Raw genomic sequence first — 121,896 nt, 5'->3', positions numbered from 1 at the left:
AGCCTGATGCAGGGATCAACTCACAAACCGTGAGATCACGACCTGAGCTGAAACCAAGAGCCGGAGGCTTGACCAACTGAGCCCCCCGGGCGCCCCTGACACATGATGCGTGACTGTTCCACGAGGAGGTGCTGGGCCAGGGCAGAGCTCGGCTTCACATCCTTGCCGTGCAGCTGTGTGACTCCGGGCCAATGACTCTGCCTCTCCCTGCCTCAGTTTCCTTGTCTGTGAAAGGCGGTAAAGGCCCTCCTCACACCGAGGTGTTGGCAGGAGCCCATAAGTTAAAGCATGTGAGGGTCTAAGAAGGAACCTCCACGGACCCAGGTCCCCAAACCTGTGCTCTGTGTGTCAGTTTCCATCACGAACAGTACGTGCACCCGTAAGGAACCCGTCGTGCTCCAAGCCCGGGACACGCGGGCAGAAGCCTGCCTGGCACTTTCCGGCCGCCTTGGCCCTTTGGCCTCAACACAGATCTGCTCAGGACAGCGGGTCCCGTTTTGCACACGAGGACCGAAGGGCTAATCAGGGGTCGTGACTCACTGTGCCACTCCATGAGTCAGCCACAGCGGGGACAACGCCCGAGCTCCCTGCTCCAGGCGGGGGCTTGTCCCCGGCCACCATGTCACCTCCCCGTTCCTTTGACTTCTCCCTGGGAGGGGGGGGGGGGTTCTCTCTACACTGGCTTTTAAGGTCAGTTTGGGAGGAAGAGGCAGGGAGGTTCTGGGAGCAGCAAGCCCTTGACTAACTCTCTGCTCCCTCCTCCTCCCTTTCCTCCTCCTCCTCCTCCTCCTGCTCCTCCTCCTCCTCCAGGACCCTCCCTTGGTGTACCGCCAGGCTGGGCAGTGAGTAAAACCCTCGTGATATGGGTGTGGCAGGGGCAGGCCAGGGGCTGGGGGGCAGGGGGACTCTGACCCACCTCTTGGGCAATGCCCACTGATTATTACCACCTAATCCTCAGGGTGCCTCCTACATCACATGCCACAGCGTGTCCAGGAAGTTCCAGGCCCTTGGGGTGGGTGACCACAGGTGATGTGGTCTCTGAGCGCCACAAGGGAGGAGAGCTTGGCCCGGGGTGGGCGCCCTCAGGCTTCCCTAAAGGAGGAAGGGCGCCGTGCCCGAGAACTCGTCTATTCTTGTGGTCACTGTTTATTGAGCACCTGCTATGCGCGGGGCGTCAGGGACACCGCAGGCTGCAGACCAGACAACCCCCCCCCCCCCCCCCCGCACGCTGATGTTCCCGCGGGGGCAGACAGAGGCTAAATAGAACCACTTGCACATAAGCAAGTGAATAAGTCAGATAAAGACACCATGGAAAGAAAACCAGAGCAGGACAGGTGTGGAGATAGGAGGGACGGGAGGGAGGGGCCGTGGGGCTGAAATGCGTTGCGCGCAGGGGGGAGGCGAGGGCAGGGGTGCCGGGGGCCTGTTCCAGGGTGAGATGGCTCATGGTCAGGTGCGATGGCCAGTCGTCGATGGCTCTGGAAGGTTCTGTGGGGGTCTGGGTGGGACGTGTGCATGGACAGGGCTGGGAGGCCGGGTGTGTCAGGGGCCCTGCTGTCCAAGCCTGGCGTCTGGGGCTCGCTCCTAACTGGGGCGCAGGCAGGTGGTCCCCCAGCTCCAGGAGGATGGGCGGCCCCTGGGGTAGAGGGCCTTGAGGGTAGAGGACCAAGCGGGGGCCCGGGGGGGGGGGGGGCCCTCTGTCCGTCCCCACCCCTCCTCCATGTCTAGCCCCCATCAAATCTTGGTGATTGCTTTATGGCTGGCGGTTCCAAGGGTCACAGCGACTCTCTCACAGGAAAGGAGGCCTCCATTGGCTGTGGATGCGGTCATCCCAGCTTCCTTCCCGTCGCCTCGGGGTGGGGGGTGGGGGGGCTGGGCGTGTCTCCTCTGGCTCCACCCCAGGGCATTCTGGAAAGGAGCCCACGGTGCGGGGGTGCAGAGGCATTTCTACGTCTCCAGACCCTGAATTTGTCCTGACCCTTCACCTTCGCCGAAGGAGGTCCCGTAGACAGGGCGCCTAAGGGCAGAATTTAGTGTCTCCCCGCCCTGGAGGCTGCAAATCCCAGATCAAGGTGTGGGCGGGGCTGGCTCCTTCCGAGGCGTCCCCTTGCGGTGTAGACCCCGCCTTCTCCCTGTGTCTCTGTGTAAAAGACACCCTGTCGTAAGGGTCAGGGCCCCGCCCTCATGACCTGAACTTGATCACCTCGCTAAAGACCCCCTCTCCAAATAGAGTTACATTCTGAGGTCCTGGAGGTTACAGTTCCAACTTTTGAATGGGGGGGGGGGGGGTTGGGGAGGGCACGTCCTTCAACCCACAAGGCCTTCTCAAAGCTGTTCCCAAACCCACGCCTGGTGGCCTCTGCCCAAGGGTCACCTCCCTCAGGGACCATGCTGAGCCTCCCGGCCACTCTAGCAGAGCGCCTGGCGGGGGCGGGGGTGGGGGGGCTCTGTTCACACCAGGGAACGGGCCCCTGTCTGCGTCGGCCACCGATGGCCCCCCACCATCAAGGTGGCTCCAGACGCATCTGCGGATCCCAAGATAAGTGTGGCTGCTCTCGGCCAACTTGGGACACCAGCCTCAGGTCTCATCGGCCCTTAACTTACTCTCCCCTTTCGTGCCGGGTGGCTTTCTGGCCTGCGTGCCCCGGGACCTCAGCGCCCCCCCCCCCCCCACCCCAGCTCGGCACAGTATGCTTAGCCGGGACACCACATCGCGTCTCCCCTCTGAGACCCCGTCCGGAAAAGTGTGACGATTGACCTAGAAGGTTATATAAGCCTCCTGCAAGGCCAAACATGGGGGTTAATCTTTAATCCCAGGGAGAATCTGATCAGGATTGGCGTTTGATTGGAGGGACGGGCCCAGGAGTTCGGGCACAGGGAGAAGCCCACCAATTAGAGGCCAAGCGCACCCACGCATGAGAAGGGTGTCGGAAAGTCCCGTGTCCCGCCTCTTGCACTGGGACGCGCTATGAACTTGTGCCCAGAACTCCCTTCCAGCAGCAGGCCGGTCCCCCACACCTCCCGCCGCCGCTCGCCAGGTTGGACAACACTGGAAAGGTCGCCCGGCCTACGCACCCCCACATTTGGCAGGATTGAACAACACTTATCTTTATGTTGCATTCATTCCTGCGATCTCCTGCTCTTTGGGGCATCCGACATCCGTCTCAGTTTATCATCGTGTCCCTAGTTGTCATTCTAAAATCAATTTAATGAAGAAGAAGAAAAAAACAAAGTTCGCGACGCTGTTGAAGAGTGTGCCAAGCCTTTTTCCTTCGATGCATTTTTTGGAAAGTTTTATACACTTATTTCGAGAGAGAGAGAGCGCGCGCGAGAATCCCAAGCAGACTCCGGGCCGTCTGCGTGGAGCCTGCACAAGGCGCGATCCCACGAAGCGTGAGACCGTGACCCGAGCCAAAACCCACAGTCGGACACTTAACGGACTGAGCCGCTCAGGTGCCCCTGATACATTTATCTTCAAAGGAAACATGACAGGGGCTCCTGGGCCGCTCAGTCGGCATGATCTCGAGGTTCATGAGCTCGTGAGTTCGAGCCCCGCATTGGGTGTGGAGATGACTTAAAAATTAAAAAAAAAAGTTTTACACAAGCAAACTCCATCCTTCAGAAATCTCAGTGAGCGGGGCATTTCTTCACAGCCAACAGCAAATGTTGTCACCCCAGTGCCCCAGATGGTGACCACTCAGCCTGCGGCTGCGATGCGGAAAGGGCCATCGTCAGCATGTGAAGCAATGAGCAGGGCTGTGTGCCAATAAAACTTTATTCGTAACGCTGAAATTTGAATCCTAGATACTTTGCACAAGTCGTGAAATATTATTTTCTTTTTTTTTTTTTTTATTCCCCCCCCCCCCGGCCGGTTAAAAAAACTATCCTTAGCTCCTACAAAAATAGACATTGGGCTGGAGTTGGCCAGCAAGCTGTGGTTTATCAACTCTTCGTCTAACTGCTGCCAGTCGTAGTGATATCCGATAGTGGGACACTTTGGATTAGCACATTTTCATTGTTTATCCTTTGGTAAACATCGTATCCTACTTGGAACAGAATTTGGAGAACTCTGTGCCATGCATTTGGCTAGAACACACACAGAGATTCAGCTACCCATGTTCATTAAAAAAAAATTTTTTTTTTCGAGAGACAGAGCGTGAGCAGGGCAAGGGCAGAGAGAGAGAGACACACAGAATCCGAAGCAGATTCCAGGCTCCGAGCTGTCGGCACAGAGCCCGACGTGGGGCTCGAACCCATGAACCGCGAGGTCGTGACCTGAGCCGAAGTCGGACGCTCAGCCGACTGAGCCGCCCAGGCGCCCCGAGGTATGTTTCACTTTAAAAGAAAATCGTTACCGGAAGGGAAAGATACTCGTCCATTACTCTCCGTACTTCGTTGGACTGTGGTATGGGATGCCCAATAAAAAAGAAACATTTCCACTCTGTATTTCTTTCCCGGCCATTCGTTACTATCATCTGTTGCTTTTCCACGTGAGGCTCGAACCCACGGCTGCGAGCCCAGCAGTCACGTGTTCTCCGGGCTGAGCCAGCCAGGCGCCCCCGGTTTTCGCATTTTTAAATGCTTTTGAAAAAACATGGCAGAGAAAGTTATTTCGTGTCACAGGAAAATGATATGAAATTCAAATTTCAGCCTCCCAAACCCACAACGTCACTGGCACAGAGCCCCGTGCCTCTGAGGAGGTGCTGTGTGCCTAGTGTGGGAGCTGGAAGGGGGGAGCGGAGCCCCTGGCAGACAGACAAGTGCGGTTAAACTTTCGGCTATGTGGCCCTTGGAGAAAAAACTTGCCCGGGCGCCTGGGTGGCTCAGTCCTTTAAGCATCTGACTCTTGGTGTTCGGCTCAGGTCATGATCTCCGGGGGTTTGTGAGTTCGAGCCCCACATCGGGCTCTGGGCTGACAGCATGGAACCTGCTTGGGATTCTCTCTCTCTCCCTGCCTCTCCCGCACTCGTTCTCTCTCTCTCTCTCAAAATAAACAAACTTGAAAGAAAGAAAAAGAAAGGAAGGAAGGAAGAAAAACAAGTTTGCAGACTCTGGCCCTAATTTGTCAGCCCCTGTCCTCCAACCCCCCAACTCTGGAAGCATTGGAAAGGCTCTCCAGGTTCAAAGACACAGACACCCCCCCCCCCCCTTCCTGTTCTGGCCACCCAGCATCCTCGGTGGACCCCCTCTCTCTTCCCACCGGGCCAGGCCCGAGGCTGGGGACACGGAGGTCGGCTTCCCAGTCCCGGGCGCCCTCTAGTGGATCCTAGAAGCAAGTGCTTCCTCGCCTCCTCCCCAGCATCTCCGCGGGGGAGGGCGAGGTCCTCGTTCTTTGGCCCCTTCCTCGCCCTCATTCTGCCCCCTGCCCCGGGACGAGGTCTCCAGCGCTTTTCCCTCCCGGGTCCGTGCTCCTCCTCTGCCACCGTGCACGACATCGCCCTCAGCTAGGGTTACGGATGCGAACACACGTGAACGGCCTTGTTGTTTTTTTTCCAGAGGCCCTTCCGACGTGCACCTGCAGACACTTTGTATCCGGACACGCGCGCACGCGGTGCTTTGTGCCCCCAGAGTATTTCGGCCCGCGTCATGTCATCTGACATCTGCAAGGGCCGGCTGCTGCGTCCCAGTAACGGACTAGGACAGATGATGCTAAGCGGGCTCGGGCTCCCCGGGAAGCTTGGGGTCCCAGGCAGGGAAGGCTCGGGCGCGGTGGCACCTCGGTCTGACTCCGCGCTCCACGACATCACCTGGGTGGCCTGAGCTCGGCCACCGTGGGGGGGTTTGCCCCACAGGAACTGACACCTGCCGCCCACTGGAGGTTTCCCTCCTCCCAGAACCCCTCGCTGCACATTAACCAGCCTGCCCGCCAGACCCAAGCCCTCGGGGTCCGCTCCGATTCCGCATTGACCTTGGAGCCTGCTTAATATTCTCTCTCTCTCTCCCTCTCCCTCTGCCCCTCCCCTGCTCGCTCACGCGCTCTCTCTCTAAAAAATAAAATAATAATAATAAACAAAAACAAAATAGAAACAATAGTCCCCGTGTGGTGCGCACGAGGCGGGGATGGGTGGCCGTCCTGGAAGGCTGACCTCGTTTTCTGCCCGGGGTTGGAAACCGGCTCGTGGATCCAACTGGCTTTGCGCGGACTGTTTCCTCTGCCTCAAAACCCTTCCCCCACATCCCCGTGGGACGTCCTCCCACCTTTTATGCCTTTGACCCAATGCCACTTTCTCTGGCATCCTATTTCAAACCTCAACCTTAAAAAAATAAAATAAAATAATTAAACTGCCACCTTGCCCTCTTCCCTCCTTGCAGGCTTCCCACGGGCCAAACCCAGCTTGTCACCTGTGTTTGCACGGCCTGCAAGTTAAGAGTGGTTTTTACATTTTGTTAATGCCCGAAGAAAATGTAAGACTATTTTGTGACGGGGCACCTGGGTGGCTCAGTCAGTGAAGCGTCTGACTCTTGATCTCAGCTTGGGTCTTGATCTCAGGGTGGTGAGTTCAAGCCCCGTGTTGGGCTCTGTGTTGTATGAAGCTTACTTAGGAAGGAAGGAAGGAAGGAAGGAAGGAAGGAGGGAAGGAAGGAAGGAAGGAAGGAAAGAAGGAAGGAAGGAAGGAAGAGAGAGAGACAGGGAGGAAGGAATCACAAAAGAAAGAAAACAATACTTTCTGACGTCAGAAATGATACGAAATTCAAATTTCAGTTGTCCATAAATACAATTTATTGGCACGCGGCCACGCTCACTTGTCTGAATTCGGGCTGTGGCTGCTTTCTGGCTACGAGCCAGTGTTGAGTAGCTGAAAATATTTATTATCGGGTCCTTTACAGAAAAAGTTCGCACAGCCCTGCTTTAGTGCCAAAGGAGGAAGGGGGAAACTGAGGCCCAGGCGGTTGAAAGGAGTTTTTCAAGACCTCGAGCCTTGAAGGGATTCCTCGTTTGCGAGACGATCCCAACAGTACTTCAAATGCTTTATAAGAAACATAGAAATCATGGGGCGCCTGGGTGGCGCAGTCGGTTAAGCGTCCGACTTCAGCCAGGTCACGATCTCGCGGTCCGTGAGTTCGAGCCCCGCATCGGGCTCTGGGCTGATGGCTCAGAGCCTGGAGCCTGTTTCCGATTCTGTGTCTCCCTCTCTCTCTGCCCCTCCCCCGTTCATGCTCTGTCTCTCTCTGTCCCAAAAATAAATAAACGTTGAAAAGTTAAAAAAAAAAAAAAAAGAAAGAAACACAGAAATCAGACTGACCAGTAAGTGCCTCCACAAATCGAAGGTCGTCTAGGATGCCAACCTTGAGGGGAAAATCTGCACACACCCATCTGATCTTGCCAAGCCCTGAGATTTTTTTTTAATTGCCCCTGTAAAAAAAAAAAAAGTCATTGCTCTTTCCAGAAACCTTGAATTTAGGACTTTGATCAGAGTGACTAGGATAACATATCAAAACCCCATTTTGAATTCATCCCTCAGGAGGTATTTTATTATTAATACAGTCAGAAGTGGGTGGCAAAAGACAGAGAGCAGGTTTGTGGGGGCTGGGGGCTGCGGTGAGGAACGGGGACGGATTGCTGCTGGGGATGGGGTTTCTTTTTGGAATGGCGGGAATGTTCCAGAATTAGATGGTGGTGATGCCTGCACAGCACAGTGAATTTTACACTAAAAACCATCGCACTTGGAAGTGGTGGACTTTACATTGCATACATGCTGTCCTGATTTAAAGTCAGACTTCAGCTCAGGTCACGATCTCGTAGTCTGTGAGTTCGAGCCCCACACCGGGCTCTGTGCTGACAGCTCAGAGCCTGGAACCTGCTTCAGACTCTGTGTCTCCCTCTCTCTCTCTGCCCCTCCCCCGCTCACGCTATCTCTCCAAATTGAATACGTTTAAAAAAATTTAACTAAAAAAAAAAGAAAAGAGAGACACAGTACATAGCTCACCATCGCACGGTATTTTCACCAAACAGACGTATTAACGGAAATAGAGGACAACGAAATAAAAGGCCGAGCCAATGGTAAAATGTAGTGTCGTTGGAAGGGATGAGATCCACAGAACATAAAATGAACTGTTTCAAAGTGAACACTTCAGTTGCACTCAATGCATTCACAATGTCTTGCGGCCATCAGCTCTGTCCGGTTTCAAAACAGTGTCATCGTCCCAAAAGGAAACCCAGTATCCACTAAGTAATTGTTCTTTTTTTTTTTTTTTTTTTCAACGTTTATTTATTTTTGGGACAGAGAGAGACAGAGCATGAACGGGGGAGGGGCAGAGAGAGAGGGAGACACAGAATCGGAAACAGGCCCCAGGCTCTGAGCCATCAGCCCAGAGCCCGACGCGGGGCTCGAACTCACGGACCGCGAGATCGTGACCTGGCCGAAGTCGGACGCTTAACCGACTGCGCCACCCAGGCGCCCCTGTTCTTTTGTTTTTAATGTTCATCTATTTTTGAAAGAGAGAGAGAGAGACAGAGTGGGGGTGGGGGAGGGGCAGAGAGAGAGGGAGACACAGAATCCGCAGCAGGCACCAGGCTCTGAGCCATCGGCACAGACCCTGACGCGGGGCCGGAACTCACAAAATGTGAGATCATGACCTGAGCCAAAGTCGGACGTTCAACCCACGGAGCCACCCAGGCCCCCCTCCATTAAGTGATTGCCCCCTCCCCCACCGCTGGCACCCACAATCTCCTTCCTGTCTCTATGAATATACTCCTCTAGAGACCTCGTATAAATGGAGCCCCGCATCACGTAACTTTTTCATATCGCCTTCTTTTCGTCAGACAAAATGCCTTTGTGATTCACTCAAGGCCCTGTGCGTATTCAGCTCATTCCTTCGTATTACCGAGCAGTATTCCCTTGTGTGGAATTAATCCATACTTTATTTTTATGTGTTTTTATTCACTCAGTCCAGAATTTGTTTTTCCGGTCACCCACTGAAGAGCCCTTGGGTTGTTTCCAGCTTTTGGTCTCTTACCAGGAAAACTTTTATGAACGCTCCTGTTCAGATTTTGTGCGAACCCAAGAGTTTCTTTCTCTTGGGTGAACCCTCAGGGGTGAGATTGCCGGGTCGTATAGTAAGTATTTGCTTAACTTTCTAAGAAACCACTAAACTGTTTTCCTTGCCAGCACTTGGTATTGTCAGCCTTTTTCATTTCAGCCATTCTAATGGCCTGTGGTAGTCGTATCTCTTTGGGGCTTTTGGGCAATTCCCCAGTGGCTAATGGTGCCGAGCCGATTTCATTTCATAAATATGGTCTCATAAAGACATAGTCTGTAACTCTGTATTTCTAAGACTTTTTTAAAAAGTAATCTCCACCCTCAACGTGGCGCTCGAATTCAGGACCCCAAGATCAAGAATCACGTGCTCCACCCAGTGAGCCAGCCGGGTGTCCCATACTCCTGAGACCTTTTTTTTTTTTTTTTTTTTAATTTTTTTTTCAACGTTTATTTATTTTTTGGGGGACAGAGAGAGACAGAGCATGAACGGGGGAGGGGCAGAGAGAGAGGGAGACACAGAATCGGAAACAGGCTCCAGGCTCTGAGCCATCAGCCCAGAGCCTGACGCGGGGCTCGAACTCACAGACCGCGAGATCGTGACCTGGCTGAAGTCGGACGCTTAACCGACTGCGCCACCCAGGCGCCCCCTTTTTTTTTTTTTTTTTTTTTTGATGTTGTTGTCATTTGTGAGTTTTCTGCTGCTTGGCATTTATTTGTGGGACTATTCTAGAACATATTTGTCCCCGGATTTGGATCTGTGTACCTTCCCGATTCCTGCCATTGAGAACATTAGTGTGTATGTCTCCCAGTTATACGAGGCAAGAGCTTCCTAGGCCAGGTGCCTGAGAGTAGATTTGCTGGGCATTCCAGATACCCAAAGGGGGCCTGTCAGCACTGTTTCTGCTAACCCACCGCACAGGTAAGACAGACAAAGTTCAGGGTGCATTCTGAGATAGCAGGGGCGGACATGTGTGATGGTGACACCAGATCGTGCCTGAACAGGGTAAATGTCACCTTGGGTTGGAGCTACCAAAACGATTAGAAATCTATTTCCTGGGCCGGGGGACGGATGTAGGAGACACCCACGTTTCTGGGACCAGGGAACACATGCCTTACGAAAGGTGTGATTGGAACTGGTGATAAGTCCAGAGATATGTTAGTGGGAGAGTTTGCAGAGCAAAGCGTGCTCGTTAATAAAGATAGGAGGGCAGAGGGCGTGAAATCCGCAGTGTTATCTCAACAATAAAGGCTCGCGTTCTGTATCGAGTGGTGACCGCCACGTGATTAGCGGGAAACTTGTCTCCCCCAGGACAGGGACGCCCATTTGTCTTATTCAAGCTGCGAGTGTGGACCGGGAGGGGAAGGGGCAACACGAGAAAAGATGTGAACTCTTCTTGGGGCCATCCCCCAATCCACACCCCCGAAATATCCTGTAGCGAAGCAAGAGAACCCGTTACCGTTAGACGTGGCGGCGTGAATGAATGCAGCATGCTGTGAGAAGAAGGCGGTCACGGTAGCGTGCAGGCGGCACAGGTCCCTTTCCACCAAGCTCTAGAACACGCAGAAGTAATCTAGGGGGATAGAAACCAGAAGCTAGGGCGTCCGTAGGGGAGTCGTGGGCTGCAGCCAGCTCGTCCTGTCTCGTGCACGCTGATTGCTACCTTCCTTTCCAGCTTCCTGGTAGCCGAAAAGTGGCCACAGTGGAAATGTCTACACCACGGGGGAGGGCAAAGGCCACGCATGACAAATCAGCCCCCCCCCCATCTTATCTGTCTATCTCTCATTTCAAAAACCCACTGTTGATCCACTGCTGGTAGGGGGCGAGGCGGACTGCCCGAAAAGGGCACCGAGGAAACTTTCCAGAGGGATAGAAACCCTCACTCCGCCTTGTTTCCGGGCATGCCCACGTGGGTACGTGCACGGGTACAAGCTCGAGGGCTTGAGCGTTAGCAAACTGTGCATTTGTCATGTGAAAGTCAGGGCTCAATAAACAAGACTGTCTGTGCCCATAGAGCCTAAAATAAAATGATGGGGAGCTCACGTTGCAGCACACAAGGGAGGTAGAAACGCCCGGAGCTGGGGAAGGCTGTGGAAATTTTTGAAGCCGGATAAGCATTCTCCCCAACTTGGAGGGGGCTGGGTGGGAACAGCCGGAGGAAAAGGTAAGAAGGCTCAGGTTGGGGTAGCGAAGGAGCCGAGATACAGAGCAGTTGTAATCAGGGGCGACTATAAGGTTACATTGCATTTTAGATCGCTTGTTACATTTTGTAATCACGTGGATATATATTAGGTATCTATTCTGTAAACACTGTATTTCTGTACCTATCCTGTAAAGAGCCCTGCAAACCAACTATCAAAATATGATTGAAGGGTAGCTGGAAAAAAGTGGGCAGAACTGAGCCAGGGTGACCAGGGGACCCTGGAAGAGGGTGTCGCCTGAGCCCTTCCCTCTCTGTTTCTTTGCACGTGGTCCCCAAAGGCACACCCACCATGACAAGTACACCGGGGCACAGGGACGTGACATAAAGAAATGCAATGTGGAGAGTGTTTTATGATGTCAACCTTTTTTCCCATTTAAATGGCTGTCTTTTGGGGCACGTGGGTGGCTCAGTTGGATAAGCCTCCAGCTTCAGCTCAGGTCACGATCTCGAGGTCTGTGAGTTCGAGCCCCGCGTCAGGCTCTGTGCTGACAGCTCGGAGCCTGGAGACTGCTTCGGATTCTGTGTCTCCCTCTCTCTCTGCCCCTCCCCCACTCATGCTCTGTCTCTCTCTCTCTCTCTCTCTCAAAAATAAAGAATTAAAAGCAGGGACTTGAACAGATATTTTTGCACTGTATTCATAGCACTGTTATTCATAACAGCCAAAAGATAGAAACACACAAATATCCAACAATGGATGAATGGATGAACGAAATGTGTCCTATCCATACAACGAAATATTACTTAGCCTTAAAAAGGAAGGGAATTCTGACACCTGCTAGAACACGGATGAAGCTTGGGGACATTATGCTGGGTGAAATCAGTCAGACACACAAAAGAACAAATACTCCATCATTAAAAAGCAAAATTCAACTGAGCAAACGTAAGATCTAATTGGCTGTATTTAAGGATTCATGAAGTGCACAGCATCCCCGTCTCAGCAGGTAGAAAGGAAGTCTGAAAAGCTGTACAAAAGGAAAGGTTTTTACAGGCAGAAGCAGCAGAAAAAGGAAGTTTCTAGCAAAGAGTGGGTTGTTTCAAGCAGGGTCACCTTCCTTTGGGGGAAGGCCGGCGGGGGAGGGGGGTTGTCTATCAGGCAGGCTATCTCACTAGTGATGACCAAGCAATTCCAGATTGGCTCGTTAAAGGTCATTCTTGTGAGAGCCTAACACTGTAATTGGGTTAGGTATGAAGTCTTGGTTTACTGACACGGGGCGTAACACGAGTGAATCCATTTTGGGCCTATTGGTTTCTTTTTAACAGTATGATTCTAAATATTTGAGGTCCCTAGAGAAGTCCTGTCCGCAGAGACAGAGAGTAGAAGGTGGGAGCTGGGGGTGGGGTTGGGGGGGGCGTCAGTGCTTCATGGGGACAGAGTCTCAGTCTGGGGAGCTGGAAAGTTCTGGAGTCAGAAGGGGGGGGTTGCACGACAATGCGAGTGTGCTTGACGCGGCTGAGCTGCGCACTTAGAATGGTAAGTGGTAAGTTTATGCCACATATATTCGCCACAATTTAAAAACTGTTTTGAGGGGCACGTGGCTCAGCCAGTGGAGCACGTGACTCTCCATCTGGCAGTTGTGAGTTCAAGCCCCACGTTGGGTGTAGACATTACTTGAATAAATACATAAATAAGTCAACTTAAAATTTTAAAAATGTTTTGAAATGACCTTTCATGAAAGAATTGGGTAATTGATATCACGGGTGGGGGGCGTGAAAGTGTCCGTAAGTGGCAAAAAGACCGAAGTTGACCCTGGGTGGCCTCCCACAACTTTTGGGGATCTTACTGGCTCACGGAGCCCTAGTCGAGCACCCACGAGGCTCACAGGAACACGGCCTCACTCCGGCCCACCTGCCCGCTCTCATCCCTAACCTGCTAGCTCCGTCTCCCCTGCGCCTCCGCCCAGAGCCCCAAGCGCATGCGCAAACGCGCCGTCGGACGCGAGCTAGGGCGCAGGCTCAGGGCGCCGCCTCAATAGGTCTCCGCCCCCTTTACCCTCCCCCCACCCCCCACAGGAAGGCGGCCTCCGGCTGGTGCGCAGGCGCCGCGGTAAGGGGCGGGCCCGCGCGGCTCCCGGCGCTGGTTCTCGCGAGAGGCCGGTCCGCGATCTCGTCGCTCCCCCTCCCTGCCCTCGGCCTCCCGGGCTCCGGCTGCAGCGTCAGCCTCGGGCGGGCCTTCCTTGCGGCGGCGGCGGCTCCTCGGCCTCAGCCCCGGCGCCTCTCGGCGCCCCTTGGCCCCGGTCCGCAGCGACGCCCGCCCTCGCCGCCCCGGTGCCCGCCTAGGCCGCGGCCGCAGCCCCGGGCTCACGTCGGCGCCGCCCGCTCCCGGCCCGCCCCCTATGGGCCCCGGTTAGAGGTGCCGCCGCCGCCGGCCCGCGGAGCCCCGATGCTGGCCCGGAGGAAGCCGGTGCTGCCGGCGCTCACTATCAACCCCGCCATCGCAGAGGGCCCGTCCCCCACCAGCGAGGGCGCCTCCGAGTGAGTGGGCCGGGCTTGGCCGGGTTGTGGAAGGGGAGGGGGTCCCCGAGTGGTGAGGTCGGTAGGAGGGGGGGAGGGTCCCTGAATGCTGAGGTCGCGGGAAGAGGGTCCATGAGTGGAGAGGATGGGGTGTTGGGCCCTGAGTGGTGAGTGGGGGCTGGGGGGGGGGGGTCCCTGAGTGAAGAGGTTGGGGTGGGGGATTCGGAGTAGTGAGGTCGGGGCAGGAGGTCCCTGAGTGGAAAGGATGGGATGCAGGGTCCTGAGTGGTGAGGTCAGCGGGAGAAGGTCCTGAGTGGAGAGGATGGGGTGTTGGGGCCCTGAGTAATGAGGTTGGGGGGGTGGGGGGAGGTAGGGTCTGAGTAGTGAGGTCGTGGGGTAGGCGTTCCTGAGTAGTGAAGTTGGGGAGAAGGTCCCTGGGTAGTGAGGTTCAGCTGCAGGAACCTGGGGGGGGGGGGTAGGGGAGCCACCGCCTCTGGGGGCTGGAGCCTTGCAGACGCTGGGACTTGGGGGACAGAAAGGAGCATCTGGGACCGTGGGGGTTCAAGGTAGCAGAGTCGTATTGTGTGAGGGGCACGTGCTCGTGAGGTCAAGCCAGGGTGACCCCTTGGCCACAGAACAAGTCCCCACTCCTGTTCCCCACGCTAAAGAGAGGCAGGGTGGTTCCAGAGGCCCCTAGCTGGGGTCTGTTTGCTGTGCCTGTGGTGTGACCCGGTGAGAACCAGGGGTGATGGGTGAACTGCATGTTGGGCACCTCTCGGGGGACTTGGCACTCTGGGCCCCGGGGGAGGGAGTCTTGGTGGCTGTGTGTGCAAAAGCTGACATCTTTTCCTGGCTCTGAGTTTGCGGCTGTACGTGGGGATGTGTTCCTTACTTTCAAAAACCTACTGCTGCTGCTTCTCACAGGAGAGCGCCTTCTTCATACTCCCTTCTCTGCCTCTTACCGTGGTTTCTGATTTCCATCCCTTCCAGAATTCCCCCCGGTAGAGGAAGCCAGCCATTGGAATTCCAGTGTTTTTTTTTTTTTTTTTTTTTTAAATAACCACAGCTGAGTTGCTATTAAATTTAAAATGGATTAATCAGCTGACTCCAGAATGCATTTTAGATATCACAGGGCAATGCCAGAGACCTTGCAGAGTCTGGCCTCGAAAGCTGCCTCTTTAACTCTACGGGAAGGAGTCGTGTCGCGGACGCTCATTGCTTTGCCTCCTCTCCTCTCTGTCCATCGGTCCTTCTCAGCCATTCCTCATCCAGGTGCTTGTTAACCAGGCATTCAGGGAGCACCTGCTCAGGCCCATGGTCCTGGCTCGGGGCCGCGAGCAGGGGCTTTGCAATCGCGCAGGACACGGGTTTGATTCCAGGCACTGCCACGTCCGTGCACTGTAACCCTCAGGCAGGTTACTTAACCTCTCTGAGCCTGTTCCCTCCTGCGTGGGCCAGGACTCCAAGATCCCCGCCTCCCAGGAGGATCTGGAGAACAAAACAGGGTGGGGTTTGCAAAGCTCTGATACCCAGGGGCAGGTAGCCCCCTGCCTTCTAGCAGCTTCTTTGCAGTACTGGCCCAGATGGCATTGCCCGGCCAGCCGCAGACCATCTCGTTCCCAGCCTGTGCCCCGTTGCTCAGGCCTCTGAGTTCCAGGCTCGTTGCGGTCAATTGAGGGATTGGAAGGTTTCTGAGAAATTTCTAGTCTCCCTCTTTCATTCCCTGTTTGAACCCCTCAATGAGGTCTATGGGGGCGATCAACCTTGGTTTAAAGGCCATCAGAAATTGGTGGGGGCGCCCGTTTGAGCGCCTGATTCTTGATTGCGGCTCAGGTCATGATCTGAGGGTTGTGGGGACATGCATTGGGCCCCACGCTGAGCACGGAGCCTGCTTAAGATTCTCTCCCTCCTGCCCCTCCCCTGCTTGCTCTGTCTCAAGCTTGTGCTCTCTCGCAAAAAAAAAAAAAAAAAAAAAAAAAATTGATTGCCATGGACCCCCTGAGGTGGCCCATTCTCCTTTAGAGACTTTTCTCAAGTACCCTCCCTGTCTGGTCCAGTAAGCCCCTGACCACAGCCAGTATTTGAAACGTGGCTTATCCAGATTCAGGGGAGACGGAGTAGTTAGTATAATACGTGTTCCAGATGCCAAACACTTTAAATGAAAAGGAAGAAAATAAGTATTTGTTAATCGGTTCTTATTGATTTCATGTTGAAAATTGTATTTTTTTATTAAAAAAAATTTTTTTTAATGTTTATTTTTGAGAGAGAGAGAGAGAGAGAGAGAGTGAGCAAGCAGGGGAGGGGGCAGAGAGAGAGGGAGACACAGAACTTGAAGCAGGTTCCAGGCTCTGAGCTGTCAGCACAGAGCCTGATGTGGGGCTCGAACTCGGGAATGGTGCAATCATGACCTGAGGTGAAGTCGGATGCTTAAGTGACTGAGCCCCCCAGGTACCCCTGGAACAGGAGTTTCTTTCTTTCTTTCTCTCTGTCTTGTCTCTCTTTCTTCCTTTCTTCCTTTCTTTTTTAATTTTTTAAAAATGTTTGTTTATATTTGAGAGAGGGAGGCACAGAATCGGAAGCAGGCTCCAGGCTCTGAGCTGCCAGCACAGAGCCTGACACGGGGCTCGAACTCACGAGCTGTGAGCTCATGACCTGAGCCGAAGTCGGACGCTTAACTGAGCCACCCAGGTGCCCCTGAAAATTGTATTTTTGATGGGTTACGTCAAACATGTTGAAATTAATATTACCTGGTCTATTTTTAAGGTATATTTTTTTAATGTTGCTAAAATATTTTTAATTGCACACATCTAAAATAAAATAACTTGCATGTGTGGCTTTTATTCTTTTTTTTTTTTTTTTTAATGTTTATTTTTGCGAGAGAGAGCACAAGTGGGGAAGGGGCGCGGGGTGGAGGCGGGTGCACAGAATCTGAAGCGGGTTCTAGACTCCAGGCTGTCAGGGTAGAGCCCAAGTTGAGGCTCGAACTCCCGAACCATGAGATCATGACCTGAGCTGAAGTCGGACACTTAACCGACTGAGCCCCCTGGGTGCCCCCTGTTTGGTTTCTTTTGCACAGCACTGTGTTAGTCCTTGTGTGCATTGAGCTAATGTCTGCCCACCTCTTACAGGGAGCTGCTTTTTACTCCAAGATTTGGTTTAAAGTCAAGGCATTAGTGAAATTACCTTATTGTCAAAATCCCTTGGAAAATTCCTTGAATCACCCAATAAAGTGCCGAGTACGTGGTTGGTTGTTTTACTAAGTGGCTCCAGGAATGTTGTGTGTATAAATGCTTAATGTTCAGAGCAACATAATACGAGCCCGTCCTCAGGGAGGGGGCCGTGTCCTCTGCACAGTACTTGGGTCTGATCTGTTCCCGCGTCCTTCCAGCCACACACATGGGGCCTGGCATGCGGCGGCCACACGGTGAGCCTGGCTGGCCCAGGTCATCTCTCTGTAGCTTGCATGTTCTTGGCTAGCCCTTGCCCTTGGGGTCTTTGCAGAGCAAACTTGGTGGACCTCCAGAAGAAGCTAGCAGAGCTTGAACTTGACGAGCAGCAGAAAAAGCGTCTGGAAGCCTTCCTCACCCAGAAGGCCAAGGTCGGAGAGCTCAAGGACGATGACTTCGAAAGGATCTCGGAACTGGGGGCCGGGAACGGCGGGGTGGTCACCAAGGTTCAACACAGACCCTCCGGCCTCATCATGGCGAGAAAGGTAGGTGAGAGGCAGTTGGTGAGGGCGGGCCCTGCACCCCTGCGCGGTGCAGCAGCGTGTGGTGGGGCAGGCCTCTGCTTTCTGATCCGCCCAGGGCACTTGGGCACTCGGGCACTCGCCCAGGCCCTTAGCGAGAGCTGGCCCTCTTGGGATGCGGAATGCCCGCCTGCCTCGGGCTGCCCTTCCTTGACCGACCGCTGCCTTCCAGGACTTCAGGTCACGTTCCCAGAAACATCCGGACTGGGACAGACTGGCTCCCTCTTCTGGGCTCCCAGGCCACGGTGCAGCCCCCTGGCTAGGTGGGCGAGAACCCTCCCTGAGAGATGTAGGGGTGGAGAAGAGGAGGGTGTGACCATTTGGGGACTGGTGACTCCTACACGCATAACCGGGGGACACAGTCCGTGTGATAAGTCGCTCAGCTCATACAGGCATAGCAAGTCAACCCTTTCTGGAAGCCCGTGCCCCGGTGGTTCCCACCTATGTTCTCAGAGCCCTGAACGCCCTGCGCCCAGGTGGGTCCGCACGGGTCCTGCCTTCCCTGGGTTCGCCATGCTCCCTTGCCGCTGGGATTTAACATCGTCGCTCTTTCTCCTGCCCCCAGAGCACCGCCCTCCCTCCTGAAACCTATTTCTGTCCCCTTCCCGCAGGCAGCCTTTTCAAAACCAGAGCAGCCCCAGAAGTCTCTGGTCTGCCGTCACCCAAAGAACAGGGGATAAAAAGGCAGATGCGAGATTCAGGGGCGGTGGGGGGGACTGAGAACAGAGAGCTGGTCAGAGTTGGCTTGAGGCACCAGAGAGTGCTCCCGGGCCAGCTGAGCAGTCCCCTGGGACGTGCCTCATGGTAAGCCTGAGCCTGGGAGCTTGTCCACACCTTTACGGACAAGCCTTCGGAGTACGATTCGGGAGCTTGAGCCTGGGGCCCGGATGAGTTCTGCCATGGTGCTCCCTTGTGATGGGTGCTCCCCTGTGACGGGTGAGCGAGCCGTCGCCGTGAGGGAAGTGGGGTGAAGTCCACATGGGCACTGCCGGTCTTAACAGCTTCCCATGCTTCCAGAAGTCCTTCAGAGTAAAAAGTTAAGAGAAGAACAGGTCTAACCTATTGGGAGCAGACCTCCCGTTTTGTTCCCCGTAGATTGTGGCCTCTCAGTCGTGTGGGCCCCGTGGGGCTGCCCGCCCAGCACCGTGTCGGAGCGGAGCTGTGCCCGCGGGCACTTACTTGGTAGACGCTTGGAACAAGAAGGCCGTCCTCGCAGCCAGCGCAGTTCGGGGCTGCGACTCCACAGGCCCAGGAGCTCTGTCTCAGCCAGTCAGCGGAGGTCGTAGGCTCTTTTGAATCCCATCCGGGAGCCCATTTCACCCAAGAGGCCGGTTTGTTTTTCTTCAGCTGGGGGCGTAGGTGGGAAATTGACACGCAAAGCGGTTTTTGGGAGACCGGCCTCGGTCGTTCCCCGCCATTACCCTGGGTGGATCCCGAGTCCCCGCGTGCTGGGTCTGAATGCCATGCTTTCTGAGTACAGAGCTTCTCAGATCTGCAAATGCAGCCCGCCAGCCGGGCTGGAGTCCGAGGGCCAGGGTGGGCTTCTCCGTGGGCCAGCATCCTTTGTCACCCGCGTGGCTCCGGTCCCTTTGATCGATGGAGGTGGGGGGCACGTGGAGGCTGGTTACATAAGCCCCGAGTGAACTGGTCTGGACTTTTACAGTCACACTTGATTGTGTTTTCTTGGCCGAAGCACGGCGTTCTGACCCCTCGTGCCCTAGGAACCAAACCTGCGTCAGTCGGGCCAGGAGAGTCTGCAAAGATCACGTTGGTTCCGTACATGCCTCCCTAGACTGGTAGCGGACGAGTGAGTTGGGGCCTTGTGTTTGCACGGCCCCTGGGCACTTGCTTGCCTCCGCGACGGAGGTTTGTGGCCTCTGTAAGGCCACATCGTGGGACCAGCTGCCATCTCTCAAGTGCCCGGCCCACGGCCGAGCCAGCGTTATGTTCTGGTTTAAAAGGAGCAACAGCCCCACTTTACACACGGGCAGCCTGACGCTGGGTCGGGGCAGCGTGTGAATTGGCTGGGGTGGGCCCCTCTCAGGCTGGCCCTTTGCAGTCAACCCCGACTTGATGGGCGCTATCAGCTTGTGGCGTCCAGAATTTATTTCCCCCCTATCTGTAGCTCGCACCTCCTGGCCCCCCATCGTGCGGCGGAGATAATCGCTTTACACCCCGAGATGGTTTGGTGCTGGGTTTGGATGCCGAGCTCCAGCCTTATCTAGTCCTTGGCGTCTGCGTGACCCCAGGGCAGTGGCGTGGAAAGCGCGTGGTGTTGGTGTTCGGGGAGCCTGGCCCCAACACGGACTTGCCCGCCCACCAGCTGAGTGCTGCCCAGAGCAGGATTTAACCTCGCGGCACCTAGACCTGCCCCTCGGCCCTCCTCCCACCGGGTTGATGTCGGGAGTTGTGAACGCACGTGCTCAGAGACGTGCCCCTCGCTCCCTGCTCCAGCTTTTCCCCAGACGAGATGCTGGCAGGCTGGCTCCTAACTGATCTGGAAGGCTCGCTCTACAGTCTCGTTCGCCCCCGCGTTCTCTCTGCAGCGTCCTTCCCGAAAGCCTTTGACTGACTGTGGCCTTACTTCACGTTAAAGGCTCCAACCCCAGGCGTCCGGGGTTCCGTCCGGTTGTGCCCCCTTCTGCCCACTCTTCCTCTTCTGTGAAGCCTGTAGAGTTCTAGCTCTGCAGCTCGGTCGTTCATCTGCGGCCCCTTTGAAGTTCTCGGTCGAGAGCCGCACCGTCGGCAGCAGCTGGCCCGGTCAGCCTTGGCCACGGAGCCGTCGGGACACGGTCCGGCCGAGGTGTGCTGTCTGTGTAGGGAAGCGCTTTCCGGGTTTCAGGGGCTCGGGGTGGGGAAAGCTCACGGATTATGCGTTGAAACAGTAATGTTTTGGTGCATCGCATTGAGTGAAAATACACGAAAAATTCCTCTCCTCTGTTTTCCCTGTACTTTTCCAATGTGGCAGCGGGAGGGTTTAAGACGGAACACGCGGCCTGTTCTGTGGGGCAGCGCTGGCCGCCATCAGCCCGTATTGCTCATCCCTCGGCCTCAACCAGGCCCTCTTTCTGGGCTTTTGAGAGGAGACCGCTGCCTCCTGGGTAGACCGCCGCACTCCTTTTCGGAGCCAGCGTGTCGCGAGTGTCCCCGCCGGGCAGGTGGTCCTGCAAAGGGGAGAGTGTCCCCGAGTCCTTGGACGGGTGGCCGCAGGGGCGGGGCGGTGCCCAGGCGTGCGGCCAGAGTTTGCCCCCGCAGGTGGCAGCGACAGTTCCCCGACTTTGCTGGGGAAGGCGAGGGGCACCGGGCACCGTGCCACTGCGACCCACCAGTCACGGCCGCCGGGGTCATCGTCACGAGCTGACGCCATGTGCCACCCTGAACTCCACAATCACGCCTTCCTGGTGCCCTCAGTCCGCTCTCTGTCCCCCCGCGGAGCACCCATTCCCCTCCATATCCGGCCAACTCTCACCTGGCCTTCCAGGCCTGGGGAGCCTCCCCCAAGCCAGTTGTCTCCCCTGCTCCCTCCGAGCAGGTCTTTACCACTCCCTCTGCCCGTCACAGGGACTCCATGCAAATGTCTGAAAGGCTCAGACACCCTCGATCCCTTTCCACCTCTCCCGTTTCTCTTGTCCTGTCGCAGTGGTCAGGGCAGCTGAGATCCTCAGTGGCCAGGACAGGGAACCACAGCCTCAGCTCTTTCCTGGTGGGTGTGGCTCTTGGCGCTTTGTCACCTGCGTCCTACATCTCTCCAGATGCTCCTTTGGTTTCTCACCTTTTGAATCTCGAGGTGACCGTCCCCTCTGCCGACTTAAGCTCAGGTGAAGGGGAGCTAGGACCCTCGGGTGGTGGCCCGGAGCTCCCTCCGTGTGGGGATGCGGGACTCCAGAGGCAGACCCCTGGCGGAGAGGGGCGGAGGTCCCGGGCCACCCTGGGCTGGGTCCTGGGCTGGTGCTTTGGGTGACTGGGGGGGAAGATTCCTCTTACCAGAGCTCCCCTGTAGCCAAGTGAAAATGTTCGCTCCATTGAGGTTTGCTTTAAAACAGGCTTTCTGAGATGTACTTTACGTGCCACACCATTTACCCTTTTGCGTGTGTGTGTGCGTGTATGTGGGTTTTTGGCCCCACCTCCCTTCCTCCACTTACCCTTTTTTTTTTTTAAATGTTTATTTTTGAGAGAGAGAGGGAGACACAGAGTCTGAAGCATGCTCCATCCAGGCTCTGAGCTGTCAGCACAGAGCCTGACGTGGGGCTCAAACTCCCGAACTGTGAGATCATGACCTGAGCTGAAGTCGGAGGCTCAACCGACTGAGCCACCCAGGCCCCCCCCCCCCCCCCCCCCCCCCCGCTTACCCCTTTGAAGTATATGTAATTCAGTGGTGTACATTCACAGACCTGTGCATCTGCCACCACCGTCTATTCTAGAACATTCCCTGTCCCCAGAAAGAAACCCCATGCCTGTCAGCAGTCACCTCCCCGGCCGTGGATGAGCCTGTTCCGGACGTTTCACACCCGTGGACTCACACCCCGTGTGGCCTCTCGTGGCCGGTTCCCTCCCTGAGCGTTGTGTGTTCGGGTCCGTCCGCGGGGCGGCGGGTGTGGGCGCCTCGCTCCTGCTGGCGGCCGGGGGACGTGCGCGTGCGCGGTGGCCACGTTCATCTGTGGACGTGCGCGCGCGCGGTGGAAGCCCCCTCGTTGCGGGTGCCCCTCCGAGGCCCGGTCTCGAGCCCCCTTCCCTCTCCCTCGCAGCTGATCCACCTGGAAATCAAGCCGGCCATCCGGAACCAGATCATCCGCGAGCTGCAGGTGCTGCACGAGTGTAACTCCCCGTACATCGTGGGCTTCTACGGGGCCTTCTACAGCGACGGCGAGATCAGCATCTGCATGGAGCACATGGTGAGTGCGCCCTGGCGGGCGGCTGGGGGTCCCCGCCTGCCAGCCTCGGGCCGTGTCCTCAGACGCAAAGCACCGTTGTTTCCAGGGTCCTTCCCGAGATGCCCCAGGCGGGGTCGGCGTGTGCGCGCGCAGGTCCCGTGGTTCTCTGCCCCCGTTCCGGCCTCGCCTCTCCCTGGGTGCGTGGCAGAAGCCGTTCCCTGCTGGCACACGGCCCGCCTCGTTTTCCCCACCGGCCGTGTTCCGGCAACGGCGCGTGCCTGTAAGGTGGCTTATTAAACACTCCTTGATGGTGGGCACGGGCTGATCCCGACCCGTCCCAAGCCACAGCGGATGAAATTCCCTTACACGAGACGCGGGATAAGGTCCCGAAGCTGGAGTTGCCGGGCCCAAGGCGTCCAGCAATCTCGATTGATGTTTCCCAGGTGCCCTCTGAACAGAGAGCTCCGTTAAAGGCGAAACCCCGCTCTGCCCCCCAGCTCAGGCCTGCGGAGTCAGAAGCTTCGGGGTGGAACACGGGCACCTCTCTTGTTTCAAACCACCATGGCTGATTCTGACGAGCCCCCTTATTAAGAAACTGTGGTCTTGAACGTCAGAACTGGGTGGGATCGGGTGTAACAAAAGCAGAAGTGGTCAGAGCTGAGGGCCCCGGGAGGAAATGCTGCCCACCCTGTTCCGAGCCGAATTCGTCAGGTGTGGGGCTGTCTGCCGCCCGGCTCCCCGGGCCCTGGCCCTGTGGGGCCCTTGCAAAACCAGGATGCTGTGGCCTTAGGCACAGCGGCTTCGGTTACGCCTCGCAGGCGTGCACCGTCCCCTCCGACGGTGTTGTAACGCAGGCAGGAAGTGAGTTTCAGCAAGCGCCCGTGAGGGACGCTTCGTGAGCGCTCGTGGTGTAACCGTGCCCCAGACGGGGTGCTGCAGGCCCCAGGCCCCGGGTCAGGCAGTGCCCCGCCCGCCGGTCGCTGCCAGAGAGAGCCAAGGGCAAGAAAGGTGGTCGAGGCAAGCCTCCGGCTCCCCTCCCTGCTGCCCTGGAGCGCGGTGCGGTCCGAAGCTGCCACCTTCCCTTGCAGAAGAGGCCCCGCGTCCCACCTCGGCCCCCTGGCCCCGCTTCTGTTCTCGGTTTCCTGCTGAGGCATCTGCGCCTCGGCGACACGGAGAATGGGCTGCAGTGATGAGGGGGAGGGGCAGGGATCCCGGCTGATCGCTCGCTCGTCCTCTACACATTCCTGGTTGGGTTCTTTCGGTTTGCTTTTATCACAAGGGTGGGAGGGAGCTAGAGCGAGCGTGTAGCACCCGTGAGAACACGCGGTCAGGTGAGGCCCGCGCTCCCCACCTGCCGCGGGGGTTACCGTGCACGAAGCCAGGAGGCCACCGGTTTTCAAGTTTCGGGTGAGCCCAGAGGAGGGGGCGGTCTGGGCAAGGAAGGCCTGGAGAGAACAAGATGACAGCACAGTAACCGGGGTGGGGGGTGGCCCCCAGCCCACTGCCCTTCGTGGTGTTTTCATGTCACACGATCCCCTCCAGAGCCACATTCCCCAGGGTTTTCTGTCTCTCCGTCATTCACTCGTGTGCCATATCGGGCGACAGCCTGGGGTCAGGCGTCCACGCCACCGCTCGCCTCTTAGCGGCACGGCTGGGGACGAGGTTCTCGCCTTCCACCGGTAGAGCTGGGGGGCGGGAGAGCCAGCCTTCCGCCAGCACCTGGAGCCGAGGGCAGGGGGCGAGACTATCTGCGCAGGTTTGCGTGCGAATTGGCTCCCGTGTCCAGCTGGGAGGACTCCGGCCCCTGCTTGCAGCAAGAGACCCCCAGCTGGTGACGAGCAGCGTGGATTCCGCACGCAGGGATGGTCTCCCCTGGCCGGCCCATGGGGTGTGTGGGGCTTAGAAGCAGCGGGTCGGTGGTTTCCTGGTGGCCTGAGGCTGTCGCTGGGGCCACTCCGGGCACGGACCCCGCAGACAGCGGGTACTTTGGGGGGCAGCCTGCTGACTGTTCACAGGCACCTCTTGGTGTTTCCTGGGGTCTAGTCAGGTCTGAAGTCACACCTCCGCCCGGCAGGGAGAGGAAAGGGTGATCCCCACCCAGGCCGGGGACAGAGGTGACTGGGCGACAGGGCGTGTGTGCCCCGAGCACGAGGCTCCCTGAGGAGAAAGTACGCATAACGGGAGCCGTTTAGGTACGTTTGTGAAACTCCGTGTTTCCCCGCGCATGTGGATGCCGATGCAGATACACAGAAAGATCTGGAACAATAGAAGTCACGCTTCAGGGGAGGCCAGCGGACTCCCCAGGAGATTAGGGGGTGACGTGCCTACAGTTGAGGGTTTTATAAGGAAAGTACTCACGTAGCACCTGCTTGATCAGGGTACAGTTCCCAGAGCATTTAGGACACCTACGCAGAATGAAAGTGTGGGATGCTGCACACGCGTGAGATTTGGGGTCAGAGACACCCAGTTGTGCTATATCTCTGCCACTTCCTGTCAACGTGACTTCAACGATTTACACTTAGTGCAGACCAGGGGGGGTCTCATCCGGGACTGCTCTTGCCCCAGGGGACACCGGGCCACGTCTGGGGACGTGTGGGACACGTGTGGCCGGCAGGACTGGGCAGTGCCTGGCCTCCCATGGCCTCTGGGGATGTTCCCCCCGGACATCCTCGTTTATAAGCCTGTGGTAGGTCCGTGACAATTAAGAATGAAAAGAGCCGCGTCAGGAAGCAGGGTTATGCTTTTAAAAGAATTTGTTTTTTGGTTCTTCTAAGATTGGTTGATGCAGGAGAAAACGGGAGGGCTGGAAGGAACGCCCCCGCCCTGCAGACAGAGCGGGCTGAGCCAGGACGCCCGGTCCCGAGGGTGGCCGTCTAGGCACTCGAGAGTCACGTGCAGGTTGTAGAGGCTTCATCGTGTATCGGCTTTTCTAGAACTTCCCACCCCTGGCCTTTCTCACTGGGCACAACTCGGGTAGAAGTGCTGGAGATACGAGGCCCCGGCACCCCTGGGATTTCAGGCTCTCCTCCCCGCACCCCTTCCTCTGGCTTCGAGGAAGCCGCGTGGCTGTAGGCAGCCCAGAGCCGCTTGGTGGAGACCGTACCGGCCCGAGGCTGCCCAGCGTTGAGCTCAGATGCTGGCCCCCGCGCGTGGAACTTAGTGGGTCCATCTAGCGTCCCAGGGGACCCAGTGGGCATTCCTCAGAGCCCCACCTAGTTTTGGTCTCCAGGTTTGCTGTCCCACAGCCTGCGGGTTTAAGGCCATGACTGGGGTGGGGTGAGGTGGGACTCAGACTGGCAGGACCTGTGCCCGTCCTTTGAAGGCAGGACGTATCTGCGCACAGCGGCGAGCGCGTGACAAGGCCTGAGGGACGGGGGCCCGGGAGCCGGGAGCTGTGGGCAGCGGTGTTTCTCCTGTGCCGGTGCCTTCGGGCCCCCGCTGCCCTTCTGCCGGGTCTGCCTCCGACCTGCAGGAGGAGAACCCAGCCCCAGAAGCTGGCTGCTTCCCTCCGCCTGCTGCCAGTGTGGCGAGCTGGGGAAGGCTGAGTCCTGGGCCTCGCTTTCTGGGAGGATGGGCCACCTAGGACACCGGCCGGCACTCTCGTGGCTTCCTTACTGGATGGAGTGTCCCGAGGCCCGGAGGTGACAGGGACCGGAGGGGGTCCCTGCTCTTGACCAGCGAGTCGCGTCTGGCTGTGGTCTGGCCTCCGTGTCCTGTGGAGGAGATTGAGCTCCAGCTCCTGGGAAGCGGGGAAGTGCTCCGCTGTCCTGCCTGCTTCCCGGTGTCCCTCTGGGACTCCTCCTCTGCACCGCAGGCCCCGCCTGGCCCACCGCTCAGAGCCGGCTTTCTCCCCTCTGTGCCGACCCTAGGACGGCGGCTCTCTGGACCAGGTGTTGAAGGAAGCCAAGAGAATTCCCGAGGAGATCCTGGGGAAGGTCAGCATCGCGGTAAGTGCGAGGGCTCCAGGCGCACTCCCCCTGCACCGACCCCCCCCCCCCGGCCCCCCAGGGCCGCCGTACCCCTGGGGCGGGTCCATGTACCCACTCCCGGCCCTGGGCTCCGCACGAGTCTATTCTTGTCCTGGCCCCAGTTGGAGGTCCCCGTCTCTGGCAACCGAGGGGCTGAGCAGGTGGCACCTCTTTGCACATGAGGTGGAGGGACGCTTTCCTGCCCCGCACGGGCCTTGGCGCCCCGTGGGTGGTACCCCACAGTGCTGTCCTCACGTGGCGAATTAGCCGTCGGTCTGCGGGGCCTCGGGGCAGCCCGGCACGGAAGCTCTCAGCAGACGGTGCCCGTCAGGCTGGCGAGACCCTCCAGGCAGTGGGGGCGGGGCGTTGTGGCCGTCCCTGCCACTCTTCTCGCTTGTCCCAGCCTCACGTGGGCTCCTGAGCCCGTCCCAGTCAAGTGGCCCCTCGGGTCTGCCCGAGACGCCGCCCTGCTCACCCGCTCCCTCCCTCCCACCCCGCAGGTTCTCCGGGGTTTGGCGTATCTCCGGGAAAAGCACCAGATCATGCACCGAGGTGAGCGGGCCGGGGCGTCTAGGCGGCGGGCGGGCCAGCCGGGCCGGGCCCCCCTCACCTGCAGCTGGTTCCGCCCGCAGATGTGAAACCATCCAACATCCTCGTCAACTCCCGAGGGGAGATCAAGCTGTGCGATTTTGGGGTGAGCGGGCAGCTTATCGACTCCATGGCCAACTCCTTCGTGGGAACTCGGTCCTACATGTCTGTAAGTCTGTCAGGGAGCCTGGGGGCGTCCGTACTCTCCCCTCTCCTGTCAGCTCTTCCTTGTCTTCCAGAAGTTTTTCAAAAGCCTGCAATTCTCCGTCACACGCTTTGTGTTTCTGCTGGGGTCCTACTTTCTGTCCAGATTCTAGCGACCTTGTCTTCTCACTCGGGGCCTTCTCTGGAAACACCTGCCTCGTTCCTTTCCGCCAGCATCAGAGACTAAGTGCAGGGCTGGGGTCAGTTAGAAACTGGCCCTCAGGTGTTTTCAGAAACATCTGGGGGTCTCGGGAGCAGACTCTGAGAAGTTAGTCTTGGGATTGTAGCAGAGTCTACACTCTGCCTCTTCGTGGGCTGGTCATCCTTTTCCAAAAGTGCCAGAGGTTCGGGTCTCGAGTGCCGTTTCAGCCCCGGCTGGGAGCCTCGCTGTCCCAAGGCGGTGGAGCAGGGGATGGAATGGCCTTCTTTGCATTGCCGGTCTCTGGAGGGTGGCAGGGCCAGCATGGGGACGCTAGGGTCCAGCTTCCGTCTGGGCGTTTCTTTGCTCCTTCTCCCCCGACAGCCAGAGCGGTTGCAGGGCACTCACTACTCGGTGCAGTCGGACATCTGGAGCATGGGCCTGTCCCTGGTGGAGCTGTCCATCGGAAGGTACCCCATCCCCCCGCCGGATGCCAAGGAGCTAGAGGCCATATTTGGTCGGCCCATGGTTGACGGGGCAGAAGGAGAGCCTCACAGCATCTCACCACGGCCGAGACCCCCTGGACGCCCCATCAGTGGTATGGCCTGAATCTGGAACTTTGGACTGGACGGGCAGTGTTACCCGTCCAGGGTATCCCGGGGCACCTGAGGCTTGTGGGGACTGCCCCCCAGACCCGGTCCTGTCTCCCACGGGGTGTCCTGGGCACCTGAGGCTTATGGGGACGGCCGCCCAGACATGGTCCCATCCAGGGGCAGTTGCACGTGTTAACCAGCTGTGGGGCATCTAGAAACTAACCTCTCAGCCAAACTGTCATTTGGGTGGTTTTTCCAGCACTTTATTCCGGAAACGCTCAAACGTAGAGAGATGCCCACGGGGATTGCCCAGTGAGCACCCATAGGCCCACCGCCTGGACTTTGGGCGAAGGCTCTGCCGTTCAGAAACCGAGACTGACTCAAGTCAGACCCCCGCGGCTGGTCTGCCGGATTCAGTCCCGACACGCAGCGCAGGAGGGAGCGGGAGGCTGGGGGGCGCCGGGGGCCAGCTGGGCTCCCACAGGGCTCTCCGTACCCGCGGCGGTCACCTGTGCGGTGGGGGGCTGCCCAGGGCCAGAGAGCTTCAGGCTGGCCCTTTGGCCGCTTTGGAGGGCGAGGGCGAAGGGTCACGGCAGCGTAACTAGGAAACAGCGCTCAGGGCTCTGCTGTCTTTCTTTTCCTTAAGTCAGGTGACAGGAAGGGAGCGGAGTAAGTCTGAAGGAGTGCGCCGTGGACAGCGGCTGGCCTGTGCCTTTGCTTCATACCAGCTTTACAGAGAGACGTCACACACCGTGTGACTTACTAGCTTAAGGGGTGCAAGCCAGTGGCTGTGTCTTCACAAGGCTGTGCAGCCATCACCACTGTCTGGTTCCAGAACGTTCCATCACCCTAAAAAGAAGCCCCATCCCCGTCACCCCTCACTCCCGCCCCAGCCCCTGGCAACCACGAGCCCCCTTCCCGTCCGTGGACGAGCCCGTTCCGGACGTTTCACACCCGCGGACTCCCAGCCCGCGTGGCCTCTCGTGTCTGGCTCCCTCCCTGAGCGTCGCGTGTCCGGGGTCCGTCCGCGGGGCGGCGGGGGCGGGCGCCTCGCTCCTGCTGGCGGCCGAGTGTCCCTGTGTGTGGCGCTGTGTCTTCGCTGCCCACAGGCGCCGGCAGTCCGGCAGCGGTTTGTGAGTCCGGCTCCTCTCCTCTCCTGGTGCCAGACCCAGGGGGTCCGGGAGTCTTGGTTTTCTCCCGTCTCCCGCCCCCGTGTGTGTCCTCGGGCCCTGGCTCCGTCCCTCCCAGCACCAACTCCCGGATGGCATCGCGGGCACTCCGCCGAGGCCCCGTCCCGGCAGGGAGAAGCCGCAGGGGGTGTCGTGCCAGGCCGCCTCGGCCTGCCAGCGCCTCCCCCAGCCCCAGCTCGCGTGCCCGTTTCAGGACAGGGGACAGGAGGCGAAAGTCCAGCGGCCAAACCTGGCCCTGGTCAGCTGGGCCAAAGACAAGGGTCAGCTACCCCCAGCCGCTCATCCATCCTGGGCGGCGTTTGGGGCCTGATGCCGCCTTCACCCGCGGCTCCGAGCAAGGTCACGCTGCCGTCCTTGCTCGTGGTCACCCCCCACCCCCTGCCTGTGCGCTAGAAAGCAGGGGCTGTGACTTTGGCACAGCCTGGAGGCAGCACCGTGCCAAATGTGTGACTTCTCAAAAAACACTCCTGTTCGTTTTGGCGTCTCGTCTTGTTTTGTTTTGTTAAGTCACGGGAGGTTCAGAAGAGAAGCCGCTTTACCAGGGAGGCAGGCGCAGTAGCCGGGGGCACGGCCAGGCCGCCGCCTCTGGTTCAGGCCGGCGTCGGGGGGAAGGGTGCTCAGTGGACGCCCGCCTCACCCCTGGGTCTGTCTCTGCCCCTGCAGGCCACGGGACGGACAGCCGGCCGGCCATGGCCATCTTCGAGCTGCTGGACTACATTGTGAATGAGGTGCGTACCCGGAGCCCCCGGCCCGGCTGCCCGGGGGCGGAGTAAGCCGTTTGGCTTCGATTTGCCCGCGTGACTCAGAGGAAGGGGCTGCAGGCACAGACCGGAGCTTGTCGCGGGGGGCAGGTGGCGGGACCGCTTCCCTCATACACACGAGTGAGCCGCGGGCACGGACGGGGGTGGCTCCTCGGGCCAGGAAAGGGCTGAGTAGGGCCTGACCCCGAGGCCCGCCCTCCCAGCTCGGTCAGGCCACCCTTCCTGGGCGTTGTGTGGGCCGCAGCGTGTTCTCGGTGGCCCTTTTGAGTCTGGGCGGAGAAACAGGGCGGCCGGCCTGCCTGAGGCCCTGGCTCGGTCCAGGGCTGGGCGTCCAGTGAGCAGCTCAGAGCAGGGTCAGTGATGACAGAACAGGACGGGCTGGCTCTGGTGACACAGCCCTGCACCTGGCAGCCACGCCCAGGCCCAGCGAGCACGTCTGTCCTCCCACCCCTGCTGGGTTTCACCGGGACCGTTGGCCCACAGCTTTCCCTGACAGGGGCTTAGCCCCACACACAGCTGTCCCCACCCAGGCGCCTGTGTCCTGGCTTCCCCAGCTTCCAGGCCCGAACCTGGAACGAGCTGCCCCCCCCCCCCCCCCCCCGGTGGTCCCAACCCCCTGCTGGAGACAGGTGGCCCAGACAGTACGACGCACATCTGTAAAGTGGGGGTGGGCCCTGTCCTTTCCCCCCACAACCAGTTGTGATCCTGAAGCCAGACCTTTCCAAAGAGAGCCCTGAAGAGCCTGGCCGAGTTGGCAGGGCGGGTGGGGAAGCTGCTGGAAGACAGGGTGGGGAGGGGTGCCTCTCTAGCAATGAACGTGAAAGGACTGGGGCCAAGGGCGGTGCCTTCTGAGGGTCCCCGAAAAGTGCTGTGCTGTCCCCATGGACGCAGGACTGGCAGGCGCCTTTCCCCGTGATTCCAGAACCATCCTTGAGCATCTAACCCCCACCTCTCTGTCCGCCCACAGCCACCTCCCAAGCTGCCCAGCGGTGTCTTCACCCAGGACTTCCAGGAGTTTGTAAATAAATGGTAAGGTGCCACCGCCTCCAGCACGGTCTCGGGGCGGGCCGGGGCGGGATGCCAGGCCGCCAGGGGCCCCGCCTGCCTCCCGGGATGGCCGCCCACACCCTGGCCACCGACCCAGATGTGCACTTCCTTCCTGGTCTGGGGCCAGGCCCCTCTGCTGGGACCGATGGGCGCTGCCGGTGGGTGGCCATGCCTGGGGGGCACCTGGAGCCCACCCGAGAACCCAGATGGGTTCCCTTTCGAGGCTGCTGAGTCGTGGTGTCCAGCTGGTGGCCCCATCTTGTCCCCAGAGCAGACGAGGGTCACGGGCCGTGTGGAAATGATGCCATTCCCGCCTCACCTTCCACCAGCAAGCACCTCCGTTTCCTAGCCTCTCAAGCCCGTAACTGCCCCATCTTCCACATGAGCCTTCCCAGTCGCTTTCTGGCAAGTGGCCACCTTTTCTTGCCGCGTCAGCCCGGGCCCGGGGCGCGCAGGCTCCGGAGCAGGAATGGGGCTGGGAGCCGCCCCTCACCCTCAGGGCCGTCCTGCACATCAGGATGAGCGGCCGGCAGGGCATCGCACACAGCAGCACACCCGCTCCTGGTGGCAAAGCCACCACTGGCCCTTTGCACGACCGCTGGCCAGCATGCTGCAGCTCAAATCCAGTGACACATGTCAATGCTTCTGTACCCGTCGCGTTTTCTTTTGTGTTTGAACAGCCACCATTTGGCCTCAGGCTGGTTTGAGCAACGGTTCTTAGGGGCAGTTCTGCTTTTCTGAAGGAAAAAGTTCCATTTTGACACTGGGACTCCCAAATTGGGGACATTCGTTAGCAGTGTAGCCGCATTGCCGCTGGGCCTGACGGAGCAGCAGCGGGGGCGTCCCCACGGCCTCGCCCCATCCCTCTTGCCCTTCTGTCCCCGGGGGTCGTGCCCTCCCAGCAAGGGGGGAGCAGAGCAGACTCTGTGCCTTGCTGCATCCAGGCTTCGGACCGGCCAGGCGTGGGGACCGGGCTGACCCACCCCGGCTCCGCACGCGGGTCTCCGCGGCCACCGGCTAACAGCCCTGCCTTGTCTTCCCACCCCCTGTCCTCCTCTCCAGCCTCATTAAGAACCCAGCGGAGCGAGCCGACCTGAAGACGCTCACGGTGAGTGAGGCCGCGGGTTCCGGGCCCCGGGGGCGCTCCTCGGGGCGCGTGTGGGTCCCCTGCGGGTCTCCTTTGCTCCGAGCAGCCGTGGCGCCCTTGGCTCCCGGAGGAGCGGGATGGCTCAGCTGTGCCCGTGGTCGGGGCCCTCACGCTTCTGTGTGGCTCCCGCCTTGGGCCTGGCGGGCCCCACAGATCGGGGAGACCCGAGGGCCGCCGGCCTCCCTGTGCGGCGTCCGGTGTCTTCGAGAAGCCAGGTGGGCGTCAACTCCCCTCCCCCCCCCCCCCCCCCCCCCCCCGGCAGGGTGGGGGCGGGTGGGGCTGCCAGCCCGTCGACCTGGGGCATTTCTGTCTGTGAATTTGACCCCCTCCGCTGCCGGGCCTCCTCACCCACAGCCACCCTGCCAAGCCTGGGGAGGCCTGCTCTTCAGGCACTTCCACGACACGAGACCGTGAGGGTCACACCTGCTGGTTCTCGGTCTCTGGTGCCGAGCGTCACAACACGCGTGTCTCTCAATTACCGGAACGTGGTCTTTCCAGTAAGGGAGCCTCAGCCTTCCCGCTTGCTGCGGTTAGCCTCCACCTCAGGACCTTTGCAAAGGACAGTGCTTCTCCCCAGGGGACGTGTCCCGGGCCCCTCTCAGCTGGCCTGGCTGCTTCCTGGGGTCTCGCCTCAGCCCCTCCTCTGACGTGTCCCCAGACACCTTGCCCAGTCCCACATCCTCTGTTCGTTCTGGTGACGACCAGCGTCTCCTGGTCGTGGGCGCCACCGAGAACGCCCGGCGGGAAGGGTCTGCGCGCGGTGACTCTTCCGGAAAGTCTTCCGACGCAGGAGGTGTCCCAGTAACGTGTGTTAGAGGCACGTGTGACGTCACAAACGTCTGTTCGTTGTAAGATACACGAAAATCTGTGAAATAGAGAAACTGATGGCGGGGCCCCCGCAGCGCCCCCCGGGACTCTCTGTCCCACTTATACCCTGCTGTGGGACCGACTTTTTGACTTCCCTTCTCCCCCGTTCCTACCCCCTGCCTACAGGGCAGGCAGCAGCTGGGGGTCCGGGTGTCGCATGAGGAGACCAGACCTGCCCCCAGGACCCACCCCTCCCAGCACGGCCCGCTGGGAAAGCGTCGCTCACCCCCACCCCCACCCCCACCCCCCGGCCTGCAAACCAGGAACCTCGGGTACTGAGCTGTCCTGCGCAGGAACTGCCAGCCGCGTGCAGCTTTCTAAATTACTTGAACCGAAACAGAAGGCCTGGTTTGGCTCCTCAGCCACAGGAGCCACGGGTAAAGGCCTCGGAGCCTCCCGTGGCCAGTGGCTGCCGCAGCAGACAGAACGTGTCAGGGACTTCACTGTCCTCCCAGAGGCCCCTGTCGCTCCAGATCAGACGTTCTCACCCAGGGGTGACTGTCCCCGGGGGACACAGGGAGGTGCCTGGAGACGCTCACGGGCGCTGGGGCCGGGGTGCCGCTCAGCCCCCCGCGGACGATGCCAGGGGAGCCGCAGCGCGGGGGGGGGCACCCGGGCCCGAGTGAGCGGGCGCAGAGCGGCCTCCTGCCCGCGTCCCGGGCGGGCGCATCCGGACGGCCCGCCGGGCCGGGTCGTTGACGGGCTCCTCCTCCCCTTCCAGAACCACGCCTTCATCAAGCGGTCCGAGGTGGAGGAAGTGGACTTCGCCGGCTGGTTGTGTAAAACGCTGCGGCTGAACCAGCCCAGCACGCCCACACGCACCGCCGTGTGACGGGGTCCCCCTGGCGCCCCGCTCTCCCCCGCCCGCCCGCCCGTCTCCGGGGAGGGCGGCCCTGCTCCTGGCGTCTTCTCAGACCTGCTTCCTTAGGTTCAAAACAAAACAGGGAAAGAAAAAGCAAACTGTGCCCATCGTACTTGTCCCATTTGTTCTGGGGGGTCAGACCCTGGCCCAGTCCCAGGGCGGGAGAGCCGCCCGGGGAGGCAGCGCCAGCCCCGAGCCCGCCGCCCGCCGCCCACCGCGGGAGGAGGGGGTGGGGGTGGCACCAGGAGCCGGCCTCACTCTGTTCCCAAGGGATGCGGCCTCGGAGGGGACCTCTGGACACCGGCGTCCTTCACCGGACAGGGAGGGGCGCCCCCGCCCCCTCCCCCCAACGCCCAGCACTGTCCCTGGAGGTGGCCGTGGGGTCGGCCCCTCTGCCCTCCCCACCGCCTCTTGTCACTCAGCGTCCCGTGACCTGCGCCTCAGGAGGGACCCGCTCATCCCCGCCCCGTGCTCAGGGGACAGACACTTCTGACTTCACGGCAGCGAGCCGGCACCCGGCAGAAAGGATGTGGCGGGTTTCCAAGCTGTCGGTGGAGCCAGCAGACGAGGCCTGTGCCGTCCCCGAGCCTGCGCACCGCCAGATGGGACCAGGTGGCTCCTCGTGTCCCCTCCGCTTTCCCAGATTCGGGAGTGACTGCCCAGGGCGGGTCACTCGGGCCGTCCGCGGGGTCAGCCGCAGCCGCTGGGAGAGGGAGGTGGTCCCGGTTCCTCGTCCGTCGGGGCCCGGCCGCGCTGCCCCTGGAGCCGCTTCGGAGACTTTCTGTCCTCGGAGCCCCGGAGAAGACGGAGCTGGGAGCTGGGGGCTCCCCTGGACGCTGCCCGCGGGCTGGGACGAGCCAACGCTCAGCTTCGGGGAATCGCAGGAGGAGCCCTCGTCTCCTGTGGACACCAGAGAGACGGGTTGCTGGCTCCTTCGACCGGCTTTCAGGGTCCTCCACTTCCCAGATCCCCCAAAGTCTCACCTGGTCAGGAGGAGAATAAAGATAAGCGGAAGTCGACCGGTGTCACTCTGTGGGGCCTGGTGGGAACATGGTCTGACCCGCGGCCTCTGTGGCCTTGTGTCGCACATGCCCAGCCCGGCTGCGGCCGGCCAGCCCCCATTAACGGCTTGCCCTTTTCAAGGACTGAGAGACCGGGTCCCGAGGGTTTGGGGGGGGATTTGGAGTCGGTGGGGTGAGGCCCGCAGGGTCGACGACGAGCTGAGGGAGGCTGATGCAAAAGCGGGGCAACCTCCAGGGTCAGGACCCCAGAGGGGTGGGTGCCGCCCTGAGACCTCCCCTCCGCGGTGACCCGAGGCCAAACCAGAGAAACTGGCACTTTCTCTCTCCATCTGCCCCAGACCAGGCTCCTGGAAAGCTGGGGGCTCGCCCGAGCCTTGGGGACCTAAGTGTCCCCTCCCTGACCCATGTCCCCTGCAGGCGCCCGGCCGTCCCCACCAGCTGCCAGACAGACCTGGTGACCGTGCCTGTTGCAAGGGGACAGGCTCCTCGAGCACTTCAGAGCTGCTGGCTCGGGGGCCCGGGCAGGAGGTGGCGTCCAGGTCCTTCCAGGCCTGTCCGCGGCCCGTCAAGACGGAGCCGTTCACGCGGCCGTGGCCCCCGGCTCCTCCCGGAGAACTCGGCACAGCCCGCACGGGAGCGGCACAAGGACACCCCCTCCGTGTCCGGGGCTCCTGTGGACACACGGGGGCGACGCCGGTGACCCCCGACACCCCCGCTGTCTGACCTCGTGGTCCAAAACCAAACCAGTCACGGAAGGAATCGTTTTGGGATCTTGCGCGTTGGGCGCTCCCTTCGTTGGTTTTGTGTTTTCTCCACTTTTGGTTTTTGGCGCTTGGTTTGGAGGAAGAAAATCCCAAGCGGGGGGCCCGTTGGTGCGGAAGCTTCTTCCGGCTGGACGCCTTCCTCCGTAGGAGCCGTACTGCACGCGAGCACGCGCGCCGTCCTCTGCGTCCCTGGAGAGCCGGGCTCTTGCCCGTGGCGTTTGCGCCTCCGGTCCCGCTCCGTCCAGCCCTGTGGCCCGCGTCCCCTTCCCGGTGTGAGGAGCCCCAGGGCCCGCAGGGCGGAGCAGAAGGAGGTGTGCGGGGTCCCGGTGGCCCCGTGCACGCCACGCGGTTGGGAGATCTAACCTCTCAGCCGCGCTTCACGCCCGGGAAACAAACGGGAAGGTAACTGGAGGGTCTGTTCGACTGGCCCCACTGTAGGCACAATGTCACCGTTTTACCTCGTGTCCGCTATGGGACAATGAGCAGCGTGGTCTTTGACATTCTCCTCTCCCCTCCCCCGCCGCCACAAAGTCTTGGGGACCTGGTAGGTGTTCTGCCCTCACGGCACATCTCAGACCCGGCACGTGTCGGTGCCGGTGCCCCCCGCGGCCCGGGGCGGTGTTGGGCAGCACAGGCCCAGCTCTCCATGGGGATGACCTCGGCCCCTCAACCCGGGGCCACAGGGCCACGCCTGGGACACCTGTGGTTGTCCCACGGGCGGTGGGGCCGGGGAGGCCACTGCCCAGTAGCGCCCGGGGCGCCCCGCGGAGAAGGGTCCCGAATGGCCACGGTGGCCAGCGGCGGGTGAGGGGAGGGAGACCCTCCGTTAACTATTTGGAAAAGCAGCAGAGTCCGGGCCCTGCTCCCACGAGACCTCAGGGTAGATCCCCGAGGGGTCAGACGGTGCAAGCCAGGGTGAGCCCCGCGTGACCCACCCCTCTTCCGCCCACGCAGTGCGTCTGTGTGTGTGTATTTATTATTTCTTTTGAAGCCAGCTCCACGTGGGGCTCGAACTCTCCACCCCGAGACCACGAGGCTCCTGCTCCAGCGACTGAACCCCTCAGTGTGTGCGTTTAAATGGGCGCAGTACCCCAGGACCTCGGTGGTCACGTGATTGTGGAAGGCAGTCTCCTGGGGAGGGGGGGTCAGTGGAGGCCCCTAACCCAGGGAGTCTCACCTAGGGCAGTCCTGCCCCCCAAGAGACACAGGGCGGTGTCTGGGGACATCTGTGGTTGTCATGACCAAGGTGTTCCTGGTATGGGGGGGAGGGGGTCGGGAGCCCGGGATGCTGCTCGGCCCCCAGAGCGCCCAGGCCGACCTCTGCAGGAACGACCCACCCCAGGGGACACTGCCCAGGGGGGAAACCTGATTCAGCCCCAACCCCGTCCCCAATTCGACGGTCCAAGAGGCCACGGTTGCCCAGCCAGCAAAGGTCAGCGCCTGCCTCGTCTGCGTCCCCGCAGCCCTGCCTGGACTTCCCACGTCCACAGCCGGGGATGCCATGTGGCAGGAGGGATGTGGGCAGAGGTGGCCCAGAACCTTCTGGAAGGTGGGGAGTTGGGAGGAGTGCGCTCAGCCAGCAGCCGGGGTGGAGGTGTGTGCCCCCGGCAGGAAGCCTCAGGTCAGAGGCGGAACTCGGCCTCCCTCTGTGGGCCGCGGACTCCGGGTTAACAGAGGTCAGAGGAAACTGACAGGGTTTCCCAGAAAGCGGGGTCCGCCGCGGGGTGGGGGGGCGGAAGGGGAAGGGGCCCGGCCCGCCCCCCTCCCGGGCTCGGAGCTGACCAGGTGTGTGCGCCCCAGGCCAGGTGGGGGGAGGACCCACCTGGCCGGCCATCCCCATGGCAACGCAGGGCTGGCTCCCGAGGAGGAGGAAGGAGGAGGAAGGAGGGCCGGAGGGAGAGGCCTGGGCCCCACGGCTGCCTGAACCGGGCCGAGGCTCAGTCTCGGGTTTCTGCCCGGCCTTCCCAGGGGACGGAGGGGGGCCCCGGAGGGAAGGACTTGGAGAACCAGAGGCCCCAGGTGAGGGAGGGACCTCGGCCTGCAGCCCTGGCTCCTCCCATGAGACACCTACCCCACGGTGGTGGCCCCGGGACCCCGGGAGCCCCACCGCATTGCTGCCCACCCCCCCCCCCAGCTCAGTGGCCTCAGGGAGGGTCCTGCCCCCCGGGGAGCCTCCCTTGGCTCCCCGCCCCACCTGCACGGGGTCAGCCCAGGCTGCCCCTCCCCCAGGAAAGAGCAGACCCTCTCCCTTCACCCCAGCCGCACCCCATAATGTGGGCGACACGTTCAGCAGCTCTCGGGACCCCTGTCCTTCCTCTCTGACCCCCACAGAGGCTGCGCGACTTGCCCAAGGTGACCTGGGACCCATATGGAGGGTCCAACCTGGCCCGGGCCAGACTCCGGCCATCCTGCCTGCCCCGCACTCGGTCACCGTCTTTTCCCCGGGCTGTTCTGCGGTGGGGTCCACGGCCCGGCCACAGAGCTGGACGCAACTCCCAGCGCCCTCCAGCCTGAAGGCAAAGCGAGACCGAACCCCACGGACTGGCTGTTCTCTCCGAGAACTGGCTACACACGAGGGTCAACGAGGGCCCTCGGGGGCAGGGAGGGCGGGAGGGCCCCCCCCCCCCCCCCGCAAGCAGGGAGCAAAGCTGGGCAGTGGGGCCCTAGAACACGGGCCCTGGAGATGGGCCTGGGGGGGGGGGGCGAGGCAGGGAGACGGGGTTCAGAATATTTCACGACTGTCCAGCAGACCAGTGACCACCCCCCAGTAGACGTGGGAAGGAACCTGGGGTCACAAGGCCCCCACTGTGCCTGGGGTTGACCCTTTCATCTCCGTCGCTGTGGTGGGACACAAGGAGGCCGGGACAGCGGCTGCCATGTCAACGTCCCACTGGCCTTGGGCATGGGACCGGGTGGGGGCCGAGCGGGGAGCCAGGTCGCTTGGACGTCTGGCCAAGACACCGGTGCTTTGTGCCAGGGCCGGCTGCCGCCCGCGAGCCAGGCAGTCGTGTCACACGAAGGGGTTCAGGAAGACGAGTTAACGGGGAACACGATGCACAGAGCCCAGCACGGGGGTCCAGTCCCAAGGGTGGCCGTCCCCTTGGGGGCCCTGCCAACTGTGCCGGAGGGGACATTCATGGATTGACAGGGGGGCCGGACCTCTGATTGCAAAACAAGTCACGGAGAGCTGGGTCCAGGGCAAGGCCTTGGACTGGAGACCCCCCTCGTCCTCCCCTGGGGCCCAGCCCTGAGGTCCGTCCCTCCACAAATACCCTGGTCCAGGGGGCCTGCCTCGTGTGGAAGTCAAGGCCGGCTCCTGAGAAGCTGTCCCGTCCTCCCTGCCCCCCAAAAGACCAAGCCCACCGGCACCGCTGTCCGCTGCCCCCACGGTCCCCGTTCTGCTCCCCTCTGAGCCTTGTCACACTCTGTTCCCTCTGCGCCTGCCCGGTTCCTACTCACTGACTGGTGGGCATCTGCTCAGAATTCACCTTCTCAAGGCCAAGGCGTCTCCCCTGCTTCCCCACCCCAGGTGGCTGCATTCCCCCCTCCACTCACATGCAAGCTCGTGCAGGGGTCAGTCGCCACACCGCTGTCCTGACACCCCGCTCCTTTCTTGCAGTGACGGGCTTGGATTTTTCCACGGGGACCCAGAAGCTCTCTAAGCACAGCCACGTCACCACCCTCATGCCAGTTGCCCCCCTCCCCGGGGACCCAGGGTGCAGGTGCAGGGGCTGCCCAGGGGTCCTGGGGATGAGGATAGGAGAGAGGTGGGAGGGGGGAGAGGAAGTGCAAATCTCTCACTCACTCTGGCCTCCCTGTCTTTGCAACTGCTGTTCCCCGGTTCTGGAAGGTTCTCCTCGCCCCTCCCCCCCTCCCCCCCCACCCCCGGCCCCCAAGGGCCGCCAGACCTTCCGGGGAACCTTCAGCACCACTGCTGGTGTGATTTTTCCATCTCCCGTCTTTGCGGCCTGGGACTTGGCTGGCGGGCTCTTCACCATGATACGTACATAACTCGGGCAGCAGGAGAAAAAAAAGCAGGTGAACTTGGACTGATCACAACTAACTTGGTGCATGAAAGGGCACCATCCAGAGACAGCCCACAGAGTGGGAGGAAATATTTGCAAATCTTGTACACGGGAGGCGGGTCTAGTTGTAAGGATGTGCGAAGCAAGCGTCCTTACAACTGGACAGCCAACAGTTTGCCCAACGACAAAGCGGGCAGAGGATGTGAACGGACATCTCCCTAAAAGATGGCGTCCAAGTGGCCACTGAGCACATGAGCAGACCTAGTACTCAGTCTCCCTGCGGGTGACCCCTGGATCGGGGCCGGGTTTCTGGCCGGTCCACCGAGGGGTGGGGTCTCGGCACCAGGACCTGGGAGGGGAGTTAGCAAGGCCCAGGCGGGGGTCCTGAGGTTGGGGGTGTGCTGTTCCCTGTCTTACCCCACATCAAAGGCGGGGAGCTTGGGGCGGGGGGGGGGGCGCCGTCGGTTAAGCAGCTGACTTCAGTTCAGGTCATGATCTCACGGTTCGCGGGTTCGAGCCCCGCGTCGGGCTCTGCGCTGACAGCTGAGACCCTGGAACCCGCTTCAGAATCTGTGTCTCCCTCTCTTGCTGCCCCTCCCCCACTTGCGCTCTGTCTGTCTCTGTCTCTCTAACATAAATAAATATTAGAAGAATTTTTAAAAATAAATAAACATTAAAGAAAATTAACAACCAACCAACCAACTAGCAGGTGGCTCCCGGATGACGGAATTGGACACTGTAACTGTGGTTTCTCCGTCTCCTTCCCTGCCTGGGGACGCCGTGCCCAAGGTGGGGCAGGACACAGGCACAGGTGCAGGGGGGCCACCGGCCCACGTGGGCTAGGAGGAAACCCCTGTGCCACCCTCTTTCCCCTCCCGGCCTCTCCCCTCCCTTCCCCTCCTCTCCCTTTGGTCTGCTCAGCTCACCACAGCCCTGCAACCCTCTGCCTTACAGGGAAGGGACCGCTTTCCGGCCCGCCTGGCCCCTGCCCTGTGTCCGCCAGCCCCTGAGGTTCTGGGAGCCTCTGGTGTCCTCAGTGGGGACCCTCCGGGTTCACGGCCGGGCCAACCTAGGGGGCAGGGAAGGGGTTCCCCGGAGCCCAGCAGAGACCTGGAGAGCCTGGGTGCCAGGGCACCTCCGCTGGGTGCCCCTCACCCCACAAAACGCAGGGTCCCCGAACATCACTCACTGTGGGCGGACACGCTCTCATCAACACTTTGTTTTGGTCACCTCAACACCTGCCCTCGTTCACAGCAGCATGATTCACGGTAGCCCGGGCTGGAAACAGTCCAGACGTCCAGCAGCTGAAAAACAGGTACACACGGGGCGTCCACCGCGCGCGCGCGCGCGCCCTCAGGTGCATCCACCGCGCACGCGCACGTCCACAGATGCACGTGTCCCCCGCGCACGCGCACGTCCCTCGGCCGCGAGCAGGAGCGAGGCGCCCAAACCGGCAGCCCCGCGGACGGACCCCGAACACACGACGCTCAGGGAGGGATCCGGCCACGGGAGGCCACGCGGGGTGTGGGTCTGCGTGTGTGAAACGTCCAGGACGGGCTCATCCACGGACGGGAACGGGCTCGTGGGGGCCGGGGGCCGGGGGCCGGGGGCGGGGTGGGGATGACAGCTAATGAGGACGGGGCTGCTTTTGGAGTGACGGAACGTTCCAGAATTAGTGGTGGCGGTTGCACAGCTCTGTGAACGCGTGAACGTCCTAACAACCAGTGACTTGTACTCTTGAAGTGGGTGAGCTGTACAGTATGTGAATTATATCTCAATAAAGCTGTTATTAAAAAAGCAAGCCACCCTCTCCCATTGGTTCACGCTCTATCCTGCCGGAGCCTCAGGTGACTCCCCGGTCCTGTCTGGCGAGTCCTCCACGAGGCCCTGGGCCCTGAGCTGCGGGGGGGAGAGGTGACGGGCCGGTTCCTCCCTGGCTGGGAAGGCAGTGGCTCTGTTCCCGGGCTGTGGACCCCCCCGACTCCGCAGAAGGGCCGCAGGGTCCTGGGTGGGGCGGGTGGGACTGAGGCACAAGGCCACGCCCATTTCACAGACAAAAACACCGGGTCCCTGAGACAGGCAGGTGTGCCGGAAAGCAAGCAGAGCAGCTGGGCCGCCAGCCTGGGGCTGCCAGACAGATGCCGTGGTAGCAGGTGGCCTCGGGGACACTGTCCTCCCCCCCTCCCCCCCCCAGCACACACATCCAGGCCGGGGCTCAGACCACATGGAGCCTCCTTCCTAGCGGTTTCTGGGCCAAGGGTCCCTTGCTGGGTGACGTCAGCTGACATGACATCCTGTTCTGCCTTGCACCCCGCCCCACCGGCTCCCACTGGGGACATCGCGGGGCTGTCCTTGGCGTTCTCTGGTGGACGTGACTCTCGGCCCCACTTCAAGGCGGCGGGCGTGGGGGCAGGAGCCCGGAGGGAGGAGGTTGCCCGCCCCGCCCGAGGTCACGTGGAGAACTTGACCTTGACCCCTTGACCTTGACCCCAAGAGTGGGGGGGGGGGCGGTGCGGCGGAGGCTCGGGAGAGGGAGCTGCAGGTGGCGCCCGGCGGGACCCTGTACCTGACGGCCGCCCCGTGCTCTCTCCACCCCTCGTTCCGCCGCTGTGGCTCTGCCCGAAAGTGAAGTCCGGTGACAGCAAAGTGAAACCGAAGCCTCAGCCCGCCGGGCCAGCCCCAGGAGGGCCGGGGGACAGGGGCGGCTGCCGGGCGGCCCACGTGGCAGGCGCCGGATGGAGGGCGGAGCCTGGCGTTCAACTGCGCTGATTTTAAAAAAAGAACGAACTCGGACCAGCAGTGCGGCCTCGTCCTCCCGCCCGCCCCCGCCCCCCGCGGCCTGCTCTCCTCTGCCCGCCGCCTCCCAGGGGGTGGGGGGCGCAGGGCCAGGACCCGGCCTCGTCCCCTTGGGGTCACGGAGGCGAAGCCGACCCACGGGGCCCCTCCCTGAGGCGTCCCGTCACCGCCCGGCTTCGGGCCCATCGCACGGACGGAGAGCAGGGCCCCCCCCCCCCCCCGCCCCCGGAGCGGAGACCGGCCGCCTCCCTGGGGCGGAGGGGGCAGAGCGCAGCAAGGGGGCTCAAGTCCGGGGTCGCGGAGAGCCAGGGGGCAGCGCTTTATCCTCCTGCGGAGCACCCAGAGGGAGAGGCCCCAGGCGCGCTTAGCAGCAGGCAGGATTGAAGTTAGACCCAGGCCAGGGTTTCTCGCCCTCAGCACCGTGGATGTTTGGGGCCACATCATTCTCCGGGGGGGGGGGGGGGGGGGGGGGGGGGGGGGGGGGGCTGAAGGTCACGGGGGCTCAGCAGCATCCCTGGCCCCAACCCTCCAAGCCGGGCCGGGAGCCACCCCTTAGGGTCACAACCACTAATGCCCCCACCCCTGGCGGGAGGGAGTGGGGTGGGGGTAGGCGGGTGGGGACAGCAGCCTGACTCACGTGACCCACCGCCCTAAGCAAATTCTTACAGTGTGGGGCCAGGCCAGGGAGAGAGCCGCAGAGACTGAGCCGTGACCCAGGCCCCAAAGGCAGGCAGGCAGGCTGGCCACCCCGAGCGCCGGAGCGCTCTGTCGAGGTTCTGAGAGCCCAGGGGGTCCCCATCCAGCCTGGAAGCGAGGGGGGCATCCAGGAGGCCAGGACGCAGGTGGAGAGAGAGGCCAGAGCTAGGTGCAAGGGCCCATTGCACAGGTAGGAATACTGAGCGGCAAGGTGGCGTAAGGGACAGCGGGAGGGCCAGAATAACCCGCCTTCCTCTAGCTCCCAGACCAAGTCTAAACTGCCTAAGTGAGGTGCACTAGCCCCCCCCCCCGCCTCCCCGAGGTACAAATGGGCCAGGCATCTCCCCAGCCGCTGAGAGTTCAGAGGCTGTTGCTCGAGAAAGATTTCCCCTGTGAGGCTCAGGGGCTGTGCCGGGGGAAGCCTCCGGGCGCCGGGGGCAGTCGGGCGCTCCACGCGGCCTCGATTTGCCAACAACTACTGAAGTGTTCCCGGTACTTGCACACCTGGTTTGGCCACCCTGGGCGTGCTGGTTAAATGTTAGCTCTTCCCCAGGAGCACCTCTGGGAGGAGCCCCGGGATCTGGGAGGAGCCTGACTGGGAGGAGGCTTTACCGGCCACCGCGGGAGCCCTGCGGAGGGGCTGGCTGGCGGGTGGCGGCCCCCAGGCCTTCTGGGTGCCCGCGCACCTGACACGCAGGGCCCCTGCCCACGGAGTCAGCACCACGACCCCAGCAGGACACTCGAAGCCTGGCGCCAGAGGCCGGCCCCTCGTCCCGTCCCTGTGGTTGGAGGAAGCAGTTTGTGCCCTTGCTGGGCGGACAGAAACGGGCAGCCTCTGTGCAGCCGGACCCTGATGTGTTTGGCTTTTCTTTTTTCAGTCTTAATAGAACGAGAGAGAGAGAGAGAGAGCGCCGAACTCTGATATTTTGATTGTGTAAAATCTACGTACGTCACCATCGTCACCATCTCCAAGCGCACAGCTCAGGGGCATCAAGGGCACTCACTGTCGTGCAGCCGCCCCCGCCATCCGTCTCCAGAACCTTCCATCTCCCCAGACTGAGACCCTGCCCCCACGAAGCACGGCCTCCCCACCCCTGGCTCCCACCGTCCACTCTCTGACTCGGTGGACGGGACTCCTCTGGGGACCCCCCGTGCGTGGGGTCACGCGGGACGTGTCCTTCCGTGTCTGGCTCCTGTCCCTGCGCACAGTGGCCTCCGGGTCCATCCACGCAGTGGCAGGCGGCAGGACGTCCTTCCTTTCTGCGCTGAGGAATATTCCAGCGTGTGGCTGGACCGCACTGTGTTCTTCCCTCATCCATCAACAGACACTCGGGTTGCCTGCATCATTTTAGGAACCGAACTTTGCTCTGGATTCTCTGACTCAGGCCTCAGCCACCCTGTTGGGCGCTTTGGAGCTAGATGGAATCAGAACTGTGGAACTCATCTGCCTGCCTGGGGCCAGAGCGGACCGTGAGTGGACCAGACCCAGCGCGGTTGGCCAGGCCGGGCAGCGGGCGGAGGCTCAGATGGGACACGAGCTGGTCTGTCATCCCTCCCTCTGGTCCACCCCAGAATCAATTTCATCCTCCGCAGGTCAGCCCCACAGAGAACCCCCGGTGAGGTAGGCCTGGCTGTCAGTCTGTCTGTCTTTCCTCGTGGGACGTGGCTTCCTGTCTCCCTTCCCCATCTTGGTCTTGTCCCCGAATGGTTTGGTGAGACCACCACCTCCCTTGGGCTGAGCACTAGACCTCCAATATTATGACCTGAAATCACATTAGCTTTTTCAGAAGCCCAGCTATGCTATTGGTTCTGAGTTTCTTTTAACGTTGATTTATTTTTGAGAGAGAGAGGCAGAGACAGAGCACAAGCAGGGGAGGCTTAGTGAGAGGGGGAGACACGGAGTCCGAAGCAGGCTCCAGGCTCCAAGCTGTCAGCGCAGAGCCCGACGCGGGGCTGGAACCCACGAACCGTGAGATCACGACCTGAGCCGAAGTCGGACGCCCAGCCGACTGAGCCCCCCAGGCGCCCCACCACTTTCAACCTTTTCTCAGGGTGCAGCTCAGCGGCATCAGATACTCCCACACTGATGTAGCCATGCCCACCACCCGTCTCCAGAACTTTCTCACCTGCCCAGACTGAACATCTCGTCTCCGTTTGCTCAGCTGGCTTTTGAGAACGCGCCCAGACCTTTACGGCCCTCCCAGGAGACCTTCTGTTTATTTGGCTGTTTTGCGTCGTCTACCCTGGGTCCAGATCTCTCTCTGTTCTTCCAGACACGTCTCCCGAACGGCCGATCACTAGCCTTCGGCACGTCGGCACCTTTACTCAGGTCGCTGGTAAACACAACAGGGGAGAGCTAGCTAGCTAGGTAGATGGAGGTGTTTTTGCGCACGCACGCACGCACCACAGCCAAGTCCTAATCTCCAGTACCCCAGAACGTGACCTTCCTGGGAAATACGGGTATTGAAGAAGATGTCCTTAGTGAAGTGACGGTGAGGTCATCCTGGAGTCGGGTGGACCCCTGCTCCGATATGACTGCTGTCCTCATAAGAAGGGGGCCTTTGGACACAGAGACAGACTTGCACGGGGGGAAGGCAGGGAGACGGCCGTCGGTCTGCAAGCCAGGGAGCCCCCGAGGTTCCCGGAGGCGAGGAGAGAGGCCAGGGGTCTTTGGAGGGAGCCTGGCCTTGCTGACGCCTTGACTGTGGACGTGCGGTCTCCAGACGTGAGAGAGTATGTGCCTCAGCTGTCCTGTGGCACCCAGCCTGTGGTTCCCTGTTAATAGCAGGTGCCAGCAAGGGGACTTAATATTTTCTAGGGTCGTTATCAGAGGAGGGGTCAGAGACACCTTGGAAGAATGCCATCCTGCTGGTTCTGGATGGAGGGAGGAGGTCGTGGGTCTTTTCAAAACTAACTGCAGGGGCGCCTGGGTGGCTCGGCCGGCTGAGCGTCCGACTTCGGCTCAGGTCACGATCTCGCGGTTCGTGGGTTCCAGCCCCGTGTCGGGCCCTGTGCTGACAGCTCGGAGCCTGGAGCCCACTTCGGGTTCCGTCTCCTTCTCTCTGAGCCTCCTCCACTAGTGCTCTCTTTCTTTCTCTCTCTCTCTCTCAAAAACAAACATTAAAAACATTTTTTTTAATACATAAATAGGGGCACCTGGGCAGCTCAGTCCGTTAAGCGCCCGACTTCGGCTCAGGTTGTGATCTCACAGCGCGTGGGCTGGGGCCCCACCTCGAGCTCTCTGCTGTCAGCACAGAGCCTCCTTTGGATCCTCTGTCCCCCTCTCTCGCTGCCCCTCCCTCCCCTGCTCGCGCTCTCAATCTCTCTCTCAAAAATAAAGCATTAAAGAAAAAACCCTCTTTAAAAATAATTGCATTATGTCATTTATATATATTTAAGACCAACAATAGAAGTAAACGTATCCATACACTTGCACACACACACAGGCAGGTCTAGGGACACCCCCAAGCCAAGGCCACCCTCTCCCTGACACTCCTTATCCACCTGTCCACTGCCACCCCCCCGGAAACCTGGCAAGCCCTTCGGGTTCTAGGCCTCCCGTCCCCCCACCCCTGACATTGCACCCAGCAACAGCTCTTTTCCACCTGACCTGCGGAACAGACCCGTTCTGGGGCGTCCGGGTGGCTCAGTCGGTTAAGCTTCCGACTCCCGATCTCAGCTCAGGCCGTGACCTTGCAGTTCGTGAGCTCGAGGCCCGCGTCAGGCTCTGTGCTGATGGCGTGGAGCCTGCTTGAGATTCTGTCTCTGCTTCTCTCTGCCCCTCCCCTGCTTGTGTTCTCTCTCTCTCTCTCTCAGTAAACAAATAAACCCCAAATACAAAACAGACTCGTTCTTCCTGCTGCTGCTGTGACCTCCGTCTATGCTCCCCGGATGCCCACACCAGATCCCCGCTGGTCTCTCCATGGCGTGTGTTGGGTTCTCACACAGCCGTCGGCGGGTCTAACGGAGCACAAAGCTGGACAGTCACGTGCTCAAAACAACACTAACTCTTTCGGCTTGACTTCTTTTTTCTTTTTTGCTTTTTTATTGTGATCATGCATACGTGGCATAAAATCTAGCATCTCAACCGCTCTTGCCTGCATAAGTCACTGGCCCCCACACTGTCGTGCAGCCGCCCCCGCCATCCGTCTCCAGAACTTTCCATCTCCCCAGAACTGAGACTCTGCCCCCAGGAAGCACGGACTCCCCACCCCTGGCTCCCACCGTCTACTCTCTGTCTCTGTGGACGGGACTCCTCTGGGGACCCCCTGTGCGCGGGGTCGCGCGGGACATGTCCGTCTGTGTCCGGCTCCTGTCACTGCACACGGCGTCCTCCGGGTCCGTCCACGCGGTGGCAGGCGGCAGGACGTCCTGACTTTTTAAGGCCGAGTAATATTCCAGGGTGTGGATGGACTGCGCCGTATTAATCCACTCGCCTATCGCTGGATCATTCGGTGGTTTCCACATTTTGGTGGTGTGAATAACGCTGCCGTGAATACTGGTGTTGCTTTGCGTTTTAAAAGTCCGCAATTGGGGCGCCTGGGTGGCTCAGTCGGTTAAGCGTCCGACTTCAACTCAGGTCACGATCTCGCGGTCCGTGAGTTCGAGCCCCGCGTCGGGCTCTGGGCTGATGGCTCAGAGCCTGGAGCCTGTTTCCGATTCTGTGTCTCCCTCTCTCTCTGCCCCTCCGCCGTTCATGTTCTGTCTCTCTCTGTCCCAAAAATAAATACACGTTAAAAAAAATAAAAAAATAAATAAATAAATAAATAAATTTAAAAAAAGTCCACAATCCACGTACCCCAATATTCACTCTTTAGAGTATAGAAGTCAGTGGTTTTCAATCTAATCTTAGAACATTTTCATCACCCCTAAAGGAAACCCCGTTCCCCCTTGGCAGTCACTGTCCCTCCCCGGCCCCCACGAGCCCCCTTCCCGTCCGTGGATGAGCCCGTTCTGGACGTTTCACACCCGCGGACTCCCACCCCGCGTGGCCTCTCGTGTCGGGTCCCCTCCCCGAGCGTCGTGTGCTCGGGGACCGTCCGCGGGGCGGCGGGGGCGGGCGCCTCGCTCCTGCTCGCGGCCGCGGGATGTGCGCGTGCGCGGGGGACACACCCGCGTGACGTGCGCGTGTATAGACGGACACGTTGTGTTTACGCATCCGCGAGTCGACGGACGTTTGGACGGTGTTGACTTTGGGGCTGTTACAAGTAACGCTGTTGCGGATTTTCGCGCCCAAGTTGCTGTGTGGGCCAGATGCTGTCACTTCTCTTGGATACACACGTAGGGTCCCCCGTTAACTTCCGGAAGAAGGGCCACAGCTGTGGCGCTGTGCATTCCCAGCACTCGTGGTGCTGGTGGCAGGGGGGCGGGGGTTCCGGCTTCTCCCCAATCCCATCGACACTTGTTACCGACCTTTTTCACTCTCCCCATCCCAGCAGGGGCGAGGTGGTGTTTCATCGTGGTTTTGATTTGCATTTCCCTGATGACTAATGATGTTGGGCAACTTTTCATGAACTTTATGGTCCGTTTATGTATCTCTTTTGGAGAAACGGCTGTTAAAATCCTTCGCCCGGTCGAAACAATTTGGTCACTTTGCCGTTAGCGTCGAGTTTCGGATTTCTTTGTAGGTTCCGACGAGTCGGCCCTTATCATAGCTATGATTTGCGAAGCTTCTTTGTCTCCCCTTCGGTGGGTGTTTCTTTCACTCCCTTGATGGTGTTCTCTGAAGCACCAAAGTTAAGGAATGTTACTTGAAAGATATTTTAAATTTCATGGCAAATAACGTATGCATTGGGGCGCCTGGCCGGCTAAGTCGGTGGAGCATGTGACTGTTGGTCTCGGGGTTTTGAGTTCGAGCCCCACGCGGGGCGCAGAGAATACTTAAAACAATAATATACGCGTGGTACGGAATTCAGAAGATCAAAGACAGTGAACAGAAGGTCTCTGGCCCTGCTCCCCGTCCTCCTGAGAGCATCCCCCAGAAGCTATCCCCGCTCATGGTGACAAGAATTACCTGCTCAAAATCTACAAATTTGCAGCCTAGCCAACACAACCTGAATTCACGTCCACCCAATGCCTCGCTGTGCGTCTTTGGGAAATTATTCAACTTCTCCTCCTCCGGGTCTCGGCGTCATCATCCTGTACCTCAGGGTTGACAGTCGATGCCGCACAGGGGGACCGACATCGCAGGTGGAGACAGAAGTCAGAAAAGTAGAGGTGACGTTACCACCGACCCTGGAACGAGTTAGTTTGGAGACAAGTGCCTGCTACTTGTCAATTTTCGTATTGCTCTGTGGCTAAGACAGAGCCGGTCAGGTTGACACGCCCCAAGAAGCCTCTGACGGGGGTGGGGGTTCTGCCGATGAAGTAACAAACGCTATGAGTGCGTGTGGATGTTTCAGCTCTGCAAGGTGGGTTTCAATCCAGCGCTGCCCTGGCCAGGAACGGGAGGGGGGTGTGGCCCAAGAGTAGTAATAACCCCGACAGAATGACATCTAGGCTGTACTGAGGACTTCCGCCACACTGTGCTGTTGAAGATCGTTACCCGTGCCACCTTGTCTCTCCCCTGTTTACAACCCTAGGAAGTCCGGGTCATTATTTTCTAAAGGACGCTGAGGATCAGAGAGGTTAAGTAACCTGCCCAAGGTCACACAGTAACTCAATCTCTTATGCTCTATGAACTCTAAAAATAGTATCTACCTGGGTAATGTGGGGGGAGGGGAGGGAGTAGGGTCTGAGGAATGGGGGTCAGGACAAAGCTTTGCCTCCCTTCCTGTTTTCACTGCAGGGACTGGAGTGAGCATGGGGGGGGGGGGCGGGGTATGCCAGCCCGGCACATCCTTGGAGGAGCCACCCCCAGCCCTTCTGGCAGGGTCCAGAGTCAGGTGGAATGCTGGATTTGACGCCCTTGCCCCTTGCCCCTCTCTGGGCCTCAGTTTTGTCATATGTAAGATGGAAATTATGTAACTCCTCCTTCTCAGAGCATAATGAAGTTGAGATTCAATGCCAATCTTCTGTACGTGTCTATATTCATTCCCTGCCCCTTCTGAAGCGGTTTATCCCCTGTGGAAAAACAGTGCAGGATATTCAGGGCTGCATGGTACAGGAGGGGAAACTGAGCCACCCGGAGGGTGGAGCTTGCGGGGAAGGGGGTGAGGCCATTGAGGAGCAAGGCCCGAGCTCCAGTTATCTGCAGGAGTCCAGGCACAACCCTGAGACCTGCAAGTTGTCTTTCTGCCTGGCCCTTCTGTCCTAAGGCTGATGGCAGGCTGGTTTAAGGAAGGAAAACGGGCTTATATCCCAGGCAGGGTCGTTAGAGCAAAGTCCCTGGGTTCCACCCTCACCGGGACCCACACGGCCCCTCCCTCAGTCCCTTCCTACCTACTAGGGGCTGGTTTCAGTCCTGGGGCTGGCACTTCCCCTCTGGGGGCCTCCCGGGTTTCCCCTAGAAGCCAAATTATTATTACAAAAGCCGATTCAACCCGTTTGGGAGTTGAAAGGCGCCTTTAATATGTTGGGCGAAGAAGCAATAAAGTACCAGGGGCGGTGGGAAGCTTTGAAGTCCGAGAAGGACAGACCCCGTCCCCTTCACCCATGGCAGGGCCAGTAATGGTGGTGATAATGATGATAACAGTAAATAATAATGATTATAACGCGATTGGACGTTAGAATGGAGGTAAACAGGACCCGGGACAGAGCCAGCCACTCGAGAGGCGCTCGGTAAAAGGCGGCTATAAAGCAGGTGCCAGCCCTCTCCGTCCGAGGGAAGGAGGAAGGGGAAACTGAGGCCCAGAGCCCCTCGCGCGGCTGATCGCACCGGCCGGCCCTCCCCAGGCGCCTACTGGGTGCAGCGGGCAGCCGGCCGGGCCGGGTCAGGCTGTTCTCACCGCGCGGCCCCTCCTCCCCCTCCCCCGTGCCCCGCCGGACCTCTCCCACGACCGGGGAGGAAGTGGGAGAAATGGACAGGGAAAAAAGTCGGGCTGAGCCAACGCCTCCCCACTCCCCATCTCTGCCCCTCCGGAGCCACGCAGACCCTTGAGCGAGCGGCCCGCCGGACCCAGACGTCCGGGGCCCGGTCCCCGTCCAGCCCAGCGGCCCGCAGTTGGGTGGGGGAACTCGGAAAGCCGGGAAAACAACCGCCCAGCCCGCCCCTCGCCAACCCCTTCCCCCGCTACGCCCCTGGCGCAGCGGGCGGAGGCGACTCTTTTATATAATCGCGGGCAGGCAGGTTGGCTGTTTCATTTAGGGACCCGGGAGCCCAGCGGACCCAAGCCGTCAGTCGAAAACCCGCCCCCGGGTCCCTTCTGCGGCGGGGCAAACTGAGGCCCCGGGAGGGCCGGCGCCTGGCCCGGGGTCCCCGCTCCCTCGCCCCCCCCTATCCCCAGCGGCCCAGGCCGCCGCGACCCACGCCCGCGTCGGTCCTCGCAGTGCGCACAGCCCTCCCCGCCCCCGCTGCCATCCTGCCACGCCCCGGGCGTCGGGGGCAAAGCCCGCGCCCCCCCGCACCCGCCCCTGCGCAGAGGCTGGGGGCCTGTTTATCTGGAGGCCCCCACCCCCCTCCACCCCGGGGGGCCCGCTCCCCCCGCGCCCCGGGGAGCTCTGGGGCCAGATAAGCTGGCAAGCTGGCACGGCGCCGCGCAGCGGGGCGGAGAGGTCAGAGGAGGGGGGGCGCGCCGGGGGCGGGTTGGACCCCCCCCCCACCAACTTGACAAAACCTAATAACAGCCCGGTCTCCCCGGCGCAGCGGGCGAAGCCCCACGGGAGGGCAGAGACGTGGCAAGAGGGGACCTGCCGAGCCTGTTCTGGCCTCCGAGGCCGGGGTGGGGGGGGCGGGCTGGGCGTGGGGGGGGGGGCCGGCGGCTGCGGCACCTTTAAGACAAGGGAGGACCCCTCTTGCCCTCGGAGAAACCAGGAAGGGAGTCGCGAGCATCATACGGGGCTTTGGCTGTACTGTACAGTTACTGTAGGGGCAGTGACGCCGCCGCCGCCGCCGGAGCGAGGGAGCGACGAGTGGAGAGCGCGAGAGGCGGAGAGCGAGAGACGCGGACCCCGGAGGCGAGCGGCCGAGGAGCCCAGTCCCAACTCCGGGCCCCGGCCCCTCGCGCCCCGGCCCGGCCCGGCCCCGGCCCGGCCGCGCGAGGTAAGTCAGCGCCCGGCGCGGCCCCCCGCACGGGGTGCAGGGCGGGGACGGGCCGGGGGCGCTGCGCCCACCTCTGCCCTCTCGGGAAGGGGAGATCCGGGAAGCCGCGGACGTTCCGCAAGTTTCAGAGGAGGGGGTGGTTGGCAGCTGCCCGGAGGCTGGGAGCGTCCTGGATCCCGAGCGCGGGGAGGGGGCGCCGCCCGGGAAGGGGGTTTGGGGGCGAAGTGCATGGGCTTATGCCCCAGCCCCCCCCCCCCCGCGCCCCAGTGCATGGCTTTTCGGGGATCCCAGACGCGCGGGGAGCGGGGGAGGGGAAGCGGGGCCGCATTGAGGGTGGGGGGGGAACCGGCGTGGGGAGATAGGGGGGCGCGTCGCGTGCTAAGTTTGCAGCTAGGTACTGGGGGTGCTTTCGCCCCCCGGGGGCCTATTCGGTGCTGCGTGCATACGTTGGAGTTGGCCAGGATTGAGCTCCATGGGGGATGGGGGGGGGAGGGGGCTGAAAAAACAGGGAGGGGGGCTTTGCAAAGGAGGGGGAAGGGGTGGAGTGTCCCGGTGGGCGGGCGCGGCCGCGGGGGCTTCTGGACGCCGTAGTCCCCCCACCGCTTGCGACTGGCAGGTGGCAGGCGGATGGGACTACAAGTCCCAGGGTGCCTCGCGCCGGCGGCCCGCCGCGGTCCGCGGGTAGGGGCGGTGCGGAGGAGGGGCGGTGAGCGGCGGGCCGGCGAACCAATGGGCGCGGACCGATCGCGCGGCGCGGCGCGGGGGCGGGCCGAGCCGGCCCGGAGGCGGGGCCTGAAGCCGGGCTCCCCTCGCCGGGGGCCGGTGGCGGTCCCCGGCTTCCGGCTGCGCGGCCCGCGGGCCGGCCCCCTCCCCGCCCCGGGGCCCCTCCCCGCCTGGTTGTGTAACCGTCCCCAGCCCCCCTCCCCTCGGCCCCCCGCCCCGGTAGGGGGGGGGTCACCCACCCGGCGCTCCCCGGGGAGGGCGGCGGCCCCAGCGGCCGCGCGGCGCAAGCGAGCCCGGGGATGCGCGGCCTAGTGCAGGCCGGGCCCGGGCGTGGGGGAGGCGGGCGGGCGGACCCAGATCCGGGGTAATTTGCATCGCCCTCCCCCCAGCCCGGGTGGGGATTGGCCGCCGGCGGCGGGGGGTGGCGCGGGGCCAGGCTCACTGCCGCCTCCCGGCCCCTCGGAGGGAGCCAGCCCAGCCGCAGCCGCCGCCACCGCCGCCGCCGGGGCCGGGCCCCCTCGCCGCTGCCCCGGGAAGGAGGTAGGAGCCCCCCACGCGGGCGGTGCGGCGGGGGCCCGCGGGCCGGGGCGGGGGCCGCGCGCTGCGGCCGGGGCGGGGGAGGGGGCCGCTTCCTGCCCCCGCCCGGGCCTGACTCAGCCTTGGGTGGGGGGACAGGCCTGGCCCCTTGCCCCGCCCGCGCGGCCCGCGCGGCTCCGGCCCCCGGGGAGGGGGCGGAGAGCACCCCTCTCCCCCCGCCTGCGCCCCCAAAGCGCGTGACCCCGTCTCCTCTGGCTCAGACCCCCCCCCCTCCTTCCCTTTGACGCCACCACCACGTGCGAACCCTGAGTCCCGGCAGAGGAGGGGGTGAGCTGGTGGGATCCGGCCCCCTCCCTCGCCCTTCCTCCCTCCCTGGCTTGGGAACCAGCCCCCTCCCCCAGTCCCGGGCCTGGAACCAGGCAGGGGCCTGAACTGAGCGCCGGGGCCGGTGCACCCCCCCCCCCCCCGCCTCTCCCCCGGGCACAGGCCTTTGCGGGTTCTGGGTGGCACTGCTGGCTGGGGAGCCCGGTGGACCGCAGCAAGAGACTGCTGTCCAACCTGGCTGGGGCACCCAGTGGGCGCCCACTAAATGTTTGGGGAATGCAGCCAGCAGTGGAGTGAGCCGGCAGGGGAGGCAGACAACTCCTCCCCCCACCCCCCCCAAGCTGGGCGGCGGAAGTGAGAGAGGTGCTGGTGCCCCTTCCCCGGGTGTGCCCACCTGGTTCACCCATGGGTGGCAGGCTTGGTTTACTACGCACCCCCTCCCCCTGCCAGCTGCCTCCGGGAGCAGGGCCGGCTGGAGAGGGCATCCGGGATTCCATGTCAGCGCCCCCCCCCCCCTCCCCACCACCACAACACGGCCAGGGCGTAACCCTGAGTGTGCCGCTCCCACACTGGGGGGGCCCTCCGCAGGACCAGCCGATCACTTCCTATTGGCAGAGCTGGTCTTGGGAGAGGTCTGGGGAGTCCAGGCTGGGCTCCGTGCAGGGGGCATTTTCCCCTGGGGGCCACCCCCGCTGGGGCCCCTAGAGCGCACCGGGCCTGGCACTTGTCGGCTGGGCTCGGGGCTCTGTTTACCGCCAGCCATCGCTGTGGAGACGGGAGCCTAGGGGAGAAGGGGGGGCAGGAGCCGGTGACTGGAAGAGCGGAGGCCTGGGATCCGCATGCCTAATGAGGGAAAGAGGAGCCAATGGGGACACTGAAATTTTAATTCGAGGGTCACTTTGGGGGGGTATTTATTATTCAGTTCTGATTGGCTGCGTGGTGGCCAGTCAGCACCCTGGCCCGGGCCGGGAGCCACGAGAAACTCTCAGCACGAGCCCTAGGAGAAGCGGCAGGGGGTGGCCGCAGGGAGCTGATGCGCCCTTTCCTCTGTGTGGGAGACTGAGGCCTGGCAGAGCTGGGTCTCATCCAGTGGGGAAGGTTCCCGAGGCCGTAGCAAGTACTCGTGTTTGCTTTTTCCCTTCCTTTCTCTTCCTTGGGGCCCTCTGACCTATAGCTGGGTCAGGCTGGTGGCAGTCCCCTTTGCCACAGGAGGAAACCAAGGCTGGGAGGGGAGGCCAGACACGCGTGTGGGGACCCCGGGGCCGGGAGGGGGGGTGGCTTACAGCAACCCTCGGAGCAGGTGCCGTGTTGGGCAAGGGAGACTGAGGCCCAGGGGGAAGCAGAGAGCAGCCCAAGGTCACCTAGCTGGGCCTGGGTCTGACCCTCATGGTCCTGCCTCCTGGCTCACAGGACGAGTCGCCTCTCAGCTGAGGGGCACCCACCCACTTCTCTTCCTGGGGACCTGGGGGCTGAGAGCCGGCATTTGTAGGCCAAATGGAGACTTCCTGGGGCTTATGAAACCCTGTGTCCAAAGAGGACAGCGAGGCTCAGAGAGGGCCAGCCAGGTGCCCAAGGTCACACAGCACGAGCCCCTTGTCCTCTCGCCTCCCCAGCCTTCTGTGGCAGGCACTTTTATGGCTCGCTAAGGCCTTTCCTGCCCTCTCTGAGCCACAGTCCCGCACCTTGGCACCTTGGCCCCTGGAGATGGGCAGGGCTCTGGGTTTTATGACCCATTATACCCAAGATGACTGAGGTCACCTCGCTAAAGCTGAGACTCAGGGCCAGCCCCTCTGCAGCAGGGCTGGCCTGAGGTCTGCTGGGGTTTCGAATGACCCACTAGCTGCTGTGTGACCTTGGGCAAGCCCCTTGGCCTTTTGGAGCCTGGGTGTCCCCCGCTGTAAATTGGGGTTACAGGGTTCTCCCCGGGTGGTGCCTGCGGGTCTACCTGTGTCCTCTTTAGGTCAACTCAGGGCGAAGCGGGGATTCTGGCGGAGTGTGTCGCCAGCCCAGCCACTTGAGACATGCAGAACCCCCTCACCTGTCACCTATGCTCCAGGCATGGACCATAAACCACCCTGCAACAGCCCTGGGCAGTGGGGACCAGAGGAACAGGCTTGGGTGGGGGCCAGTGTGGTCCAGTCCCAGCCCAGCCCTCACCTCCACCTGAGGTCTCCTTGGGGAGGTCACCGCCTCTCTGCCAGCCTCAGTCTCGCCATCAGCCCAAACCTGTGGTCCTGAGGGTTTAGTCCCTGATTCCCCCGGAGACTTGGCTGAGTGACTGTCGTGCGGTGTCAGGGCCTGGGAGAGTGCTGCGTCCCTGGTGACCAGGGGTTAGGGCCCCCCCTGTCCTGAGTTCACAGATGTCAGCAGGACTCCAGTCCTGCCCCAGGCTCCCTCTGTGACCTCAGGCAAACCTCTCCCTTTTTTGAGGCAGAGGCAGCTCTGAGGGGGCGTGAGAATAAGCTGTCCTCGGCCCCAAGGCCTCCAGGGTAGGGGGTTCAGTCCCTTGCTGGTACCTGGGGGCAGTGTGGAGGAGGGGGGAGGAGCCTGGGAAGGACCAGTCGGGCAGTACAGAGCCAGTGGGCTTGTGTTCAAAGTGAGCTCTGCTGTGTGACCCTGGGCGAGTCACTTCCCCTCTCTGAGCCTCAGTTTCCTGACCCGTAAAGTGGGGCAGTGATTACAGACCTGTAAGGACCCCTGTCGAGATGAGGGTCGGGCCTGTTGAGGAGCAGCGCCTGCCCTCGGGGCCCAAGTCCTGAGTGGAGCCCCAAAGCGCGGAAGGGGCCCTGCTGAGAATCTGGCGCTTGTGAAGAGCCTGGCCAAAGGACTGGCCCCTCCATCTGTCCCCCCAGCAGGCTGTGAGCGGCCACTCGGTGGAAGTGTCCCCACCCACGCCTTTCTGGTTTAACTGGAAAACAAGGCCCCGTCCCACCTCCCATCGGGATGTGTTTGATGGGAGGGAGCTGGCGGGTTTGTGGGCACAGGACACAAGGCCCCAACGGGCCAGGCTCCCCCTCGTCTGGGCCCTCCAGGCTTAGCGATCCACCTGCCCTGGCTGGGGGCGGGGGGTGGGGGGTGGGGTGGGAGGTGCAGGCACCTCCTGGTAACAAGCAGGCCTCGGGGGAGGGAGGGAGAGGTCTGGACGAAAGAGAGGACAGCTTCGAGAGGCCAGCCAGGCCCCTTCTGGGCATTTTGTCCAAGCAGGTACAGCCTGAGCAAGGGTGGGCTAGACCGTGCTGGGAATCTGTGAAGCCTGGCTTTGCTTACCCCCAGGTGATGGGAAGCTCATTCCTTCTAACTCCCCACGAGTGGCTCTGGCTTCCCGGGGCTTCCTCTTGGAAGCCGGTGACTGGTGTCAGGGCTGTTACTTCCTGACCCGCGACAGCCCTCGAGAGCGTGGGAATAGGGTGAGCCTCAGCCCCACCCATGAGTTGGGGGTCAGATGGGATCCCCGTGACCTCCTCGAAGCACCCCCCGCCCCCCAACTTCCCACCGGCCTGCAGCCTTCCTGCCTCTGGCCCTTTAAGGCCTGGGCAGGAAGCCCCTCCCCATTTAGGGCAATAAATGGACACATAAAATGGCCGAGGGCCTGTTTGCTGGTGTCTGGCCTGGCTGGAGGCCTGTGAGGACAGGCGGGCTGGCAGCCCGGCAGCCACCCTGGGCCGTTGGTGCCCCCCACTCCCTAATCGGGACGCTGCATTCCTGTCCCATTAAACCCCAGGCCGGGGACCGGGCCAGGCAGGGATTGGCACCAGGTCAGGGCGGGGTTGCCCGTTGGGACCAACCTTGCAACACAGGCCGCTGGCCTGGGAGGGGGCGGGGGCGGCTGGGCGTGGGCCTGGCGACCGCACCTGGGCACCAGACTTGCTGTGTGACCTTGGGCCGGCCACCCACCCTCTCTGGGTCTGGTTTTCCCCTCCAGGTGAGGGCTCCTCGCCCCTGGCTTCCTCCTGGGGCCTCACCACATACTTCCTTGACACGCAGTAGGTGGGGAGGGGGCTGAATTCCTGGAGTCACATTCGGAGGTTAAGTTCAGGGTCCCCCCATCCGCAAGGAGGCCCGGGGGGGGTGGGGTCAGTAAGCAGCCTCACTGGGCCTTTGGGGACGCATGCCGGCACACAGTAGGTCCTCAGGCAGAGTTTGCTGAATAGGTGGGGCCGGGACCCTGGGCCTCAAGCAGCCCCAGTCCCCTTGGCACTTGTCATGACCTCCGAGGAAACTGAGGCACAGAGAGGCCCTGCCTCTTGCCCGGTGTCCTACGGCCTGGAAGTGGAGGACCTGGGATTTGGGCCCGGACTGCTGTGCACGGCACATAGTAGGTGTCAGAGGTCCCTTCTTTGGTTTCCTGTCCTACTCTGTGTCGGGGCCAGGGCGTGGGGGATAGACAGGCCTCAACTGCTCATTAAGAAACCCCCCTCACCCCCTCTTCCAGGAAGACAGCAGGTGGCAGTTACCTGCCCACCCCCTGCTGGCCACCCCCTCTCCTTCCCCATGAGTCTGAGGAGGGGGGAGAAGGAGGAGGCCCGCCCCAACCCTCACCTTGCCCCTGACCTTGGGAAGCACGGTAAATAGGGCCTCCTCCCCCTGTCCCTCTCCGGGGCGCCCACCTCCCGGCCTTTGCCTGTCCTGTTCTCCGCGCTCAGGATGCCCTTGCCACACCTGCTGCTCCTGGGGCCAGGCCGGGGCACTCCTGACCTGGCACTGGGTCCCCGGCCTGGCCGCTGGTCTGCTGTGTGCCCTTGCCCAGGCCTTCTCACCTCTCTGAGCCTCTCCTCGTCTGTAAAGCCCTGGGCTTACAGCGAGAAGGATGAAACGAGGTGCCAGTTAGTCCCCAATCGTCCAGGGCACGGGGGAGGCCCCGGGAGGGCTCCCGACAGGCCCGGGTTCTGCCGCCTTGGAAACAGTGCGGCAAATAAATGACCCCAGGTTAGCTCAGAGGTGGGACCGGGGGAGCGCGCCAGCCGGGTGGGCGGGGCTGGGTGTGGGCTCACTCCGCGCATGGCTCTGTGGTCTTTGGTTCATCCGGTTTGCTGCGCCCCTACTGTGCGCCGGCGGCGGGGGTGGGGGGAGGGGGGGAGCCTGCTGAGGCCTGCCCCTCGGCCGCCGCCGAGTCAGCACCGAGCGCCCCGGAAATCCCATGGAGGCGGGGGCGGGGCTCTGATGAAAGATGGGCTGGGTGGGTGTGGGCCCCGAGCTGTGAGGACCCTGGGCCTGGAGGGTGGGGACCTGGCCGGCGTGGGGGTGGGGCTTCCTGGAGGAGAGAAGTTTCATTGGGTCGTCCTGACCGAGGCAGCCACCTGGCGTGGGGTTAGGGTGCCGGCCGGGCCTCTTAGGGTGCAGGAGGCCACACGGCTGTCCTGGCGAGAAGATGCCGCGGCGCACAGTGGGTGTTCAGCAAACAGGTGCCTTTTAACTGCCGGGTCGCCCGCCTGACCCGCGCAGGGTTTTCTGCCTCTACCTTAGAGGGAGGGGCCCCAAGGGGTGGGGGCAGTGGCCTGGGGTGTGGCACGCAGGTGGCGGGAGGGTGTGGGCCAGGTTGTCTGCAGACCCAGTTTAGTTTCCAGGCTGAGGGATGACGCAAGGGCTTGCTGGGGGTCGGGGGGGGGGGTCTCTTAGGATTACGTGGGGGAAACAGAGGCCCTGGCTGGAGGGGACAGAGACGTGGCCTTTGGACCTACGGGCCGCGCCACGCTGCAGGCTCGCCTGGCTGGTGGAGACCCAGACCCAGGGCCCCGGGCTGGTGCCCTGGGCCTGCTCCCCCAGCCGGCTGCAAACCGGAGCCCCGAGCATCTTCATACTTAGGGCCAGGCTGCGCCAGCCCCCTTGCCCGGCAGGCGCAGTGCCTGTGGGAAGGCAGGGGTGGGGCAGCCTGGGGGGGCGGGGGTTGGGGGGGGAGGTGCTGCTGAATCCTCTGAACCATTGCGGGTCCGGACCTTGAGGCACCTGGGGGGAGGATGGCAAGTGGGGCCAAGGTGGCCATCTTGAGGCCTTGGTGGCCCGGATCATAAGGGGGTGAGGAGGGCCGAGGCCAGTCTGATCCGGAGCCCATCTGCCCACTTGCTCCCTGGGGCCTGGGGCCAGACGGCAGATGGTGGCAGGGGGTGGGAGCCGCCACAGGGGCTCCTCCGAGGCTTCCGTGGCTGGGCCTCAGATGGGGTCGGGCGTCCCCCCCCATCTCCTGCTCCCAACAGCCACATCTGAGCCTCCCCCCCCCCCCCCCCCCCGCCCCACCACAGGCTGGCGGAACAGAGGGGGGAGCCGAGCAGCTGGTGTGGTCAGCGGGAAAGAGGGCGGGCCGCAGAGAGAGGTGTCCTGGGAAGTGTAGTGCCGGCCCGAGTGGCCACACAAAGGCCTCTGTGTCAGCCCCAGGGCCAGGGCCCTGCTCCCAGGGCGGCCCCGGGTCGGGACAGTCCCGGCCTGGCCTTGGGTCGGGCCAGACCAACCCCGGGGTCCCTTGCCAGGCTGGTCCACTCGAGGCGGGAGGGATGTGGGTTGGAGCTGGGTTGGGCTGCTCGTGCTCTGCCTGGGGGGCTGGGGGTCCCGAGGCCCTTAGGACAAGGAAGGCGCGGCCCCCCTCCCAGGAGATGTCTGGGGGCTCAGTCCTGAGAGCTGGGCAACCGGAGCAACGTGGGTTGTGTTGGGTGGCTTGGGGCAGCTGGGGGCTCCCCAGAGAGGGTGGAGGGGTGGGGACAGGAGCCAGAGGGTTGCACAAGCGCCCGAGTGGGTGGATGAGTCACAGCCCAGGGGAAGGCGGAAAAAGGGAGTGGGGGAGAGGGGCAGGACAGACGGAGTGTCCCCCACCACTACCGCCAGCTTTTCCAAAGGCCTCTCTGTCCATTCGACAGATGGGGAGACTGAGGCCCTGGGCCGAACAGGGTGGCCAAGAGTTGGGGAGGAGCCGGGTGGGCATGAGGTGGACAGAAAGCCCCTACTTCTCCTCTGGGGGTTCAGCCTGGGTGGGCAGGGAAAAGGAGCCTCAGGCAGTCGTCCCCCCTCCCCCCCCCCCCCACCCCGTGACTCTGCTGTGCCTGGGCCAAGCTGAGCTGCCTCGTCCTGGGGGCTCCGTGCTGGGGGCTCCGCCAGGCGCGGGAAGTGGCTTGTCCTGTGGCCACTGGCTCCGCCCCTCCAGGGCACGCCCACAGCCTGGTCCCTGGGTCTTGGCCTTACCCTTTCCTCCTGACTCGGAGCCTCACTGGGAGGTCAGAGAGGCCCAGGGGCCAGGCAGGGACTGACGACCGGGTTGTCCCCCGGGTCACGCATCCTAGGTGTGAGTCAGGGTACGGCTGAGGGGCCGTGGGCGTGGTTCTCCTCCCGGAGCCCTGTTTTCTCACCTCCACAGGGCAGACGGTGCTGCCCGCAGGGACTGCCGGGGGCTCGGGCATATGACAGCGCACAGTGGGTGCCTTGCATCACCGCCTCCTAGAGAGGGTGCGGGCAGAAGCCAGCACTCAGATTCATTAGGAAGCAAGGCATTTATTGAGCGCCTACTGTGTGCTCCCGTACCGCCTCAAATCATCCCTTGGCCGGGCACTCTAGGGGGCCCTCTGGTGGAGGGGGCGGGGGGGGCGTCAGGATCTGTCGCTCGAGCCCCCGGGTGGGTTTTGCCCGTTGATAAGGCAGCACTGTACGTCCGCCTGCCCTGGTGCACAGCTGGGAAACTGAGGCTGGGGGGGGGGGGCGCCTTCCGGGGGTCCCCAGCCCCGGCCGGTGCGCCCACCACCCCGCACCCTCACAATCACTACTCCCTCCCTCCCTCCCCCCCCCCCCCCCCACCTGGCGCTGCAGGTCTCGGCGCGGAAGATGGCCGGCGGTGTGGACGGCCCCATCGGGATCCCGTTCCCTGACCACAGCAGCGACATCCTGAGCGGACTCAACGAGCAGCGGACGCAGGGCCTGCTGTGCGACGTGGTGATCCTGGTGGAGGGCCGGGAGTTCCCCACGCACCGCTCGGTGCTGGCCGCCTGCAGCCAGTACTTCAAGAAGCTGTTCACGTCGGGCGCCGTGGTGGACCAGCAGAACGTGTATGAGATCGACTTCGTCAGCGCCGAGGCCCTCACGGCCCTCATGGACTTCGCCTACACGGCCACGCTCACCGTCAGCACGGCCAACGTGGGCGACATCCTCAGCGCCGCCCGCCTGCTGGAGATCCCCGCCGTGAGCCACGTCTGCGCCGACCTCCTCGACCGGCAGATCCTGGCGGCCGACGCGGGCGCCGACGCCGGGCAGCTGGACCTCGTGGATCAGACCGACCAGCGGAACCTCCTCCGGGCCAAGGAGTACCTCGAGTTCTTCCAGAGCAACCCCATGAACAGCCTGCCCCCCACCGCCGCCTTCCCCTGGTCTGCTTTCGGCACGTCCGACGAGGACTTGGACGCCACCAAGGAGGCCGTGGCCGCGGCCGTGGCCGCCGTGGCCGCCGGCGACTGCAATGGCTTGGACTTCTACGGGCCGGGGCCGCCGGCCGAGCGGCCCTCGGCCGGGGACGCGGACGAGGGCGACAGCAACCCGGGCCTGTGGCCGGAGCGGGACGAGGACCCCCCTGCCGGGGGCCTCTTCCCGCCACCCGTGGCCCCGCCGGCCACCGCCACGCAGAACGGCCACTACGGCCGGGGTGGGGAGGAGGAAGCGGCCTCGCTGTCGGAGGCGGCCCCCGAGCCGGGCGACTCTCCGGGCTTCCTGTCGGGCGCGGCCGAGGACGGGGACGGGGACGGGCCCGACGCGGATGGGCTGGCGGCCAGCACGCTGCTGCAGCAGATGATGTCATCGGTGGGCCGGGCGGGGGCGGCGGCGGCGGCGGGGGACAGCGACGACGAGTCGCGGGCGGACGACAAGGGCGTCGTGGACTACTACCTGAAGTACTTCAGCGGCGCCCACGACGGGGATGTTTACCCGGCCTGGTCGCAGAAGGTGGAAAAGAAGATCCGGGCCAAGGCCTTCCAGAAGTGCCCCATCTGCGAGAAGGTCATCCAGGGCGCCGGCAAGCTGCCGCGGCACATCCGGACCCACACCGGAGAGAAGCCCTATGAGTGCAACATCTGCAAAGTCCGATTCACCAGGTGAGCCGGTGCGCCGCGGGGCGGGGGTGGGGGGCGAGGGGCGGGGGACGGGGTGCAGCGGGCACGCCGGGACCCCCGCCCCCCCCCCGCAGCACCGCTGTCCCCTCCAGGGATGGTGCTTTCTCTGTCTCGGGCGGGGGAGGGCTCGGGCACTCCCCGGGCTGAGCCCATAGGCCTCGGGGCCGGACCACGGGAGGCTCAGGCTCGAGGGAAGGCCCGGGAGTCGGGGGTGGGGGGCGTTCTTCTCCTCCGGACTGGAGGCCGACGTTTGCCTGGGGAGAGAGTGGCTGCCCCGTAGGGCAGGGGGAGCCGGGCTGCCTCCCTGAGTCTCCCAGGAGCCCCGGGGGACTCGCTCTACTCGGTGGGTGCCAGGCCCTGTCCTAGGCCCCGGGGGACCCAGGAGTGGAGAGGCACGCCAGAATCCCCGCGCGGGCCACGGGGCGTGTGTGAGCTAAAACCACAGAGTTGAGAACACAAGTTGGGAGCAGAGAACCAGGGAGGGGGCGGCGGCTGTTTTTAAACAGAGAGCTGCGTCCCCGAGGAGGGAAGCGCCACTGCAAAGGCCCTGAGGCCAGTTCAGCTTGGGGGTCGCGGCAGCAGCAGGAGGGAAATGGACATGGGAGCCACGGGGTTTGGTCCCTAGGCAGGAGGAGTTGGAGGCCAGGCTAGGGGAATTTGTGATTGGGTCTTAAGAGTCCAGAGCTGGCTGGCTGGGCCCTGTGGGCCAGCCGGCGGCAGGGGGGGAGCGGGGGGGGGGGGGCGCGGGGGGCTGGCGTGCAGGGGCCTGGCCAGGCTGGGTGACTCAGCATCACCCCCTACCCCCACCCGCCCTGGGGTTCCCCCAGCCACGCCCACCCAGGCTGAAGAAAGAGGCCATTGTCCCAGCTTCCCGGCCCTGCCCCATGGGGACAGGATCTAGGGGCTGACCCCCGGCCCCTTCCCCACCAGGCCAGGAGAAGAGGGTGTGGCCCAGACTGCAGGGCTCAGGACCCTAAGCAAGGGGTAAAGGGTGCCAGCTGGGAGGTAGGAATCTAGTTGGGGGCCTGCCCCCCCCCCCATTTGGTGAGATTGGGGCGCTGTTAGTCTCGGAGGCTGCCTCTTCCTCCAGACAGGGGTCCTTAAGGTGGCTGTGAGCCGTGCCCTCAGGGTCTCTGGGCCCAGGAGGGGCAGCTTTGTTGAGGCCCAGTAAGCCAGGATCTGGAGAGGTGAGCAGGGTGAGAAGGGGCCTGGGGCTCCCCTGACACTCCCCCCCCCCCCCCCCCCCCCGCACCGGTCCCACACCTCTAATGACAGGCCTCAGGTGGCTTCATTCTGAACTGGAGTTCTCTTGGCTACCCCACCCTGACTCAGGCTCATCCTGTTTACCAGGCGGGGAAACTGAGGCAGGGAGAGCCACACCAGGCCGGGCCTCTACCCCCACGTGCCCACCTGGCTCCTCTTTGCCCCCAACCCAGGGCCCCAGCCCCCACGCCTTCCTCCAGGCCAGGGAGCCCAGGGGCCCCTGTGAGTCACACTAGAGAGTTGAGTAAGCGGGGCCTGTGGCAGCCGGGGCTATAATTACCCGGACCAGGGCTCGGGGTGACGAAACAGGCTGCTTCCACCCCCACCCCACCACCGGGCAGCCCCTGGCCCGCTGTGCAGCCTGGGACAGGTCGCTTTGCCTCTCTGAGCCTTAACTGGAGGAGTCTCTCTGCTCCTCAGTCGGAGTCCCTGCTGTCCCCTCTGGACCTGGCCCGCGCTGGGATCTGGACGGGACAAGCGGGAGACCGTGTTCGTAGACTCTGAGGAGGTGGAGGGAAGGGAGCTCCCTCGGGGCTAAGAGACCCAGGTGGTCCAGGGAACAAGGAGTTTACTGTGTCCCGAGTTCTGTTGACTCACGTGGGATTCTAAGGCTGGAGAAGAGGCAGGGGTCTGGTTGCAAAGGGCCAGGCCTTGAACCTCCGGGCAATAGGGAGGCTTGAAAGGGTTAGAGCTCTGTGGGTGGTGCCAGAGGTAGGGACCTGGGGCTAGAAGAGCCTGGGGAGACCAAGTCTCTGAGGAGTGGGAAAGGCTTCCTGGAGGAGGAGGGACATTTGAGATGGGGCTTTGACGGATGAATAGGAGTTTGTCGGTCCCGGCACTGAGCATTGTGGTAGGTGTGAAAAGTGAGAGGCCCAGGATGGCTGAGCCGCAGGGTGCGAGAGGCTGCAGCAAGGAACGGGTCAGATGCCGGCCAGGGTTCCGGAGACCCAGGTCTCTGCCCCTGCCCTGTGGATTCCAGGCAGGAATCCTCTCCCACGGCTAGAGGCCAACCCAGCGATCACGTGAGTCACCTCTGTGATTTGACATCTTCCGGCAGGCGCATTTTTTAAAAAGTGAAAGGAACAGGTGAAAGGAACTCGAGTCGTACTTGACATCCATTTTTCTTGCGTTCAACGTGTAATCAGCGTACAGAGCTCTAAGCGAGCCAGTTTGCGTGACACGTTAAGCGAACGGAGCCTTCAAGATCTGGGGCGCCTTTTGGACTTGGTGGCCCATCTCAGCCTGAACCGGCCGCGTCTCGAGGGTTCGGGCCGCGTGGGAGAGCCGTGGCTGCTGTGTGAGACAGAGCAGCACCCGGACTGTCGTTGCTTTAGGGCTGATCCGTTGGCCAGCTTGGCTGGCTCCGCACTGTTCCCTGTGGGGCGAGATGGGCAGGCAGGGGCCCCGGAATCACCCGGGCCCCGCTGTCTTGCGGCTCGCAGTCCAGGCAGGCAGACAGATGAGGAACAAGGAAACTGGCACGCAAACGAGAGTAAGGGGCGGTGGCCTGAGGGACGCGGGGTGGGTTGGGTGGAGTGCGAGGTGGGGAGGGGCCTGTCTGAGGAAGTGACGTCTGAGCTGGAAGTCAGATATGAAGATCCGGTTAAAAAGTGCTCCAGGCAGCAGGAACAGCATGTGCAAAGGTCCTGAAGTAGGCTTGTGCTCAGCCTGTTGTAGTGACAGCCAGGAATCCAGCGCGGCCAGAGCAGAGAAAGACAGAGGTGCTGGGGGAGTTGACGGAGACTGGGGGCTGTGGGGTGGAGACCCTCTGTCCCAGAATGCAGGACTTGCGGTCTTAGAGACCAGGACAGCTGGCCACCCTCTCTGTTACCAAACACCCTGGCGTGTTGCCTCATGCCCTGTAGTATTTTCCAGCACGGGAAACAGGGTCTGGTATTCAGCAGGCACTCAGTAAATGCCTAGTGTTGTGAATGAATGCAGGTGCCACAGGCAGAACCCCCAGAGGGAAGCCCCATTATTTCCCTCCTTCTATGGATAAGAGAAAAGGGGTTCGGAGAGGTTCTGCCATTTGAGCGGTGGCGGGGGTTGGGGGGGGAGTGCAAGGCGTTTTCTAGTCCCTGTGGGTGTCGCTTCCCCAGCGCAGAGGGCCCACGTCTCGGGCCCACGGCCCTGGGTGCCCCGGTATTCCTGGGCTTGTCCCTCCTTGGGCTTGGAGGGCCCACGGCCCTGGGTGCCCCGGTATTCCCGGGCTTGTCCCTCCTCGGGCTTGGAGGGCCCACGTCTCGGGCCCACGGCCCTGGGTGCCCCGGTATTCCCGGGCTTGTCCCTCCTTGGGCTTGGAGGGCCCACGGCCCTGGGTGCCCCGGTATTCCCGGGCTTGTCCCTCCTCGGGCTTGGAGGGCCCACGTCTCGGGCCCACGGCCCTGGGTGCCCCGGTATTCCCGGGCTTGTCCCTCCTTGGGCTTGGAGGGCCCACGGCCCTGGGTGCCCCGGTATTCCCGGGCTTGTCCCTCCTTGGGCTTGGAGGGCCCACGGCCCTGGGTGCCCCAGTATTCCTGGGCTTGTCCCTCCTCGGGCTTGGAGGGCCCACGTCTCGGGCCCACGGCCCTGGGTGCCCTGGTATTCCCGGGCTTGTCCCTCCTCGGGCTTGGAGGGCCCACGTCTCGGGCCCACGGCCCTGGGTGCCCCGGTATTCCCGGGCTTGTCCCTCCTTGGGCTTGGAGGGCCCACGGCCCTGGGTGCCCCGGTATTCCCGGGCTTGTCCCTCCTCGGGCTTGGAGGGCCCACGGCCCTGGGTGCCCCGGTATTCCCGGGCTTGTCCCTCCTCGGGCTTGGAGGGCCCACGTCTCCGACCCACGGCCCTGGGTGCCCCGGTATTCCCGGGCTTGTCCCTACCCCTGCGCGGAGGGCCCACGTCTCCGGCCGTGGCCCGCGGGGCTCGGGGTGGTGCCGGCGCCCGCTGACCACCCCCCCTCCGCCCCGCCCACAGGCAGGACAAGCTCAAGGTGCACATGAGGAAGCACACGGGCGAGAAGCCGTACCTGTGTCAGCAGTGCGGGGCGGCCTTCGCGCACAACTACGACCTGAAGAACCACATGCGCGTGCACACCGGCCTGCGCCCCTACCAGTGTGACAGTTGCTGCAAGACCTTCGTGCGCTCCGACCACCTGCACAGACACCTCAAGAAGGACGGCTGCAACGGCGTCCCCTCGCGCCGCGGCCGCAAGCCCCGCGTGCGGGGCGGGGCGCTCGGGGGGCCCGACCCCTCCCCGGGGGCCGCCGCCCCGCCCGGCGCCGCGGCCCCGCCCGGCTCCCCCGACGGCCGGCGCAACGGCCAGGAGAAGCACTTTAAGGACGAGGACGAGGACGAGGACGAGGCCGGCGCTGACGGCCTGAGCAGGTTGAATGTAGCGGGTGCCGGCGGAGGGGGAGGCGACGGGGGCGCCGGGGCCACCGCCGACGGCAGCTTCGCGGCCGGACTTGCCTGAAAACCAAAAAGAGAAAACAGAAACCCGAGAGAGAGAGAGAGAGAGAGACAGAGAGAGAGAGAGAGAGAGAAAATCACCCACCACCCCCCCAAAAACACAAAAAAAGAAAATCTATCTATATACAGATATCTATATCTATATATATATATACAGATATATATATATGAGGCGCCACAGAATCTAGGGTAGTGCTTTTCTGAGATTTTTCTCCTTCATGATGTTCTCTCCCTCCGCGGGGACCCTCGCCCCCGCTCCGGCTCCCCGTACCCCCACCCCGCCGACGGGTTTCGGGTCTCGGTTTGGGGTTTTTGTGGGACATCTAGATTCTGAGCCCCCACCCCCCACCCCCCGCGGGGCACACCCAGCATGGAGTCTGGGGTCCCATCTGAGGCCTGGTCAGGGCCCCAGGCGCCAGGTGGGGGTGAGGGTGGCCGCGGGGGGCTGGGGCACTGGGGTGGGCTTTTGTTTTCATCCCCTCGCTGGTTTCTATGAGTCTTTCAGACAAGACCTTAAATGATCTCTGTCCGCTGTGAGTGGACGTTAAAATGCACCCTGTCCCCACCCCCACCCTCCTTCCTCAGGGCACTTACTAAGTGGGGGTCTCCCCCCCCCCCCCACCTCCCTGCCTCCCGCTCCTGCCTGTGGTCCTGTATGTGTCCTGGCCGCTGTGACACAAATCTATTTATTTCCAGGCCCGGAGAGGGGAGTCGGGGGAGGGGGCGCCAGGGTGGCTCCCTGGGGGGGGGGGGGGGGGGCTGCCGCCGCCTCCCTTCACGGCACTTACACCCTGGCGGACCCCCCCCTCAGACCGCCGCTCAGGGCGCCCCGCCACCCCCCCCCCCCAGGCCGTGCTCCCCGACCCAGGCCACCCAGACCCCACGAGACGTTTGGAGATTCAAAACATTTTTGTCTTTACCCTCCCCCCTTAGCCCTCTCCCAAGTTTTTAAAGCACTTTTTAGATTTTTTTTTTCTTTTCCTCCTTAAAAACAAAATTTATATATAGATATATATAGATATATATATATAAAATATACTTTCCTCAGAGGAGCAAAGCAACAGTGTGGGGTGGACGAGGCCAGAGCGGAGGGAGCCCAGGGTCTCGAGGTGGCAGGGAGGAGGGGAGAAGAGTGCAGACGTTCTCGTGTCACAAAAGCAATAAAGACAACATTTTACAAAATGAAAGGAAAAAAAAAACAAAAAACCACAAAAAACACACAAAAAAAAGACAACCAACCACAAATAGAAGTCTTGGCACTTTGTAACAGAACGGGTACTATACTTTATCTTAATTCTTAATTTAAAAACATGTTTACAAGTTGCAACCAACTTCTATGAAAAGTCGAAAAGACAAAAAAAATAAAAAATAAAAGAGAGCGAGCGAGAGAGCGAGCGAGAGAGAGAGCAAAAAGAAATTCCTAAAAGTCAATTTATTTTTGTACAAAATAATAAAAAAAAAAACCCACCGCAGATGCAGAATCGACTTCTGTTCCCCGAGGTGAGAGGGGTCAGGAAGGCACGGGGGCGAGGTCTTCTGAGGTTTTCGTGCTTTGACCCGGGGGCTCGCCTTGCAGGCAGGACCGTGGGGTTTTTTTGTGTTTCTGCCGTGTCCCCCCCACCCCCACCCCCCTCCCATTCTGTCCCGTTTTGGTTCTGATTCGGAGGTGTCTCACCTGCCAGCCATACGATGGCCACCCGTGTCTGCGGGGACCCTCCTTACTGACTCCCCAGCTCAGGGATGGGCCCGAGAGAGGGCTGGCCTTCCAACCAGCTAGAGCAATCCAGTCCCCCGCCCCCTGCCCTCGCCCCTCGCCCACGTTGGGGCTCCCCGCCCTCCAGCATGGCCGCCCTTCCTTGTGGCCACCAAGGAGCCGCCATCTGGGACAGGTCAACCCCGTCGAGGTGGGTGGCGGGGCCCCACCTCCAGGGCCTTATATTCCCCCAGGCACCCCTCTTTTTATTCAAAGGCACTGACTGTAATCTGGGGGCTGGCACCCGCCTCCCCCCAGCCTCTGGCTCCCCAAAGGCCCGGTACTGACCGAGCCACAGGCCACGGACGGGGGCCAGGGCTGGGGAGACCGTGTTGCCAGAGGCCAGGGCACCCTCACCCCAATGCCCTCTCGCATATGCAATGCCTAGCGTGGGACCCTGTAAATAGACGCTCTGTCAAGCCGAGACCCTCCCCCATCAAAGCCCAAGGTGAGGGGTGCCCCTGCTCCCCCCCCCCCGCCCCAGCTGCTGGCCCGTCTCCCTGTGCCCCTTTGCTCTGTGACAGACCCCGTCTTGTCTTTTTTTTTTTTTTTTTTTTTTTAAAGGGAAGCTTTTTAAGAAGGCAACTTTCATCATTGTTTCTACAGGATACTATTCATCACCCCTCCCCCCGAGCCCGTCAGCCCCCCAAATGTCTCAGGACCCCCCCTCCTGAGGGGGGGTGGCAGGGGAGCCCAGGGCCGGGTGGCCTCCCTCACACCCCGGTGTCATAGAGTAAGCCCTTTTGGAGAACCATCTGTGGAGGCCAAGCAGAGAGCTCGAGCACCCAGGCCAGGGACCCCCCCCACCCCACCCCAGCTGAGAGGTTCCCTGAGGGGACAGCCCTCTCCCCCCCCCCCCCATACACCCCCTCGCAATAAAACCAACTGAAAAATCACAGCTGTCGTCCTGGCCAGTGGGGGCGGCTGGACTCGGGGTGGGGGGGATCAAGGCCTCTGGGACTATGGCGGGGGCAAGGGCTGAATCCCCGCCGAGCACACTTTTAACACAGACTTCCTCGGGAATTGCACTAAACCCCTGCCCCTAGCTCTGAGCTCCGCTTCTGATCACCCTGCCCACCCACTCCGCCTTAACCCCTGGCCCGCCCGCCCGTCCTAGGGGCCGCAGCGTCCGCATGGGCCCAGCGCCGGGACCCCGGCCCCTGACCCCGCGCAATCACATACTGTACATAGACGTGGATCGATTTTATTTTTATTCTTTAAATTAAGGTCGTGATCAAGTGTTGCCAAAGATACTGCTGAGTTCTCGCGTTTCAGGAAACAAACAAACAAAAAAAAAAATATTTGAGGGGGAGCGTGCTGACTGGTCAGAAAGGACACAGCAAAACGTTTTTTTGTTTGGTTGTTTGGGGTTTTTTTTTTTTGTGTTTTCTTTTTTTGGGGTGTTTTTTTTTTTTAACTGCCTGGTACAAAAAAAAAAAAAAAAGAAAAGAAAAACAAAGCGAAATTGTTATTTCCATCATCTTGGTGAAGTTGGGTGGATGTGTGCGCGCGTGTGTGCGAGAGTGAGGTCCGGGCCAGGGGCTCCGGGCAGGGTTGGGGGGGGAGCTCCCGGGGGGGGGGGGGGGGAGGTGTGTGCCGGAGGGCCTCCCCCAACACCCCCCGGAGCGGTCAGCTGGCCTGTGGGACCTAGGAGAGAGAGGCTAACACCCTTGCTACTTCTCCCTGCCTAGCAACCCCCCCCACCCTGACCCCACCTTTTGAGAGTAAGAAAAAAAAAAAAAAGAAAAAAAACACTACAAAACAGAAAAAAAAAAAAAAAAACAAAACTTAAAACCCAGTGAATGTAAAGTTCCGGACCAGGCCCAGCCTGGCACGGGTGTGGGCCTGCGCCTCTCCGGGTTCCAGCAGGCCATACCAAAGTCGGCCCCCCCCTTGGGTGGCTTGCCCAGGAGACCCCCCTGTGGCCATCTAGTCACCATTTGTACCTGGCTGTCCCTTTGCTTCCTTCCGGGGTTGGGGGGGAGGGCGGTGGCGGGAGCCGGGGCGGGGGGGGGGGGGGGGGGGACAGCAGCATTGGACACGTCGCGCATGGTGGGGTCGAGGCTGGGCCGGGTGGGGGGAGGGGCCCCCCAGGACCGAGGCAGTCCAGGCAGCCGGGATTGTAGGAGGCCAGACAGAGTGAAAGGAAAAGCAGGACAAAAAATTTAAAACAGAAAAAAAAAAAAAAAAAAAAAAAAGCAAAAATCCTATTTTTTGAGAAAGAAAGATATTTATATTTGCAGTTTTATTTTAAAAAGTTATTTAAGCTGAGGAAGCAGCCTTCCTGGAGGGCGGCTGGCGCAGGACGGGTCAGGGCCTGGGGGCTCGGGCGCCCCGGGAGCCATAACCTCAGAGTTCAGTCTAGCTCACACTAAGGACATAGATTTACACAGGGGGTGGGCAGGCAGGGCCAGGAGGTGGAGGGGCTGGGGAGACCCCCGTCCCGATGCCGGGGCTGCCTGGAGGCCATGGCCAGGGTTCCTGAGGCCCAGGGTCCCCCCCGCCCCTCCCAGGCCCAGATACAAGGTGCCTTGGACTTTGGGGGGCCGGGCCTGGTGAACGGGGTGGGGGGGGGCAGGGGCGGTGCCCGGGGGCACAGAGCACAGAGCAGACATTCCATAGACTGTATTTGAGAGTCTTTATAAAGTGTGGGAGATTTAAAAAAATTGATAAAAATGCACTTTTGGGGGTGGGGGGGGAGAAGCTTTAAAAGTAATAAAAACAAAAACAAAAAGACAAAAGATGAAAAACCAGACAAAAAAAAAAATCATTTTTCTTGTACATAAAAAACCACTAAACGCAGCCTGTTACGACCGCTGCTGCCTCATTTGCCTGATTTTGATGTTCTTTGTGTTTTGTTTGGGGGGGGTGGGGAGCAGGGGACGGTGGGTGGGGGCTTGGGGGCCCCCTTCCCTGAGGGTCCGGGCTCACGCACCCACACCAGTCGGGGCCCCTGCGGTGACCTGGCCTTGGGGCTCCCGGGGTGGGCGGGTGTCCCCAGCATCGGCAGGCCCAGGGCCCCTACAGAGGAGGTGACCCACAGTGCGGGCTTGGCAGGTGGCACTGGGAAGGGGGCGGGCAGGGAGAACTGGCTGGACGTGCTTCTCCATGCTTCCAGCTGCAGGGTTTCTGGAGGCCAGTGGGCGGCGGGGTGGTGGGGGGGGGGTGGTGGCTGGATCGGGCACCCCAAGTCTGTCAGAGGCCCCCCCCACCCCGTGCGGCCCGACGCTGGCCCCCAGGACACGACCAAGGATCCTAGCTGGCTGCTCCCCGGACATCCCCCGGGAAGAAGGGGGCCAAAGCCCAAGCACTGATGAAGGGTCCCGGACTGCAGCCCCCACATCTGGGTTGGGGTTCCCAAACATGGGCACTTTCGGGCCCGGGAAGAGGCCCTCCCTTCTGTTGCCCAGTTGGGCTCAGGCCAGCAGGACCCAGACTGGGGGGGTGGCAGAGGGGACTGAGGGGCCGCAGCCTGGGAGAGCAGTGACGGGGGCCTTGGTGGGGGGTGGGGAGGATACAGGGTGCCGGCTCCAGGGGTCACGTGGCTGCACACGTGGCGTTGGAACCCAGGCAGGCCTCCACCTCAGCTGAGGGTGGGGCCGGCGGGGGCTGGGGGCAGCCACCAGCCCACAAGGGCCTGGTCACCCGTGCTCCCAAGTCCACTGGGAGAGGCTTGTTTTTAATTGGAAGTATTCACACACATCTCCCCCTGTAAAGCCAGAGGCTTTAGCACATCCCAACTATGGAATCGTCACTTCTAAGCTCCAGAACATTCCATGACCCCCAGAAGTGCCATTCCCCATTAGCAGTCACGGTCACACCTTCCCCCCCGTGTTCCACTTCCTGTCCCCGGACGGGCCTGTTCTGGACGTGTCACACACGCGGGCCCACACCCCACGTGGCCTCTGGCGTCCGGGTCCCTCCCTGAGCGTCGTGGGTCCGGGGTCCGTCCGCGGGGCGGCGGGGGTGGGCGCCTCGCTCCTGTTCAAGGTCCGATCACGTTCCCGCCCGAGGACGCGTCTCCATCTGCTGGCCCGTCGGCGGACGCTGGGTGGTTCCCACCCTTGGGCTCCCGTCAGTCACGCTGCCCTGCAGGTGCGTGTCGGCGGTTCCCACGCGAGCCGGCTCCCTCTACCTTCGGGTGGGTCGCGAGGACGGGGCTGGCCGGCTGGTGGTCGCTCCGTGTTGCGCCTGGGGAGGGCCCGCTGTCCCGTCTTCCGGAGCGGCCGCCCCACTCTCCACGCCCACGAGCCTCCGGTCCCCCCCCAGCCTCGCCAGCACTTGCTACTGGGCCGGGGACGCCAGCCCTCCCCGCGGCGGAGGGGCGGTGGCTCCGGGCTGCGTCTCCCGGTGGCCGGTGAGGAGGCTCAGCATCTTTCCACGAGCCTACTGGCCATTTGTGTACTTTCTTGGCCACGCAGGGGAGCAGGGACAGTCCTGGGGTTTGGTGGCTCTGGTTCAGCTCCTCACCCGACCTGGCGGGAAGACGCCGGGCCCAGCGGCCAAAGCGAAACCTTCCTCACTGGACCGAAGGCCGCGTTTCTTGGATCCTGAACACCGCGGGGCAGAAGGGAACGGTCAAGGGGTGGGGGGGGGGGGGGGTTGTCTTTGTCCTTTGATGCCCTCGCCCCCAGCCAACGCCCCAGCACACAGAGAAGACGCCCCGGTGGCTTCACCTTGACCTTTTTTATTTGTGTTTTTTAAAAACAATTAAATTAGAATACAAATATTAGAAAACGGTGGCCCTCAGCGGCCCGTGCAGACGGAGGGGCCGCACTGCACAGCCGAGTTTATACAGTAAAACTGAATTCGCCCTCGGCCAGATTGATGTCCCTTTCTTCTTTAGACCTGAAATGATATTGCTTCCTGACTACAAGAGTTCTGTTTATACAAAGGAAATTATTCTGGGGCAGGGGGTGGGCAGCAAGAAGAAAAGAAGCGAGACAGAACGGGGCAGAGGCGGTGGGAGAACCAAGCGTGGCCTCCAGGGGACGAGGACGCCGGGTGGCGGGGCCGGGCGCCCAGCTGCCGGCTCCCCGCGATGTCCGGACCCCACCCCCACCCCGAGGCCGGGCGTCCCCGGGGCGGGGGGGGGGGGGGGGGGGGAGGGGGGGTGCTGGGTGAGCAGCTGAAGGGAGGCCCTCGGCCGGCCCTGTTGGAAGACGAGAGTGAGGATCCCAGGAGAGGGGGTGCCGGGTGGGCCTCTACCCGTCGGAAAACCCAAGAGCAAGAAGAGGGGGGAGGAGCCACCCCAAGTGGAGAAGGTGGGGCGGGGGGGGGGGGGGTCCCTGCTGCCCCTGGGGGAGTGGCCGCCCGCCCCGCCCCGCCCCGCCGAGGAGGGGCCTGGTGGCGGCATCTGCGGACGTCTGCGCTGTTCCGTAGGGAAGTTAACCTGAATTGGAGTTACCGAGGTAGCTGGCTAGAAAACGGAGACCCCCCCACGCCACACGCCGCCGCACCCTGGGGCCCCCGCCTTCCACAGGGGGTCCTGGCCACATGCTGGGTCTTCAAAATACCAAGTTATTGCACTTTCAAAAAATACAACACATCTGTGGCTAAACCCTCCCCGGCCCCCCCCACACCCCCCCACCCCGGCCCCTGCTCCCCCCGCCCCCCTCCCTGCCCCAACCCACTCCATGGCTTCTTGGCTAAAATGCTCCCTGCTCGGCGGTGCGCTCCAGGGTCTCTGGGCGAGAGAACGTGTTTGCAGAGAAAAAAAGCAAAGGAACAGACGAATGTCAAAGTTGCGGCTGCTGCCAGGGGGAGGGGCACGTGCCCGTCAGTGTCCCCCGCTGCCCCCCCCCCCCCACCCCATGCGCCCCGTCCCCCTGCACCAGCTGGAATGGTCACTGGAAGAGGCGAGGCGGGGCGGCCCAGGGCCGGCTTGGGCTCCGGGGCTCGGGCTCCGGCCAGGGAAGCAGCTGTGTGGGTGGCTTGCCTCGTTTTTAAAAGTTTGATTTTTTTTTGTTTGTTTCCTTTTTCTTTTTTTTTTTGTACTTTTTTTGTCATTTTACTTTTTTTTAAATCCTCCGATAGGAGAGTCCAGAGGTACAGGTGCCAGGAGCCAGGGAAAGGGGTGGAAAAACAAAATGAACAGTAAAAAGAAAAAAAAAATCACTCCTCCCTCTGCACCCCGAGGCCTGCCTGCGCCCCATCCGCGTGGGTGAGCACCAGGAAAGTCGAGTGTCCGGCCAGCGGTGGCGGTGAGCAGTCAGCAGGCCGACACCAGGCCCTTCTGGAAGGGACAGCGGCGCTTGGGCCGGGGACCCTCCTCGTCCTCGTCCTCGTCCTCGTCCTCCTCCTCCTCCTCCTCCGACGAGGACGAGCTGTCCAGCGTGAGGTCCACCACGTCGGCTCCCGGCTTCCCGTTCTCCACGCCGCCCGCCGCGCCGCCCCCGCCCGCGGCGCCCCCGCCCGAGGCGCCTCCTGCACCGCCACCCTTGAGGTTAGGGGTGGACAGGAGCCCGTTGGCGTCCGAGGTGCCTGGGGGCGACAGGGTGGGAGACAGAGGCGGTGAGGGGCGGGGGGCCCCGGGGCGCAGCAGCGCCGATCGCTGGGCCCGGCGGGCAGCCCGAGCCGCGAGCCCCGCTCTCGGGGCTGGGACTCACCGAGCACCAGGATGGGGCACTGAGGGCTGCAGCTGCGCTCCTTCTCGGCGCGGATCGGGCACCACGAGCCGTCCTCCAGGTACTCGATCTCGTCGGCATCCTCACACTCGCTCAGGATCTTGGACAGGAGCCTGGAGGGGCCGGGGGCTGACTCCTGGGCCGGCGAGAGTCTCCCCGCCGCCCCCAGGCCTGGACTCGGTGGGGGGGGGGGGGGGGGACGCGTGCTAAGGAACCCACTTCTCTGCAGAAGTGGCTTCGGGAGAGCGGCTGCCAGGGCCTGGTGTCCTCGGGTCAGCGGCCCAGTCTCCCAGAGCGAGGGGCTGCGGTCACCCACCCAGTCTCGGCAGCATACGGTGGCTGCCCACCCTGCCGCGGCTGGACGGCGTGAGCCTGGGGGTCTAGCCCCCAACCCGAGCCGCCGCCCCCCGCCCCACCTTTCCAGAGAAGGAGACGGGCTCGGACAGAAGGTTTGTGCTGCTCACAACCCCCCTGAGAGGCTCTGGGGCGGAGCAGGGGGCAGAAGCAGGGCCACGGCACCCCCGCACGGGCAACAGCACCGACGCGGCACCCACGGCGAGCCAGGCCCGGGGTCCCGGAGATAATGGCAGCTGCACCCGTTTTACAGATGCGGAGACTGAGGCCCGGGGAGGGGCGGGGAGCTCCCCGAAGCCAACGTGGCCAGAAAGCAGCAAGCCTGGGTTCCAATTCCTGACCACAGGGCCTCAGTCTCCCCACCGACAGGATGAGGCCTGCACAGCACCCACCGTCTCTAGCCACCGAGGGCCCACACCAGGCCAGGTCTGGGACAGGGATATACTCGCCGCAGTGGCAACAGGCCATCACGGCCCCCAGCGTGAGCTCAGTGTCACAGCTGCACCCGCCTCAGGGGACCCAACGACCGCAGCCGCTGTCACACAAGAGGAAGGCCCTTCCCTGCTCCAGACACTCCGGTCGTCACGCCCACAGACCCACCATCCTGGGGTCGCCCTGCGTCCACACAGCTCTGCCTGCCGTGTGGGTCTCCGTCTCCAACGGGAGAGCCCCCTCCACAGAGCCCCTTCCTCCACCAGGCAGAGCGCAAGCCACAGGGGTCATCTCTGTCCGGCTGGGTTCTCCACACTCCCCACGCCCAGCTGGGAGTTCTCTGAAGGCAGGATCTGTGACAAAGTTCTCGCGGGGACCCCGGGATCACCCAGCGCACGGCCAGGGATGGGACAAAATGACGAGTCCTCGAGGAAAAGCATGAATCAAGGACCCTGCCTCCAGGAAGCCTCCCTGGCTGTGCCCAGGCCCCGGGGGATGCTGGGACTGTGGTCTGTGTGAGGCACAGCCGCACCCGAGCCCCAGACCCATCTGCCCCTGGAGCGGTCGGAGCTGCCGCCACTCGAGCCTGGGTGACCCGCTCTAGGCCTGTGGGGGTGGGGGGAGAGGCAGGCACGGGGCCGCACAGCTGCCAGGCCAGGAACAGAGCAGCCATTCAGCCCCAGCCCTTGTGCCCGGCCCCAGGGGCCTCCTCTCTCCACCCTAGACAGCGTGGGGGCACTGGGGCGCGCCAGCTCAGCCCTCCAGAGGGAGCCCGGGCTCAGAGCTGGCCGGACCTGGGTCTGAGTCCTGGCCTGGCCACCTGTGAGCTGGGGGCGCCCAGAGTAGGTGACTGTCCCCTCTGAGCTTCAGTTTCCTCATCTGTAAGGTGCGGATGATGAGGCTCACCTCGTGGCTCGGTCAGCAGAGACGGCCTGACGAGAGCCTGAGTGCGGTGACCAGATGGAGAGAAGCACTCGAACTGGGGACACGCTCAAGCCACGCCCCTATGGGCAGGAAGCCACTCCCGGGCCCACGGGGCACACACTTGCCCCACGAGGTTCATCGGCCCTCACAGACCTCCCGGTGCAGCAGCGAGGCCACAGACCCAGTCCTGCCTGACCCCGGCCTCTCTCTCCCCCTGCCCCGCCCCCAGCCCTGGGGACAGATGGGTGTGGCTGGCGCCTGGCAGGAGCTGGTCAGTCAGGTGCTGGGCTCGGTTTCTGGAAACCTAAGACCTGAGCAAAGTTTCCCCTTTGGGGAGAATGGCCTTTTTCCCCTTGTCCCCCTGTGGCTTGGGGAGGGCCTGCCGCTCAGGAGGTGGGGACAGCCTGGCTGCACACTGGCGCCACCTGGGAAGAAGGGCACAGGAGAGCCAGGAGCAGAGCTCAGGGCGGACGCGTCCTTCCCACCTTCCCGGCAGAGGCTGTGCCACACCCCGTTTCGGGAACAGCTCTCTGGCTCGTGTGGTGGACGTGAGGCGGGGGCTTCCTGGGGTCCCTGCTTGGTGTGGGGCAGATGCACTCCAGATCCGGAGGTCACCAGCAGGCCTCCGGGGCCCAGACACCCTCAGCCTCGTCGCCACCGGGTGCGCGCGGCACGGGCCCCAACAGGTCCCGCCGGGGCACCCTCCTTGCTCGTGGCCAGGCCTTCCGAGGCTGCCAAAGGGCTCCGCGGAGCCGACCAGAGAGGCCCCCTCCTCGTGCGGCTCTGCAGCTCATCGCGGGGGCCGGGGGGGAGAGGCCACCCCCCCCCGACCGCGCCCCGCCCCCCTCCCCCCCCCCACGGCGACTCACCCGTCGATGATGAGCTGGTCGTAGGGGGCCGGCTTGTCGCACACGGGGCACATCCAGGTGGGCTTCTTCTCGTTCATCTGGAGGTAGAAGACGGCGTCGAAGCACTGTAGGTGGGCGCAGGTCTCCGCCCGGCAGGGCACGGACAGCCGCATCTTCACCAGCTGCGGGGAGGGGGCCGGCGGGGTGAGCAGACCGCGCGGCCCGGGGCTGCCCCACCCCGCGGCGGGCGAGGGGACAGGACGCGCGCACCCCGACTCACCGGGCAGATGAGGGAGACCCGCACGCCCGTGGTGGCGATCTCGCTGTCAGGGTCCAGGCGCAGCTTCTCTTTGACTGCGGGGGAGGGGTGGCCGTTGTCAGCAGAGGGGACAGAGGCGTCTGCGGGGCTGGAGCCGAGGGGCGGGGCCCTCCCGCACCCGCCAATGCTGCCGGCTCCACACCCCACCCCCGCGTCAGGCACCCCCACTTCCACCCTCCCGGGACGAAGAGGTGCGTGGCGGCCGTAGCGCCCAGGGCCGCGGAGGTCACCCGGAAAGCACCCCGGGCAGCGGCGGGCCATGCTGGATAACCGGGCGCCCCGACCCCGCGGCGGGTTTTTACGGCCCACAGGCTTCTTCGGGAAGAAAGGTGGCGGCAACCGACAGCTGCCAACGGAGCGGGTCCCCCGTGACTGGGAGTCCCCACGAAGCCATCCCCGGAGGACTCTGTGAGGACTGGGGGGAGGGCGGGGAGGGGGTGAGGATGGTCATGGCGGCCGGCGCACGCGCTGGGGGGGGGGCGGGGCTAGCACCGATGCCCCACCCCCCCCCCCCCCCCCCCACCCCCCCAGCAAACCCCGCAGGGGCGGGGCGAGAAGTCTACGTCTCAAAAAAGGAAAAGGCGGCCAGTGCCCACCACAAGCCAACCGCCTCCTGGAAAGACTCCACGGCAACGTGCAAGGCCCCCTTGTCGACGGTGAACACGGCACGGGAAGGCACTGGAAGGACACTCAGGCGCGGCAAACCCTGGGGCGGCCCGCAGGCTCTCTCCCTCCGGAGCTTTTTGGGCAGAACCGGGAGACTGGCCAGACCGGCTGCCAGACCCCAGCCCTTGAAGGCTCAGGACAGACGGCCCGGAGCCGCCCGGCCCTCCTCCACGCTGGGTGGAGGGAGCTCATCCAACTCCACTCTCCCCAACTGTCCCGAAGGCCACGTGGGTCCCTCACACCTCGCCGTGAACTTCGCGTCAGAGGTGCATCGGGTTTGGAGCAAGGGCGCCTCCCCCCGCCCGACCCGACAGAGACCAAACTGGGCGCAGCAAGGAGGCCACAGGTGAGACCAAGTACAGGACTTCCCGCGGCAACCAGCCAGCGGCCCAGAGGCCCAGCCTGGCGCTGGCTTCAGAGAGGAAGCCTGACCATGGGCTCCGAGCCGGCGGAGGCAGCCCCACCCACACCGGCCCCTGCGCACCGGGGAACAGCAGGGTCGTACCCCACCCCCGTCGCCCACCGAGGTCAGCCAGACGTCCAGGCCCCCGCCCCCGCCCCGTGGGCTGCCGCCTACATGAATGCCGCCCACATGAATGCCGCCCAGTCCCTTGCCGATGCCTGCCCCCGGCCTGCATGGCCGGAATGCTGCTGGGGGCCTGCCTCCTGTGCTCAAGCTGGCCATTGTCCCCACAGGGAGACAGGCAGGTAGGGGGGCGGTTTCGAAGAAAGGGCTCTTTCAGGGAAGTGGGAGGTGGCGGGGTGGGGCGCACGGGCCAAGGCCCTGCTGCTCGGCACCTCAGTGTCCCCAATGGTCAGACAGGGACGTCGCCAAGTCCCCCGGCCCAGGGCCATCGTGTGCATCTGGTCGGAAGCTGTGGCAACCAGAGAGGGCCACTGACTTGCCTGAGGCTACACAGCCGCCAAGCAGATGAAGTTCCTGCTGTGGGCTGGGCAGCCCCTGGGCGCAGGGACACAGGAGGAGAGACAGGACCTGCTGTCTGCCCGTCTGGGGAGCGGTTCGCTTTCAGCGCTCCATGCGTCCCGTCTCCCCTCCCTGAACACGACCAGTCTTGCTGTCTGAGGTCAGACTGTGTCACTGCCCGGGGCCCACAACCACAAACTGGGTCTGCTCCTGCCCTCCGTGTCCCTGGCCCCCACCCAGCAGTCAGAGGCATCTGCCTGGAACCCTCGTCTCCAGGGACGTGCCCGGCTCGGGGCTGTGGGAACGGCCCCCAGGTGCTCACCCTGCCAGGATGCCGGCGGGCTTCACCCCGAGCTCTACCGCCCCGGGCTCGCCGGGCTAGAGAGCACACCTCCCTCATCCCTGCCTCATCTGTGACTGGCTCCGCTCCTCCTCCCACGCTCCCCGGGGTGATGCATGGATGCTGGGGCGCGCCCCTCCCACGAGCTCACCCAGCGCCTTGCACAGCTCTGGATGCTTCACCCCGATGCTTTTCAACCTCTGCAGCAGCTCCGAAGAGGTCAGCTGTCGCACCAAGTACAAGGCCACGGAGTAGCTCTGGGGATACAGGTGGGGGAGGGGCTGTCAGGGCCGGCCAGGGCCCCCCTGGGGGGAGCGGGGGGGTGGTGGCGGGCAGGCGGGCAGCGCCCGAACCCTACTCACCTTGCCATAGTTCCCCCAGGTGACGGTGATGCGGTTGGTGGCCGAGGAAAGGTACATGAGGTGGGTGAGGTTGATGGGGCGACACGGCCTCTTGGGCTCCACTCCAGGCTTATTCGAGGGATAGTAGCCCTAGAAGCAGCCATGGGGGCTCACACCGCGGAAGAGGCTCCTTCCGCACCCTCAGCCCCGCCCCCGAGAGCAGGCCCAGGGCTGCCGGGGCGCCCCGCTCACCGGGACGGAGCAGTAGCTGTGGTTGACCTTCACGGCGATGTTGGGTGGGTACTGGTCCTCCTGGGGGCCGCTGGTGTCCGAGTAGCAAATTCTGTAATGGCAGCGGAGCCCATCAGGCCGTGAAAGGGGGCTCCGGATGGAGGGGTGGCCCTGAGAGGGGTGGGAGGGTGGACGTGGGGCCAGGGCAGAGGCCACAGGGGCCACGTCTGCCTGGCAGGTGGATCGCCGTTCTGCACGGTACGGGGGGAGGGGGGGGTCTCGGGGCCCGAGAGCTGGTCTGAGCGAGGCTACTCGGGCACATGTCCACAGGCAGAGGCAAGGACACACAGCAGGAAGAGAGGAGGAGCAGGGCCCCCCCGTGAGCGGGGAGCCCGAGAGACACCGTCGGGAGGGAGAGGGGCCCGGTGGGATGCACCTGCGGTGGGCGTGGCGGGGGCCGCGGCCCACCCAGCTTACCTGAGGACCACCTGCACGGCCTTGATCCCGGGCTGCAGCTCTCTGTGCGCCGAGGGGGTCAGAGGGGAGGAGAGGGGTCAGCGAGTCAGGAGGGCACTGAGCACGCCACACGGGCTAACCTGCCACCTCCCCTGGTGACGAAGTCCGTGGGTGCTGACTGAAGCCTCCTCTCCTGACTACTCACTGCTGACTGGGACAAAGGACCCCCCTCTCTGGACAATTCGGGGGGTGTCCACGTGGATATTAAATAGGTTGGTGGGTATAGGCCTGGCACGGGCCAAGTGGCCAACAAGTGGCTGCTCCAGCGGTGACTTCTGTCTCAGCTGCAGACGGAAAGGCCTCAGATAGCAGAGACCGGGGACGGCCTTTGTCCCTCATCTGTCCTCGCTCAGGGGCCCCTGCAGGACCCCGGGCAGTGTCTGGGGGGACATGTGTGTTCATCACAACTAGGGAGGCTCCCGCCATCAAGTGGGACGGGAGCCGGGGATGCTGCTGAGGCCCCCCCACCCCCCACCCAGGGCACAGGGCACCCCTCTCCCGAGCCAGCGGCGCCGAGGGGAGCCGTGCTGGAGGGGACACTGGCCCTGTCCGGGGCCGTGGGTCAAAGGCAGGGAGGGCACGCAGACTAAGCACGCTGTCCAGGACGGGGCAGGGGCCACCGCACACACGGTGGGGGTGGGACGGGGCGTCGGGCCTCCGTGGGGTCTGCCGAAGGCCCCCCCCGCCCGGCAAGGCCAGCTCGCCCCAGACCACGCCAGCCCACCGCCCGCCGAGGAGGTCAGCAGGGGTGCGGGGCACAGCACACCTGGAGTTCCGGATCAGCTCCACTTGCCTTGGGGTCAGCGCAAAGATGCACGGGCTCTCCTGAAGCTTCTCATTATTCTGTGGGACTGAAAACAAACGGAGGGTCAGGGGGACGTCCGGCCCCCGACGAGGGAGCCAACCGTACCCACGTCCACGGGGAGCGGGGAGCGAGAGGCTGAGCCCCACCTGGGCAGCCAGGCACGTGGGGTGGAAGCAGGGCCACCAGGGACGAGGTGCGGGGGGAGCCCAGCCCTTCCTGGTGCCACCCCGCAGCCTATGATTCAGGGAACGCCTCCCCCCACCTCCCCATTACGGGCCCCTTGAGAAGGAGCAGCCTTCTTAGCCCTCCAGGTTCAGGCGTCACTGAGGAGGACTGAGAAGCGCTGGGCTCAGGGAGAGGAGCCTGCCGGGCTGGCAGGATGCCGTGGGGCAGACTGCGTGCCCTTGAGCCAGCCGCTTCACCTGGAGCCTGCTTTCTCTGGGTCTGTACCACGCCGGCAACAACTGTGTCCCCACCCCGCACGGCTGTTCTGGACACCCGGCAAGTGCGTGCCTGTCTGCGCGGCGCTCGTCTTAGGCCCTGCAAGGCACTGCTGGAGGGGACAGGGACAAGCTGGGGACAGGTTCTGCCTTGGGCATTCACGGCCAGCAGGGGAGGCAGGGAAGCGAAACCACCCTGAGCCTCTAAGTGCACAAGAGTCACGGAGCAGCCCAGCTCACGGCAGGGACCCACACACGGAGGCACACTAGTCGTTACAAAGTGCCTGCTGGGTGCACGAGTGGGGGAATGTCTGCCAGGGGATGGAGACCAGGGTGGTGACTAGCTGGCTCTGCACTGTCAATTACAACTGCATCGAGAACCCCAGGGGTGATCAGAAAGTGCTCTGAACTGGGGCGCCTGGGTGGCGCAGTCGGTTAAGCGTCCGACTTCAGCCAGGTCACGATCTCGCGGTCCGTGAGTTCGAGCCCCGCGTCGGGCTCTGGGCTGATGGCTCAGAGCCTGGAGCCTGTTTCCGATTCTGTGTCTCCCTCTCTCTCTGCCCCTCCCCCGTTCATGCTCTGTCTCTCTCTGTCCCAAAAATAAATAAACGTTGAAAAAAAAAAAATTAAAAAAAAAAAAAAAAAAAAAAAAAAAGAAAGTGCTCTGAACTGAAAGAGAATATACAGCGCTCCAAAACTTGGGAGGAGCAGCTAACACAGTCGTTAGAGGCAAACTTATAGCTTTAAATGCTTCTATTAAAAGACAGAAAAAGGTTTCAAATAAGTTACTTGCACTTCCTCTACGAGAAACTAGAAAAAGAACAGAAAATTAAAGCCAAAGTCACCAGATGGAAAGAAATTAAAGATAAAAACAGCAAGGGAGAAAATCATTCAAGCGAGAGTTCTTTGATAAACTAGCTAGAACGAACAGAAGATCACGAGAACGCAGGCTGTCAGAACGAAAGACAGACAACAGTACAGATCCCACAGCCTTCTAGTTTAATACAGGAATGAGGTGGACGACTTTACACCAATAAATCTGAAAACTTAGAAGAAATAGACAAATTCTTCCAAAGACGCAAATTACCAAACTGGCGCCAAAACATACACGAAGTTTGAAAAGCCCTTTATCAGTTAGGGAAGCTGAACTCATCGTTGAAAAGTCCTCCACACACGAAAACCAGATCCAACTGGGGAGTTCCCTCAAGTATTTCAGAAGCGATATAGGGGCGCCTGGGGGGCTCAGTCGGTCAAGCGTCTGGCTCTTGGTTTCAGCTCGGGTCATGAACTCACAATCTGTGGTTTGGAGCCTTGCGTCGGGGTTTGCCCAATGCAGAGCCTGCTTGGGATTCTCTCTCTCTCTCTGCCCCTCCCTCCCTCCCTCAGTCTCTCTCTCATAATACATAAATAAGAACCTTAGAAAAAAATAAAAAGAAACGATACAGACTCCATACAAATTTTCAAAAAGTAAAGAGGATGCTTCACTCACTCTACAATCCTGGCACGAGCCCAATACCAAACCTGACAAAAAGGCATCAAGGAAGGAACCGTGAGGGAGCGCCTGGGGGGCTCAGTCGGTCCAGCAGCAGATTCTTGATTTCGGCACACATCATCACCCTGAGATTGAGCCCCACATCGCACGCTCTGGGCTGTTGGTGCTCAGCCTGCCCTGCTTGGGGTTCGCTCTCCCTCTCTGCCCCCCTCCCCCAATCCCACATGCGCACACACACTCTGTCTCAAAACAAATACACGTTAAAAAAAAAAAAAAAGGAATACTGTCAATATCCCTCGCAAACACAGACGCAAAAATTCTTCAGAAAATATCGGCAAACGTGCAGGCCCTTGGGATCTGGCCCAGGTTTGAAACCTCCGCACACCCACCGGCATGGCTAAAACGCAGGGACAACTTCGGTGCTGGGGGGGGTGTGGGGGGGTGTGGAGCAAGTCTCTGCTGCGGGCACAACCCCTCCTCTGGAACGGCCGGGCAGCTTCTAGCAAAGTTAAACGCACAGCTACCCAATCGCTCAGCAACCTCGTATCTGCCCCCAGATAAAAGGAAATAGGTCCCCAGGAAGACTCTACAAGAACGCTCACGGCAAACGTATTTCTAGGAGCCCTAAACTGGAAACAACCCGAGTGGCGGCCGGTGCAGAAACAGACGAACCCTAAAACCGATGCCCCGCACGGCCACGCGGGCAAATCTAACCGCCAAGGTGCTGACCCACAGCAGGCAGACGCCGAGAAGTACCTGACGCACGTGCCCTGGCCCGCGTCCAGGAACAGGCGGAACTCGCCCGCAGTGACAGGAATCGGGACGACGGGGGGTGCTTCTAGGGGTGCGGGCCGAGACGGGGGACGTCCGAAGGGGTGGGGGGCTTTACGTGGCAGAAATGTTGTGGGTCTACAGCGTTTGGGTTCCCGGGGTGAGACTCAAACCACACACCGAGGATCTGAGGACTTTGTCGTATGTAAATTACACCTCAGCTTTTACACATTTAAAGCTTCACTGGAAAGGGGCGCCTGGCAGGCTCCATCGGTGGAGCAGGTGACTCCTGGTCTCCGGGTTGTGAGTTCGAGCCCCACGCTGGGCACAGAGACTACTTTCACTCCGGGACAGCTGACGAGGGAATGCCAGGCGACCCTGAAACGGGCAAGCATCCAGAAGCTCTTCAAGCTCCGATAAGGGGTGGACCCCGAGATGCTTCTGTTGGCCGAAAGCAGCAGGTGCAGACAGGTGTCTATCACACCAGATCTGCGTCACCGGGCAGAGGGAGAGATGTGTGCAAAGGACATCTCTGGATGGGATGGGGGGCTCTGTGAGAGCTGGCCACAATCACCGCCTCAGGGTGACTGGGAGAAAGAAGGAGTCAGCTTTCCTTTTTTTTCTTCTCTAAGTTTATTCATTTGGGGAGGGAGAGACAGAAAGAGCCCACAAGCAGACGAGGGGCAGAGAGAGCAGGAGAGACAGAATCCCAAGCAGGCTCTGCTCTGTCAGCACAGAGCTCGACGCGGGGCTCGAACTCACAAACCATGAGGTCGTGACCTCAGCAGAGATCAAGAGTCCGATGCTCAGCTGACTGAGCCACCCAGGCGCCCCGAGGAGTCAGCTTTCTTTCTACTGCCCGAGCCCTTGCAACACTGCTGGGCAGACTGTTCTCGTAAAGGGCTGGAATGTAAGTATTTTTGGTTTCTGTGGGCCGCATGCCCTGTGCCTCAACGTCCCCACTCTGCTTTGTACCACGAAAGCCACCAGAGATGGTAAACAGACAAATGGGCGTTGGCTACGGGTCAATAAAGCTTGGTTTTCGAGAACAGTCAATGAAGCTGGCCCCTGGGCCCGAGGTGGCCGAGCCCTGCTCCCGAACCTTCTGAATCCCAAACCACAAGAGTAGGTAACCTACTTAAAAGCAAATGCAATTGAAACATAAAAACCAGCTCGGCTCCGAAGCCAGACCACGTGGGCTCGTACCCCAGCTCTGCCCGGGTGCGCACTGCTGTCCCCGCCCGAGCCTGGGGGCTTCTCCAGGCACGGGGCCGGGCGTGTGGCTGGAGCTCGGCAAGAGGTGGCTGCTCTAACTGCCAAACCACTGCCAACCCATACTCGCGTGTTGAGGGCCTGGCCGGTCCCCGTGGAGTCCTGCTTAGGGCCCTGGGGGAGGGCCACCCAACTGGGGGGTGGGGGAGCACACAGGCCACCTGCAGACATGCCCAGACCTGCCCAAAGAGCCAAGGGGCAATTATTTCTTGGGGGCGGGGCTCCCCATACCTAAGACAGCTGCGAAGGCTGAGGGGAGCCGAGGACCACCCTCGACCCGGGTAGGCGAGCTGCCACCTGGGTTGGGGCACAGCATACCCGGCACGGTGGGAGGGGGCTGGGGGTCCCCCAAACCCAGACCTGTCATCCACTGAAGTGGTGGCTCCGCCCCTCCAGCAGCTCCGAGCAGAGACGCAGGCAGCATCCACAACTCGTGGCACTCCTACCCCCCCCATCAACTCCCAAGTGGCTCCAATTTCGAAACGCACCAGCGAGGTCCCTGTCCCACACAGACCCCTCACTGCCCACCCCCACCCCAGCAGGTCACCGTCTGCCACTTGGGGGATGCCATCCCCACCCCTAGTGGCCTCGATTCCACAGCAGCCATCTCGGCCACCTCCTCCTGTTGCCGGTGTGTCAAGAACATCCTGCCTCAGGGCCTTTGCACTTGACATCCCCTCTTCCAGAACATTCCTTCCCCAGTGATTTAGATGGCCGATGTCTCTGAAATCTCCTCAAATGCCACCAGAATGACAGATGTCCCTGAACACCTTCATTTAAAAACTGCTATCCTCCCAAGGGCACCTGGGTGGCTCAGTCGGTTAAGCACCTGACTGTGGCTCAGATCGTGATCTCAGGCTTTGTGAGTTTGAGCCCTGCGTCAGACTCTGTGCTGACAGCTCAGAGCCTGGAGCCTGCTTTGGATTCTGTGTCTCCTTTTTTCTCTCTCTGCCCTTCCCCCATTCACGCTGTCTTTCCTTCTCCCTCAGAAATAAACAAACATTATAACTGCCACCCCCCAGGGGGACCTGGGGGCTCAGTCAGTTAGGTGTCTGACTCTCGGTTTCAGCTCAGGTCATGATCTCGCGGTTCGTGGGATGGAGCTCTGCATCAGGCTCTGTGCTGACAGCTTGGAACCTGCCTGGGACTCTCCCTCTTTCTCTCTGCCCTTTCCCACTCACATGTGCTCTCGCTCAAAATAAACTTTAAGAAACAAAAAAACCCCAAACACTACAACTCCCCAACAACCTCCTGCAATTCTGGTCTCCCCATCTCCTTCCCCGCTTGATTTTTCTCCAAGACTTTTACCTCCTAAGAGTCAACATAATTTCCCGGTGTCTTTGAACAAACCCAGAAGTACGTCTGCGGGGACGCAGGCTGCCGCAAGGCGGTGGGGGCCCCGCCAGGTGGAGCACAGGCTGGGATGAGGTGCCCACCCCAGGCCCCAGAGCCCCCCAGGGACTAAAGGGAGGGAACCCCTGTTCCCAGGTCGTCTGGGAGGACTGGAACCAGCCTCCGGCTCAATCCCAGACACCAACAGAGAGGCCCGGCACAACATGTCCACCCCAGCTGCCAGGCCGCCTTGCAAACTGCCACCAGCAAAGAACACTTCACGACCGGAGCAGATGCTCACGATACACCGGGGTGGGGGGGCGGAGGGGGAGGGAGGTGCGAAAACCGTAGTTAGGACACGGCTGTGGTCCCGAAGGGTCGCACGTGCGGAGGAAGGACGGTGGCAAGAACACGCCCAAACCTCCAGCAGGGCCCTGTTCCTGTTTCTATGACGCACACACACTTGCACACGAGCTTCGGGAACAAGCAAGGAAAAGGAGGCCTTAAACAGTCAATCAGAGGGGCGCCTGGATGGCTCGGTCAGTTAAGCGACTGACTCTTGGTTTTGGCTCAGGGCATGATCTCGTGGCTCATGAGTTCGAGCCCCGGGTCGGGCTCTGTGCTGGCAGTGCAGAGCCTGCTTAGGATTCTCTCTCCCCTCCTCTCTCTCTGCCCCTCCTCTGCTCACATTCCCTCCCCCTCTCTCTCAAAATAAATAAGTAAACTTAAAAACAAGTCAATCAGATAGGCCTGGTCTCCCTCCCGCTGGCCTATGGCCTCCTGCACCCTAGAACCTCAGAGAAGGAGAAAGGCCCACCCTCTAAGCCAATGCCCCCAGACCCACAAGGTCTCTGACTCCTGGCCCAGCCCCCCCCCCCCCCCCGCCACGACGTAGCCCCAGGCCCCCGAATGGAGCAGTCGAGGTCTCAGAGGTGGTGTGGCTGGTGCGTGTGGCGCTGCGGTGGTGCTGGGGGAAGAGATGGGAAGACAGGTGCCCCGGGCTGGGTGCAGAGGGCCTGGTGGGCAGCAGGGAGCAAGCAGGCACAAGCCCTGGGTCGGGGGCTCCGGGCTCACGCCCACCTCCTCCACTCACAGGGGCTCCCGCACGCAGCCGGCGGGCTCGTGACTTGCTGCCCCCGTGAAGTTACGCGGATGGAAGGGGCTCACACGCTGAAGGAGAGCTGCAGAATGTTAGCTCAAGGTCATTCTCACCGCAGCCCCCCACACTGCTTCCCAGCAACGAGCCTCTGCTCACACGGGCACCCCCTGCCCTGCTCCACACCGTCGATGCAGCGACGGAACAAACAAGACCCAGGCGTCAAAAAACACATACAGATTAATAAGCAATGTCAGGGTCGGGGACAGGGCCACAGGGGATAAGAGGGCGGTAATGAGATGAGGGAAAGCGACTAGGAAAGAAGACGAGCTTTAGGTTAGGTGGCTGGGAAGGGAAGGCCCATGGAGGGTCTGGGAAAGCGTGAGACAGCAGGAACAGCACGTGCAAAGGCCCCAGGGCAGCACCAGGCCTCGTGGTTTGGAGGAACAGTGAGGCCTGTGTGGCTGGAGCAGAGTGGGAAAGGGAGGAAGAGAGAGAGAGGGAGGGAAGGCAGGGAGGGGCCAGGCAGAAAAGTCAGCGGGTCATGGGAGTGTTTTGAGCAGAGGAGGGACACGACCAGCCCACTATTTTAAGTCTCCTCTGACTGCTGGGGGAAGACGCAGGTGACGTATAGGGAGAGACCAGGGGGGTGGCCAGGCAGGTGGGCCTGAAGCTGGGAGACCGGACCCGGAATGGATCTGAGGAACCACGGAGGGGGCTCTGCGCCTCAGGGGGAACACCCACCCCAGAAAGGACCCAACGAAAGGAGACTGGAAAAGCTCACCAGACCTTCAGCGACCCCGAAGCCCTTGGGACAGTCCAGTCGGTCCCCACTATCCCCATGGCCCGCTCACCCCGCGTTCTCTGGCCTCTCTCTCCTGTGCCACACAGCTCCCGTCCCCACGACTTCCATTCCTGAGCCCTCGCTCGCTGCCAGGCCTGTGCCCGCCACCCCGCTCCTCTGTTCCTTCCTCTTTGTCATGCTTATGGCTACTCGGCCCTCAGGTCTGGAACTCGGCCTCCTCCAGGGAGCCTCCTGACTGCCACCTCCTCACAAATGCACAATGAGGTGCTCCTGGCACTGACTGCCCCCAGGGAAGCCTGCACTCCCCAATCACTCCTCTCAGGCACCATTGAATCATGTCTAGTGCAGCTTCCCGGCAGAACACTCCAAGCGGGGGACCCCACGCCTGCGGCTGCCTGGGCAATACCACCCAAAGGCTTCAGGGGCTGGGTGAGGGACGCACGTGTGCCCCGCACGACAGGGCAGGTGCCGGACCGGCAGGCCTCAATCAGCGTCGGGCCACCCAGCTGTAGGGGCACGTAGGGAGCCAGGGGGAACTCGGGCACCATCGCTCCAGGGCAGCGGGGACACGGACAGCCCCACAGCCCGAGCCGCTGGCCGCAGGACGCCAGAGCCTCGCGGAGCAGCACTGCTCAGGTCAACACGTCTCCTTCCTTCTGCCCTCAAGTCTCAGGACGGCCTCTCCTCTCTCCCACACGCCCAGACGGGGGTCCGGGCCTCCCCCCTTCAGACTGGCCGCTGACACCGCGACCAGAACCGTGTTCCCTGGCACACCTCCCCCGAATTCTGCCGTGGTCGGGAATCGGATGCCCCTCTCCTGGCTGGGACGGGGAGGACAGCCGGGCTCTTCGAGCTAAGAGGCGGCCTGGGCTCCAGAACCGTCATGGGGTTCAAGATGGGTTCTTCCCCACAGGGGTGCAGGGCACGATGACTCGGGGAGGGTCAGAGTTGAGAACACGGCCCCGGGGCCCCTTCCTCAGGACGGTGTGTGACCTCGGGCCGGTTTCCCGACCTTTCTAGGTGCCGGGCCCACTGCAGCACATCATTTGTCTCCTGAGGTCCTTCCAGCTCCTGGGTCTGTGACTCCATTATTCTCCTCCCCTCCCCCAACCCAAACATTCCACTCCCTGTGATTTATGTCCCCTCTGCACCCGGCACGGTCTCCATCCTGGAGCTAGAGCCGGCCGGCGGCTCTTCCGGGGAAACAGACCAGAGTGTTTGGACCTCATTTTGGTCAGCAGGTCACGGTCAGGAGCGAGGGGGAGGGGGAAACCGGCTGAGCTCGAGCCTGGTGGAGTGGCTCTGGGGCAACGCCAGGGCTGCAGAAGCTGCCACAGGGAGGCGCCCAGGTTGAGGGGCGGATGGCCAACATCGCCGGTCCTGGAACAGAGGGACCAGACCGCTTCGGGGCCAGATCTGGGCCCCACGAGGACTCTCCCGATGAACCTGGCAGCCGCCAGGGGGTCCCCGAGGATGGGAGTCCCAGGGAAGCCAGGGAAGGGGTGCACTCGGGATAGGGGCGGGGGAGTGGGTGGGAACAAGGGCAGGGCGGGGTCGGCCTCTTTGTTCTGAGCCGCCAGCAGAGTCATTCCTGGTGCAGACAGGGGAGCAGACTCTCCCGGAGATCAGGTGACTGGGGTCCCCAGGGGCTCAGGGCAAAGTGATGCATTGTGGGGCGGGGGCGGGAGTGGGCCATGCAGGAAGGAAGCCCATGGTCCAGGCAGGGGAGGGAGGCTGCCGGCCCTGGAGTTCAAAGTCACCTCTGTCCCCCACCCAGTGCCAAGCCTGACTTACTGCTTCCCAGTGAAAACCCAGCCTCTCTATCACGAAGATCATCCTCGAGTCCTTAGGAACCTGAAACGTCAACCTGACCTTCAGAGCCAGCCCGTCCCAAGGCCCGCAGAGCCTGCCAGAGTCCCTGGGGGTAGGGGCAGAATGGCTTCCAACATGCACAGAGAAGCTGGGGGGAGCAGACAGGGAAGGCGTCCAGAAGCTCAGGAAAGGGCCTCGGGTCTCCGGTGCGGCCACGTCAACCCCACAACAGGTGCTGCTACGGCAACTTGCTCCCCACCCGGGGGCCGGTGACAAACACTGCCCGAGAGGAGGCAGGAGGGCAGAGCCTCAGGGTCCCGGGCCCGGACCCCCGGCAACTCCTTCCTCCACCCCCCGCAGCCTCTCCCGGAACCACAGCCCCCTCGCCGACCCTCACGAAGCTCAAGGGCTCCGGCGAGGAAGGGGGCTGGACACGGCGGGCTGGCTGGCACGGGCCGGCGTGGAACGCTGCGTGCAGAGAGGGGCCCCCTGGCCGAGCGAGACAGGACGCTGGGTCAGCAGGGTGGGAGGGAGCGAACCACACAGCGAGGGGCACGGCGGGTGGGGGCCCAGAGGGACCGTGGCCTCTGCCACGGCACGCAGGGACCGACACACGGTGAGGGCCAGGGCCAGGTGTGCAGCGGGGGCGCGGTAAGGACGCGGGGGTTGAAAGGGAGAAATGGGGAATGGGCCGCAGGGGTGGCAGGACCCACGGCGCTGACGAGGCTGGGGGCACCTCTAGGCCCTAAATGAGGAAAGCCGGAAGGGAACCTTCGCGAGGGTGGGGGGCGCCCTCGGTCTCCTGCCGCGTTCCCAGGGTGGGCCCCCCCCGCCCTGAGATCGGGGCAGCACGTGAGGCCGAGACCAGGCTGACACCCGCCCCCATCATCACAGCCGCTGGCAAGGGGCTGGGGGCTGGGGGCCTGGCCGCGTGCACCACTCTAGGGGCCTGGCAGGCGGCAGGTGCCCCATCAACACGGGGGCCGGATGAATAAGCAGGAAGGAGCCACAGAGCCCTGGCATGGGTCTCCTCCAGCCCCGGCGTACCTCTCGGGGGCATGGCTAGCCATTCCCTAGCCAGCTGGCCCATGCTGACAGGCCCGAACCCATTGGCCAAGGCTGCTCCCATGAGGTGCCTACACTCTGCAGAGGAAAGGTTGGATCCAACGTCCAGCCCCTTTGCCACCCACTGGGAGTTAGGACCTGGAAGCCAGCATCCCAGGTGGCCCCCAGCGATCCCTGCCTCTGGACGGCCCAGCCCGGTCCAGTCCCCACCCACGACGTACAGAGCCGGTCTGTGGGACGGACGCGATGCAAAGCAGAGAACACCAGGTCGTGCCGCTTCGAAGCTTAGGGGATCGAGAGGACGTGGCTTCTGGCTGATCCTACACAGATGTGCACACGAACCCTCCCTCCCCCCCCACCCCCACTGGTTCCAGAGGAAGCCGGTCACCATTGCACACAGCGAGGACGCTCGAGCCATCCACGGGCACCATGTGGCACGAACCGGGGTCTCTAGTCCACAGCCAGCAAGAAGCCAAGTCCTGCCGGCAGCCAGGTGAGTGGGTGAACGCCAGCCCCAGTCGGGCCTTCAGATGAGACAGCCCCCAGCCAACAGCTTTACTGAGACCTCATGAGACCCTGAGTCAGGACCACCCTGCTAAGCCGCTCCCGAGTTCTGATCCTCACAAACAGAGCAGATGAGCGTCTACTACTTTAAGCTACTAAAATTTGGGGTCAATTGCGAGACGACGCTATGTGGCTAATATAAAGATTCAGAGGTAGCCCCTGCGCTTCCTGAGAGGGAGAGCCCCCCACAACCCCATGGCCCTCGTTGGTCCCCAGAAAACACTCCGGGGCGGTGACGGGCTGGCCGTGGCCACTGGGCCCATGCCCAGTGGGACCCCCAGGGCAGTGGCAGACTCACCCAGCTCTGTGGGCTTCAGCAACTCATCGAGCATGTTAAAGAAGGGCAGTTTCACCAGACGCACTTCTGGCTTGAGGGTCTTGGCGGGCAAGCGTCCAAGTCCGTTCAAGTACTTCCCATAGAGCACGGGGTAGTCAATGTTGGGGCCCGAGAGGGGAGTCCTGGGCACCGTGCCAGCCCGGTCGTAGGTTGAGTGCATGGTCAGGGGGTCCAGGGGCCGGTGGGGTTGGGGGACAGGCTCCGAGCTCTTCTTGGCGTAGCGTGTCTCATACAGCTCTTTGATCTTCTTGAACAGCTCAGGGCTACAGTCAAACTGGACCAGCTGGAGGGCCCGGGTGACAAGTTCGTGTTTAAGTCCACTCTTACTCCGGCCGACGAAACCCAGGAGCATCTGAAGATCGGAGACTCGGAAACTCATCACCATGTTCTGGGAAAAAGCAACCACAGACACACGTGCTCAGAAGGGACGCTGCCAGATTCAGGGGCTGTCCGTGGGACAAGGGGCTTTCTGGAGCCCCCTGGGCCCCAACTAGGGGGGACAGCAAAGGGAGACCCCATCAGGTGCTGCCTGGCCCTGCCCCCGAGCCCCCTTCACTCTAGCTGGCAGGAGCAAGAACCCAGGAGGAGGAGGCAGCTTTAGCACCAGGCCCACTAGCCCAGGCTCGGTCCCACCTCCGTGTCTTTACTCAGGCTGCCAGCTCACCCTTCCTTGTGATGCCCCCTCCCAGCTCAGCCCTGCTCCCCTCCTCCTCCTCGAACCTCCCTCAGTTCAGCATTGCCAACGCAGCAAAAGCTTCTGACTGCCCCCCCCCCCCCAACACACACACACCACTGCCTTCTATTTTAGGTTCTCTTTTCCCATCTTCAAGCCTGAAAGCATCCCCAGGGCAGGAACTGAGGATCCTGCTTTACCCGTAAACAGCCTCAGCCACTCCCTAGCCAAGCACACTAATGGCCTCTCTGACCCTCGGTCTCTTCATCAGGATGACAGGATTCACTTCATCGGGATGTGGGGAGGACCAGAGGAGGTAACGTACACGGAAAGCAGAGTAAATCAACATCGGCCACAAACGTGTTTTCCCTTCCCTCTGGAGAATGGGAGTCACAACTTAATACTGATCACCTGCCAGGAACTGAGCTGCGCATGTGATTATATACTTAACTCTGATTCTCGAAACGACCCTGCCAGGCCGGGGTGAGCGCCATGTTAGAGCCAAGACCTAAACCTAGGCCCGGGCCTGACTCTGAAGCCAGGGGGTAATTTCCCCCTTCGGCACCGCAGGCGTCCGCACGGAGCTGAGCGCTGGCGAGCATCAAACGTCCGCCGTATTCCAGCGGGCCTTCTCTGCCTCGACACTGTGGACAGTGGGGCTGGACTGTTCTCTGGGGTGGGGCCGCCCTGGGCACTGTGGGGTACTCAGCAGCATCCCTGGCCTCCCTCTGCTCGATGCCAGGAGCTGCCCCAGACCCCAGCGGTGACCATCACAAACGTCCCCCAGACGCTACAAAGCATCCCTTGGGGAGGGGATCGTCCCACCGAGAACCACGGGTCTAAGGGGAAGGCTTCGGGAATCCAGCAGCCACAGAGGCCGCTCACTGAGCTGCGGCACAGTGATGAAAGAGGTCTGGCAGGGTCCCTCCAACTACATCAAACCGAACACAAGAGTTCAGCTGATGCCAGTGTTTTCTTTGGGGCTGCCCGGCTGCGGCCTGCCCTCTGTGAGATCCCGGGCACCAAGGGGGAGTGAGGGGTGTGAGGGTCCCCCAACATGCTACATGAGCAAAGTACCCTTGAAGGATGGGCCACCCACACCGAGCCCCAAAGCTGGCCTGTGATGAACGCAATGTGGTGGGAAAAAGAAACTTCCAGGGCAACGGGGGAAACAGGTACCCGCGATGAGGGAAGGTATGGAAAGCTGGCGAGCACAGGGCAGGACGGCACCCAAGGAAACCAATAAAGCCCTTAAATTCAACTTAAGAGTCTGACAGTCGGGGGCGGGCGGGAACCCGGCCAGGGTGTTTACACAGTGGTCTCAGTGCCAAAAGGCTCTGGGGTTTCCCGTTTCCTGGCTGCTCAAGGGTGAGGCGTGGAGTCTGATGGCAGCAGGGGGACTCAGAAGCCCCGGGTTCCCAGATGACCCTGGCCCCTCTGTCAGGCCCCTCTGTGCTCTCTATCCAAGCAAGATGTGTGCCCTCTCCCAGGCGTATAGCAGACAGACACCTGCCGACGGCGGAGGGGCTGTCGGGGCACAAAACCAGATGCCGATGCGCGGGGTGCCCGGCCTGCCTGCAAAATCTCAAGGGGGAGCCCCTTCCTTGCTGTAGGGCCTTCTTCCCAGCCCTGCACTATGGACGTGCAATGTCTGCCACAAGGCCACTTCCTGCTCGAGTCTCACAGGGGGCCGTGCCCGCCAGGCAGGTGAGTCGGCTGAAGCTCCGTGAAAGGAGCGGCCGGCCCAGAGCCTCCCTGCGTAGTCAGCGGCAGGGGCCATCCGACTCCTGAGGGCGCTTCCTTCCGCTCCCACCCGGCTGTCTGGGGGCCTGGGGACCCTCACATCCCAGCACAGCTCCTGCCTCGGGACCTAAGCACTGTGCCGGCCCTCAGCGAGCCCCGAACGCTTGTGCCAACAGAAAGACTTCACCTTCCTTAGCCTGACTTCCTACCTTGAGCAGAGAAAATAGGCTTGCAGGCAAGATGTTTCTTCTGGAAGAGGCCCAAGGCCTTGGAGGGGAGAGGCGATGTCATGTGGAAGCTGACTGCCCGCCACGGAGCTAAAGGCAGGTGGGCTCGGCGAGCCGAGTCTGACCACAAGGCATCTTCTAACCCGATCCGCCCCTGGGAGCGCCCCGCCCCCGCCGAGGCCTGGCCCTTTCACCAGGTTGGACATCCCGAGCTGCCGCACGAGCATCCTGGGGCACATCCCTCCAGCTGCCATATGCTCACGACTCGGATTTCTCAGCAGCTGCCACCACCACGAAGCCCGCCCTTGACACTGGGGGGGAGGGGGGGGAACAGCGTGACAGGGGCACACACGCTCAGGAAGACGCCCCGAGCGCTTTGCAGATCACTTCCTGCCATGGCTTCCACCTACCCCGCCTGGCCCTCAGATCCGTGTTTGTAAACAGCATCGGGCCCCAGCGGCTTCCACAGTCTCAACTCTGGGCTTGTTTGGAGCTGCGTGGAAAAACAGCCTGGGCAGAGCTGCCGGTTCCCTCGACCTGCCTCGGGGACAGGTCCCTCGGAGCATGAGGGGAAAAGTTCAGGTCCTCGTCTCCGGGGGACAGGGGGCCTGTGCAAAATGCCACACACCACCTCAGGGGGTTCACTGAACAGAGGCACCCGTTTGAGGCAACTCGAAAGAAGGGTCAACTTGATTTAATTGGGGTGGGGGCCCGGAGGGCCCGGAGGGTCACCGGAGGGTCAAGTAGAGTTCATCAGATCGGATTTCAAGGCCCTGGATGGTATAGAAGAATCTAGTCCCCACCCTGGTGGGGGCGGCGGGGAGCAGGGGCCCAGGGGCCCAGAATCACAGCCCCACAGGACGGCTGAATTTCAGGGCTCCGGGGGACTTCAAGCCCACCAGCTGCCACCTTGGGCCTGCAGAGTCCAGACTTCCACATCTCCAGGGCAAGTCTCAAATTTCTCAAAACGCTAGACACGAGTAGGGTGTGTAGTGCAGGCATGGGGGGGGGGGGGACACTCCGGGGGTGAAGGGAGCTGCATTTCAGATCTCAGTGGGAAAGGAAGGGAGAAAGAGGAACCAGAGAAAGAAAACATTCACAGGTCAGGACCCTGGGGAGGGGAGACTGGGGGCGGGGCAGGGGGCGGAGCCTCTGTCCAGCAAAGGTCCGGTGCCCCACTTCGCTGCCACCAAAGGCCTGGAGTAAACCCCGCAAGGAGGAAGAAAACAACCCCAGTGTAGTTCGGGACAAGGTCTCTGGAGCCTTGCCGTGAGGGAGGTACCTGGAAAAAAGGTACATCCCTAGAACAGGGATGGCATCTGTGGGACGTGGGACCTGGACCCCAAAATGGAGTAAGCACGAGGAGCACTAAAGAAAGAGGCGGGGGACTCTCCATGAATCGGTGCAAAAAACAGGCAGCAAGGGAGAGCGAGCCTTAGAAGCCAGAGTCAGGGTGCGTAAAAGGATCCAAAGCAGGGGTCTGGGAGTTGTGTGGAGGGAGTATGATCTGAGTAGACTCACCAGGGAGTATAGGAGAAACAGCTAGTATGGGGCCTGATCTTGCTAGCGTGAAGTTTACAGACCCCAGGAGCAGAGTCCAAAGCCTCACAGATGCTGTCCCCAGGGTAAGTAAGACGGGAGAGGAAGGCAGAGCCCAGGACCCGAGAATGAGGAGAGAATTAGGAAGGCTTTGAACAGAGAACAGGGATCAGGGCTCCATCCCAGGCTGGAGAGCAAACTCAAGTGACTCCGTGCCCCACTCGGAGGGCGAGAGAGATGGTGTCAGGAGGGGGGCGGGGCTCTGGGACCAACGCGGGAGCTGAACTAGGGGTCCAAACTCCACCCTGGGGTACAGACCCCCAAAGAACACTGTGTTTCCGGGTGCTTCGAGCCCCTGGGTCATCACCCCGGATGGTGGAATCGGTGGCAGCAGGATCAAGGGACCCTTCCGATCAAGGAGTCGCCGACCCCAGCTGGTCTGCTGGGCGGGGAGGCTGAGACCCAGATGCTAGTCCTCGGTGCCGTGGGGGGTGGAGAGGCGAAGACACCTCCCCCCACCCCAGGCCAGAGCGTAGGACCCCGGCTCAGAGCGAGGAGGGGACGAGCAGCCCAGCCCGTCATGCTGTCCGGAGGACTGTTCCTCTAGCTGGGAGGCGCGGCCCTGTCCCCGTGCTTAGGGAGACTGGACCCTAACCACTAGGGCTAGTGGGGGGGGGGGGGGGGCGACCCCGCCTCAAGCCCGGGAACCAACCCCCAGCCCGAAAGCTAGGGTAAGGTTTGGGGGGCCCCGCCCCCGGCCTCCCCGCCCCCCGCCCGCACCCGGCGCGCCAGGGCCAGGGGCGGGCGAGGGGCCGGGCAGCGAACCGCGAGCGGGCCGCGCCGTGGGGCCCCAGGCGGAAGGCGCAGACCTCCGCCCGCCGCCCGGCCCCCGCCCCCTCTCCCGCCCGCCCGGGCCGGCGCTGCCGCTCACTCACTTTGGCCTCCACCAGCTCCGCCGCCATCTTGGCCACCAGCGTCCCCCGCGCCGGGAGCCCCCAGTCGTCGCGTCACGTGACCGCCCGCCACTCGCGGGCGGGGCCGCCATGGCGGCCAATTAGCACCCGCGCGCCCTCCTTCCCCCCGGCCGGCGAGCGGTGCTTCGCAGTGCGCAGGCGCGCGCGACCGCCGCCCGGGCCTCGGGCCAATCAGGGAGGCCCGACGCCGCCACCCTCCCTTCGCTCGCGGCAGCCACGCCCACCCCTGGCGGCGTCTGGCTTCTTAAAGGGATACTAGCCCTGCACAGGTGGGGTTCAGCGCTGGGTCCTGTCTAGGGAGGAAAGGAGGGACGGAGGGGGCGGTGGCGACAACAATGCAGCCAGGTGTCGCGGCCCCCGCGCAGGACGGCCGCCAGGTGCGAGCCCTGAGGCCCGGCGGCCTCGGGGGAGGGGATGGGTGTTCCAAGCGCAGCGACTGCCGGCGCCTGCAGTCGGGCGCCCAGCCTCGCCCCGCGGTGCGGCCCTAGCGGCGCGGCGCCCCGCGCGCCGCACATCCGGGTCCTGGCGCGGCCGGGGGCGAGGGGCGCGGGCGCGCGGCGCCCCCCGGCTGGCCCCGGACCGGCGAAGGACCACCTCCTCCCCCGCTTCCCTGCAGCCCGCGCTGCTCCGCCCCTGCTAGCGACCCTCCCGCGGGTCCCGCCTCCCCACCCACGGTAACCTTTGGAATCTGCGCTAACTGGGGCCTCCCCTGCTCTAGAGCCCTCCTTGGCTCCCCAGCGCGCGCGGGCAGCGCAGCTCAAACTTGGTTGTGTCAAAAGCGGGAGGCGAGAGAGGAAAGATGTGTGTTTCCAGGGCGCCGGCCCGGCTGGCCCAGAAGAGCGTGAGACTCTGGATGTCGGAGTCGTGAGTTCCAGCCCCGCCTTAGGGATCAAGTGTCCTTAAAGTCTTAAAATAATAAAAATAAAAAATAAAAATAAATTCGAAAACGTGTGTTCCAGGGCTCATACCCTGAGTTCATGATTCTCAGGGCAGGAATGAAGAGAAATTTAAGGAAGCACCCCAAATCACTAGGTTATAAGATATGTTAATGTGATTTTTTTTTTTTTTAATAAGGATGCGAGGCGCTTGGGTGGCTCGATGGTTTAGCAACCGCAAAAGGGGTACCTGGGTGGCTCAGTTGCTAGAGAATCCGTTCTTGACTTCTGCTCAGGTCGTGATCGCACTGTCTTGAGATCGAGCCCCTGATCCCCCCTGATCCGCCTCTGTGCTGACAGCCTGGAGCCTACTTGAGATTCTCTCTCTGCCCGTCCCCTGCTCACCTGCGCACTCTCTCTCCCTCCCTCCCTCTGGAAATAAAAAAAAAATAAACATTAAAACGAAGAAGGAGAAGGAGAAGGCAAAAAAAAAAAAAAAAAAATCCATGATGACAAAAATACCAAAATTTTTAAGTCGAGGTAGCATCCACCTCAGCAAATGCATGTGACCTCTCTCACTTCCCCCAGACCCGAATTTTACAGGGTTTATGTTATTTTCATCACAATTTTGAAACTTTCGAAACCGTTTTCAGATTAGCAAGAAATTGCAAAGATAGTACGGAGAGTTTTTCGTCCGCTTCCCCCAGCCTCCCCCAACGATAACATGTTCCGAAAACAATGTGCGTTACCCAAACCGGGAAAGCGATGTTGGTACAGTACAATCAACCCAGGTACAGATGTTCAGATTTCTCAAGTTGTTTGTTTTTTGGGTTTTTGTGTTTTTTTTTTAACGTGAAAAATACTTTGGGCGTATTTACGGAAGGCACGATACAAGAGTGAGCGGGTGGGGAAGGGGGAGAGTGGATGAGACAAAAGGGACTGTGAATTGCTCCTTGGGGAGGCTGGGGCCTGGATTCATGAGGGACAGTGACAATCAGTAGCTAAGGCTGCCGTACTCTTACTCTCCCAGATTTGCCAGATGAAGCTCTTCGCATGGTATCGTTCTAGTTGGCCCTCATTTTCTGATGCAGAAACGCAGGCTTTGAGATGGGAACCCACCTGAGTTTGGCAGAGGCGGAAACTTAACCCAGGTTCGTGGCTGTCCAGAGAACACCGTCATAAACCACGTCAGTCGCTTCCATTGAGATGTTTAGTAGTAAGCTTTCCGTGTATTGAGCACCTCCTATATGGCAAACACTGTTTTGGGTCGCGGGACAGCAAACATATTCCGTAAAGGTCAGGATAATAAATATATTTGGCTTTGCAGCCCACGCACAGTGCCTGTAGCAGCCACTCGACGACCTTGGCATCATGGGGCAGAATCAGCTGTGGGCTGTGTGTAAACGAACAGGCATAGGCTGTGTGCCAATAAAACTTTATAAGCACTGAAATTTGAAATGGATATCATTTTCACGTGTTATAAAATATGCTTTTGTTTCGTTCAAACGTTTAAAAAAAGCTCAAGCGCTGTTCAGAACCAGTTGTGAAGCAAGACTTGGCTCTCCCTCCCCCTCTCCCTCTTTCCTTCCATTCTTTCTTTTTCTTCCTTAATTTCTAATCGTGATAAAAGACGCAAAGCATAACAGTAAAAATCGTTTTTTTTATTAAAAAATTTTTTTAATGTTTATTTATCTTTGTGAGAGACAGAGACAGACCATGAGCAGGGGAGGGGCAGAGAAAGAGGGAGACACAGAATCCCAAGCAGGCTCCAGGCTCTGAGCTGTCAGCACCGAGCCCGATGCGGGGCTCGAACTCATGAGCTGTGGGATCAGGACCTGAGCCGAAGTCGGATGTTTGACTGACTGAGCCCCCCAGGCGCCCTTCTCTGGCTTATTTTGATGAGCGTGATGTCCTCCAGACCCACCACGTTGTAGCCAGTGTCGCGATGTCCTTCCTTTTCCAGGCTGAAGAATATTCTGTTGTGTGGATGGGCCACCTTTTGTTTCTCTGCTCCTCCCTCGATGGATGCTTGGGTTGCTTCCACGTCTTGGCTATTCTGAATAATCCTGCTATGAAAACAGGTGTACAAATAGCTGAGACCATGCTTTCAACTCTTTGGGGTAAATACCCAGAGGCGGAATTGCTGGTCACATGGGTAGCTCTAAGTTTAACTTTGAACCGCAGGGTTTGCTACAATGGCTAGTTAGTGTATGTTGTGTTCCCACCAACAGCACAAGGGCTCTGATTCTCCACATCTTCAAGGACACTTGCTACTTTCTGCTTTTTGTTTCATTTTGTTTAAATTGTTTTTTTCCTTAAGTTTATTTATTTGGAGAGACAGAGAGAGCAGAGGAGGGCCAGAGAGAGAGAGAGAGAGAATCCCAGGCAGGCTCCATGCGGTTGGTGCAGAGCCCGATAGGAGGCTCCCACCCACGAACCGGTGAGATCATGACCTGAGCCCAAACCAAGAGCTTAACCGACTGAGACACCCAGCCCCCCACCTTTCATATTGTTTTAACGATAGCTTCCTAATGGGTGTGAAGTTGTACCTTGTTGGGGGTTTGATTTGCATTTCCTAAGGATTCATGCTCATTTCTCATCTCTTCATGCGTTTATTGGCCACATGTATGTCTTCTTTGGGGAAATGTCTGTTCAAGTCTTTTGCCCCCCCCCACCTTTTTTTAATTGGGTTGTGTTTTATGTTGTTGAGCTGCAGAAGTTCTTTATATATTGTGGACACTAACCCTCTGTCAGATATATGATTTGCAAATATTTTCTCCCATTCCTTGCATGCCCGACTTCATATTATTAAGATTTCAATATGCTCCAAAATGATTGCTCTCCAGATTCAATGCAGTCCCTGTTTAACTCCCAACAACTTTTCTGCAGAGATAGAAAAATCCATCCTAAAATTAGTGTTGAATCACAAGCGACCCCAAATAGCCAATACAATCTTTAAAAAAAAAAAAGAAAAGAATGAATTTGAGGACTCACATTTCCTGATTTCAAAATTTCTTTTTTTCTTTTTAATTTTTTTCAATGTTTACTTATTTTTGGGACAGAGAGAGACAGAGCATGAACGGGGGAGGGGCAGAGAGAGAGGGAGACACAGAATCGGAAACAGGCTCCAGGCTCTGAGCCATCAGCCCAGAGCCCGACGCGGGGCTCGAACTCACGGACCGCGAGATCGTGACCTGGCTGAAGTTGGATGCTTAACCGACTGCGCCACCCAGGCGCCCCTGATTTCAAAATTTCTATAAAGCTATGTGATTAAAACAGTGTGGTGCTGGCCTCTGCACAGACATATTGACTGATGGAATAGAATTGAGCGTGAATTTTGTGTTATGTATATTTTTTCACGCATTTTTTAAGTATAAAAAAGAAAAAAATTATCTTTGCCTTTCTCAAGTTTTTATTTATTTGTCTTGAGAGAGAACGTGCAAGCCGGGGAGAAGCAGAGAGAGGAAAAAGGAGAACCCCCCCCCCCCCAGCAGGCCCCACACTGTCAGCACACAGCCTGGCGCGGGGCTCAAACTCACAAACCGTGAGATCATGACCTGAGCCAAAATCAGACACTTAACCGACGGATGCCGGCAGGCACCCCTAGAATTGTGATGTATTCTTACACCACTAATCGAGAAAGGACAAAATAATCTCGAAGGCATTATGCTACGTGGCGGGGGCGGGGGGGGGGGGAGCCGATCTCAAAGTGTTACACACCGTGTGATTTCATTTATACAGCATTCTCAAACTGACAAAATTGGAGAACCGGAACAGAGATTAGTGGAATAGCCTGAGGGCTGGGCCATGGGGAGGGGAGTAGGGGAGACAGAAAAGGGATAGCAAAAGGAAGATGTTTGGAGGAATGGAATAGGTCTGTATTTTGGTGACAGTGGTGGTTATGAGATTGTATACACCAATGACACAAAGCTAGACACACATTATACCAACGTCCCCTTCCTGGCTTCTGTAATGTAGTTGCATTAGATGCAACCATAGGGAGGGGCCTGGGTGAAGGGCACAGGGGACCTCTCTGTCCTATCTTTGCAACTTCCTACGAATCCGTAATTATTTCAAAGTAAAAAGTTGTTTTCTTTTTTTCCTAAGGACCTAGCCCCCCACCCCCACCCCCGGCGGCTCAGTCGGTTGAGCGTCCGACTTTTTATTTTGGCTTGGGTCATGATCTCCCGGATCGTGGGTTCGAGCCCTGAGTCAGGCTCTGCGCTGACAGCACGGAGCCTGCTTGGGATTTACTCTCTCTCTCTCCCTCTCTCTCTCCCTCCCTCTCTCTCTGCCCCTCCTGCCCCCCCTCAAAATAAATAAACATTTAAAAGAAGAAGAAAACAGTAAAATAACATTATTGAGAAATTCCATAAAATTCGAATATAGAGTAGGGATGTCATAATAGGAATTATTATCACGAGCTGGCAAAGCTTGATCATTGCTGAGTACCTGTGAGTGATACATGATGAGTCTTTATGCTTCAATGTGTAGCTATTGCTGTGTGACAAATAACGACTCATTCAGCAGCTTGAAACAACAGTTTCACATTTCCTGTGGTTCAGGCATCCAAGCCCGTGTGGTTCTCCTTCCTAGACTCTGAGCTGAAATCTAGATGTGTGCTGGGCCGTGATCTCATCTGGAGGCCCGCCTGAGGAAGGACATACTTCCAAATGTGCTGAGGTCACGGGCAGAATTCAGTTCCTTGTGGTTGGAAGACTGAGGGCTTCAGCTTCTGGCTGGCTGTCAGCTAGAAGCCACCCTCCAGGACCCGTCACAGGAACTTTCTCAACATGAACGCTCACTCTATCCCAACCAGCGAGTGAGAGAGAGACAACTCACATGCTGGAGACTGCAATCCTAGGTAACCTATTTACGGGAACGACTTCCTCCACCTCTGCTGTCTCCTGTTAGTTGGAAGCAAGTCACAGGTCCGAGCAACACTCGAAGAGAGGAGATTATACAAGGACATGAATACCAGGAGGCAGGGATTGGCAGGGGGCACTCTAAGAGTCTGTCCACCACGGTACCTTTGAAAAAATTCATAATAGGGGCACCTGCCTGACTCAGTTGGTGGACCATGTGACTCTTGATCTCAGGGTTGTGGGTTCAAGCCCCACATTGGGTGTAGAGCTTACTTACAAATAAAATCTTAGGAGCACCTGGGTGGTTCAGTCCATTAAACATCTGACTCTTGATTTCGGCTCAGGTCATGATCTCATGGTTCGTGAGTTCGAGCCCTGCATCGTGCTGTGTGGTAACTGTGCAGAGCCTGCTTGGGATTCTCTCTCTCTCAAGATGAATAAAATAAACTTTAAAAATAATAAAATCTTTAAAAATATACATATTAACATTTATTTATTTTTGAGAGACAGAGCAAGACAGAGCATGAGTGGGGGAGGGGCACAGAATCCAAAGCAGGCTCCAGGCTCTGAGCTGTCAGCACAGAGCCTGACGCGAGGCTGGAACTCACAAACCGCGAGATCCTGAGCCGAAGTTGGACGTTTAACCAACTGAGCCACCCAGGCGCACCTTATAAAATACATATTCATAAAAAAACATTAGAAGCAGCTTAACAGCTGTGTATGTAATTAGATCCCGTGTATAATATTAGGTATTCGTGTTATTATTATTATTTAATTTTAAATATTTTAATGTTTGTTTATGAAACATTAAAGATACACAGGTGGAGGGTGAGATAAAATCCCAGGCAGGCTCTGTGCTGTCAGCTCAGCGTGGAGCCTGACAGGGGGCTCAATCTCACCACCGTCACAACTGTGAGATCATGACCTGAGCTGAAACCAAGAGTCGGATACTTAGCCAACTGAGCCACCCAAGTGCCCCTAGACATTCGTGTCATTATTAAAAATTAAAAGTAGGGCGCCTGGGTGGCGCAGTCGGTTAAGCGTCCGACTTCAGCCAGGTCGTGATCTCGCGGTCCGTGAGTTTGAGCCCCGCGTCGGGCTCTGGGCTGATGGCTCAGAGCCTGGAGCCTGTTACTGATTCTGTATCTCCCTCTCTCTCTGCCCCTCCCCTGTTCATGCTCTGTCTCTCTCTGTCCCAAAAATAAATAAACGTTGAAAAAAAAATTAAAAAAAAAAATAAAAGTAGCCATACAATTTGACCCGACAATTTCACTTTTAGGAATATATTCCACAGAGATGAATTCTAGCATATGTCCCAAGCTCTGCACTGCTAAATTAGGAAATGCGTGATTTGCAGAAAAATTTGTGCTGGGTGTTCCAAGAGGTGGCAAGGCTCACAGAATTCTTAGCATTATCACAGGGTGGTAACGGTGAATTGTGCCCCGTATCTGTTCTCTGTCAGTAATAGGACTTCCTATTGTAAGCTGGGCACAGCCTCCCAGAATAAAGACTACGTTTCCCAGGTTCCCTTACAGCTAGGCGTGGTCATGTGACTAAATTCTGACCAATGAGGGTAGTGATATGTACACTTCCTTTCCCTTTTCCTCTCTCCCTCTTCCTATTGGATGCAATGTGGACACGTGGTGCACCATCTTGGGCTATGAGGGTGAAGGCAATATTCTAGGGAGGCTGAAGCAAAAGGAAGGATCTTGAGGGGCGCCTGGGTGGCTCAGTCGGTTGAGCGGCCGACCTCTGCTCAGGTCATGATCTCTCAGTCTGTGAGTTCGAGCCCCGCGTCGGGCTCTGTGCTGACAGCTCAGAGCCTGGAACCTGCTTCGGATTCTGTGTCTCCCTCTCTCTCTGCCCCTCCCCCACTCATGCTCAGTCTCTCTGTTAAAAATAAACAAACATTAAAAAAATTAAAAAAAAAAAAAAGAAGGATCTTGAGATGTTGACGGCAACACGTACGTTATATACGTATTTTGCAGATAGGCTGCGTGTTCCGGACTGGGACCTGCTTGGCAGGGGCCTCCTTAGCACAAACACAAAAACAGTCCACTGCCTTAAGTGTTAATCTCATCCGAAAACACTTCCACAGAAACGTCCGGAATCATGTTGGGCAAAATATGGCACCACGGCCCAGTGAAAGGGGACACAGAAAATTAACTAGCACGTGGGGTAAGGTAGGATTTGTGCTTACAAAGATCCTTGTGGCAGCTGTGAAAAATGGATTGTGGGGGGCACGAGTGGAGGCAGGAGAGCAGGGAGGAGGTGAGTGTGGTCACCCAGGGAAGTGATGATGCCGTCCTGGACCAGGGTGGGGGCAGAGGGGATGGAGTGAAATACATAGAATCAAGGTGTTTATGTGAATAGTGAGTTCTGATATCATCCTATTCTAATTAAAAAAAAATTTTTTTTTTACATTTTATTTATTTTTGAGAGAGAGAGAGATACAGAGCACAAGTGGGGAAGGGGCAGAGAGAGAGAGGGAGACACAGCATCCGAAGCAGGCTCCAGGCTCTAAGCCATCAGCACAGAGCCTGATGCAGGGCTTGAACTCACGGACCGCGAGATCGTGACCTGAGCCGGAGTCAGACGCTTAACCGACTGAACCACCCAGGCGCCCCCATATTTGATTTTAAAACATTTCTAGGTCCCCAAAAAAGAAATCCCGGAGAGACTCACTTTCTGTCTCAATGGATTTGTCTGTTCTGGACATTTCTTATAAAGTGAATCATCCGCTATATGAACTTCATGTCGATTGTGTCACTGAGCATCATATTTTCTTTAAATTTTTTAATGTCTATTTTGAGAGAGAGAGAGAGAGAGACAGCGCAAACAGGGGAGGGGCAGAGAGAGAGGGAGACACAGAACCTGAAGCAGGTTCCAGGCTCTGAGCTGTCAGCACGGAGCCCAATGGGGGGCTTGAACCCACAAACCGTGAGATCTGATCTGAGAGAAAATCAAGAGTTGAATGATTAACCCACTGAGCCACCCTGGTGCCCCTGAGCACTGTTTTTTAGGCCCGTCCACACCGTGTATGTGTCAGAACTTCACTCCTCTTTAAGGCATAATAATACTCCAATGTGCAGCCCGACCACATCTCCTGACCCATTCCTCAGCCCCCATCATCTCCTGCCTGGACCAGCACACTACCCACTGCTGTCTGCTCTCCCTCCCCGCCCCCCCACCCCCACAACAGTCCGTCCTCCCCACAGTGGCCGCCAGAGGGCACCCGTGAGCACCCGAGTCAGGCCCTGCCCTCCCGTGCCCACAGCCCTCCAGGGCTCCAAAATCACCCGCGGTAAAAGCTCAAATCCTCCCAGGGGCCCCCAAGGCCCTGCACGACCTGCCCTATCCCCTCCCTCCTCTCCCTTCCCCTCCTCCCTCTCACCTTCTCCCTCACTCTGCTCCAGGCACAGGGCCTCCTTACCATTCCTTCAACGCTCCAGGCCATGGTTCTGCCCCAGGGCCTTTGCACATGTTCTTCCCACCTGGAATGCCTTTCCCCCAGGCTCCCATATTGCTCTCTCCCTGATCTTCAGATCTCTGCTATCTCCTTAAACATATAAAGTGTGTATTACCATCTGTCCCCACTCCTCCCAGCCCCTAACTCTATTTCACCTTCCTTGCTAGCATTCTCGCCATCTGACATAACCATACACTGTATTCATTTATTCATGCTTCTCCCTGCCAGTCCCATTAGAATATAAGCCCCACCAGGATAGGGACAATTGTCCTGTGTCCCCAGCTCCTCAGTCGATGTCTGGCAGACAGGAGGTACCCACTAGATATGTGCAGGGTAGATGAATATCATTCACACTAGAAAAATGGAGAGCATTTTATTTATTTATGTATTTATTTACTTATCTATGTATGTACACGTGTATTTATTTATAGTAATCTCTAGGCCCAATGTGGGACTAGAACCCACGACCCCGAGATCAAGAATCACATGCTCTTAGGGGCGCCTGGGTGGCTCAGTTGGTTGGGTGTCTAACTTCGGCTCAGGTCATGATCTGACTGTGGGTTCGAGCCCTGCATCGGGCCCTATGCTGACAGCTCAGAGCATGGAGCCTGCTTTCGATTCTGTGTCTCCCTCTCTCTCTGCCCCGCCCCCGCTCTCTCTCTCTGTCTCTCTCTCTCAAAAATAAACATTAAAAACCAAGGTAAAAATTAAAAAAAAAATCACATGCTCTGAGTGACCCAGCCAGGCGCCCCTAGAGCACGTTATTAAAATAAAACAAAACAAAAAGATCGCATGTAGGTTCTTTTTTCTCACTTTCAACACCGTGAACGACATTCAGGACCCGATCATTCTCTAAAGTGGGGCCATCCTGGGCACTGTGGGGTGTTGAGAATCCCCGGTCCCCGCCCACTTGCTCCCAGGAGCCCTCCTAGTTGTGACAACTACAGATGTCCCCCAGACACGGCCCAGCGTTCCGCGGGGGACAGCATTGCCCCATACATCACGGGTTCTTCTCACTGGGGTCCCTACTCATATGGTCCCCTATTCTCTGGGGGATCCATGCATCCCAGGGTCCCCGGACCGGCCTGGTTTACAGCCATCATCCTGGTATAATTAAATCAGAATCCCTTTTACTTTCAAAATCGTCCTGGTTTGCACTTTGGTAAAAGGACGCGTCCACTGAAGCTGAAATCAGGCATGGTTGTATGACTCAGCAATTCCACTCCAAGGTATGTCCCCAACAGAAATGCTGTTGGGACATGCGCTAGAATGTTCCATAGCAGCGTGAGTCGAAACTGCCCCAAACTGGAATCGGCCCAGATGCCCACCAACAGTGAAACGGGCGAATCCATTGTGCCAGGGTCTCAAAAGAAAAATACAGCATTGAGAAGAGGCCACATTGCGTGATTCAACATGCCCGAAATTCACAAAGAGCAACCCCCCCATCTATGTGGTTAGAAGACAGAATGGTGGTTTCTTTGGGGTGGCGGCGACTGGAAGAGACATGGGGGCACTTCTGGTCACAATCTGTATTTTATTTTATTTTATTTTATTTTATTTTATTTTATTTATGTTTATTTATTTATTTATTTATTAAATTTTTTTTCCCAACGTTTATTTATTTATTTTTGGGACAGAGGGAGACAGAGCATGAACGGGGGAGGGGCAGAGAGAGAGGGAGACACAGAATCGGAAACAGGCTCCAGGCTCTGAGCCATCAGCCCAGAGCCCAACACGGGGCTCGAACTCACGGACCGCGAGATCGTGACCTGGCTGAAGTCGGACGCTTAACCGACTGCGCCACCCAGGCGCCCCTAATGTTTATTTTTGAGACAGAATACGAGTGGGTTAGGGGCAGAGAGGGAGGGAAACACAGAATCCGAAGCAGGCTCCAGGCTCCGAGCTGTCAGCACAGAGCCCGACGCGGGGCTCGAACTCACGAACCCTGAGATCGTGGCCTGAGCCAAAGTCGGACCCTTGGACCGACAGAGCCACCCAGGTGCCCCTATATTTCATGTCTTTCGAAAGTTGTATGAACGTCAAATTTTAGCATCCATCAATAAAGTTTTATTGGCACGCAGCCGCACCCATTCGTGTAGGGTGTCTGTGGTGGTGACGCAGCAGAGGTGAGAAGCCACGTGGCCCAAAAAGCTGAAATGCTTTCTGCTTGGCCCTTTAAGAAAAAGGTAGCCATTTCTGCTGTCCTGGAGTCATGCCCCGGGCAGTCCAGCTAAAGCCACCAACTTGCTCCCTCCCGTGTGTGTGAGAAGTCGAATAGGTAGAGAGCCACTTGACTTTCATTGTTTCTTTCCTTGTGCCTGCCACCTCAGGGCCTTTGGATTTGCTCTTCCCCCTCCCTGGACCACACTCTCCACTTTGGCTCATTGAACACTTTCTCATCTTTCCTGGAGCAGTTTAAGAGTCACCTCCTCCAGGCAGCCCTCCCTGATTCCCCAGGCTAGATCATAGCCCTGCCCTGTTCTGCCCTCTCCTTTGCTCGGTCTCTCTCTCTCCTTCCGACCCAACTTGAAAGGTTCAATTTGTGCAAATATTTGATTGACTGTTTCCTCCACCAGCCAATCAGCTCCCCGAAGGCAGGGACGCTTTGTCTTACATCACAAGCTCCCAGGAGACAACCAGGAAACCCAGGAGCTCCCGGTCTGAGCGAGGTGAAGAATTCCAGGCAAATAAGGTGGAACGAGGGCCGCACAGCTGATGGGTGTCTTTGTGGGTGGGGAGGGGTGGGGCCCCTGGAAAGCCTGGGCTGGAGGTCCCAGGAGCAGCTTAAAAGCAAAGAAAGGCAAAACGGTTTGCCTAGGGCTCTAATCAAGTCCCTAAGGGCATGTTGGGAGCCCCAGACCAGACTGTCACCTTTACTTGTCCTCCGGGATGGTCGGATTGTCGGTTTAAGCCCCTGTAAACTGGGGCTTTACAGCTCCCATGGCAAAACCCCTCTGGAGGGGAGAGGCAAGTCTGTCTTTTCCTTAGAGCCTTGTTCAGGGACCTTGGACATCAGCGTTGCCCTGGAGCTGCTGTTCTCACCGGTTGGCCTCACCAGACTCCCCTGAAACTGCACGACTCTCCCCGGACAGCAGCATGCGTGCTTTCTCCCCAAGGCTGCTTCCACACGGGCCTCTAGCAGAACGACCCACGGAAGAGCCATGCTGGACCCCGAGGCAAGGGGAAAGATCTGTTAACTCTGGTCCTGTCGTGGGTTCGAGCCCCGCATCGGGCTCTGCACTGACGGTGCGGCTGAGGTTTTTGGAGCGCTCTTAAATTTTGTGCCCAAGGGAAACCATCCGCTTTCCTAATCCCGGTTCCGGCCCTGCCCGATAAGTATTAGGTGCTAATAAATATTCGTAGAAGGAATAGTTGGAACGTCGAGCCTGGTGTTTCTGTCCCATAATGGGAGCTGGATTCGTTTGCTGTGGCTCAATAACAAAACACCACACACGGCAGGGCTTGAACTTGTGGGACTCTGCTATCAGCGCAGAGCCTACTTTGGATCCTCTGTCCCCCTCTCCCTGCCTCTCTCCCGCTTGTGTGCATGAGCGCGGTCTCAAAAATAAATAAAAATTGGGGCGCCTGGGTGGCGCAGTCGGTTAAGCGTCCGACTTCAGCCAGGTCACGATCTCGCGGTCCGTGAGTTCGAGCCCCGCGTCGGGCTCTGGGCTGATGGCTCAGAGCCTGGAGCCTGTTTCAGATTCTGTGTTTCCCTCTCTCTCTGCCCCTCCCCCGTTCATGCTCTGTCTCTCTCTGTCCCAAAAATAAATAAACGTTGAAAAAAAATTTAAAAAAATAAAATAAAATTAAATTAAAAAAATAAAATTAAAAACAAATAAATAAAAATTAAAAAAAAAAAAAAACACCAGATATTGATTGTCCCCCAGTTGTGGAGGCTAGAAGCCCACAATCAAGGCATCGACAGGGCTGGTTTTCCCGAGGCCTCTCTTGTGGACTTGCGGACGGCTGTCTTTTTGTGGGATTCTCTGTCTCCCTCTCTCTCTGCCCATCCCCTGCTTGCATCCACCCCCTCCCCCGCCCTCACTCTCAAAAATAAATAAACAAAAAAAGAATTTAAGCTCATGATGTCTGGCTTCCGTTGAACCACATCTGAAACCCATCCAGGCAATAGTAGTGGGGCAGAGTTGCTCCCTGATTCAACTCATTTTTTTGTTATGGTCGTAAAATACACATAAAATTCACCCTCTCAGCTATTTCCAAGTGCACAGCTCAGCGGCGTCAGGCACGCTCACACTGTTGTGCAGCCACCTCTGTCGTCGTCTCCAGAACTTTCCATCTCCCCCAACGGAGACTCTGTCCCCATGAAACACTGGCTCCCCACCCCCTGGGCACCCCGCCCTCCCCCAGGGGCTCCCACCATCCACTCTCTGTCTCTGTGGACTGGACTCCTCTAGGGACCTCCTGTGAGTGGGGTCACGCAGGACGTGTCTGTGTCTGGCTTCCGTCACTGCGCATAGTGTCCTCCGGGTCCATCCACGTGGTGGCAGGTGGCAGGACGTCCTCCCTTCCTGAGGCTGAAGAACCTTCAGGTTGTACGAATACACCAGCAAACCGTGACTTTGTGAGTCGCTGGGTTCTTCTCTCATCTGCTGTGAGACTCCGATCGAATCCTCTAACTTCTCTGAGCCTCAACTATCTCCTGCACAAAGGAGCTCAGCCAAAGCGCAGGGCGTGAGGGAGATTATGCGAATTCACTGATTTCAAGGGCGGTGGCCGGCGTTCCATAAACGCTCCAAGTGCATCAAAAGGCAGATACGAGGGGCGTGCAATGGCGGGTGCTGGTCAGCAGGGGCCGCTGCCGTCGCCTCCCGGAGGTACAGAGTTCTTGGTTGGCGCATGCGCAGCTGAGCCTCCCTGCAGAGGCGACTTTTTTCTCCTGGTTCTTCCCCGCCCTTTACCTCGGCCTGTATTTATTACTGCAGACCCTGAACCTGGCTGGAGCTGCTTTTGCTCTCTGCTGAAGCCCGGTACCTTCCCCAGGCTTCTGCTGCACGTGGGTCTGGGAATAGAGGTGGGGACAGGTACCATGCGTGTCGCTGGTCCCATGTCGGCAGTTGTGGGGCTGAACACGTCCCCACGAAGAGTAGCAGCGGAGGGAAGGACTTCAATCTCACTATTCTCCTCATTAAACTCTCCCCGGCTTATTCAGTTTACGCTAAGTTTTCGTTCGTAATAAGCATTCTGCTCACGTGAGAGCAAATTGAACCCCCTCTTAACGAAAACCTTTGCTTTTCATCTCTGAAATGCCTTACTTTGAAAGGAAGTGCTGCGAAGTGTCTAATACGGAGCCCAGGACACAGTGGGCGCGCAATACATTTAAGATAGAAATTAACTAAGAACGGGAGCCCTGAGGGGCGCCCGGGTGGCTCAGTCGGTTGAGCGTCCGGCTTCAGCTCAGGTCATGATCTCACGGTCTGTGAGTTCAAGCCCCGCGTCGGGCTCTGTGCTGACAGCCTAGAGCCCGCTTTGGATTCCCCGTCTCCTTTTCGCTCTGCTCCTCCCCCAATTGTGCTCTATCTCTGTCTCCCTCTCTCTCTCAAAAATAAATAAACGTAAAAAAAAAAAAAAAAGAATGGAAACCTGATACCCGTCTACTTCAAATGGCGCATGCATATTTGTAAATTTGCATGTTTGTAAGTTTGATGTTAATTTGTAAAATTAACATCAAAACGTGTCATGAACACAGCTGTAGGTGTTCAAAGACCCCGAAATAACCCCGAGGGTAAATGTAATCAACGACTGGACAGAGCTTTACAAAGCAAAATGCGCACAGCATTTGTGGGAAGGAGTGCACAGGCTCGGAGTTCAGATTCCAATTTGCATTGCCTTTTGCAGGTGCTTATGTGAGGAAAAGCAGTGCAGTCCTTTTGAGAGCAAGAGTGTAGGGGAAGATTGACCTCAGGGGTTTCTTTGTGCTAACGGCAATTTCATTTGGGGATGACATAAGGAATACTTACTAAGGGTCTACTATGTACCAGGCATTGGGCTTGGCTCTATATAAAGAATAAAGATACCGAATGGAATGCCAATTTGTTCCCCTCGAGCCAAAGGTCTGAAATGCAATAGTTTCTCAGGGTCAGATTAGGACACAAATGCAAAACAGTCTTGTGTACCTCCCGCTAGAGAGGAAATGAAGTAGAAAATGAGATTGCACCTGGAAAGCGTTGAGCCCCATGCCTGAGAAGTGGCAAACTGTGCCCCTGAAATAAATGTTGTATTAATAGCAATGATAGCTAATTAAAATAGCTACATTGAGTGCTGTGTCAGGCACGGTGCTAATCCCTTCGAATGTATTTAACCTTACTCTCCCTCAGCGATCACCCCATTTGACAGACGAAGAAAAGGAGGCACAGAAAAATCCGAGTACCTACTGTAAGAACGGGTACAGTGGTGCAATTAGTGAGGTGTTTCGTTTATTGCTATGGCGACTACACCTGGCCCATTGCCTATGGTATAGATAAAAACCAATCTATCTTTGCGGGATAAGTCAGTGATTAGTACGTGCCTTCAAAAAAGGTTTTTATTTTGAAATAATTATAGACAGGTGGTCGCAAAAATAGTACAGAGAGGTCCCGAGTATCCGTCCTCCACCTTCTCCCAGTGGGATCATCTTACATAAGAGCAAAACCAGAACACTGACTTTGGTACAATCCACAGACACTTCCCACATTGCAAAGGGCTTTTAACAGAAGTGCTTGGCATTTTGCAAGCTGATGTCGTTACTCCGATTAATAGTCTCAGCTAAAACGGTGCTCTGCGCTTTTTGCACCCGAGTGTCGCATTCCGGAGGCTGGCACCCAGCTCCAGTAGACCACCGCCCCCGGGAACTCCGGCAGCCGCACCAGCGTCTAGAGGGTTAACCGGAGGAGCGCTTCCTTGCGCCTGCGCAGGGCGTTTCTTCTCGCCCCGCCCCCGCAGCGCGGTCAGATGACCCGCCCAACCGGCTTCTGCCTATAAAAGGTCGGGTGTTGACGTCAACGTTCTCTTCCGCCGTCGTCGCCGCCATCCTTGGCGCGACTCGCCCAGCTCGGATCTGCTTGGGAGAATCCACCGCCATCCGCCACCATGGTGAGCAACGCTGTCCGGCTGGTGGCCTGGAACGGCGGCGGGGCCTCCGCGGGACCGGCGCTCCCGGGTCTGGGGCGCCGGGGCCGCCCAGACCTGGAGGAGACATGGCGGCGCCGGCGGGCCTCGGGTTGGGGAAGCGGCCGCCGCCATATCTGCGCGTCGCGCCGTTCGCCGAGCCCCTTCCGCGCTTCCGGGGGCGCCGCCGCCTCCCGGGACCCCGGGCCCGGCTGGGAGCCGGGGCAGAGTCGGGGCGGGGGGGGGGGGAGGGGGTATGATGATGTGGCAGATGCTGTAATGGCGGGCGCCGTGTGGAGCGGGGCGAGGGGAGCCGCCTTATGTAACCCGCGGGTCGCGAGCCGGAGTTGGTGTTCTGTCGGGTGCCGCGGGGTGGTAGCGAGGTGGGAAAACGGGGAGCCGAGGATCTCCTGAAAAAGCTCTTCTCTTAACGCTGTGTGACGTTGGTCCGGTGTCTTGTCCTCCTCGCGCTTCCAAATCGTCAAAGGCTGACGGGAGCGGGGAAACAGAGGCTGGCGCGTCGCTGGGGCTGTGCCAGCTGTCCGCACCCCCGGGGGAGGCGTGGGTGGAAACCCCCTGGGGTGGGTGGCCCGGTCTGACCCCCAGGTGCAGGGTGACCTTGGGTCTCAAAGACACCCTTTGGGGGACGCTGGGGAGGACTCCTGCGGTTACAGGGCTGGGGTTCTCGGGGGAGTATTTGACTCTCCCTTACGCTTGACGGAGCTGTCGTGGCCCTCCGACAGGTGTATCCCGTCACTTGTGGGCTTTTTCCCCGGCCCTCGATCTGGATTGTTGCTTCTAAGTGACAAGTGGCATCTGGTGCTTTCGAGATGGGACAGGTGGCGTCTTTAAGGGGGTGTCCGCAAAGGGCCGTTCCGGGTGGTAGCTGGGGCTGTCCCAGGTCCAGGCCACCCCTGGCCGTGGCCTCGCAGTCGATCGATAGAAGTCCCAAGGCCGTCCTGGCTTGGCCTGAGCCTCCCCCTCCCCCCCCCCACCCCCAGGTGAACTTCACAGTAGATCAGATCCGGGCCATCATGGACAAGAAGGCCAACATCCGAAACATGTCCGTCATCGCCCACGTGGACCACGGCAAGTCCACGCTGACGGACTCGCTGGTGTGCAAGGCTGGTATCATCGCCTCCGCCCGCGCCGGGGAGACCCGCTTCACCGACACCCGGAAGGACGAGCAGGAGCGGTGCATCACCATTAAGTCAACGTGAGCCTTGGTGCCCTCTGCAGAGGGGAGGGGAGGTGCTCACCCAGGTCCTGGGCGGGTGGGGGGCCCAGACAGCAGGCACCGGCTTGTTCCCGAGGCTGCTGGGGGAGGATTTGAACACCCTGGGGGCTGGGTTTTTGAACGACGAGTGAGGGTGGGGTTCGGTCTGGTGAGGGGAAGCTGCCGCCACCAGAGAGGCCCAGGGGTGGTTGGCTGGTGTCGGGGGTGGGGAGTCTTGGGGAGAGAGGGGGCTTGCCCCTGGGCGTCCCCGTTTCCAGGCCAAGGGGCTCTTGGGGCACTGCCTGGAGAAGTCTGGGAGCGTGCTCCTGGGTGGTCGGGATGTTGTCAAACAGCCCGCTTGGCGTAGGGCGTCCCCAGTGACTTCTCTAGCCCCAGCCGCCCACGGTGACACCCAAGCAAACTGACCGTAACTGCCGTTTGTCTTTCGTCGGTAACTCGCGAGACTTTCCTGGCTTGTTGGTCCTGAGGCTCCTTTCAGTTGGGAGTAGATGGGGGCAAGGGTGAAAGGTGGTCTGGGGTCACCTGGTCCAGGTTTAGAGTCCAGGGTGTTGAGCCAGGATGAGGGGGCTGGACGGGTAGGCTCCAAGGAGCTGGTCTTTACAGCTGGTACCAGGGAGGTGGGCCTGCCCCGTGGAGGGCGATGGCTTTGGCGAGGGGAGTCTAAAGCCTCCGGGGAGAGGAAAGAAATTTTAGCGTTCTTTCTAGATTTGAACCCCAGTCGCTAAGTGACCCCAGAGTCCCATAGGGATTGAAGAAAGCCCTGCTGACTCTCCTTGCCCACGAAGCTGGGCTTACTCCAGGGGTCACGGGGAGGACAGTGGACATAAGTCTGTCCTCCACCCCAACTTGTCCTGATCTCTTCAGGGCTATCTCCCTTTTCTATGAGCTTTCGGAGAACGACTTGAACTTTATCAAGCAGAGCAAGGATGGCTCCGGCTTTCTCATCAACCTCATCGACTCACCTGGGCACGTAGACTTCTCCTCAGAGGTGACCGCCGCTCTCCGTGTCACCGACGGTGCCTTGGTGGTGGTGGACTGTGTGTCTGGTAAGTAGCGGGTTCCCTCACGTGTGGTTTGGGGCGTGGGGCTGTCCTGCCCCTGCCTGATGAAGCCACCTGTCCCCAGGTGTGTGTGTGCAGACGGAGACGGTGCTGCGGCAGGCTATTGCCGAGCGCATCAAGCCGGTGCTGATGATGAACAAGATGGACCGGGCCCTGCTCGAGCTGCAGCTGGAGCCTGAGGAGCTCTACCAGACCTTCCAGCGCATCGTGGAGAACGTCAACGTCATCATTTCCACCTATGGGGAGGGCGAGAGCGGCCCCATGGGCAACATCATGGTATGTCGCTTGCCCGTGAAACGCAGGGTTCCTCGGCTAGCTTGCCGTCCACCTCGGTGTTCCCAGTATTTTTATCCCACGTGTTGTTGGGGGAGCCACAGTCCTCTTCATCCTGGAGGGGCTGTGACTGTTCCTGGGCGGGGGGAGGTAATGGCCCTCAGAAGCACTGTTGGGAGTCTAGGGTCCCTTGGGGGTTCTTGGTGGTTCTGAGAGCGGGCTTGCCAGAAACGTTAGGGTGACCAAGAATGGGGTTGGACCGTTTTTGAAACTAACTTCTTTTGGGGAAGCGGTGGGGTAGTTTGCTCTGCTTGCAGACCGTGCCCTCAGGGTTAGTGGTCCCCCCACCCCCAGGGGATGAGCAGAGCTGGGTCTTGTCAATGATGACTGAAATTTCTTCACTTTGACCTGATGGCTGTTGAAGAAATCTGATGTCTGAGGCCCACCGCACCTGGGGACTTTGTTTTCCGTCCGTTTCTGTTTATAGCTTTTTCTTGCCTTTACCCTTGCAGATCGACCCCGTACTTGGGACTGTGGGCTTTGGGTCGGGACTCCACGGCTGGGCCTTCACCCTGAAGCAGTTTGCAGAGATGTATGTGGCCAAGTTTGCTGCCAAGGGTGAGGGCCAGCTGGGGCCTGCTGAGCGGGCCAAGAAAGTGGAGGACATGATGAAGAAGCTGTGGGGTGACCGGTGAGCACCACGTGTGAGGAGCAGGGGCGTCTGCAGCATCCCTGCGGGCCGGGCGGGGGGGGGGGGTCCACGGGTGGTGGTGGGGAGGGGGCTGAGTGGGCTCCTTCTGCACAACTGATTCCCTGGTCCCTCGGGTCTCTCCTGGTCCTACCACGGTTGAGTTGGGTCTCGTCTGCCAGGTATTTTGATCCAGCCAACGGCAAATTTAGCAAGTCCGCCACCAGTCCTGATGGCAAGAAGCTGCCACGGACGTTCTGCCAGCTCATCTTGGACCCTATCTTTAAGGTGAGCAGCTGAGCGTTTTGTGGATGTGCATCTCCTGGGCTGTCCTTGGGCCTGTCCCGAGGAGCTGTTCCCTGACTTGGCTGTGGCGGGTGACAGGATGCTCTGGGGCTGGGCACAGCCGGGTTGGAGGGCGGCTGCTGGAGGAGGGTGAGGGCACAGTGGTAGAGGTTCGGCCCCTGGGGCTGCACCCTGACAAGCCAGCTACAGATTCCTAGGTAGAGGGGAGTCCACCTCCCTGGCTGGGGGTTTAGAGGTAGGAGAGAGGAGACAAGCTTGGGGCTTTGCTGGTTTAGTGAATGGAGCGTGAATTTGAACACGTTCGTGGCGCGTAAGTCAGAGCGGATTTGCGTTTTGTGACAACGCATTCTGCTTTTCCTGGGACCTGCATTGGGCCAGGCCCTCAGTGCTGGGCTGCGGGGACTTTGCAGCACTGCCCTCACTGTGGGCCGGGGCAGGAAGGAGCTTCAGGCTTCCCAGCATGTTCCCAAATGCGCTGTATTGTTTTTGCCACGTTAGGTATTCGTTGCGATCATGAATTTCAAGAAGGAGGAGACTGCAAAGCTGATTGAAAAGCTGGACATCAAGTTGGACAGCGAAGACAAAGACAAAGAAGGCAAACCACTTTTGAAGGTGAGTGTGGGCAGGCGGTGGGGGGCGGGGGGCGGTTGCCGGCCCTGCCCCCTAGTCCGTGAGCCACAGCCCCACCACCTGTAGGGTGGACAGGAGACCCGCGGTGTTGGAGGCTCTCTGGGAGGGGCAGCCCAGCACCTGAGCGTGTTTTAGAGCCACTTGGGGCTCAGGGTTGTGAGGGCAGGGGGTGTCCCTGAGCCTCCCGTTCCCTCCCGTAGGCTGTGATGCGCCGCTGGCTACCTGCTGGGGACGCCCTGCTGCAGATGATCACCATCCACCTGCCTTCCCCCGTGACGGCCCAGAAGTACCGCTGCGAGCTCCTGTACGAGGGGCCCCCGGACGACGAGGCAGCCATGGGTACGTGAGGTTCACCTGCAGTCCCGGGTGGGAGCAGCCTGTGGCCGTGTGGTAGGAAGGTCCCGGTTGCAGGATCCTGGGATGGTGAGCTTTGAGGAAATCACACGTTCCCCTCTGGGGTTTCTTCTTTCACACCTCAGGCATCAAAAGCTGTGACCCCAAAGGCCCCCTGATGATGTACATTTCCAAGATGGTGCCGACCTCTGACAAAGGTCGATTCTATGCCTTCGGCCGCGTATTCTCGGGGCTGGTGTCCACTGGCCTAAAGGTCAGGATCATGGGACCCAACTACACACCTGGGAAGAAGGAGGACCTGTACCTGAAGCCCATCCAGAGGTGAGGTGCCTGGCAGTTCTTGGTATGTTCCAGACTGGTCCGTGCCACCCCCCGCCCCTCATGGGTGACAGAAGGTGGTGCGGCCCCAAGAGGGTAAAGGAACCGTCAAAGCTGACGGGCTTACCTGGGCGCACTGGGAAGGAGTGGGCAGACCTGTAGTTCTGACTCGGACACACACGTGCCACAAGTTTGAGGTGGCGGCCAAAGTTTGGTCGCATACCTGGAGGGCCGGCACGGACTCCACAGGAGGCCCCTGGTGACGGTCTGTCTCCCAGCTCTGTGGTTACAGGTGTTGGGAAGGGCCAGCTCCTCCAGCCCGCCAGCTGCTGGGGCCCCCACACCCCGCCTGCCTCGGGTTCTCAGGTGTTTTTGGTGCTCCTGTCAGCCCTGGGCTGGGTGTGGAGCCCTAAACGGGAGGTAGGAATGAGCACGTTGGTGTGCAAGAGGCCTCAGCGACTGTCAACTGTAACTGAAGCCAGGGCTTTGGGTCCCGGCAGGGGGGGGGGGGGGGGAATGACACCGCCATTTGAGGCTGGGGGTGGTGCGGCCACAGGATCCAGAAGGAGGGGATCTGGCGCACTGATGATCTGTCTCCCCCAGAACAATCCTGATGATGGGCCGTTACGTGGAGCCCATCGAAGATGTGCCTTGTGGGAACATCGTGGGCCTGGTGGGCGTGGATCAGTTCCTGGTGAAGACTGGCACCATCACCACCTTCGAGCATGCCCACAACATGCGGGTGATGAAGTTCAGCGTGAGCCCCGTTGTCCGGGTTGCCGTGGAGGCCAAGAATCCGGCCGACCTGCCCAAGCTAGTGGAGGGCTTGAAACGCCTGGCCAAGTCGGACCCCATGGTGCAGGTGGGTGGGTGCCCTGGCCGGGGGCAGCGCTCCTCCCGGGGGTGGTTAGTTCGTGGTTTACCTGTGGTGGAGCCAGACACCGCGCCGGGGACTTGCAATACTCGGGAGGTCAGGTGTGTGCACAGCTCCCCTGCCGAGCTGCCATGCAGCAGTGTTGGTTTCTCGTTGGGGGTCCCCGCTCTTTTCTGTAGGCTGCTTAGAGTTCTCCGGCTTGGCCGTGCAGCAGGCCATTGGGGAAGGTTAACGCTGGGAACAGCAAAAGCACCGGGAGCTCTTGCTTCCCGTGAACCTGGAGTTCCCTGAAAACCCCGGGTCCAGGAGGCCGCCTTCTCCAGCTAGAGGGCTTCTGGAGCCTGCTGTCCACCTGTCGGTCTGGAACTTCCTGGGTTCCGAGTGTCCTGGGTTCAGGGCCGGGGGCTGACCCTCCATCCATTGTAGTGCATCATCGAGGAGTCAGGGGAGCACATCATCGCGGGGGCTGGCGAGCTGCACCTAGAGATCTGTCTGAAGGACCTGGAGGAGGACCACGCGTGTATCCCCATCAAGGTGAGGCTTGGCCCCGCCCCGGGCTCACCTGGCCCAGGGCCTGCTGTCCCCAGTGCACGGCAGGCAAGTAGAGGCTACCAAGTCCAGGGTTCAGGTTCCACTCTGCAGGGTCCTCCGTCCTCTTCCCTTGACGTGTTCCTGGCAGAGAAGTTGTGCGGTTAGGAAACCGGTAGCATACGTTTGCTGTCCCAGTCTTACGTTGGAGCGTGAGGGTTCTGTTTTTTTTTTTTTTTTTTTTTTTAATTTTTTTTTTTCAACGTTCATTTATTTTTGGGACAGAGAGAGACAGAGCATGAACGGGGAGGGGCAGAGAGAGAAGGAGACACAGAATCAGAAACAGGCTCCAGGCTCTGAGCCATCAGCCCAGAGCCCGACGCGGGGCTCGAACTCAAGGACCGCGAGATCGTGACCTGGCTGAAGTCGGATGCTTAACCGACTGCGCCACCCAGGCGCCCCTGAGGGTTCTGCTTTTTAAAAGCTGTTTCTAACTGGAGATTCTGAAGGTGGCAGACAGTTAGGTTACCGTGGTCACCCTGGCTTCTGGGTCCTCTGGTTTCCATTTCCTGCTTTGGCAAGGAACTGAACTTGGACCCGTGTGTGTGTGACGCTCAGGAGTCCTATCGGGAGGAGCCTCTGAACGTGTTTCTTGGGTGGCCA

At 60.5% G+C, this 121,896-nt stretch overlaps 4 protein-coding genes, 4 long non-coding RNA genes and 1 other non-coding gene across 21 annotated transcripts in view; 4 read left to right on the top strand and 5 right to left on the bottom strand.

Annotated features, from left to right (window-relative positions):
- Window positions 1–2,562: 2,562 nt before the first annotated feature.
- On the bottom strand, window positions 2,563–10,871 carry LOC123605118. The gene is made up of 3 exons (XR_006715585.1): window positions 10,439–10,871; window positions 7,245–7,354; window positions 2,563–3,195 (listed from the first exon to the last, which is right to left on the bottom strand). It is a non-coding gene; the product is annotated as an uncharacterized LOC123605118 (long non-coding RNA).
- Window positions 10,872–11,704: 833 nt separating this feature from the next.
- LOC123605115 lies at window positions 11,705–42,174 on the bottom strand. Of its 4 annotated transcripts, XR_006715581.1 has the most exons (4): window positions 41,996–42,174; window positions 40,619–40,733; window positions 40,356–40,498; window positions 40,007–40,049 (listed from the first exon to the last, which is right to left on the bottom strand). It is a non-coding gene; the product is annotated as an uncharacterized LOC123605115 (long non-coding RNA). The 4 variants fall into 4 exon arrangements; XR_006715579.1 differs by lacking the exons at window positions 40,007–40,049; window positions 40,356–40,498 and adding an exon at window positions 11,705–11,751 and having other exon boundaries at window positions 41,996–42,155; XR_006715580.1 differs by lacking the exon at window positions 40,356–40,498 and having other exon boundaries at window positions 40,018–40,049; window positions 41,996–42,157.
- Window positions 13,258–34,637, top strand: MAP2K2 (mitogen-activated protein kinase kinase 2). Of its 3 annotated transcripts, XM_045491519.1 has the most exons (12): window positions 13,274–13,654; window positions 17,135–17,345; window positions 22,127–22,273; window positions 26,122–26,199; window positions 26,721–26,772; window positions 26,853–26,977; window positions 27,536–27,749; window positions 29,598–29,662; window positions 30,663–30,724; window positions 31,805–31,850; window positions 32,257–32,386; window positions 33,478–34,637. In XM_045491519.1, exons 1-12 carry the CDS (start codon window positions 13,563–13,565, stop codon window positions 33,537–33,539), a joined length of 1,284 nt encoding a protein of 427 aa, XP_045347475.1. In that variant the 5' UTR covers window positions 13,274–13,562; the 3' UTR covers window positions 33,540–34,637. The 3 variants fall into 3 exon arrangements, with proteins under 3 accessions (XP_045347476.1, XP_045347475.1, XP_045347477.1); XM_045491520.1 differs by lacking the exon at window positions 32,257–32,386 and having other exon boundaries at window positions 13,258–13,654; XM_045491521.1 differs by lacking the exon at window positions 32,257–32,386 and having other exon boundaries at window positions 31,743–31,850; window positions 33,478–33,619.
- Window positions 32,556–39,824, bottom strand: LOC123605116. Of its 2 annotated transcripts, XR_006715583.1 has the most exons (3): window positions 39,313–39,824; window positions 38,960–39,148; window positions 32,556–32,754 (listed from the first exon to the last, which is right to left on the bottom strand). It is a non-coding gene; the product is annotated as an uncharacterized LOC123605116 (long non-coding RNA). The 2 variants fall into 2 exon arrangements; XR_006715582.1 differs by lacking the exon at window positions 39,313–39,824 and having other exon boundaries at window positions 38,960–39,290.
- A 5,502-nt stretch (window positions 42,175–47,676) lies between the features above and the next one.
- Window positions 47,677–50,869, bottom strand: LOC123605117. Its single transcript, XR_006715584.1, has 2 exons — window positions 50,306–50,869; window positions 47,677–49,155 (listed from the first exon to the last, which is right to left on the bottom strand). It is a non-coding gene; the product is annotated as an uncharacterized LOC123605117 (long non-coding RNA).
- Window positions 50,870–51,177: 308 nt separating this feature from the next.
- ZBTB7A (zinc finger and BTB domain containing 7A) lies at window positions 51,178–72,015 on the top strand. Of its 5 annotated transcripts, XR_006715577.1 has the most exons (4): window positions 51,178–52,060; window positions 61,430–62,700; window positions 66,932–67,500; window positions 68,823–72,015. XR_006715577.1 is itself a non-coding variant. In XM_045491512.1 (3 exons), the coding sequence occupies exons 2-3, from the start codon at window positions 61,445–61,447 to the stop codon at window positions 67,428–67,430; spliced, it is 1,755 nt and encodes a 584-aa protein (XP_045347468.1). In that variant the 5' UTR covers window positions 51,243–52,060; window positions 61,430–61,444; the 3' UTR covers window positions 67,431–72,015. The 5 variants fall into 5 exon arrangements, 4 of the variants coding, with proteins under 4 accessions (XP_045347468.1, XP_045347467.1, XP_045347471.1 ...); XM_045491512.1 differs by having other exon boundaries at window positions 51,243–52,060; window positions 66,932–72,015; XM_045491511.1 differs by lacking the exon at window positions 51,178–52,060 and adding an exon at window positions 52,944–53,323 and having other exon boundaries at window positions 66,932–72,015.
- A 1,835-nt stretch (window positions 72,016–73,850) lies between these two features.
- On the bottom strand, window positions 73,851–98,736 carry PIAS4 (protein inhibitor of activated STAT 4). Of its 3 annotated transcripts, none has more exons than XM_045491516.1 (11): window positions 98,610–98,736; window positions 93,454–93,880; window positions 82,468–82,552; window positions 81,663–81,704; window positions 81,207–81,297; window positions 80,976–81,104; window positions 80,765–80,870; window positions 78,644–78,717; window positions 78,385–78,545; window positions 75,788–75,918; window positions 73,851–75,662 (listed from the first exon to the last, which is right to left on the bottom strand). In XM_045491516.1, exons 1-11 carry the CDS (start codon window positions 98,634–98,636, stop codon window positions 75,391–75,393), a joined length of 1,545 nt encoding a protein of 514 aa, XP_045347472.1. In that variant the 5' UTR covers window positions 98,637–98,736; the 3' UTR covers window positions 73,851–75,390. The 3 variants fall into 3 exon arrangements, with proteins under 3 accessions (XP_045347472.1, XP_045347473.1, XP_045347474.1); XM_045491517.1 differs by having other exon boundaries at window positions 82,495–82,552; XM_045491518.1 differs by lacking the exon at window positions 98,610–98,736 and adding an exon at window positions 96,118–96,234.
- Window positions 98,737–114,841: 16,105 nt separating this feature from the next.
- Window positions 114,842–121,896, top strand: part of EEF2 (eukaryotic translation elongation factor 2) — a 9,374-nt gene continuing 2,319 nt past the window's right edge. The window contains exons 1-11 of the mRNA XM_045491509.1: window positions 114,842–114,949; window positions 115,966–116,180; window positions 117,066–117,247; window positions 117,327–117,538; window positions 118,048–118,226; window positions 118,406–118,511; window positions 119,028–119,141; window positions 119,360–119,498; window positions 119,639–119,834; window positions 120,435–120,693; window positions 121,132–121,239. Coding sequence (XP_045347465.1) covers window positions 114,947–114,949; window positions 115,966–116,180; window positions 117,066–117,247; window positions 117,327–117,538; window positions 118,048–118,226; window positions 118,406–118,511; window positions 119,028–119,141; window positions 119,360–119,498; window positions 119,639–119,834; window positions 120,435–120,693; window positions 121,132–121,239 — 1,713 coding nt within the window. The 5' untranslated portion in view covers window positions 114,842–114,946. The remainder of the gene's footprint in view (window positions 114,950–115,965; window positions 116,181–117,065; window positions 117,248–117,326; window positions 117,539–118,047; window positions 118,227–118,405; window positions 118,512–119,027; window positions 119,142–119,359; window positions 119,499–119,638; window positions 119,835–120,434; window positions 120,694–121,131; window positions 121,240–121,896) is intronic.
- LOC123607793 lies at window positions 117,912–117,976 on the top strand. Its single transcript, XR_006716931.1, has one exon. It is a non-coding gene; the product is annotated as a small nucleolar RNA SNORD37 (small nucleolar RNA).

Source organism: Leopardus geoffroyi, chromosome A2 (genome assembly GCF_018350155.1).
Source record: "Leopardus geoffroyi isolate Oge1 chromosome A2, O.geoffroyi_Oge1_pat1.0, whole genome shotgun sequence".
In the NCBI taxonomy this organism is placed as follows: Eukaryota; Metazoa; Chordata; class Mammalia; order Carnivora; family Felidae; genus Leopardus; species Leopardus geoffroyi.
Note: the sequence above shows the minus strand (reverse complement) of the source record. Positions and strands in the feature narration are given on the sequence as shown.

Bases quoted from the DNA above. Each gene is read 5' to 3' on its own strand.
- MAP2K2 (XM_045491519.1), top strand. From the start codon at position 13,563: ATGCTGGCCCGGAGGAAGCCGGTGCTGCCGGCGCTCACTATCAACCCC. The intron at 17,346-22,126 runs GTAGGTGAGAGG...TCTCCCTCGCAG, and splicing joins GCCTCATCATGGCGAGAAAG to CTGATCCACCTGGAAATCAA. The intron at 27,750-29,597 runs GTATGGCCTGAA...CTGCCCCTGCAG, and splicing joins CCCTGGACGCCCCATCAGTG to GCCACGGGACGGACAGCCGG.
- ZBTB7A (XM_045491512.1), top strand. From the start codon at position 61,445: ATGGCCGGCGGTGTGGACGGCCCCATCGGGATCCCGTTCCCTGACCAC. The intron at 62,701-66,931 runs GTGAGCCGGTGC...CCCCGCCCACAG, and splicing joins TGCAAAGTCCGATTCACCAG to GCAGGACAAGCTCAAGGTGC.
- PIAS4 (XM_045491516.1), bottom strand. From the start codon at position 98,636: ATGGCGGCGGAGCTGGTGGAGGCCAAA. The intron at 80,871-80,975 runs GTGAGTAGGGTT...CTGTATCCCCAG, and splicing joins CCTGGGGGAACTATGGCAAG to AGCTACTCCGTGGCCTTGTA. The intron at 75,919-78,384 runs GTGAGTCGCCGT...CGGCCCCTCCAG, and splicing joins GACCAGCTCATCATCGACGG to GCTCCTGTCCAAGATCCTGA.